The sequence below is a fragment of the Lampetra planeri genome, chromosome 27, assembly GCF_965212315.1.
Source record: "Lampetra planeri chromosome 27, kcLamPlan1.2.h2, whole genome shotgun sequence".
Classification (NCBI taxonomy): domain Eukaryota; kingdom Metazoa; phylum Chordata; class Hyperoartia; order Petromyzontiformes; family Petromyzontidae; genus Lampetra; species Lampetra planeri.
In genome coordinates this window covers 7,479,663-7,623,841 of record NC_136133.1, presented here as the reverse complement: position 1 = coordinate 7,623,841, position 144,179 = coordinate 7,479,663, and the positions used below count along the sequence as shown (strand labels likewise).

General features: G+C 55.6%; 4 protein-coding genes and 1 long non-coding RNA gene across 5 annotated transcripts; 1 reads left to right on the top strand and 4 right to left on the bottom strand.

The window, feature by feature from the left end:
- Window positions 1-7,028: 7,028 nt before the first annotated feature.
- On the bottom strand, window positions 7,029-8,741 carry LOC144727911 (uncharacterized). Its single transcript, XM_078607050.1, has 3 exons — window positions 8,304-8,741; window positions 7,252-7,838; window positions 7,029-7,162 (listed from the first exon to the last, which is right to left on the bottom strand). Exons 2-3 carry the CDS (start codon window positions 7,766-7,768, stop codon window positions 7,029-7,031), a joined length of 651 nt encoding a protein of 216 aa, XP_078463176.1. The 5' UTR covers window positions 7,769-7,838; window positions 8,304-8,741.
- A 16,984-nt stretch (window positions 8,742-25,725) lies between these two features.
- LOC144728094 (uncharacterized) lies at window positions 25,726-32,565 on the top strand. The gene is made up of 2 exons (XR_013587480.1): window positions 25,726-25,944; window positions 31,787-32,565. It is a non-coding gene; the product is annotated as an uncharacterized LOC144728094 (long non-coding RNA).
- An 890-nt stretch (window positions 32,566-33,455) lies between these two features.
- LOC144727910 (uncharacterized) lies at window positions 33,456-119,091 on the bottom strand. The gene is made up of 52 exons (XM_078607049.1): window positions 118,984-119,091; window positions 118,037-118,138; window positions 116,441-116,539; window positions 115,350-115,448; window positions 114,848-114,946; window positions 114,159-114,342; window positions 113,963-113,988; window positions 110,683-110,781; window positions 110,108-110,206; window positions 103,609-103,707; window positions 102,678-102,875; window positions 102,245-102,343; window positions 101,753-101,851; window positions 100,348-100,446; window positions 99,934-100,131; window positions 99,317-99,415; window positions 98,183-98,281; window positions 95,588-95,785; window positions 89,708-89,806; window positions 89,207-89,305; window positions 88,295-88,393; window positions 86,744-86,842; window positions 86,342-86,414; window positions 84,133-84,180; window positions 83,689-83,815; window positions 82,905-83,079; window positions 81,828-81,919; window positions 80,990-81,022; window positions 80,095-80,266; window positions 78,664-78,746; window positions 77,076-77,230; window positions 74,384-74,595; window positions 73,869-73,979; window positions 73,367-73,460; window positions 72,130-72,226; window positions 70,811-71,063; window positions 70,349-70,474; window positions 69,620-69,727; window positions 69,452-69,478; window positions 69,228-69,270; window positions 57,900-57,977; window positions 55,033-55,121; window positions 54,694-54,808; window positions 53,560-53,709; window positions 51,368-51,476; window positions 49,733-51,254; window positions 47,078-47,176; window positions 37,511-37,594; window positions 37,055-37,357; window positions 35,717-35,863; window positions 35,450-35,544; window positions 33,456-35,054 (listed from the first exon to the last, which is right to left on the bottom strand). The coding sequence occupies exons 1-52, from the start codon at window positions 119,089-119,091 to the stop codon at window positions 34,958-34,960; spliced, it is 7,416 nt and encodes a 2,471-aa protein (XP_078463175.1). The 3' UTR covers window positions 33,456-34,957.
- LOC144727881 (uncharacterized) lies at window positions 58,744-62,365 on the bottom strand. Its single transcript, XM_078607017.1, has 3 exons — window positions 60,292-62,365; window positions 59,497-60,150; window positions 58,744-59,337 (listed from the first exon to the last, which is right to left on the bottom strand). Exons 1-3 carry the CDS (start codon window positions 62,326-62,328, stop codon window positions 58,744-58,746), a joined length of 3,285 nt encoding a protein of 1,094 aa, XP_078463143.1. The 5' UTR covers window positions 62,329-62,365.
- Window positions 62,433-68,096, bottom strand: LOC144727848 (uncharacterized). The gene is made up of 3 exons (XM_078607003.1): window positions 68,087-68,096; window positions 62,527-67,667; window positions 62,433-62,441 (listed from the first exon to the last, which is right to left on the bottom strand). The coding sequence occupies exons 1-3, from the start codon at window positions 68,094-68,096 to the stop codon at window positions 62,433-62,435; spliced, it is 5,160 nt and encodes a 1,719-aa protein (XP_078463129.1).
- Window positions 119,092-144,179: the final 25,088 nt, after the last annotated feature.

Genomic DNA, 144,179 nt, shown 5'->3' with positions numbered 1-144,179 from the left:
CACTCACACACTCACACACCCCTCACTCACCCCTCACTCAACCACTCACCCCCTCATTCACTCACTCACCCACTCACCCCTCACTCACTCACTCACTCACACACTCACCCCTCACTCACTCACTCACCCCTCACTCACCCCCTCACTCACCCACTCACTCACCCACTCACCCCTCACTCACCCACTCACCCCCTCACTCACTCACCCCTCACTCACACCCACTCACCTCCTCACTCACACACTCACCCCATCACTCACACACTCATCCCTCACTCACCCACTCACCTCTCACTCACCCCCTCACACACTCACTCACCCACTCACCCCTCACTCACACACTCACACACCCCTCACTCACCCCTCACTCACCCACTCACCCCCTCACACACTCACTCACTCACTCACCCACTCACCCCTCACTCACTCACTCACACACTCACCCCTCACTCACTCACTCACCCCTCACTCACCCCCTCACTCACCCACTCACCCACTCACCCCCTCACTCACTCACCCCTCACTCACACCCACTCACCTCCTCACTCACACACTCACCCCATCACTCACACACTCACCCCTCACTCACCCACTCACCCCTCACTCACCCCCTCACACACTCACTCACCCACTCACCCCTCACACACTCACACACCCCTCACTCACCCCTCACTCACCCACTCACCCCCTCACTCACTCACCCACTCACCCCTCACTCACTCACTCACACACACACTCACCCCTCACTCACACACACACTCACCCCTCACTCACTCACCCCATCACTCACACACTCACTCACCTCGTGGCGTCTCGAGCTGCACTCCCCACGCAAAAAGAAGAGAGATTCAACGGGAGATGCAGCGAGAGAGAGAGGGAGGCAATTACACGTGGAGGGAGGGGGAGAGAAGGGGGGCAGAGGGGGACACGGGGGTGGGCGAGGGGGACACGGGGGGGCGAGGGGGAAAGAGAAGGGGGACACGGGGGGTGGGCAAGGGGGGGAGAAGGGGAACACAGGGGGACACTGGGGGTGGGCGAGGGGGATGGGGGGAGAAGGGAGACACGGGGGGGGGGGGCGATGGGGGGAGAAGGGGGACACGGGGGGGGGGGAGAGGGGGGGAGAAGGGGAACACGGGGGCGAGGGGGAGAGAAGGGGAACACAGGGGGACACGGGGGGGCGAGGGGGGAGAAGGGGAACAGAGGGGGACACGGGGGGTGGGCGAGGGGGAGAGAGAAGGGGGACACGGGGGAGGGGGGAGAAGGGGGACACGGGGGGAGGGGAGGCGAGGGGGGGGAGAAGGGGGCCACGGTGGGGGGGCCAGGGGGGGAGAAGGGGGACACGGGGGGGGGACGGTGGGGGGAGAAGGGGGACACGGGGGGCGAGGGGGGAGAGAAGGGGGACACGGGGGGGGGGGGGGAGTTTGCGAGGGGGAACACAGAGGGAAGGGAGAAGAGAACAGAGGGGGAGGGGGGAGCGGGGGAACACAGGGGGTATGAGGGGAGGAGGGGGTCTCTGGGGGGGGATGGAGTCGCCGCTATTTGTAGAGGCCGCTATATTTGTATGAGGGGGGGGGCGGGGGGCAGGGTGGTGTGTGTGTCGGTGTGTGTTGGGGGTGTTGTTGTTTGTGGGGTGTTTGTGTGTTGTGTGTAGTGGATATGGCGCGCGGGTGGATATAATTGAGTGGCCTTTCTAATTTGGTGTCTGTGTGTGTGGGTGGGTGTTGTGCGTTGGGTTGTCCTTGCGTGCTGCATGTATGTGGTGTGTGTGTGTTTATAGTGTATGAGGTGTGTGTTTATGGTGTGTAGTGTGTTGTAATGGGAGGGGGGCGGTGTTGGTTGTGTGGGGGGTGTGTAAGTGTGTAGTGCGGGGTGAGTGGTGGGGTTTTGTTTGGAGTGTTGAGTAGACACGAGGCGTTAGATGTTTTGAATGTTTGGCGCGTGTTAATGAGTATGTGACTATGTTTGTGTGTTCATGCGTATGTGAGTGTGTTAGTGCGTTCATGGGCGTGTCAGTGTGTTAATTAGCGTGTCAGTGTGTTAATGCAGATGTTAGTGCGTTAATGGGCGTGTTAGTGTGTTAATTAGCGTGTCAATGTGTTAATGCAGATGTTAGTGCGTTAATGGGCGTGTTAGTGTGTTAATTAGCGTGTCAGTGTGTTAATGCAGATGTTAGTGCGTTAATAGGCGTGTTAGTGTGTTAATTAGCGTGTCAGTGTGTTAATGCAGATGCTAGTGCGTTAATGGGCGTGTTAGTGTGTTAATTAGCGTGTCAGTGTGTTAATGCAGATGCTAGTGCGTTAATGGGCGTGTTTGTGTGTTAATTAGCGTGTCAGTGTGTTAATGCAGATGTTAGTGCGTTAATGGGCGTGTTAGTGTGTTAATTAGCGTGTCAGTGTGTTAATGCAGATGTTAGTGCGTTAATAGGCGTGTTAGTGTGTTAATTAGCGTGTCAGTGTGTTAATGCAGATGTTAGTGTGTTAATGGGCGTGTTAGTGTGTTACGTGTTAGTGTGTTCATGGGTTTGTGTGTTCGTAGTGTGTGAAAGAGTCTGTGTTGTGAGCGAGTCGGTTCGCGCGCTGTGCTACGAACCCGGCCACTCAGGTTGGATTCCCGCTCACGGCCAACACCGGTGATTCATTATCATCCGAACGGGTTCTGGGCCTCCCCTAGGTCAGGGGTCTGCAACCTTTAAGACATAAAGAGCCACTTGGACCCGTTTCCGAAGGAAAAAATAAACTGGGAGCCGCAAAACCATTGCAACATTTAAAACAAATATAACACTGCATATATTGTTTCTTACCTTATTGCTATATATATAGGATCGTGCAGTCAGCTGTCAATCTGAATAAAAAAAGGACTTTTTCACTTAACAATGTAAAATATATTTTTGCAAATTAATAGCTAAATTACCTGGTTAATGGGATTTTGCTCCTGAACCTCAGTGCACAGTGTCTGCACATCAGGGCTGTAAGACGTCACCTTCATTTTCACACAGGCTTGCAAGCTGTCATCTGTGAGGCGTGATCGATGTTTGTTTTTAATATAGTTCATGTTGGAGAAGACCTGCTCACATACATATGTGGAGCCGAAGATCGACAGGACTCCAAATGCATACTTTTTCATGTTTATATAAGTGTTGGGGATGGCATTCCATGTTTCGAATACAAGTTTGTCCTGTTTGGGAAGGTTTTCAATATCACTCCATTTATGATTCTGAGCCAGAATGGCCTTCTGACGGGCAACATCCTCAAGAGTAGCGGTCAAGCATTTGAACTTGGACACCCATATATCTTTGTCGGCTATATCGGCCAGTTCCATCTCAAGATCAGGTTGACTTACACCTGCAAATGCAGTCATATTCAATAGGGATGGATCGATCGCCAGGGGAGTGACAGGGAAGAATAATGTCGTTTTTTCCTCTCTGAACTCACAGAATCGTTTCCCAAACGAACTTTGCATTGTGGTGATTGCAGACTTGAAATATTCCAAATTTATCGTATCATGACTTTGTTTGAACTCTCTCAAAGAGGGAAAGTGAGACAGTGTACCTCTCTGTAAATCTTTGACAAACACTGTCAACTTGCGCTCGAATGCCAAAACCTCCTCCAGCATGTGCAGGGCTGTGCCTCCTTTCCCCTGAAGGGTTGTATTTAGCGTGTTTAGATGTGCTGTCATGTCTACCATAAAATGTAATTTTTCCAGCCACTCTGGCTGTTCCAGCTCAGCAAAGGTGAGCTCTTTGCTGCCCAGGAAGGTTTTTACTTCTTCCAAACATGTGACAAAGCAACGGCAACGTTATTGCCTGTCACCGGGCGGGCAGTGTGGAGCAGAGCGGCGACCTGTCAGCAGCGGCAACGCCAGAGCAGGTGTCACAGTGCGCCTCCTCCCCTCGCTAGCATCCGCCCCGGAGCCGCGGTCAAGGTTCAAAAGAGCCGCATGCGGCTCCGGAGCCGCAGGTTGCCGACCCCTGCCCTAGGTCGACTAAGCCTCAAATCAGTATCTTGTGTGGTGTGTAAACTTATTCGCGCATGGTGCTGGCTACTGGGGTAAACAAAGGTGATCGGGCGTGGTGCTGACTCATCGTACAGGTGCTGCTCACTAACAGCACTTGCCCCAACAGTCTGTTAAGGCTACACGGGAGATCTTTGTCTTTGTGAGTGGGAGAGAGGTCGTCGTGGCCGCCAGGGGGCGATGTCGCACCGCGATGAGTGGCGTTGGCGTGGTTGTGATGTGGTGGTGGAGGTGTGGTGGTGGTGTGGTGGTGGTGTGGTGGGGGTATGGTGGGGGTATGGTGGTGTGGTGGGGGAGTGGGGGTGTGGTGGAGGTGTGGTGGAGGTGTGGTGGAGGCGTGGTGAAGGTGTAGTGGGGGTGGAGGGGTGATGGAGGTGTGGTGGAGTGTGGTGGAGGTGTGGTGGAGTGTGGTGGAGGTGTGGTGGAGTGTGGTGGAGGTGTGGTGGGGGTGTGGTGGTGTAGTGGCGTGGTGAAGGTGTGGTGGCGTGGTGGGGGTGTGGTGGAGGTGTAGGGGTGTGGTGGTGTGGTGGAGGTGTGGTGGGGGTGTGCTGGCGGTGTGGTGGGGGTGTGGTGGTGGTGGTGTGGTGGTGTGGTGGGGGTGTGGTGGAGGTGTGGTGGGGGGGAGGTGGAGTATGGTGGAGGTGTGGTGGGGGTGTGGTGGTGTAGTGGCGTGGTGAAGGTGTGGTGGCGTGGTGGGGGTGTGGTGGAGGTGTAGGGGTGTGTTGGTGTGGTGGAGGTGTGGTGGGGGTGTGGTGGTGGTGTGGTGGTGGTGTGGTGGTGTGGTGGGGGTGTGGTGGAGGTGTGGTGGGGGAGAGGTGGAGTGTGGTGGAGGTGTGGTGGGGGTGTGGTGGAGGTGTGGTGGGGTGGTGGGGGTGTGGTGGGGGTGTGGTGGTGTTGTGGGGGTGTGGTGGAAGTGTGGTGGGGGAGAGGTGGAGTGTGGTGGAGGTGTGGTGGTGTGGTGGGGGTGTGGTGGAGGTGTGGTGGGGGAGAGGTGGAGTGTGGTGGAGGTGTGGTGGCATGGTGGGGGTGTGGTGGAGGTGTAGGGGTGTGGTGGTGTGGTGGAGGTGTGGTGGGGGTGTGGTGGTGGTGTGCTGGGGGTGTGGTGGTGGTGGTGTGGTGGTGGTGTGGTGGTGTGGTGGGGGTGTGGTGGGGGTGTGGTGGAGGTGTGGTGGGGGAGAGGTGGAGGGTGGTGGAGGTGTGGTGGGGGTGTGGTGGGGGAGAGGTGGAGTGTGGTGGATTGTGTGGTGAAGGTGTGATGGTGTGGTGGTGTGGTGGTGTGGTGGGGGTGTGGTGGTGTGGTGGCGTGGTGAGGGTGAGGTGGGGGTGTGGTTGATTGTGCGGTGAAGGTGTGATGGTGTGGTTGTGTGGTGGGGTGGTGGGGGTGTGGTGGGGGTGGGGTGGAGGTGTGGAGGGTGTGTGGTGGGGGTGTGCTGGGGGTGTGGTGGATTGTGTGGTGATGGTGAAGGTGTGGTGGGGGTGTGGTGGGGGTGTGCTGGGGGCGTGGTGGGGGTGTGGTGGGGTGTGGTGAAGGTGTGATGGAGTGGTGGGGGTCTGGTGGGGGTGTGGTGGGGGTGAAGGTGTGATGGTGTGGTGGGGGTGTGCTGGTGGTGTGATGGGGGTGTGGTGTTTTGTTGGGGTGAGCTTTTTTCGCACCGTACGTAGTCCACCGTGCTAATCGGAGGCGCGTTATAAGGACAATAAACTAAACACAATCACCGCTAACGAGGAGAGGGCTGCTGTGTCGGGGTCTAATCGGCTCCAGCGGATGGGGCAAGTTCTGTTAGCGAGCACCTATTAGCACGATTGGCTACGTACGGTGCAAAAGAAGTTCAATATAGATATGAAGGCCGGCACGGCACACGATGGGATAGGTGGTCAGCACCACGCCCGACCGCCTTTGTCTCCCCAGTGGGGACGTTTCACACACCACACAAGGTACTCATTTGAGGCCGAGTCTACCTAAGGGAGGCCCAGGACCTGTTCATGTGAACGCCACTTGGTTTTGGCGGCCGTGAGTGCCAATCGAACTTGGGTCGCCGGGTTCGTAACGCGTCGCACTCACCACCACACTACCACCCCCCCATGACACCACCACCACAACCACTAACATCACCACACAACCACGAACACCACCACCACACCATTATTAACACGATCGCTACAAACACCGCATCAACACCACCTCGCAACAACCACCACCAACCACCACCGCCATCCCCACACCCACCGTGTACTGTTGATGGTGTAACCACACGGAATGCGACCATCACAAAAATATACAAATTTATTTCGGTTTCTCATTCAAAACATCGGGCATGGCAAGACGGCGGGCGGCGGCGCGCCTGCGCGAGCGCGTGTGTGGAAAAGGGCCATTGCCCGAAACGTCGCCTCTTGCAGTTTTCCGAAGCTACAAGAAACCACGCGGGCGTTAGCCCCTCCCCCCTCGTCACACCCCTCCCCCCTTGTCACACCCCTCCCCCCTCGTCACACCCCCTCCCCCCTCGTCACACCCCTCCCCCCTCGTCACACCCCTCAGCTCCGCCGCACGCGCGCGAAATTTCAAACCGAGCGACTCCACGAGACCCAGAGCTCCGCCCACTCCACAATAGCCCCGCCTAACCAGCACCAGCCCCCCCCCCCCCATAGCGATATGAATATTGCATACTGACCCCAACATAGCCCCCCCTACTTTATCCGAGCCCCCACCACAACCCACGACCACCCACAAAGCCCCGGCCCAATACCGACACTGAAGTGATGGTGGCCGTCACCACGGCGCCTGTGCCAGGCCAGGTGCACTTGGCCTGGCACAGAGGAAACCACGTGAAGTGTCAAAGGCTCGCTGACAGGAGGTCTCGGGACAGACCCAGCAGGTTGCCATGGGTTGGCTGACCGAGATGACCGGTAGATGCACCACCAACTGCACCACCTGACCTCACACTAATGACACCGCCACCCCCCTCCCCTCCCCTTATATACTTGTAGCCCCGCCCACTGTCAGCTTGGCCACGCCCCTGCCATCAAGCTGGCCCCGCCTCCTGACCTTCGGCCCCGCCCCCCTGCGCTAGCGCGTCGCTCAGCGCCGCGATGTAGAGCAGCGCCACCTGCAGCGTCTCGTGCTTGGATAACTTCCGGCCGCACGAGCCCCCACCCCCTGATGGGGGGGAGGGGTGCGACGAAGCCCCGCCCCCACTGGCTCCGCCCCCACCCGCGCGGGGGACCACCCCCCTCAGCAGCTCGAACGCCTCGTTGAGACCGCGCATGCGTCGTCGCTCGCGCGCGTTGGCCGCCGCGCGCCGCTCGGGGCGCCCCGCCCCTCCGCCCCCGCGGGGGCTGTGAGCCCCGCCCCTCGGAAGCCCGCTCGCCCGAGGTCCTGAAGCTCCTCCACCTCCAGTCTCTCCTCCTCCACGGTGGGGCCCATTGTCTCCACCTTCACGGTGGGGCTCAGTGTCTCCTCCTCCACGGTGGTGCCTCTTGTCTGCACCTCCACGGTGGGGCTCAGTGTCTCCTCCGTGGTGGAGTCCAGTGTCTCCAACTCTACCACAGAGCCCAGTGGCCTCTCCATCACAGAACCCAATGTCTCCTCCTCCAAGGAGGAATCTCGTGTCCTCTCCTCCACAGTGGGGCCCATGGTTTCCGCCTCCATGGTGGAGACCATGGCCTTCTCCGTGGTGGGGCCCAATGTCTCCTCCTCCACCACAAAGCCCATTGTCTCCTCCTCCACCACAAAGCCCAATGGCTCCTCCACCGTCGGGCCCATTGTCTCCTCCTCTCTGGCGCTGCAAGGGAGGAGATCCACCTCTTCTCTTTCCCCTGGCGTCCTCTGATTCCTGAACACGCGGAGAGGTTATCAGAGATCATAATTAGGGAACGAATGGGGAGCCAGCCAATTGGTGATCGGCTATTCAGTGGTGAAATGATGATTCGTGGTGAGCTAATGAGCGCTCAGATGATAAGTATCTAGTTAATTAGTGCGCAGCTAATTGACGATCAAGATGATGTGTGTTGATATCAACAGTCATCTTCCCCGGTGCGTGGTTTCACGCGCCTCGCCAAACAATGCTTGACATTTGCAAACCGCATTTCATCCCTAGATCCCAATGCGTGATATGAGGTTTGTGGTGAGGGGGTCAGACGAGAGGCGCGGGTTTAGATGAGAGTTGTTGTGAAGGCTGAGGTGCCAGTTTAGTCGAGGTGAGGGGTGAGGCGAGACGCGTGGGTTGAGGTGAGATGAGAGGTGATCACCACCTCGACCCTTTTCGAGGCCCCCAGAGCCCTGAGATGCCCTCGCCTACCTCGTCCCCGTGTCCCGCGCTCCCCGGAGACTCCTCCTGGCTGGGTGAATCCCAGCTCCCTCCTGTCTCCCACGTCTCCTCCTCTCCTCCTCGGGACCACGCTTCCTCCTCTCCTCCTCGGCACCAGCTGTCAACTCCTGGCTTGATCCAGGTCTCGTCGAGACCCTGCAGCCAGAGGATTGGCCTTGCTAGCTCCATGGGCGATGATAAGATGGTGGTGATACTGGGAGGGGATGATGATGATGATAGTGGTGATGATGATATTGATGGGGAGTATGTGGTGATGGTAACTATGGTCCTGACGGTGTGGACGGTACTAAAACTACCGATAGTATTGATGGTGATGATTGTAGCGATGCTGCTGCTGATTTTCCTCGCTGATGTTGATGCTGCTGATGATGTTGCTGATGTTAATGTTGCTGATGATGTTGCTGATGATGCGCGTGCACGAAGGCGCGTGCATTGAGCAGCACGTGCCGCGCGCGCGCGTTTTAAGCGCGCGACCTCCGCAGGGGGGGGGCGGGGGGAGGAGGGGGTTTGGGGAGGGATGGAGGGGGGCGGAGGGAGTGGGGGGACCCCCTGCAGAGAAGGAGTGTGTGACACCTGTAAGATGGGTGCTTCAGCATTAGGGTGTGACCGCGTGTGTGTTTGTTATTATAATGCATGTGTGTGCGTGAGTATGTGTGCGGGGTGAGCGGTGGCGCAGTGGTTAGCGCTGCGCTAAGAACCCTGCAGAGGTCCGAGTTTGATTCCTACTCACGGCCAACAGTGAGAAATCATTGAACTGGGATTCCTCCCAGGACCAGTGCGGTGTGTAACCGATATCACCACTGGGGAGACAAAGACGACCAGGCATTGCTTTGGGCACACCATTTCCTCTTTTTAGGGGCGCCATGTCGACCCGTCGTATGAACCTTTTGCAGGCTACACGGGGGAGCTTTGTCTTTGTCTGTCTTGCACACAGGTGTGGAGCGAGAGGCGCGTGGCGGGCGCGTGCCAGGCCCCGCCCTGCCCGCGCGGCGCGCGCCACGCGCGTGCGTGCGTGTGTGTGTGTCTGTGTGCGTGTGTGTGTCTGTGTGTGTCTGTGTGTGTGTCTGTGTGTATGTCTCTGTGTATGTCTGTGTATGTGGTAGTGTAGCGGTTAGCGCGCTGCGCTATGAACCTGGCGACCCGGGTTCGATTCCCGCTCACGGCTAACACCAGTGACGATTATCTGAACCGGTCCTGGGCCTCCCCTAGGTCGACTCAGCCTTAAATGAGTACCTGGTGCGGTGTGTAAATATCGCCACTGGGGAGACAAAGGCGGTCGGGCGTGGTGCTGGCCACCCACCCCCTCGTGTACCGTTCCGGCCTTCATAGATGCTCGCTAACAGCACTTGCCCCTACAGTCTGTTAAGGCTATACGGGGGATCTTTATCTTTATCTTTGTTTGTCTGTGTCTGTGTGAGGAGCGGCAGTGTAGCGGTTAGCGCTACGCCACGCTACGAATCCGACGACCCGAGATCGATTCCCGCTCACGGTCAACAGCAGTGACGATTGTCTGAACCGGTCCTGGGCATCCCCTAGGTCTACTCAGCCTCAAATGAATACCTGGTGCGACGTGTAAAAACTTCGCCCACTAGGGAGACAAAAGTGGCAGGGCGTGATGCTGGCCACCCAACTTCTCGTGTGCCGTGCCGGCCTTCATAAGGGCTCGCTAACAGCACTTGGCCCAACAGTCTGTTAAAGGATATATCGGGGCATATTTGTTGATGTTTGTGTATAAGTGTGTATTCATCCCAGTATTATGTGGGTTAACCGACATGGATGACTGTCAGATACACATACAAATAACTTATTTCGCACCGTACGGAGCCAACCCTGCTCATCAGAGGTGCGGGAGGGAGAGTGCAGTCAGCACCACGCCCAGCCGCATTGGTTTTCACATCGCAGCAGGTAGTCATTTAAGGCTGAGTCGACCTGACGGAGAACCAGGAGCCTTCCAACACTGAATGCGAGTGCTTATATGCGCTACGATCCCGACGATTTTCTGAACCAGTCATGGGCCTCGCCTAGGTCACCTCAGCCTCAAATGTGTGAACATCGCCACTAGGGAAACAAAGGCGGCCGGGTGTGGTGTTGGCCACACAACCCCTCGTGTGCCGTGCCGGCCTTCATTGGCGCTCGTCAACAGCACTTCGCCCAAAAGTCTCTTGATGCTATACGGGTGATATTTGTATTTGTGTGTATCACGAACGCGGCGACCGCTCACGACCAATAACAAAAGTGGTACTGGAACCTCCTAATTTTATTCGGCGTGTGGAGTATCATGTATGTAGGCATGTTGCACTTATTTCGCGCCGCGCTAATCGGAGGTGCAGGGGAAGGACAACAAACTGAACACAAAAAGTAGTTCTACGAAAATTAGTTTGAAAATCAGGATGATTTAAAAGTGCAAAACTCCAGTGGCTTAAAAATATCGAAAGGAAGGGCGTTCCAGAAGCGCACCTACTTGCGACGATGCAGCAGTGACCACTTTGTTCGATGGCTAGCCGAAAAAAAAAAACCATTAGACAAAGGCGGCCGGGCATACGTGGGTGCTGCTACTCGCTAACAGCAAAAGCACTTGCCGCGACAGGCCGCGTGGGCTACACGGGGGACCTTTGTGTGCGTGCGCGCGCGCGCGCGTGCCTGTGCGTGTGCGCGCGCGCGGCGTGTTTACAGCGAGAACCGCGCAGAGTTCAGGGGTCAGGCTCCTGCTGACAGAGGCGTCCCGTGGGTGTTTGGGTTTGGGCTGGGCTCACGGCACCTCCGTGGCCATTATACCCCCCCCCAACACCGCTGACTATTACCGTGACCACTACCGTTGACTATGGCTGTTACGCGTCAACCCGTAAACCGAAATGATTAGTAACGAATAGAATTGTAAGTAAATGAATGTGCTTGATTGGAACGCGCGAACGGACAGACGGCACGGCGGCGTAAGTCACCGCGTGGCACGCGTATTTTCCCTCGTTTCTCAGTCGCAAGGTTGAGGGCGCAGCCCTGCAATGTCTCGCACGTGCCACTGCTGGCGGAAAGGGCCTCCACTAGACGCCGTTACAGGGGGATGGTATTCGGGCTATTCGTCCACGGTGGCCAGTACGTCGTGAAAGAGGAAGGCGGAGAGTCGCCCACACTTTACCCCACCACCACCACCGCCACCACCACCACCACCGCCACCACCACCACTACACACGACGCATCCTTCTGATCCTAGACTTCACTGTGGTGGGGGTTAGGGTGGAGAGGGAGGACTTGACCCCCCCCTCCATCCCCATCGCTTCAGCTACCGCGCCGGGAGATGGAGCTGAATCGGCGGCCTTTAGATCGCAAGTTCAGCGCTCATCACCACCAGTGGCAGCTGCCTCGGAACGATGAGAACCGAAATTAGAACCGACACAACAACAACAACAACAACAGCGCAGTGTCGAGTGCGTGTACAATTCCCCGCGTGGGTCCACTGCTGGATTAGGGCCCCGACTGTGGAGAGCGTGAGGCTTTTTCGCAACCTCACCACAACCTCACCACACACCACAAACATAGACACCTTCACCACCCTCACCACCATACACTCACCACCATACACTCACCCATACTTCACCCATCCAATACACATATCACTCATACTTCATCCCCACCGCGCCCACACTGCCTACACCACTAAGATTCCCCGTATAGCCTTCACAGACTGTTGGTGCAAGTGCTGTTCGCGAGCAGCACCGATGAAGGCCCGCACGGCACACGATGGGATGGGTGGCTGAGTCGACCTAGGGGAGGCCCAGGACCGGTTCAGATAATCGTCACAGGTGTTGGCCGTGAGCGATAATCGAACGCGGGTCGCCGGGTTCGTAGCGCAGCGCGCCAACCACTACACTACCGCTGCCAACACCACCTAAAAGACAAACATTTCCCGTATAGCCTTAGCGGACTGTTGGGGCAAGTGCAGTTAGCGAGCACCTACGAAGGCCGGCACGGCACAGGAGGAAGCGGATAGCGAACACCACGCCAGGCCGCCTTTGTTATCCCAATTTGCGATTTTTACACACCGCTGAGTCTACCTAGGGGAGGCCCAGGACCGGTTCAGATAATCGTCACAGGTGTTGGCCGTGAGCGGGAATCGAACTGGGGTCGTAGGTTAGCGCGCTAACCGCTGCCCTATACCGCTATTCACACCACCACCACCATCAACCACACTCACTCCCACCTTACCGTCGCCACGCTCTGCACCCACCCCTTGTCACACACCCCAATCCGCTCACGCACAACAACGCGCTCGCCCTCTCCCACACGCACCCTCACCACGAGGAGACATCTGCGCAGCGGGAGAGGCCACTCGTTGCATCCTCGCTACGATCCCGACAGTCTCGGCAGTTGCGACAGTCCATGCAGTCCGCGGGCCGCACCTGCGTATGAATAATGGAGTTCAGTTTTGCGAGTTTCTGTGCGCGGTGAAGGGGCCATTCATTATTCATGGAGACCGACTCAATTATGAATGAGTTGGTGGTGGGGAAACAAAGGCGGTCGGGAGCAGTCCCCTGGGGCTAAAACCTCTAAACCATCCCCACCCCCTCACTGCACCCCCCCTCCCAGATACAGGCAAGTCAGCATCATACCACACCATAACAAAGCATCACATCACGGATCACCCAAGCGCATAATACCACACCATAATACATCACCGCACAGCATCGTACCATCACACATCATCATAATCATACCACACCATCACGCACAACAGCGCACGCCCTCTCTCGCGCGCACCCTCACCACACATTCAGTTTTTCAGTTTCATTTATTATTTGGTATGGCCCTGTGAGCCATTCGGCTCTTGAATCGGGTGCAACCGCAACAAACGAAAAACAAAAACACGAACAAGAAAACATTTTAAAGTGACTACGCGCAAAAACAGAAAAATCCAGGAGAAAAAAACTGCAAAAAATCTTCCAGAAAAAAGGTACCGTACACCAACGCTGCGTACGGAAAAATCCCAGTGGGATGCAAATCGCAGCGGCAAAGCCACTCGTTGTATCATTGCTGCGATCCCGGCAGCCGAGGCATAGCCATCGCATCATTACACGGCACCCCATAGCACGGCCAATTACCACGAGACGTCTCATCGCAGAGACGGGGGGAGAGGAGCGGAGTGGCGAGGAGGGGAGGGAGAAGGAGGGGGAGGAGGCTAATGGACGGGTTCACCACGGACACTCCCCGGGGGGAGGGGGGGGGGTGTCTGGGTGAACGAGGAGGATTGAGGATGAGGTGGATGATGATGAGGGGTGAGGGGTACCTCCCCCCCACCACCACCACTACTCCTCCCCGTGCCCCCCCCCCCCCGGGGGGCTCTTCGCATAACTGCGCCCCGCCTCTGCCGCCTCTGCTCATGGCGACTCCGCTGCTGCTGCTGTTCTCGCTCCCGGCCCAATAATTAGCGCGCCCCCCTCCGCTATTAGTGCGGCCCCCGCCCTCGCGAATGGGGTGGTGGGGGGGGAGTTTAGTGGGGAGGGGGGGGTAAGGCTCTTTGGCACACACACACACGCAGGTACACACACGCAGACACACACACACGCAGGTACACACACGCAGGTACACACACGCAGGCACACACACGCACGCAGGTACACACACATGCACGCAGACACACACTCACAGGTACAGACACACGCAGGAACACACACACGCAGGCACACACGCACGCAGGTACACACACGTAGGTACACACACGCAGGCACACACATGCACGCAGACACACACTCGCAGGTACAGACACACGCAGGGACACACACACGCAGACACACACACACGCAGGTACACACACGCAGGTACACACACGCAGGCACACACACGCACGCAGGTACACACACATGCACGCAGACACACACTCGCAGGTACAGACACACGCAGGGACACACACACGCAGGTACACCCACGCAGGTACACCCACGCAGTCACACACACGCAGGCACACACACACACGCACGCAGGTACACACACATGCACACAGACACACACTCGCAGGTACAAACACACGCAGGAACACACACACGGAGGCACACACACTTGCACGCAGGTACACACGCAAGCAGGTACACACACGCACGCAGGTACACACGCAGGTACACACACACGTGTATAAAGACAAAAATCCCTCGTATAGCCTGTTAGCGAGCACTTATGAAGGCCAGCACGGCACACAAAGGGGTGGGTGGCGAGCACGACGCCCGGCCGTCTTTGTCTCCCGAGTGGCGATGTTTACATGCCGCACCAACTACTTATTTGAGGCTGAGTCGACCTAGAGAAGGCCCAGGATCGGTTCAGATAATCATCACTGGTGTTGGCCGTTAGCGGGAATTCAACCCGGGTCGCCGGGTACACACACAGACACACACACAGGTACATGGGCACACGCGCGAGTACGAACGCACGTGCACGCAAAAAGGGTACACGCAGGTATACATGTGTAGTGACTGTGATTGTCACTGTGTGGTGCCGGGCTTACGAAGGCACGGTGGATAATGTGCTGACATTATGTGTAGCCCGCTTATGGGGCGTAGTACCAGCCCTAGCGGGGCTTGGGTGAGTGCTGGTCAGCGTGGAGGCACCGCGAGCAGTGTGCGGTGCGGGCTCCCGGTGAGGGAGCGAGAGGGAGCGTCAGCCAGCCTGGGTTACGTTGGGGCATGATACGCTGGTTGATCTGCTGACACATGACCGGATGATAATGGAGGGGGGAGCACCAGTGGACGGGGGCCGCTGGATGGTCATGTGGTCTTAAAGAGCTATCAGGAGTCTTCGAGAAAGAGCTCGAGAGATCTGGAAGGTGGGCGGGGTGAGGGGCGGAGCCAGCCATAGCTCAGAGGGATATAACGGGGGCCCCGTGAGGAGCTTGGGGTTCTTCGTGTGCTGGTGTGAAGAAGATCCACGTCGGGGAGAAGAAGCCTCTAGCCACGTGGTCCGGGACCCAGCTTGTGGTCCGGGCTGGGATAGCGAATTGTGTCTAGTTCTGCCGTAGCGTGCTTAGATGGGCATTCGAGACCCGAGTGTAGATTGTGTGATGTTGTGTTAAAGTAGCATAATAAATAGTGTTGCTCCCAAGATAACGTCTGTGACTCAGTTGGACTCACTACAACCGGTGTCAGAAGTGGCCAACTTGCTAGACTGTAGCTAGTGGTAGACGAGTCATGTCTACGCGTCGCAGAGTTCGTGTACGTGTGTCGGACAATGAAGACGACGAGGAGTTGATTCCGCCCACAGCCACCGAGGAAGGAGCGAAGACGCTGCCCGTGGAGCAGGGTGCAGTCGGGGTGCGGAGCACCTCGCCTTCATTGGAGGAGCTCGTCAGGATTGCGCGCAGCCATCTCACTGACCTCCTCCAAGCGGCGTCCTCCATCCTCGTCGAGATGCGGTCCCTACCCTCGACGGCAAAGGAGATGGTGACTTGGCCGCCATTTCACAAAAGGCGGGAACGCCATCGCCGCTACTCGCACTCGTGGGCGCCATTTTGCCGCCGGCGGGGAGCACTGAGCCCGCCAAGCTTGAAGCCGGGACGTCCTCGTCGATTGACGTCCAGTCGCTCCGCCGTCGGCTACCCTTCATTAAGTAATTTGTTGCTGCCAGCGGCGATTGGGTGGCATTTAAGCGGCGATTTCTCACAAATGCCGACTTGGCGGGATGGTCGGAGGTGGACGCGCTGCAGGCACTGCCCGCCGCCCTCGACGATGATGTTTTGGTGGCGTTCCTCGCCATCCCGCTGTCCGAGAGGTCCACCCTCATGCAGGCGTTTGATCAGATGGCCGCTGTTTTCGAGCCTCCGCTGAACACCCGTCAGAAGTTCGCTGTGAAGTGGAAAGGGGAGGGTGAGTCGGCTCTCGCCTAGAGAAGTGCACTCTTGGCACTGGCGAAGGCCGCGTTCCCGAAAATGGATCACGATGGCCTTGACGCCTTGGTCCTCGAGAAGATGTTGGGATTCGCCAAGGATCTCCATACTGTGCTTCCCGCCAAGGACGGGGAAGTGTCTTCGCTCAAGATCGCCAGGTACATTCAGGCGCAGCAGAACCTGCAACGTGACAGGGTGTTGGTGGCGTGCTCCGCGTCTTTCGCGGAACCCAAGGCCCACGCAGACGAGGAGCCTGGTTCCGCGTGCTCGCTGCATCAACCAGATTAGTGGTCGGAGCTGGCTCATCGCGTGGTCGCAGCGACCGCGGGGTCGTCGGCCCTGAAGATTTGTATCGACCAGGGCTGTTTGGAATTGTCATCGGGACGGTGTATGGTATTTCTTCTGTCCTCGACCCGGATGTATTCTGCTCACGCTACGGTGCAAGCACTTGCATGCCGAACGGTGCAGATTCCGCCCGGCGCGCAAATGTTGGTGCCCCTTCGATTGCGTAAACTGCTCAATGCGCACACTGTGGGGGACGGTATTGTGTTGGGTCCCTCCAATAAGCTTAGTCGGGGGATGTTGCTCGTAGCAGCTCAGATGCTGGTTTCCCAGGACCAGGCACCATTTATTCAATTCCTTAATGCCGGGTCAGACACAACGGTTATTCAGAAAGGTTCTTTGATCGCTCATGCGTCTCCGGTGTGTCTGGAGGCGGATGTCGTGGGGAATGTCGGGGTCGGTGTTTGGTCTCGCGGACCTCCGCTTGCGGATGAGGCATGGATGGACAAGCTGTGCTCGGAATGTGGTGATTTATCCGCGGGTCAAATGGGGAAGCTGAGAGCGCTCCTGCGGGAGTTTTCAGACATTTTTTGCAAAAGTAAATTTGATATAGGTCGCACGTTTCTGTTGAGCCACCATATTGACAAGGGAAATGCCGCCCCCATTCGGCAGAATCATTACCTCCTGAGTCTGGCCAAAAAGGAACACGTTCGTGCGTTGGTAGATTAAATGTTGGCCGCAGATATCAATTTGCCCTTCTTTTTGATGTATGGGAGAGAGTATGCTCCTCCCATCGATGTCTGATTACAGGCCGCGCCCGCCCCGAAGGTGTCCAAAATTTCTGACTCGATTTGGATCACGATCGGAAAATTTTACGAGGCGCGGGAAGCCGCCAGTATTAACTCTCAGGCTAGGCAGCTGGCCAACGAGCGGCTCAAAGGTGCCCGTGTTTCCCTGTGCGATTGGTCGCTGGGGGACAAGTGGTCTAAAAGAGCTCTCGGGAGCCTTCGAGAAAGAGCTCGAGAGATCTGGAAGGTGGGCGGGGCGAAGGGTGGAGCCAGCCCCAGCCCAGGGGGATATAACGGGGCCCCGTAAGGAGCTCAGGGTTCTTCGTGTGCTGGTGTGAAGAAGATCCACGTCGGGGAGAAGAAGCCTCTAGCCACGTGGTCCAGGACCCAGCTTGTGGTCCGGACCGGGATAGCAAACCGTGTCTAGTTCTGCCATAGCGTGGTTATATGGGCATTCGAGACCCGAGTGTAGATTGTGTAATGTTGTGTTAAAGTTGCGTAATAAATAGTGTTGCTCCCAAGATAACGTCTGTGACTCAGTTGGACTCACTGCAACTGGTGCAGAAGTGACCAACTTGCTAGACTGTAGCTAGCGTTAGACGAGTCATGTCTACGCGCCGCAGAGTTCGTGTACGTGTGTCGGACAACGAAGACGACGAGTAGTTGATTCCGCCCACAGCCACCGAGGAAGGAGCGAAGACGCTGCCCGTGGAGCAGGGTGACTCAGTTGGACTCACTACACGTGGACAGACAGGTTTATATACAAAGATCCCCGTATAGCCTGAAAAGACTGTTGCGGCAAGTGCTGCTAGCGAGTACCTATGAAGGCCGGAACGTCGCGGCCTATCAGGGAGTGGCGTAATCCAGCAACTACGCCCCGGCCACCTTTGTCTCCTCAGTGCTGATGTTTTATACACACCACACCAGGTACTCATTTGAGGCCGAATCGACCGAGGGGAAACTTAAAACCGTTTTAGATATTCGCTCCCACTGTTATTGGTCCCGCAAGCGGGAATCGAACTCGGGTCGACGGGTTAGTAGCGTAGTGCGGCACGAACTGCTGCGCCACGGCTCCCCCCCACACACACACGTACAGACAAAGACACACACACACGCGTACAGACAAAGACACACACACACACACGCGTGCGTCTGTGCGTGAGCCTACCACACATTCCGGGTCTCTCTCTCTCCGACAATGAGCAAATCAAGAGCCACACAGAGAGGAAGGGAACGTTAGCGAGTGACATGAATAGTGCGAGGGGAGACAAAGGCTGGCTCATGAACACACTCACACTCTCACAACACTCACACACTCACCACTGTCACACGCACACGTACACCTAACACACACACTCGCAAAATGTTTTATTTAGTTTGGCCTTAACAGACTTTTAGCGATGTCTACACACCGCACCAGGTACTCATTTGAGGCTGAGTCGACCTAGGGGAGGCCCAGGACCGGTTCAGATAATCGTCACCGGTGTTGGCCGTGAGCGGGAATCGAACTCGGGTAGCCGGGTTCATAGCGCAGCGTAGCGCTAACCGCTACACTACCGCTCCCCACACACAATCTCACACACACTCACACATAAACAGCACTCTAACACACACAGACACGCACACAGACACACTCACACACAGACAAAACAAAAGGGCCGTCTATAAATGACGTCACGCACCTGGGGGGGGGGGTCCGACATTTGTGACGCCGTGTGACGAGGGGGGGGGGTTAAAAATCGTCCAAAATCGCGTGACGTCATTTATGGACGGCCCCAAAGACAAAAATCCCCCCATATAGCCTGAACAGACTGTTGGACAAGTGCTGTTAGCAAGCGCCGTTGAAGGCTGGCAAGGCACACGAGGAGATTGCTGGCGAGTAGCACAGCCGGCCGCCTTTGTCTCACCAGTGGCTCATTTGAGGCTGAGTCCACCTAGGGGAGGCCCAGGATCGATTCAGAATAATCGTCACCGGTGTTGACCGTAAACAGGAATCGAACTCGAGTCGCCAGGTTCGTAGCACAGCGCGCTGACAAACACATTCACACATAGACAGTACTCGCACATACACTCTCACACAAACGTGACACACACAGCATCCATACACAGTGAGTAAGATAGTGTGTGTGAGTGCGTGGTGTGTATGAGCGTGCGCCGCGGTAGAGAGATGTTAACAACCTCGCCTGGTATATAGGAGTTCGTGGGTTCGATTCCGACCATAACGCCCGTATATTTGGAGTGTGCATGTTCTCACCGGATCCTCCGGGTTTTAGATTGTTTGGCTGTTAGACACTTCCACGTGTTAAGCCACTTCATTGAGCTATCATTTCTGAAAAAGAGCTCAGTGGGCCTTACCTGGTTAAAAAAAAGGTTCATAGTGTGTATGTGAGTGATGTCGTGATAAGGTTTTAGATGCTGTGAGTGGTGGTGGCTTATGCCCCCACCGAGGATGAAGATCAGTGGAGGGATGCAGGCAAGGCTGATGAGTCGGATGCCTTCTATGACCTCCTGTCCCAGGTGCCGGCTAAAGTGGCCCCTCAGGATAAAGTCATCTTGTTGGGTGACTTTAATGCCCGAGTAGGTCATGACGCAGGCACTTGGGCCGGAATGATTGGAAGGCGTTGGCCAGATCAGCTTAATAACAATGGAAGGAGGCTGCTGGACTTCTGTGCAGCCCATGGGTTGTAATCACCAACACGCTGTTCTGGCATCGGCACATCCGCATAACATCTTGGGTGCACGCCGGGTCCAAGCAAGAACATATTTTGGACTACAAAGTGACACCAGAACTCATCTGCCCACTGACCATCGGCTAGTCATCTGTAAGATGTGCCTGCATTCCATTGTGGTGGTGGGCGTCCACCTCGGACCCCATTCAAACCAGAAATAGTCTGGTCTCGGCTCGCTGATGAAGGTTGCAAGCGAGAATTTGATCATCGCTTGCAGCTGGTGTTGGCATCACCCCCCCCCCTCCTCATGAAGCCAAGGGGCAATGGGTAAAGTTCAGGACTGTGGCTCATGCAGCTGCTATGGCTGCATTGGGTACGCGTTCCAGACCTCCCCAGAGAACCTGGCTGACAAGAAGTGTTCCGGCTAGCTGAGACAAAACGACAGGCCCACTACCACTGTCTGCACCATCCCACAATGGAGAATGAAGAGGCTTGCCACAGCCTTCGCTCAGAGGTTTGGAAAGCTGTGCAGCGCTGAAAGGATGAGTGGTGGGATGAAAACTGCCTCAGTTTAGATAACATCATTGGGGCAATATGAGGCTGACCCTGCTAGGTATGAAGTAGCCACCCCATGTGAGTGGCTGGCTGAGGTGCCATCTCATGAGAAAGAACAAAGAGGAATCCGGTACCTGAGACCAGGCACAGCGCCGGGTCGAGATAACATCCCGAGCGAACGTCTAGGGTTGCGTTTGTGTGCAGGCTGCCATATGTGACATCAACACAGCCGTCTGGTCCACCAAGCCGGGTTGCGCAGAATTGGAAGGATGCCCTGGTGGTCCCCTTTATGAGAGAGATAAGAAAAGGGACCGAACTCTTTGCAACAACTACCTGGGAATCACTCTCCTGGAACGGATTATTCAACATCGCATTGCCAGGTATGCTGAGTATACGCTCGTTAAGCCCCAAAATTAACCGGTGACGAACTCCCCCGAGGTCGACTCCCTGGTGTGATGTGTAAACATCGCCACTGGTAAGACAAAGGCGGCCGGCCGTGGTGCGTACCAGCCACCCCCTCTTGTGCCGTGCCGGCCTTCAAAGGTGCTTGCTAACAGCACTTACTCCAACAGTCTGTTCGGGCTACACGAGGGGTCTTTGTCCTTGTTTTTGTCTGTTTTTCTGTGCGTGTCTCTGTGTGTGAGGGAGACGGTTAGTACTGGGCCTCCCCTAGATCGACTTAGCCTCAAACGAGTACCTGGTGCGCTGTGTAAACGTCGCCACTGGGGAGACAAAGGCAGTCGGGCGTGGTGATGGCCACCCACCCCCTCGTGGGCCGTGCCGGCATCTTCATAGGTGATCTCTAAAGCACTTGCCACACACAGCCTGTCAGAGGCTACACGGGGGATCTTTGTCTTTGTCTTGTAAGAGAGACGCGGATCAGTGGGGTGTGACTGCTGCCTCCGCTGTCTCCCCTCGCGTGCAATCCCCGGGATTAGGGAGCGAGGGGAGTGAGAGGGGAGAGGGAGGGGAGAGGGTAGTGAGAGAGATGAGAGAGATAGGAGAGAGAGGGGAGAGCGACGGGAGAGATTGGAGAGAGAGAGAGAGAGACGCGATCGAGGCGAGCGAGAGGGGAGAGAATCTGCACGTGCGCACATATTTGTCACGTGCGCCCAGGTGTGTACTCACGTGAGCGCACGCGCGCTCATGCGTGTCTCCTGTATGTGCATGTCACGTACATGGTCAATCAGTCACAAGGAACTCGCTGATCTTGACAAATCGATCCCTTAGCCACGTCGCGCCAGGAGGACACGAGCGCCCCCTGCTGGCACCTGGGCTCGATTCCCGACTCGGGCACATTTCTGTGTGGAGTTTGTGCCCCCCACCCCCCCCCCCCTGTTTTGCAGAGTGAGCGTGTGAGTGGACAAAGTCCTATAATCGGTGAGCACCTCCGGCAGGTGAGGCTGCGTTGGCTGGAACACGTAGCCCGCATGTCCAGCCACTCCATGCCCAAGCAGCTTTTGTTCGGCCAGATAAAGGGGGCTAAACGGGCACGTCACGGGCCGGAGTAGAGGTGGAATGATGGGGTGCAGGAGGATGTGCAGCTGAGTGGACTTGCCAATGACCGGTACCAGCGGTGTCAAGATCGGCCTCTGTGGAGGAGAGTCGGGAAGGCCGCTACTGGGCAGTTGGGAGGCAGTCGCCCTCCAAACAACAGCGGAGGGCGGAGGAGCAACGCTCACAACAACGAATAGGGAGCACAGTTCGTGCATCTGCCACTTATCTCAGTCAACCCATGGCATATTTATCTATCCCGTGACCTGTCAGCGAGCCTTCGACAATTCACATGGCCTCAAAGTGCACTTAGCCTGACACAGTGCGCTGTGGTGACATCACCGCTACTTCGTGGCAAGCAGCACCAGTGGAATTGCTATCGGCCAAATCACATCCCCACATGGTGACCTAAAATTCCCTGCAAATCTCTCAACTGGGATTCCACATCAGAAGCAGCAGCAGCAACATTGCCACTGATACTGTGATAAACCCGACAGGACCCTCCTGATCACGAGTCCCGAGACTCAAGTGAGGCTTTACTGGGTGAACGAGCAGAATGAAAATCATAAAAATTATAATCCGTGCAGGGTTGGTCACGGAGGAGGCAGGAACACTCGGGAGTGTTTGTGCACAGAGGTAACCCACTTGGATACATATTGTACTGAGTGCGCTTCTTAACACCATCATCATCACTCTCGTTAAACAGTTAAAAAGATCATCCTTTCGCCCACAGAGAGTTGATGGGCCAGGGAATGGAGGAGAGATTTAACCCCATCTTATCAAAGCCGCATGTATGTTATATTTGTAGCGTGTGTCCACATGTCACCCCCCCTCTACACCCGATCTACCCCTAGAATGTTGGTTACTATTTCACCCCCCCCCCCCAGAAAGAACAAAGCCATACCCTCCCTCTAGGTGGGGGGGGGCACCGACAATGTTGTTCTCCCCATTCCGAGACTTACTGCAAGTGCTGGACAGCTCCCTTCGTCTTCCCCCTCGTGCGGTTTGTACGTCTCCCACCCCTCTCCCCAGAAATCCCCGGCGCGTCGTACCGGATTTGTGTGCGTATACCTCAATACAAAACATACTAAAAATAAAAAAAACTGTTGCAAAGATCAAAAGCCCCAAAACGCACAACGTAACACATATACATGCGTATGTGTTCGACGACACAAAGCTGATCAGCGAACCCACCGCCACCACCGCACTACCGGCTGCCACTACATACAGCTCATCAGCGATCCCGCCACCACCACACTGCCGGCTACCACTACAGACATCTCATCAGCGAGCTCATAGCCACCACCGCACTGTCGGCTTCAACTACACACAGCTCATTAGCGAGCCCACCGCCACCACCACACTACCGGCTACCACCACACACAGCTCATCAGCGAGCTCATAACCACCACCGCACTGTCGGCTTCAACTACACACAGCTCATCAGCGAGCCCACCGCCACCACCGCACTGCTGGCTTCCGCTACACACAGCTCATCAGCGAGCCCACCGCCACCACCACACTGCTGGCTTCCACTACACACAACTCATCAGCGAGCCCATCGCCACCACCGAACTGCCAGCTTCCAATACATGCATCTCATCAGCGAGCCCTCCACCACCACCACCACACTACCGGCTTTCACGACACACGGCTCATCAGCGAGGACACCATGTGCACGAGTGGAGAAGACTCGGAGATTCCTCCTGTGGGCTCTTCCGGCTACGAACACCACGGCCTTAGAACCTCGCACTGCTACACACACAGGTGAAGGCGTGGATGGGTAAGTAGGTGACTTGGTGAGTGGGGGAGTTGGTGGGCGTGTGAGTAGGTTGGTAAGTGGATGAGTGGGCGAGTTAGTGAATGGATTGATGAGTTAGTGGGAGAGTGAAGGAGTGGGTGGTTGAGTGGAGTAAGTGGGTGGGTGAGTGGAGGAGTGGGTGGGTGAGTGGAGTGGGTGGTTGAGTGGAGGCAGTGGGTGGTTGAGTGGTGGAAGTGGGTGGGTGAGTGGAGAAGTGGGTGGGTGAGTGGAGGAGTGGGTGGGTGAGTGGAGGAGTGGGTGGGTGAGTGGAGTAGTGGGTGGGTTAGTGGAGGCAGTGGGTGGTTGAGTAGAGTAGTGGGTAGGTTAGTGGAGGAGTGGGTGGGTGAGTGGAGGAGTGGGTGGGTGAGTGGAGGAGTGGGTGGGTGAGTGGAGTAGTGGGTGGGTTAGTGGATTAGTAGGTGGTTGAGTGGAGGAGTGGGTGGGTGAGTGGAGGAGTGGGTGGTTGAGTGGAGTAGTGGGTGGGTGAGTGGAGGAGTGGGTGGGTGAGTGGAGGAGTGGGTGGTTGAGTGGAGTAGTGGGTGGGTGAGTGGAGGAGTGGGTGGTTGAGTGGAGTAGTGGGTGGGTGAGTGGAGGAGTGGGTGGGTGAGTGGAGAAGTGGGTGGGTGAGTGGAGAAGTGGGTGGGTCAGTGGAGTAAGGAGTGGGTGGGTGAGTGGAGAAGTGGGTGGTTGAGTGGAGGAAGTGGGTGTGTTCTATCTACAATTGACCAACTCTCAAAAGAAATTGAATGGCGAAATCATAACTGAATCTCCAACAGTTTATCTTCATTTGGCCACACGAAATATGGAAAACCAATATGCTGACCACACACGGTCAGACGGATGAAAACAAACCACGTGTAGCTTTTGTTGAACCAAATGCTGCGAGATCACGGTCTTTCAAGGAGGCCGATGGGATGTGAAAAACATTTTTTTGTACGTGGAGAGACAAACATGGGGAGGAGGCGAACGATGTGTTTTGTTTTCAGCTCTGATCCGACACGAAGGCATCAACTCTTACCACCACGTCACCTCCCGTCTCACTTGCAAGCCTCATCATGGCAACCGTTGCCTTTGTTCGATGGCTGCTGAGGCGGGGTGGTTTCTCTTACAGGCGACACGGCTACCGTGGACGACGTGGGGGAAATCTACCGTGGAGAAACTCACCCCGCCACTCGGGACAGCCATGACACCAACACCCCCAGCTAACAACCCAAGCAATGGGCGAATACACAACACAGGATGGCGTGATTGCAGCTGGTGGTCGCGTTGGCTCTACAGCCGTGCTATTGCTGGCAATGTCGTGGTGCCATGGGGCCCGTGGTCCTGTGCCATGGGGCCTCGCCCCTGTGCCTGTAAATCCCACAAACAACAACGGCCGGGCACAAAATGGCGGCGCTGGTCAGTGCCTTCCTCCCTTGCGGCCTCTTGCGAGCCTCAACCTGCGGGCTTTGCGGGCTCCGTTCGTCAAATGTGCACTGCCAAGTGTCGTCCCACGCTTGGGAGACGTGAACGACTGCTAAATGGTGCCGTTAATTCGCTCCAATATCTCGGCGAGGGCAAAAAAGTGACGGCCATTGGGCACCAATGCAAACGCCTCTCTTTGCCATTTGGGTTCTGGCTCCCTTCGATCACGTGACCGGGCACGCTGCCCACCGTGTGATTGGTTGCTCGGGAGGGCGGGGGGCGGGGGGAATCACGTGATACGAATTACTTGCCTCTGATTGGTCAGCCTAGGCTTTGAGTTTGCACTTTCCGGGGCAGAGAGTTTGCATTGGGAGAAACCAAGTCAACCCTTCACGGGGAGGGGGGGGGGTATTGTGGTCTGTGTGCCGGGGGTGCCGAGTATTGGGTAACTTTGGCTGCAGGGACTTGGCCACCCCTTCCTATCCGGACGACTTAGTCTGGTCAGGGCCGACATATAGAGGCAACGCGGCCGCTCGCCCGCACAACGAGGGAGTTTGTGAAGCGGGAAGGTGGTGATGTTAAGAGGATCCTAGCCACGGTGTCGAGGTCTAACCGGGGGTCTAACCGTAGTATGACTGGGTTCCCACAGAGCTCCTGTGTCCTCTGTGCAACAGGAGAAGGATGCACAGGGGTCGGACGGAGCAGGTGAAATGTGACCACGACCCCTCCCCGCGTACAGCGGACACTGCAGGTAAAGGTGAGTGCAAAGGTGCGTTTGATAATGGGGTTATGCACGGTGTTCGGAGGGGTGGATGAGGTGTGCATGCATGAATGTTGTGCTGCGTGGTGTGTGTGTGTGTGATGAGTTGGGTGTGTGTGTGGCGTGTGCATTGCGTGCATTGGGGGGTTTTGTACTCGTAATAGATCATCGCTAACAGAACGTATACCACGAAGAGTCTGGGAAAGGCTGTATGGGTGATATTTCTCTGCATCGGGTGTGTGTGTGTACGTGGAGGTGTCTATGCATGAACTTTGTGAATGAGATATGTGTACATTGGTGGGTGTGATGCGTGTGTCTGGGTGTGACACCCACTCCACACACACGCGGGGGAGGGGGGGGGTGTATGAGGTGTGCCTGTGTGGCGTGTGAGGTGTGTGGTGCTTTGTGTGTGTGTGTTATGCACGGTGTGTGAGCGTATCCACCCATGATACAACGTTTTTATTCTAAAAGTGTGTTTGCCACAATCTGTCACTTTCTCCCATCACCAGCCATGCGCACTCCACTGCTGGATGAAGGCAGATGCCAGTGGGATTTTAGCAACGAATGCAATGGATTTTAAGAAACCTGTCCCCAATGTTTCACCTGCCGTGCCGGGAGATGGAATTGAGCACAGTGACCTCTGGATCGCAAGGGCAGCGTGCTCCACTACCCCAGTGTCCCTCTAAGTCTGTGGGTCTCTGTGTGCGTAAGTTTATGGGTCTGTGTGTGAGTAGGTCTATGGGTCTCTGTGAGTAAGTCTATGGGTCTCTGTGTGAGTAAGTATATGGGTTTATGTGTGAGTAAGTCTATGGCTATGTATGTGAGTAAGTCTATGGGTCTCTGTGTGGGTAAGTCTATGGGTCTCTGTGTGGGTAAGTCTATGGGTCTCTGTGTGGGTACGTCTATGGGTCTCTGTGTGAGTAAGTTTATGGGTCTCCGTGTGAGTAAGTCTATGGGTCTCCGTGTGAGTAAGTCTATGGGTCTCTGTGTGATGAGTCTATGGGTCTCCGTGTGAGTAAGTCTATGGGTCTCTGTGAGTAAGTCTATGGGTCTCTGTGTGATGAGTCTATGGGTCTCTGTGTGGGTAAGTCTATGGGTCTCTGTAAGTAAGCATATATGGCTCTGTCTGAGTAAGTTTATGGGTCTCTGTGTGAGTAAGTCTATGGGTCTCTGTGTGAGTGAGTCTTTGGGTCTCTGTGCGAGTGAGTCTATGGGTCTCTGTGTGAGTGAGTCTATGGGTCTCTGTGTGAGTAAGTCTATGGGTGTTTGTGCGTAAGTCTATGAGTCTCTGTGTGAGTCGGGTGGGTCTCTGTGTGAGTCTATGGGTCTGTGTGTGAGTCTATGGGTCTCTGTGTGAGTCGGTGGGTCTATACTGCTCACCCCCCCCCCCCCCCACGTTGTAACGGCTGCTGCTGGAGTCTCGGATAAAAAGGTGAACGAGTCAATTGTATTTACTGCTCGAGAGCCCGTGGTCTGTGTGTGCGGCAAATCGGTAATAACCGGCATTTATTTATTAATTTAACCGGGTTTATTGTGCATTTAGGGTTGTTTTTGAGACCACAGTCACATATCCCAGCTGTTGAGAATCTGGGTTACGGGGCTATATGGCTCTCTTTCGGAGGCGACCTGCCCAATGAAGTGGCTTATGTGGGATTGTCGAGCAGACAAATACACCACAAAAGCACGTGTTTTTTTGTTTAATGTGGAGGGAAAAACCGGAGGACCTAGAAAAATCCACGCTACCATGGGGAGAACACCTCGTCACGCCCGTGCCCTGGTGAGGGGGGTCTCGGGTTCAGCAAGGGGACCCCCAGGCAGGCATATTCACACTGGCACACACGCACGTACACATGCACGCGCATGTGTACAAACTTCGCCCGTATAACCTTTAACAGACTGTTGGGGGCATGTTCTGTTTGCGAATAGCACATGCGAAGGACGGAAAAGCACACGAGGGGGGTAGGTGGCCCAACACGTGCACACGCACGCACATACACGTGTACACACACACGTGTACACACACACGTGTACACACACACGTGTACACACACACGTGTACACACACAACAAAGACAAAGATCCCCGTATAGCCTTAACAGACTGTTCGGGCAAGTGCTGTTAGCGAGCACCTATGAAGGCCGCACACACACGTGTACACACACACATGCACGTGTACACACAGATGTATAGAGATAGACGCATGCACAGGTGTGTGTGTGTGTCTGTGTATTTGTGAGCCAGGTATATACACACACACGCGTGTACTGAGGTACACACATCCACAGGGGTAGATCTGGGTGTGTGTGTGCAAGTCTGTGCACCCAGGTATTTTCACCTGCTCCCTCAGGTACACAAACCTGTACACATCCAGTTACTCTCGCACCTGCTCACCCAGGTACACACACCCAGCCTCCGCACGCTCACCCACGTGCCCTTGAGCACATTCTTGTTGTTGCTGTCTGGGGAGTGGGCAGATCGAAACTTGTGGGTGCTCACCACAGGCATTCCCACTGCGGGCGTGGATGCTTGCGTGCTGTTACTCCTGCGGTTACGCATGGCGCCTGTGCGTGAGTTGAGTTTGTCAGACATCTCATTTAACCCATTGCACCTGGGTCTGTCCCGTGACCCGCCAGAGAAGCGAGCCGTCGTCTTCGCGTCACGTGATGGCCTCACAATGCACCTAGCCTGGTACAAGTGATGTGGTGACATCGCCGGCAACTTCATGGCGAGGCTGTTGTGTGTTGTGTTTGTTGAGTGTGTGTGTGGGTTGAACGAGGGGAGCGGTAGTGTAGCGGTTAGCGCGCTGCGCTACGAACCCGGGCATCCGAATTCGCTTCTCGCTCATTTCCAATACCAGTGTCGGTTATCTGAACGGGTCCTGGGCCTCCCCTAGGTCGACTCGGCCTCAAATTAGTGCGATGTGTAAACATCACCACCTGGGAGACAAAGGCGTCGGGGCGTAGTGCTGGCCATCCATCCCCTCGTGTGCCGTGCCGGCCTTCATAGGTACTATTCGCTAACAGCACTTTCCCCAACAGTCTGTTGAGGCTATACGGGGAATATTAGTCTTTGTTTTGAATGTGTATGAAGGTGAGCAAGTCGAAATTTAAGGTGAGCAAGTGATTTATGGGTGCTGTTCCCGAGTGAGCGAGTGTGGTGACGTGGTGGTGGTTGCTGCTCTCCAAGTCGCATGGTGATTGTAACAGGATCCGTGACCAGACGCGACGATTTTTCACCCAGGGAGAGCCTCATGGAGTCTCATGACTCTTTTAAGGAGGGTCCTGCCAAGTGGCCGCAATAGGGGGGGAGTGAGTGATTGCCATTCCTGTGTAATCTCAGTTTGCGGGAAAACGTTGGATTCTTGTCGCCGGCACACAATGGCCTGCACTTGCGAATGATGTCATGGGAATCTTTATCGTCCACTGCGAGTGGAGCACTGTGTGATGGTTTTACAACCGCAGCATTAACCAGTGGGGCCGTTGCATTCGAACCACGAACCTTGGCAACGAGCGGCGATCGCGCCACCGCTGCGCTGCGTCACTGCCCCCGAGTGTCAAGACTCGGTGTGACGCCGGGTGACGCGGGGTGACGCCGGGTCACGCGGTGTGACGCCGGGTCACGCGGTGTGACGCCGGGTCACGCGGTGTGACGCCGGGTCACGCGGTGTGACGCCGGGTCACGCGGTGTGACGCCGGGTCACGCGGTGTGACGCCGGGCTACCTGCCGTACTGTCTCTGGCGTGGCGTCCATGCCGCTCTCCGCATGGCGTGGGGGGGGGGCCCAGTGAAATGGGAGAGTTTAAGAACGAGAAGTGCTTCACGTGAGTCGAGCCCATTGAGCTAGGGACGCTGTTTATCAAGGGCAACTCTGCCACGAGACAATATCGGCACCGGCAAAACGTTCCATCTCGACACGGTGCACAGTTTGTTGTTGTTGTTTACTAAAAAGACACTCAATGAAATAGATGGTGTTGAACAATTACATTTGCACTTTGACGTTTTGCCGCGCACACGGATCACGTCTTGGAGCGGTCAACACGGACGAGTCGAGCTTCTTCTTAGCTGAGACCTGGGGTGGCAGCTGTCACAGTGGGGGGGAATGGTGACTCGCACGGAGAGCCACAGACTGGAATAGAGGGGCATGGACACCGTGGTGGTGCGCTGCACTCGCAACCCAGAGCACTCGGGTTCGATTCCATCTCCCGGCACGGCAAGTGTGACGGTGCGGGCAGGTTTCAGACGTGACCGCTCACGTATTGGCAAACGGCGGTTGTGTGGTTAGTGGGTTGTGTGGGTGGTTTGTGTGTGTGTGTGCGGTTAGTGGATTGTGTGGGCGGTTAGTGGTGTGTGTGTGCGCGGTTGTGTGTGTGGGTGGTTTGTGTGTGTGTGGGTGGTTAGTGGTGTGTGGTTAATGGTTTGGGTGTGTGTGGTGTGTGTGTGGGTGGTTTGTGGTTAATGGTTTGTGTGTGTGTGGTGTGTGTGGGTGGTTTGTGTGTGTGTGTGTGTGTGGTTAGTGGTGCGAGTGGTTATTGGGTTTGTGTGGTGGTTCATCGTTGAATGGTGGCACAGTGGTTTGCGCACTGTTCCAAACCCGGCGATCTCAGTTCGATTCCTGCCCACGAACAACATCGGTGGCATGTATCTGCACCTGTCATGGGCATCCCCTAGGTAGACTCAACCTTAAATACTACCTGGGTGTGGTTTGTAAGCAACAGTACTAGGGAGACAAAGGTGGCCGGGCGTTCACTTGCCCCAACAGTCTGTTAGAGCTATACGGGAGGATCTTTGTGTATGAGTGTGTGCTTAGTGAATGTGTGTGCGTGTGTGGTGATGGACATGTGTGCCTTTAGTGAATGGTTTATGTGCGCGTTCGTGCCAAACCGTTTCCCGCAAGCCTGTTTTCTCATCCCGGTCTCATTCTCTCTCCACCGCAGGAATGTGTGTGCGTGTCTGGTTGCGCGTGTGTTTGCATGCGCACGTGTACGTAGGGTTCTTTTAGGTGCGATTTAATGGTAATTGAACGGGCGCGGCACGGGGCGAGAGAAGAGATGGACTTATGCGGTACAGGATGTGGAGTTAATTGGACTTGCCGATGACCGGTACCAGCTGCGTCAAGATCGGCATATGTGGAGGACGCTACTGGGGAGTTCGAGGCAGTCTCCCTTCAGAAATAACGGAGGGCAGAAGAGCAGTGTTCACAACAACGAGCGGAGCGCCGTGCGGCTAATGCACAGTTAACCGTCGGTCAACCGATGGCACTCGGGTCTGTTCCGTGACCTCCTGCTGCCTTGGACAGCAGGCCAATGACACTTAACATTGCCTCAAACCACACCTAGCATGGCACAAGCGTGTGGTGATGTCACCGCCGGTGGTTGTTATGACTGTTTGTGTGTGTGGATGTATGGCCGTGTGTTTGTGTGGGGAGCGGTAGTCTAGCACGCTGCGCTACGAACCCGGCAACCTGGGTTCGATTCCCGTTCACGGCCAACACCGGTGACTATTATCTGAAACGGTCCTCGGCTTCCTCTAGGTCGACTCAGCCTCCCATGAGTACCTGGTGCAGTGTGCAAACATCGTCACTGGGGAGACAAAAGCGCCCGGGCGCGGTTCTGACCACCCACCCCCTCGTGTGCCGTGCTGGCCTTCATAAATGCTTGCTGATAGCACTTGCCCCAATAGTCTGTTAAGGTTATAGGGGGCATCTTTGTCTTTGGATGGATGTATGAGTGTGTATATGCTGGCTTTCATCGGTGCTTGCTGACAGCAATTTCTCCAGCAGTCTGTGTAGCCTGCATGGGGGATCTTTGTCTTATTGTGCATGTGCCTCTGTTCGTGGACAGGAGAAGGACAATCGTGGCCGGTGATCGCGGCTTGGAGTGGAACGCGTTCCAGAGTACGTCCACAGCGGAGATGGAGCGACGGAGAGAGCCCGTGACTGAGCTGTGAATCCACGTGTGGAGTCTGTGCCAAGGGCCCCATCTAGAGGCGCACGGAGGTCATTGCCAATGTGATGCTTGATGTGATACGCGGAATGTGGTGTGTGAAACTAAACTATTTGATATTTTACCAGGTAAGGCCCACAGAGCTAAACAGCTCTTTTTCAGAAGCGACCTTGCCCCAAATGGCAGCTCAACAGAGGCGGTGGAATTTCATAGCAGCCAAATATCCTAAATGTGGAGGGAAAAATCTGAGGACCCGGAGGACAAATCCGCGTGAGCACTGTGAGAGAGAACGTGCAAACTCAAATATACAGGTGTCAGCTTCGGGATGGAACCCATGAGCACCTGTATACCAGGCGAGGTAGTTAACATTTCACAACCGTGGCCAAAGGTGGCCGGTTGCGGCCTTTGTAGGTGCTACTTGCCAGCAGCACTTGGGCCTAACAGTCTTAAGGCTATACAGGGGATCTTTGTTTTGACCTGCAGTGTGGTGGTCGAGTGGGTGGTTGTTGTGGTGGACAAACGCGGCGCGATCGACACCAGCGTCGCGCTGACCGAGTCCTCGACATGGGAGGAGGAATTGAGCGAAGTTAACGGGAGCCGTATTCGTGGTAGTAGCCATCGTCGAGTAACGAGGCGACTAACCACCAATGTTTGAAAATAAAACGGCTTGAGTACGATTTGGCTCCGTGTGGTTGACCCCACGTGTACCGACACACCACACACGCGTACGTAGCCACAGACACGCGTGTTACTCCGCGTGTTCTCCTGGGAGAGCCTCATAGAGTCTCAAGACTCGCGTTCATGATGCCTGCGCAGCGCGACTCACGCCCTCCTCTTGATACTAAGATCCAGGATGGCCACGTCTATGCGCCGCTTCTCGGTGGCAGCCCCAACAGTCTGGAACGATATCCCTCTGCACATTCGCAGCATCACCTCAATTGCCTTCTTCAAGAGAGACTTAAAAACTCACCTCTACAATCATGCTTTCGAGCGACTCTGAGCTTGGCTCCGCGCCTCTGAGTTGCGGCCACTACGTCTGCAAATTTGCACGCGTTATAAATTTAACTATTATTATTATGAGGGTTCTGCCAGTTTTGACACAGCAGTAGGGGGGGGGGGGCGTTGTTTCTGTTGCTGTGAGATCCCGGTTGAGAGATTTGAAGGGAATGTCACCATTGGGGATGTTGTTTGTCCGATAGCAGTTTCACGAGGTGCGTGGGTTTAGCCATGGGAGGAAACGGGAACCCGGAGGATATCCATGCACAACAGAGAGAGAAACATACAAACACGATGCAGAGGCGCCCGGGTTGGGAGTCAACTCAGGGGCTGCTTGCGGTGTCACCATGGCACCACCATCCTGCTGCCAGAAGCGTGTAACCACACACAGGTGTCACGTGCACACCTGTACTCACACACAGGTGTCACGCAGACCTGTACCCACACACAGGCACATGGACGCGTCTACCCGCACACAGGTGGCACTCACATGTGTACCCACACTCACACGTGTACCCACACAAGTATGTACCCATAACACACGGACGTGTAACGACAATCACACAGCGGGTGCAGCTCATTAAGTTTAATTGGCTGCTCATGCATCTGGGCACAGGGCGCCACATCGTTACGTGAAGGCAACCACAGCGATTCATCCTCGTCATTGTACTTACAGGGTATAGCTTCATCATCGCGGGTACGATTAGTCATTACAGCTGGAGTTGGCTTAAATATTTTTTGCGTAAGTAATAAAAGGTTTTTTTAACGACAAAAGCCGGAGTAAACTCTCAAACGTGGGAGGGGAGGACCGACCACCCTCGCCCGCACTCACCCCCCTCGCCCGCCCTTCCCATGGCAGAGGGCACATCCCACCAGGGTACACCCCCATGCCGAGCCTGCCTGCCTGCCACATCTACCAATTGGGCCACTCCTCACCTGCTCCACGCTCGCCGGCTGTGGTGGTAGTGGCGGTTGTGGTGGCCATTGTCCTGCTGGGCTCTCTCAAACGCTTTCACCCACTGCCCATGCGAGTTTGTATCCACACGGCCCTGGCTAGCGCAGAGTCCAAGCAGGGGGGGTGTGGACGGGGGGGGGGTCAGTATTGGTAGTGAAACCGGCTGAGTTGAGTAGAGGTGAGCTCCATCGCAAGCACGCATGCTCAATACCCAGCAGGATATACCTCGGCAGAACATAAGGGGGGAGCGGGTGCCTGGCCCTCCCCTCCGTGCCCCCCCCTATGCTATAGCAAACATGCTTGGAAAGGTGGGGGTGTGGGTGGGGGGGCAGAGAAAAGCAATGCGGGGATCAGGGCCGCCCTCCCCTCCGCCTCTTTCCTTGGAGATCTGTGCGAGGGGGGGTCTCTTGCTTTGGTCATGCATGCACGGGGAGACGCTGGGGCGGGGGGGGCAGACACGGGTGGGAGAGGTGGAGCTGTGGAATCTTGTCGACGTCACTCGCGCCTGCAGTGATCGCGTCCTCGTCTGTCGGTGCGACGGTGGCCCCCCGTCCACCGCACCCCCCTGTGTCCTGGTGAACGTCGCTGGAGCCGCAGCTTTGTTGCTGTGCCGAGATCGGTCTCGGCATCAACGGGCGGGGGACTCGCGGCTACAAGGGAGTCCATTGCTCGACACGCATTTGCGTCGGTGCGATATCCTCCTTTTCTCCCGCGAGGGAAGACGGTCGTTTTTTTTCCGCGCAAATGGCTCTTTGCTTTTCATTGTTGCACTTCACTTAATCGATTTTGCTTTTGTCATTGTGGTGATCCCCCTCCCCTCCCCCCCCTGGCTCACTCTTGCGAATGCGACTCACCCCGGTTCTCGGAGTTCTCACCCTGGTGGTTCGAGCAGTCGTGAACTCGACATGGAGACGGTGAGACGCGCCGGGTCGGGGAGGTGGAGACACACGCGGAGGAGACACGGACAGGCTTTTGGAAGTGTCCATCGGGGATGTGTGTGACCGGGAGACGGTGAGTGATAGTGGGAGGCGGTGTGAGATGGTGGGAGACTGTGGGGGGGGGGGGGGGGGTGTGATGGGAGGCAATGGTACAGAGACCGTTGACACACGAGCCGTTCTCTATCCGCTGCTGTCTTCTCCCGGCCGCTCCAGCGCGCTCGCCTTGGGTGCGCGCGTGCGCGAGTGTTCCCGGGAGGTGGACTTCCTCATGCGCGTCCTGCGAGCGGGGGTTTGTGTGTGTGCGAGTGTGTGTGCGAGAGTGAGTGTGTGTGCGAGTGAGAGTGAGTGTGTGTGCGAGCAGGTGTGTGTGTGTGTGAGAGTGCGGAGGAGGTGAAGGAAGGAGTAGGGGGGAGAGAGTGCATGCGTCATTATATTACTACTATTATTGTTATCGAAATGATGCGTCTCACTGCAATCCGCCATCATTGCGGTGGTGGTTGTTGTGGTGTTTGTTGTGGTGGTGGTTGATGCAGTGTGGTGATTTTTGTGGTGGTGCTCGCCATGTGGTGGTTGCGGTTGTGGTGGTTGTGGTGGTGGTCGCCATGTGGTGGTTGCGGTTGTGGTGGTTGTGGTGGTTGTGGTGGTTGCGGTTGTGGTGGTTGTGGTGGTCACCGTGTGGTGGTTGACCCGTCGGGGTTCACCGTCTCGGTCGACTCCAGGAGGTCGACATCCCCCACATGGGGGGGGGCCCCCGCATACAGCAGAGCCTGGGGGGCACGGGGTGTGAGGGGGGGGGCACGGGGTGTGAGGGGGGGGTACGGGGTGTGAGGGGGGGGCATGGAGGTCAAGGTGGGTTCGTCGAGAGCAAAGTAGAATGGTGGTGGGAGTAGAGCGGCCAGTATAGTAATGAAGCGAGTCGAGTGGTGAGCAGCTGCTCACCTGCTGGAAGTCCAGGTGAGCGCCGCTCAGGTCCATGGTGAGTGTGGGGTCTCCATGGCGACGCTCGGCGTGAGAGCCCGTCACCACAGAGTCGCTCACCGCCCTCGTCAGCACCGCCTCGCCACCGCTACACTCCGTGAGGAGCACCTACACACCCTCGGCACCACCAGCCATTGGTTACGCAACAGCCGTCCTCCGTCACCATGGTGACATCACCGTGTCGTTTTTGCCAGGCTAGGTGCACTTTGAGGCCATCCTGTGAAGTGTTGGTAGGCTCTTGAGGAGGTCACGGGACAGACTGGGGTGCCATGGGTTAACTGTGGATGTGCCACCTGTGTTCCCTACTGTGCCAACTCGCTGTGGTTTTATCCGCCCGGCGCTCTGCTCGTTGTTGTGAGCGTCGCTCCTCTGCTGTTGTTGGAGGGAGGCTGCTCCCAACTGCCCAGTAGAGCATCTTTATAGAGGCCAATCTTGACACCACTGGTACCAGTCATTGGTAAGTCCACTCAGCTCCACATCCTCCTGTACCGCATCAGTCCATCCCTTCTCTAGCCCGTGCTGTACCCGTTTAGCCCCCTCTATCCGGCCAAACAGAAGCTGCTTGGCCATTTGCTGGCTGGACATGCGGGCTACATAAGCCAGCCAATGCAGCTTCGCTTTCCAGAGGAACTCACTGATGGGACTGTGTCCAGATCTTTCAAGGATCTGTGAGCTCTTCACATAATCCAGTCTGGTTAAAACCCAGGATGGATTGGAGGCAGACCAGCCTTAATTGTTTCAAACCGGGGCCAGGCTGCACTTTTCACAAGCATAGAGAAGGGATGGCATGACTGGCCGACAAGACCAGGTTAGCTTCCACACAGCGTTACGCAGCCCTTTAAAAGATAATACCGCTTCAATCATTTGGAGTGAAACCTCCTCTGCCAAACCGGAGCTGGTCAGAAGTACACTGCCCAGGTACAGAAACCTCTCCACTCTCTCCATGGCTGCCCCCATCACTCATGGAAGTGGAGAGGGGGGAATGGTCTGACAAAAAATACCGAGGCAGGTGCTTAGTTTTGGTGGGGCCCCGATAGTAAAGCCCCATCCCTGAGCAGCATGCTCCAGGTTCAGCACTCGTACACATACTCACACAGATGCCAATCGCTAAGCCAGTGGAAATGACATCTGCACGTTGCTCGTGCCAGCATAGGTGAGCCCGCACGCCACATGCATTCAGCATTAATCGGTGTGTGGATCGGTGCCGGTGGAGGGGTCAAGAGGTCACTCTCGCGGTGGGGGGGGGGGTCGATTAGTGAACCCCCCCCCAACCACCCCCCTGCCGCCTCCACCCCTCACCCCGCTGTGTCGCTCATCGGCGTGAACCACGGTTCTCTTGTAGACGCGGGAGCGGCGTTCCCGCGCGTCGTCTCCTCCCTCCGCGCGTCTCTCCCGTCCCCCCGCGTCGGCCGTGGTTGGGGCTGCGTCTCCCCCCGAGTCGCTCACCTCCGCTGCTCCCCTCTGGGTGCCGGGCGAGGAGCCCATGGTGAGCGGCGCGGCCGCTGGCCCTGGCTGGCCGTGGCAGCTAGGGTCCAGGAGGCCTCCTCCGGTTGTGGGGCCTGTTTCGGGACTCAGGATCCTCCGAATGATTTTCCTTGTAACCTGGGAGGGGTGGGGGGCGGTCCCAGGGGGGTGGGAGTGGGTGCCGCGGGGAGGGAGAGAGGAGAGAGAGAGAGGACGAGTGAGTTTAGGCATTGTAACTCGGCGTGAGCGAGTGTGCGTGAATGAGCGAGCGAATGTGAGAGTGACCCATACCTTCCTTGTCACAATGTTGCCGAACTCGTCTGTGAATTGTTCCTCCGTCACCGAGTCCGTGGGCATGTCCGTAACGTCCTCGCCCTGCACGAGCACACATGCACGCACACACATGCACACGACAGCCACCATTTGCCATCAAGTCGTGGTGTTACCATGACGATTGTGCCAAGCTAGCTGCACTTTGAGGCCATCGCATGAAGTGTGGAAGCCTCACTACTCGCAGGAGGCCATGGGACAGACCCAGATGTCATGGCTTAACTGAGATGACCCCCTCCTGTGTCAACTTGCTGCATTTTAGCCGCCCAGCACTCTGCTCATTGTTGTAAGCATCGATTGTCTGCCCTCCGTTGTTGCTGGAGGGCCACTGCACCCAACTGCCCAGTAGCGTTCTTCACGAGCCTCCTCCATAGAGGCCGATCTTGACACCGCTGGTACCAGTCTTCGGAAAGTCCACTCAGCTCCACATCCTCCTGTACCGCATCAGTCCATGTCTTTTCCATCCATTGTCACGCCCGTTTAACTCTCTCTGTCTAGCCCAGGGGTCGGCAACCTACGGCTCCGGAGCCGCATGCGGCTCTTTACGGGCTGCTTCTTGACGATATGTACGTATGTACAGTATGTACTCAGATGCATTGCGGCTCTTGAAATACTGAATTTTGTACCGAATTGGAAAGAAATGGCTCTTCTTGTTATTTTGGTTGCCGACCCCTGGTCTAGCCAAACAGAAGCTGCTTGGGCATGCGGGCTACGTGACCCACCCTTGCTTGCCGGAGTAGCTCACCGATGGGACTGTGTCCGGATCTCTCCCCTCCCCACCCAACCCCTCCCCACCCAGCCCCTCTCCACCCAGCCCCACCCCGAGCATTTTTGGATGCACGACGGACTGACACAATAATCCCCTGTGGGCTGGTGTAACCAGGAGGTTCCTACCAGTATGAAGTGCTTGCCACAAATGAACCACAATACCTATCTGATCTCGTCAAGGAGCATAAACCATGATGCAAACTCCACTCACCCTCGCGGAGGCTTTTGGCTAGCCAGCACCTGGAACAGGAGGTTATAAAAGGCAACAGACCCATTCGCCTTGCCTGTGTAGAGGTGTATTGGTACGGATGGGAAACAAACACAAGGGGCGTGGTTATGGCCGTACGCAGAGAAGGTGCTTAACATCGATGTCCGCACCTGCCATCCCCCACGGCCCCCCCGGGGGGGGGGGGGGGGGGGGGCGATTGCTATATAAGGTGGTGAGCCGGAGGGCTCGAGGTCGAGTGTTAGCTTTAACCAGCGAAGATTGAAGACCAGCTAGAGTAGGCCCTGGAACTCCCCTGGCTCGCTGTCCTTGTCAGGACTGACCAGGGAAAGCCAGTGGCGTGGCCCCGAGAGCCCAGACCGATGTTCTTATATGAGCCGGTCTGGAGACTCAGGGTGCCGTAAATCCCAGCTTGACCAGGGCTGGGATAGATAGCCTCCCTTAGCTCTGTAGTGCAGGACCTGGGAGTAGGCTAGCCGGGTTAGACGTTGGGTCTCCCTGTTAGACGGGTGAAGGGGCCGATACCCCTTCAAGTGTTGTGTATCCCCGTCTCTGTAAATACGTTGGTGTTAATAAATACGTGTGCCTCCAACTACGTCGTCCAAACCTCCTGAAACTTACTACATCTGGTGTCGGAAGTGGTCTTTCAACGATGGACACACGAGGGACGACTCGTACCAGGGAGCCGGAGATGGAGGACACCTCGGCCGACTCGGCGCCCGAGATGGCCGAAGTCGGATCTGAGCAGCCGGGGCCGAGTACACCCACTCCGCAACGCCAGGAAGGGTGGGGAGCGTCGGCTGAGGGACTTCGGCTGGCTCACTCCCGCCTGGCGGAGCTGCTCTACGCTGCGGCCGCCACGTTGGAGGAGATCACGCGGCTGGGGGCTGGAGAAGCTGCACGGGGCGACGGCGGCCGACACGCAGCGCCGCTTCCCGCCATCTCAACGCGGCGCGCAGTCAAATTTCCCACCATCGCTACAGGGGGAGCAGAGGGCGGGGCCGCCGATGGCCAAGCAGAAGCCGCAACGTCATCAACACCGGCCAGCGCGTCACCAACGTAGCGACCGGCGATGCCATACGCTCTGCCCGCCCACACTGTACCGAGTGCCGGGAACGACGGGGCGCGATCCACGACCACGGACGTCGCATTACAGCAGTGACTACCGCCCCTCAAAGAGTTCGTGGGCGAGGACGGGGACTGGGGAGGCTTCAGAAGATGGTTCCTCGCTCACCAGGAAATGGCGAATTGGACGGACGACGAAGCACTACTCGCGCTGCCGGCAATGCTTGACAATGACGCCCTGGCTACCCTCACCTCGGCGCCAAATGAAAAGCGCGCCACGCTGCAGTTGGCGCTGCAGCTTCTGTCCGCTGTCTACGGGCCGCCTTCGGACTGCAGGCAGTTGTTCCACGATCGCCATCGGGGCGCCAAGGAATCGCCCCTGGCTTTCCGAACAGCTCTCCTGGCCCTGGTGAAGGCAGCTTTTCCGCGGATGGACGAGGAAGGAGTGGACGCCATGGTGACTGAAAAGCTGTTGCTGCTGGCGGACGAGTTGGACGTTGCCGTCTTGGCACAAGACGACACAGAGATGTGTTCCTTGCTGGTCGCGCGCCATATCCACGCAAGTTTGCGGTCCCTGCGTCGCAAGGCCAGCAAGGCGGTGGCCGGGCATGCCATGGCGGCAACCACCCTCCCATCAGAGGAGGTCTGCGCGGTGGAGTGGCCGGTGGAGTGGAGATCCGCGGGACCACAAGCTCGGAACGGACCGAGCCGCCAGGATCAGCCCAGGCCGTCTGGGGCGCTCACACGCTGCTACAACTGTGGCCTTCAGGGCCACGTGGCTTCAGGATGCCGGGCTCCTCGACGGCGCGGAGCGACGCCTCGTCCGGACGCCGCGCCGCCTCTACCCAAGCTCCAGCAGCAGAATACGGCGAGTTGTGGCACCTCACATGTTTGGCCTACGCACACACCTGTCACACACTCACTCACTACAACGTACAGGGGTCGCAAATCGCCAGGTGTTGCATCGGAGTGTTCCGAAATGCGGCGGGCGCTCCAACCGGGGCAGTGGTCGGAGCTCGCCCATCGTGTTGTTGCCGCGTCGGCGGGGTCGTCGGTCATGGTCGGTCACATTGATGGGGTTGAGGTGCGGGTTTTAATTGATACAGGAGCATCGGCGATTATTATATCCGATTTGATTTATAACATCCTTCCCGTTCAAAGCCGTCCTTTGCTCCCCGTTGAGGTTCCATGCTATGCTGCTAACGGGGGCTCGCTGGGCATCATTGGGCAGATCCGCGCGCAAATTTGTATTGGGGACATCAAATTATCCGGGCCGGTATTGGTCTCCTCCTCGCTGGCGGTTCCGTGCCTGTTAGGGACGGATTTTTTGGCCAAAATGCCTATCCGTATATTGATCGACCAGGGTTGCATCGAACTCCCATCGGGCCGACGTATAATGTATTTGTCCTCCCCCGCCACTGAGCGTACGGCATTTGCGACGGTGCAGGCGCTCGTGGTGAGGACTGTACGCGTACCACCGGGAGCTCAGATGCTCGTGCCTCTTAGGTTGCGTCGGCCGTTTGCTAAGGGAGTTGTGGATCGGGGGGTCCTGTTGGGACCATCCAGAGCCGGGGTCAATGGACCTGATTTGCTAGCGGCTCAGACCATGGTGAAAGGGGACGGGGACCCCTTCATTGCGGTCCTTAATGTGGGGTCGCGAACGACCGTGGTTCCTCAAGGGACCGTGCTTGCACACGCAACGCCGGCGCCCTGTGAGGAACCGGTCGTGGGTCAGGTGAGCACCGATCCTCCGTCGCGACCGCATTCGGACCGTGATGAGGGATGGCTGGATGCGCTTTGCGCGGGATCAGTGGACCTGTCCGACTCACAGCGTGAGAGGCTTCGAGTTCTCCTGCGCGAGTTTGCCGACGTTTTTAGTCAACACAAATTTGATATTGGTTGTACTAAATTGCTGCGACACCATATTGACACGGGTGACAGCGTGCCAATCCGCCAAAATCCTTTTCGGTTGAGTCCCGCCGAAAAGGATCATGTCAAATCGGCCGTAGACGACATGCTAGCCGCGGATATTATATCCCCTTCTACCAGCCCTTGAGGTGCACCGATCGTTTTAGTGAAAAAACACGACGGCTCACTGCGGTTTTGTGTCGATTTTCGTCGGTTGAACAAGATTTCCGTGGCCGACGCATACCCGCTTCCTCGGATGGATGAATCGCTTGATGCCCTAGTGGGGGCGCGGTTCTTTTCCATGTTGGATTTGCTTTCTGGATTCTGGCAGCTCCCTCTGGATGACGAATCTAAACCTGAGACTGCTTTCCATATGCCGCACGGCCTTTTTCAATTTAACCGCTTGCCGATGGGGCTACATTCTGCGCCGGCAACTTTTCAGCGGTTAATGGAATTGGTCTTGGCGGGGTTGCAATGGGATTCATGTTTAATTTACTTAGACGATGTCATCGTCTTTAGTACAACATTTGATGACCAAACTGCGGGCTGCCAATTTGAAATTCAAACTGCAGAAGTGCCATTTGCTCCGCGAATCGGTGCGGTATTTGGGTCACATTGTCGGACGCTCGGGGATTGCCACGGATCCCGCCAAAACAAAATGTGTCAGCTCCTGGCCGACACCCACCTCGGTGGGGGAGGTCAGGAGTTTCATTGGGTTCGCGTCGTATTACCGACGGTTTGTAGCTGACTTCGCTACAATCGCGAAACCCTTGCATGCCTTGACGTCCAAGGGAGTCAAGTTTCATTGGGGACCGGAGGAGGAGGCTGCTTTTCGTTCCCTCCAGGATGCCCTGGTGGGGGCTCCGCCATTGAGTTATCCAGATTTTTCACAACCCTTCTTGCTCGATACAGACGCAAGCAACACGGGCATTGGGGGCGTGCTTTCGCAGCTCATTGGCGGCGTAGAGCATGTGGTAGCTTACGGTAGTCGGGTGTTGTCTCCGGCGGAACAACGGTACTGCGTTACCCGTCGTGAACTATTGGCGATCGTTTATTTCATTCAGCAGTACCGCCCATATCTGTACGGTCGACATTTCACCGTCCGTACAGATCATGCGGCGCTGCAGTATGCCTTACGGATTTAACAACCATCGGGACAGTTGTCTCGATGGTTGGAGATTCTCCAAGATTTCGATTTTGTCACCACATATCGTAAGGGCGTCCGCCACACGAACGCTGACGCTCTGTCGCGTTTGCCGCCCACTTCCGAGTGCGCTTGCCTCTTGGGTTCGGGGCGTTGTAGACCTCCGAATGTGATCGCTGATTCGGTCCTTGCGGCCGCCGCCGATGCGCCTTCAACTTCGGGTCCTATCGAGCAAGAAGGGAGGGATTCCTTGCTGGGGTTGTCCGTGGCGGAGTGGGGACGCCTCCAAATGGAGGACACCTCCCTCCTCGCTTTGCGCCGTCGCATCGGGGGGGTTGGTCAGGGGACGGCAAACGTTGACTCGTGGGGGTTGTTCCAGGGGCTTTTAATGCACTGGGATGGGAGATCCCGCCGCCACCGGCTGGTGGTGCCTTCCGCATTGAGGGGTAGAGTGGTGTGGGCTGCGCATGAGCGGCTCCTTCACCTGGGGACTCACAAGACCCTTTGCCATGCTCCAACTCGATTTTTCCTGGTCGGGCATGGCAAGGGACGTGGGTGATCTCTTGGGGTCGTGCACTCAATGCGCGCAGCGGAAACCACCGGCGAGGGGGTCCAACCCGCTGCTGCAGTCGATAAAAGTTTCCCGAATTAACGAGCTCATTGCACTGGATATTCTCGGGCCATTTCCCGCTACACCTAGGGGAAATAGGTACTTGACAGGGGTTGAATATTTCACGAGATGGCCTATGGCCTGGCCCCTGGCTAACCAGTCGGCAGCAGCCATCGCGGAGGCCTTTGTCCAGGGCTACGTCCTCGACAAAGGTGCTCCGGAGCGGCTGCTGACCGACCAGGGTAAAAAATTTTCGGGGAAACTCCTCCGCGAAGTGTGCGAGCTCCTGGGTACGGAGAAAATTCGGACCTCCCCATATCACCCGCAAACTGACGGGATGGTGGAGCGGCTGCATCGGACTATCACGTCCATGCTGTCCCAACAGGTCTCTGAATCCCAGACCGATTGGGACCTTCACATTGCGGGGGTTTTGGCAGCCTACAGAATGGCTCCTCATGCGGCCACCGGATTTTGGCCTTTCTTCCTGATGTATGGCCGCGAGGCTAACCCGCCTGTTGCGACTCAGCTAAAGCTCTCGACGCCGCATGCAAACTCTAAATTGTCCGACCAGGTCAAATTTAACATCGATAAATTAACAGAGGCGCGGGAGGTGGCCATACAGAATTCGGAACTCCGCCAGAGGGCGAATGAGAGGCTTAGGCTGGGTCGGGCACATGTGCTCCAATGGAAACCGGGGGACAAGGCGTGGTTGCACTGTCCCCAGGTGCCACTGGCGACCTCGTCTAAGCTGGTACGGCCGTGGCGGGGGCCCGTGGAAGTCATACAGGTTTTGCGGCCACAATGTGTGCGCGTCCGATGGGGAAAGCGTCGGTGGTACGTGCACCCCTCCCGGTTGAAATCGTTCATTGCGCCCCAGGTTCCTCACACACACATGCGTGGCCAAACGTGTGAGGGGTCCACCGACTGCTTTCGACTGACTTGTCACCGGCTGTTCCACCTCCAGGTGCACCGGGATTGACGTGCCCACGTCCTGCGACCCCACCCGGGGGGGTCGGGGGTCGCTCATTGGACATACCGGACGCTCCCGCACCCGAACTGTCGGCGCCCACCACTGGTCCAACCGGGGCTGCCCCTTGTGACGGCCCCGCTGCAAGAACGCGCGCCAAAACGCGCAGACTTTTGTGAGGTCGGCCGCTGGTGGGGACCTTGCGGGGGGCGTCCTGGGCGCTTGTATATATGTATATATGTTGTGTGTTTATGGGATGGGGTATTTATTCAGGGGGGGTGCGTCGGGTCGGTTTTTTTTATTTTTTTCCCTCTGTTGGTTGCTGGTTGTTGTTGTTGTTAAAGTTACGTGAGGCACACGCGAATTCGGGGGGCGAGGCATCGTGTTGGGATTTTGTTGCAGCCGGGGACGGCTGTGGCCTGTACAGGGGGGGGTGATGTAGAGGTGTATTGGTACGGATGGGAAACAAACACAAGGGGCGTGGTTATGGCCGTATGCAGAGAAGGTGCTTACATCGACGTCCGCACCTGCCATCCCCCACGGCCCCCCCGGGGGGGAGCGATTGCTATATAAGGTGGTGAGCCGGAGGGCTCGAGGTCGAGTGTTAGCTTTAACCAGCGAAGATTGAAGACCAGCTAGAGTAGGCCCTGGAACTCCCCTGGCTCGCTGTCCTTGTCAGGACTGACCAGGGAAAGCCGGTGGCGTGGCCCCGAGAGCCCAGACCGATGTTCTTATAAGAGCCGGTCTGGAGACTCAGGGTGCCGTAAATCCCAGCTTGACCAGGGCTGGGATAGATAGCCTCCCTTAGCTCTGTAGTGGAGGACCTGGGAGTAGGCTAGCCGGGTTAGACGTTGGGTCTCCCTGTTAGACGGGTGAAGGGGCCGATACCCCTTCAAGTGTTGTGTATCCCCGTCTCTGTAAATACGTTGGTGTTAATAAATACGTGTGCCTCCAACTATGTCGTCCAAGCCTCCTGAAACTTACTACACCTGCATCCCTCCCCATTGATGTTCATTTTTGGTGGGAATGTAAACCACCACCAACACTCAGTACTCACGCATAGGCCTCGGCAAGGTAAGGTAAAAGTTAAAAGGTAAAAACAACGAGCCTATTTTTAGCCTACCTTTTACCTTACCACAATACAATCACTCTACCCTACCTTTTACCCTTTAGCAGGTAAGGTAAAAGGTAAAAGGTAAAAAGCAACGAGCCTACCTTTTACCCTTACCCTATATAAATTACCCGATTACAGGGTAATTACTAGGGAACTACACATGAACAAGGTTTAACAGGTCCCTGCGGGGTGGGCTGGTAGGAACGAATAACCAAAGAATATAAACATAATGTATTATTACACTTGTTTAGCCAGGAAAGCCCCACTGAGTCTAAAGGTTTTTGTAGGGTCCTGCCAAGTGTTTGCAGTAGGGGGCGATGTTGCTACACCGAATCGGACGATACGAAGGGAGAGTGTGAGGCCTAGTTATAGGCTTTAGGCCTAGCTGTAGGCGTTAGGCCGCTGGGAGTTAATTTTTAATTTAAATGTTTGAATTATTTATGTAAAAGCTTTAAATGTAAATGTTTCTATTTAAAAACATCAGGTAATGTAACATTGTTAAACATTAACTCCCTTTCACACACGCAGGGGTACGATACGAAGGGAGAGTTTGAGGCCTACTTCTAGGATTTAGGCCTAGCTGTAGGCTTTAGACCGCCGTGAGTTAATTGTAAATTTAAATGTTTTTATTATTTATGTAAAAGCTTAATTTAAATGTTTCTATTTAAAAGCATCAGGAAATGTAACATTGTTAAACATTAACTCCCTTGCACACACGCGGGGGTACGATACGAAGGGAGAGTTTGAGGCGTAGTTCGAGGCTTTAGGCCTAGCTGTAGGCTTTAGGGCGCAGCGAGTTAAATTTTAATTTAAAAGTTTTAATTAAAAGCTATCTCAGGGAATTATAAGGGAATGTTACACTTGTTTAGCCAGGAAAGCGTCATTAATTTAAATGGTTTAATTAAAAGCTATCTGAGGGAATTATAAGGGAATGTTACACTTGTTTAGCCAGGAAAGTGTCACCGAGTCTAAAGGTTTTTGTAGGGTCATGCCAAGTGTTTGCAGTAGGGGGCGATGTTGCTAGATGGACGGACGGACGATATAATCTGTTGTAGGCTGGTCCACTTCGTTCCTACCAGTATAACGGTAAATGCTAGGTAGAGTGCTTTATTCATATAGAATACTCTCGATTATTCCAATTTCACACGCTTGTTGTCGTTGTTGTCATTGTTGTTGTCGTTGTCATTGTTGTATCCTCAAATCTTGTAACTAAATTTTTACCCACTTCCTAATGTGGTATCGACTGCAAACTTGGTATACTTATGTCATACTGATGACAACACTATTCTATCATAAAATCCTTTTTTATATGTTACGTTTCGGCTTGGGTCTAATTGTCCACGCTCAACTGTTGTTGGCTGTAATTGGTCACGGCCCCTTACATCGTAGCAAGCTTCGGGGCCACTTCCTGGAGTCGTGGAGTTCTGTCATTACTCGTACATTTCATAAAAGCGTGTTTTAAAGAAAGTTTGTTTTAATATTACTTATTAAATGGAGGCCACGGACTGCGCCACGGAGCTTTTAGTGGTAAACCAGTTACTGTATTTACCGGGTAATACTTCGCGCTACCTTTACCCTTCCGTGTAATTCTTCCGAGCTACCTTTACCCTACCCTTTACCTTACCCCTTGGCATGTCGACACCTTTACCCTTCACCTTTACCCTTTTAAAGCCGGTAAAAAGGGTAAATTACCTTACCTTGCCGAGGCCTACTCACGCACCCTCACCTTGATGATGACGCGCCGCCTGATGACGCGCGTGGTCACGAGCTCCTCCTCGTCGGAGCTGCTCGTCGTCTCTCGGCTGCCCAGAGCGCGTGACACCTCCTACACACGGTCAACAGCGGCCTCCATTCACAACTAAGTGGCGGTGACATCACCGCAGCACTGGTGCCATGACAGGGGTACACTTTGAGGCCACATAAATTGTCGAAGGCTCGCTGCTGGCAGGCGGGAGCCTTACACACTTCATCGGCGTGTCTAAATCCTGCATCAATTAGAAAAATAACATCACTGCTGTTCTCGATGAACTCGTGCCTATTCGAATAAGCACAAAGAGAATTGGGAAAGTGCACAGTAACTGGTTGTCACCGGAGGCGATCGCTGCAAAGCAGAAATGGAGGAGGCTCAAGACTGTCCGACTTGCTTACAGAGCCGCCCGTACATCTGCCAATCAACTCATTTTTAAGTCAACGCAGATCGTTCTATGCTCTGCGCATCAATGAGTCGGCTCGCGACCCCCCCGTGCTTTCTGGCACGTCGTGAAGGGGTCTGCTGCACTCCAAGCACCCATCAACGAGTCAACCCGGTCTGTGCACAGGACTTGCGACGTTCTTTGCCAGTAAAATAGTGACGATCAAGACGGCAGTTTCTTACTTTAAAGAAACGGATTCTCCCGGTCTGCCATCTGAGTTTTAATCAACATGGAACCGATGTAAAACTCGAGAAGCTGGCACCAGCGTCGGTGGCAGAGGTGTCGATGGTCACCGCACGGCTGCCAAATAAAACATCGCCACTCAACTACATCCACACGTGGATTCTCAAATCGTGCTCAAACGTTGATTGCACCGCTGATTGTCCACCTGGCCAATATTTTGTTCAACTAGGGCGGTTTCCCAGACCGGTTCGAAATGGCGCAGGTAACACCGCTCTAGAAAAAAAATTGGCTTGAGCTAGTGACCCCCACAACTATTTCCCGATCTCAAACCCGAGCACGATTTCACGGGTCATGGAGCGCTTTGGTCTGAAGCGGTGACTTCCCCACGTCTTTGGGATGGGCGCATTCAACCCGTTGCAGTCAGGATACCGCAAACTCCACAGCATTGAGATGTCACGACTAAAGATCACTCAATATGATTGAAAGCTTTCGTGACTGCAGGGATTCATCGTCATTCAGACGCTGTCTTTCCAACAGCCCTGTTCTTCACCTGAGGACGGCTGCTTGCGTTGTGGCCGAAACGTCGTGAGAATTATATTTTATTATGTTTTGTTTTTATTATTTTATTATTTCCCTTCTACGTGACTTTACCGAAAGAACCAAGAAGATCACTCAATACCTCTATAAAATCATGGATGATCGGAGCACCCGCAGTGTTGGTTGGCCTCCTTTGACACCGTCGGCCACAAGATATTCATCGAGTGGCTATGGTCAAGGTTCGGTGTGTCGGGGATGGCACTGGGGTGGATTTAGTCATACCGACATGGCCGATCACAGTTGGTCTAGCTGGGTGATGAAAAGTCATCGCCGATGCCGTGCCCAGTTGGCGTACCAGAGCTGTTCGTCCTCTGGACCTTCCTATTTTAAAACATACGTCTCTCGAATTGCCGATTTCATCTCAAGGCATTCCATCAAGTTCCACGAATATGCCGATGATGCACAATTGTACACTGCAGTGAAGCCGAAGTTGGATATGGAGAGCCTCGGTAACCGCAAAGATCGCACGCATGTGTGTTTAGCACGAAACAAGATGCTGCTTAACCGAGAGTAATCGGTTCTGCAGGCGAAACCATTTGTGGGAGGATTAGCTGTGGCTGTTGTAGACCCCAGGATTCAGTTTTCTACTCATCTAAAAAAGAGCCTCAACACGATATTATAAAATTATATGTCGCAAAATACAGTCAGGTCCTGCAATTTGCATACCAGCCATGATGTAACCAACATGGTGGCGTGTAGCCGAGTATCGACAAGGCTCGATTTTTGCAACTCGCTACTCTACGGGACATCTGTAAAAAAAACATGAGCGTGTATGAGATTCTTTGTTTCGTGTCGTGATGGGTATTGCAAGATCCGAGCATGTCCATCCGGTGCTCGCCCAGCTGCATTGGCTTCGGGTTGCTGAACGAAGACATTGTAAGTTTGCCCTCATTACACACAGTGCTCGTCACAAATGAACCACGATACCTTCATATCTCATTAAGGAGCATAAATCATCACGCGAACTCTGGGTCATCCTCGCAGCGGCTTTTAGCTAGAAATCGAACAAAGCCAGTCACTGTATTGCGTGCTTTGGGATGCGGCCATCTGAAATGGTTATCCTTCGATTTAAAGCTTTCGTGACTGCAGGGATTCATCTTCTTGGTTCTTTCGGTAAAGTCACGTAAAAGGGAAATAATAAAATAATAGACCGACCTGAGGACGGCTGCTTGCGTTGTGGCCGAAACGTCGTGAGAATTATTTAATTGTTTTATTTTTATTATTTTATTATTTCCCTTCTACGTGACTTTACCGAAATAATCAAGAAAATGGTTATCCTTCTGATTTTAAGAAATGAAAACGAATTTCTTTCGAGCTACTTTTTGTGTTTACTTTGTTGTCCTTACCCTGCACCTCCGACGGTTGGGCGACATGTGGTGCGAAAGGAGTTGAACATACATATTACTCACCTCTTCAACAGGCGAACCCTCATCAGGACTCATCTCCTCATCCTCCTCCTCCACGACCTCAACTCCTCCTCGTGACAGGATTCTTCCCGACACCTCGTTGCCCTCCACAGGCTCCACTTCTTCGGGGATGGCTCCGAGCCGACCTTCGGCGATAGCCGGTGACCCCTCTTCGCCCTGACCGGCTCCCTCCTCATCCTCATCCTCCTCGTCACCCCGAGGCTCCTCTCTGGCCAGGGGCGCAGGTGGGACTCTCTCCACCTCCCTCCTCATCTCCATCTTCCTCTCCTGGTCCCTCTTTATCTCCTCCTCCACTCTCTTCATCTCCTCCTCCACCCTCTTTATCTCCTCTTTCTTCTTCATCAATCTCTTCATCTCCTCCTCCCTTTCCATCTCCTCCTCCACCCTCTTCCTCTCTTCTTTCTTCCTCTGCTCCTCTTTCTTCTTCCTCTGCTCCTCCACCCTTTTCTTCTCTTCCACCCTCTTTCTCTCCTCCTCCTCCACCCTCTTCATCTCCTCTTTCTTCCTCCTCTCCTCCTCCTCCTCCTCCAGCCTCTTCCTCTCTTCTTTCTTCCTCTGCTCCTCCCTCTTCTCCATCTCTCTCTTCCTCTCCTCCCTTTTCATCTCCTCCTCCGCCCTCTTCATTTCCTCCTCCGCCCTCTTCCTCTGCTCCTCCCTCTTCATCTCCTCCTCCAGCCTCTTCATCTCTTCTTTCTTCCTCTCCTCCTCCCTCTTCCTCCTCTCCTGCTCTGCCCTCTTCTCCTCTTCCACCCTCTCCTCCTCCCTCTTCTTCTGCTCCTCCCTTTCCATCTCATCCTTCTCCCTCTTCATCTCCTCCCTCTTCCTCTGCTCCTCCCTCTTCTCCTCCTCCTCTTTCTTCTTCATCAATCTCTTCCTCTCCTCCTCCTTCTTCCTCTTCTCCTCCTCCACCCTCTTCATCTCCCTCTTCTTCTGCTCCTCCATTCTCATCTCCTCCTCCACCCTCTTCATCTCCTCCTCCAGCCTCTTCATCTCCTCCTCCTCCTCCCTCTTCCTCTGCTCCTCCATTCTCATCTCCTCCTCCACCCTTTCCATCTCCTCCTCCAGCCTCTTCCTCTCCTCCTCCACCATTTTCCTCTCCTCTTTTTTCTTCTCTTCCATCTCCCTCTCCTCCTTCTCCCTCTTTCTCTCCTCCTCCTCCTCCTGCCTCTTCCTCTCCTCTTTCTTCACCATCTCCCTTCTCTGTTCCTCCTCCTTCTCCCTCTTCCTCTCCTCCTCCCTCTCCTCCTCCTCCTCCTCCCTCCTCTTCCTCTCCTGCTCCTCCCTCCCCTTCCTCTCCTCCTCCGCTCTCTTCCTCATCTCCTCCCTCTCCACCTCCTCTCCCCCCGGGCCCCCCCTCTCCCCATGACCACCGCTCGAGGGTGCTTTGGCACTGGGGGGCTGCTGCGTGGCTTTCTCCTTCAGGTAGCCGACCAGAGTTCCCGGGGTGGGCAACCCACGCTGAGCTGTTTCGCCAGAAGAGGGGGGCGACTCGGCGTGACCTCGTCTGTGGGCATGGTGGGGAGGGTGGGGGGGGGTTACGAAATTACAAAGACCCCCGAGCGAATGCGCATGTGACCGAGCGGGTGGGTAAGCGAGTGAGTGAGTGCGGTGCCGCACCGGCGAGCTGCCCGTATCTGCTCAGCCGAGAGGTTCACGTGAGCGCCGTCGGTCTCCCTCTCCAGACGCTCCATGAGTGCGCGCACTCGCTCCTCCGACCACTCGGGGTCTGCCACGCACGCACGCACACACACACACACACGTGCACACACGCACACACGCGTGCACAAACATACGCACACTTACACACGCGCACGTACACACACGCACATACATAGCGTGCACACGTACGCACATACATAGCGTGCACACGTACGCACACATACACACACGCACATACATAGCGTGCACACGTACGCACGCGCACACACGCGTACACACGCGTCCACACGCACGTGAGTGTAGCAAGTGTGTGTATTCCCTTGTTCTGAGTGTGTTTTCTCCGGGTTCTTCAGTTTCCACCTCCGACAGCTACACTCGCACACCTCGTGGAACTGGTGTCGGCCAAACCCACGTCCCCATTGCTGACAAATTCCCTGTAAATCTCTCCACCGAGATCACAAAGCAGGACCAGCAGCAGCACCATGTTCCCCTGCTGCTGATACTGCGACAAACCTGGCAGGAACCTCCTCCTGAGACTCTTTATGGTGTTTTTTCTGCAATATTTGGATTTTCTGTTTGCACTCAGTCACATTCACTTTAAGATGTTTTTTGTTCATGTTTTAGTTTTTTGTTTGTTGCGGTTGCACCCGATTCAAGAGCCGAATGGCTCACAGGGCTATACCTAATAAATGAACTTGAACTTGAACCGGGTGAACGAGCGTAATCATAACAACGGGAAGAGCCCGCAAATCGCCACGAACAATGACGACTCGCCACGCACGTGTGCCAGGCTAGGTGCACGCACAGGCGCCCCAACGTTGTCCCCCCCCCCCCCGCACCTGTCTTGAACTCGGCGAGCCGCGTTCTCTTCACGGTGGTGACGCGGAAGTTTGGGAACGAGTCCGGGGAAAATCCCTCTTCGCAGGGGAACCCCCTCGCTCCCAGGGGCACCCCCGGTGGCAGCCCAGGAAACAACTCGCCAGCGCGAGGGGGCAGCGACGGCGCGGCAGGGAACGGGAGTGGTGCGGCCGAGGCGCCGAGCAGAGATGTGGCTGCGGTGGCGAGCGGTGCAGTTTGAGTGGCTAGCGGTGCGGTTTGAGTGTCGAGCGGCGTGGCTGTTGTGGCGAGCGGTGATGTCAGCATCCTGTTCGTTATGAGCGTTGTTCTGGTGAACACGAACGACGCCGGGAAATCTGGCATCGGTGCGGGAGGCGGCGTGGCAGGAGTGGCGGTGGGGGCGGGTGGCGGTGGCGGTGACGGACCGGCGGGTGGCATGCGAGGTGGCAGAGAGGCGGAGGGGAGTGACGAACGCTGTGGGGTGAACGAAAATCCCGTTGATGGCGGCGCTGACGATCGTGACGGTAGCGTCGACGATCGTGACGGTGGCAGCGGAGGTAGCGCCGATGATTGCGATGGTCGCGATGGCAGCGTTGGCATTCGCGATGGCAGCGTTGACGATCGTGGTGGGGGCGGTGGTGGTGTGGATGCTAGCGATGATGACGATGGCATCGGCTGGGTCTCTGCGTGGCCTCGCCGTGTGTCTCGGACGTTGTGGAACCCGACGCTCTCCGCGCCGGTTGAGGAGGAGGAGGTGGTGCACAGTGGAATTGCGCTGGCAAACATATCGAAGAAATTTGCGGTGAAGTCATCGTCACGGTCGCCGTCATCGTGGGCCGGGACGGGCGCATCGCCCGCATCGTCACCCTCGTCGTCCGCGTCATCGTCATGGCAACCAAAATCAAATCGCTCGGAGAGGGCGTGCAGGTGGATCTTCGGCACGGGGGGGGCGGCGGCGGCGGCAGGGACGGCCGCGCCGTGCGCTGCAACGGCGAGTGTGGGATGGAGACGCGGAGAGAACGGAGAGTGGAGGGGGAGAGAGAGAAAGCGGGGAGAGAGTGGAGGGAGCCCGGAGAGCGGAGAGTGGGTAGAGAGCCGTCGGAGTGAAGTCACGCGTGAGATGGAATGAGCAGAGAAGAAAAAAAAACGCAAAGTCAACCAAAGAGAAACATGGGGCAGGGGGGCCGTGCGGATATTTCAGATAAATTGCAACGAAAATAAATAAGAATTCATAACCAAGCGGGACCGCGCGTGCATTGTGATGTGACGGGACGACCCAGCCTGGAGGTGGAGTCGGAGTGGGGGGGGGTCACCTGTTTGCTCCAGAGTGGGGCGCTCGGGGCCCGTGGTGCTGCGGGGGATCCCGGGGAAGTGAGGGGGGGGTGGCGCGGAGCCCCCTACCGCCGCCACCTGAGCCACGTCCGGCCTCTTCATGGCAACCAGGTACCGCTCTAGCTGGGTGCCTGGAGACCACACACATCGATAGCAACCGCACATCCTGACTGGTTTCCAGGCAACCAAGTACAGCATCATTGGCCCCCCCGAGTAACCACACATAGCGTTACTGGTTTCCAAGCAACCACACATCATTAGTAACCACGTAGTATTGTTACTTGTCCCTACACAGCATCGTATTGTTACTGGTCGCCTAGCAACCATGCAGTACCATCACCGAGTGCCTAGCAACTACACATCATGATCATGAGTAACCACACACCACATTACTGCTTCCTTAACAATACACCATCTTCTTGGTTCTTTCGGTAAAGTCACGTAGAAGGGAAATAATAAAATAATAAAAATAAAACAATTACATTCTCACGACGTTTCGATCGCAACACAAGCAATCATCGTCAGGTGTGAAAACCACAGCAAGAAATTTGAAAAAAGTGGCGGTTTTAAATTATTTTTATTTTATTATTTCCCTTCTACATGACTTTACCGAAAGAAGCAAGATTATGAATCCCTGCAGTCACGAAAGCTTTAAATCGAAACCCACCATCTGTAAAGGCACTGTGAAGTTAGGCACGATTATAATCGCTGCGTTATAATCCCCGCATTATAATCCCCACACCACCTGTATTCAACTGGGACTCATTGCAAAGAGATGTCCCTTGCTGCCAGATCGGCCGTTCGCTAACGTCGATTTCGAGCAGCGCGACTCTGCTGATGAGAAACTGAATGTCGGAACCAGTGCAGAGCTTTGCGTGTACCGAATCAATGCCGCTGAAACGCCTCGCTCTCAGAACGCCGTGCAGTTTACGGGATGTGTAAGAAATTCTTATTTGCTGTGTGGAGAGACGGAGATGTGAACGAGACATGGTCTGCCTGTTCTTGTTGTGTAGTTAAGAGACAAGTGATGATGTTGTGGTTACTAATGATGTGTAGTTCCCGAGAAACAATGTGCAGTATCAATGGTCCTCTAGCAACCATCCCCGCCGGCTCACCGGTGGCCCGGTTGCCCTCGCGGTGAGCCCACAGCTTGAGGAGGCAGAACGCCTTCTGTGCCTCCTTCGACAGACCCAGCTCCTCCACCTCGTCAGCCACTTCCTCGCCCTCCCCCTGCACCACACAGCCACCGTTGCCATCACCATCACAGCACCAAGTCACGGCGGGTGGACACGGGCTCACGCATCGTCATAACCCACACACAGCCTACACACCGTCGCCCACACACACAATGCTCACCCACACAAACCATCATACATGCACTGCTCACCCACACAGACCATCACCCACACATACTGCTCACCCACACACATTGGTCATCCACCCACACTGCTCACCCACGCACGAGGTTCCGGTCTCACCTCCTCTGCTTTCTGCACGGCCTCCTTCAGCTTATCTGGAGAAATCCCCATCTTCTCTGCCAAAGCTGCACGTACACAGGCACACACACAGATGCACGCAGGAAAGTGGGCAAAAACAAGCCCTACCTCCTCGGAGGTGCTGGATGGTATATGGGGGGGGGGGGAAGGCCAATTCAATCGGCTTTTCCCCGCATGGTGGTCGTAACCACCATAGTGGCTGGAGTGATTGGAAGGCATGGGCCAGATCAGCAATAACAACAGTAGGAGGCTGCTAGACTTTTGTGCAGCCCATGGGCTTGTAATTAGCAACACGCTCTTCCGGCATCGGCGCATCCACACAACATCATTGATGCACGCCGGGTCCAAGCAAGAACAATTTTTGGACTATATATGGACGGAACTGTGGATGTTGGCTCATGTCCTTGACACCAGGACCTACCGTGGAGCTGATTTGCCCCACTGACCATTGACTTGTCATCTGTAAGTTGCACCTGCCATTCTTCCACTCCTGAGGTGGGTCTCCATCTAGGACCCTATTTAAACCCACAGTGGTCTGTTCTCAGCTCGCTGATGAAAGTTACACGTTAGTATTTCATCATCGCTTGCAGCTGGGGGTTGGCATCATCCCCCTCCCCCTTCTGATGCCGGGGGGAAATTGGCGAAGAGTTTTGGACTGGCTCATGCAGATGCAATGGCTGCTTTTGGGTACACTTTCTAAACCTCCCCAGAGATGCTGGCTGACTAAGGAGGTGTCACCTGTTGGATGCACAAACGTAACAGGTGCACTCCCACCATCTACAGAATCCCATGTCGGAGAATGAGGTTTACTGCAGACTTCGCAGTGCCATGCGGCACTGCAATGATGAATGATCATCGTGGGTTGCTGAGGAGATGGAATCTGCCTCGGAAGCCCATGATCACAAATCACTCTTTAATTCGATCAAAAAAGCAACTTTGAGCGCCACACCTATCACCATTCTTCGGGTAAAGAAAGGCGACTCGATCTCCGACCACCAGGAACAGGTTTGCAGGTTTGCTCAGCCCAGAAAACAAAATGGGGCAAAGTGGGGATGACCCTGTTGAGGCTGTGGTGCCTCAAATATCGGAAGTAGTCACCCCCTGTAAGTGGCTGGCTGAGGTGCCCTCTGTTGAGGAAGTACGGAGTCTGAGACCAGTAAAAGCGCTGGGCAGAGATGATCTCCAAAGCGAACTGCTGAGGAAAGGTGGTATTTGTGTGCAGACTGCCCTATATGACATCATTGTAATAGTCTGGACCAATGGATGGGTTCCGCAAGATTGGAAGGATGCCATGGTGCCTCTTTAAGAAAAGGGACCTCACATTGTCTTGCCAGGTACGCTGAGGAGAGCCTTGTAGAGCTCCAATGTGGTTTCAAGCCAGGGCGGTCCTGCTACAGCAGAGTTGTCGCGAATTCTAACAGGACCTACGTCTCTGCTTTATTGACCTGGTCAAGACCTATGATACAGAATCAGAATTTGTATTTATCCTGGAGAAATATGGATACCATCAATAGGTCAAGGCTCTGGGCTTTTCTTCATGCTTTCAGAGTCCCTGACTCTGTTCACGATCATTAAGGGCCTTCATGATGGTGGGCAGGCCCAGGTAAAGCTACGTGGCTAGGAGTAAGAGCCATTCCCTATTCACCTTGGGGTGCGTCAGGGATGCTCCTACATAAAAAAAAAATTCGACCAAGTAGTTTTAGAAACCTTCCATGGCTGTAGCAGTGGAATTTCTATCTGGAAAAGATAAAATGGGAAGCTGATCGATGCACAGGCACGGTCAAAGGATGGCCCCATACTGGTCAACCATGTTACTTACGGTGATGATCCGGTGTCTATTGCTCTCTCTCTGAGAAGAAGTTGCAGGTTCTGCTGCTGAACCTGGCGCATGCTGCATCAGCCCCACCAAAACTAAGCACCTGCCTGGATATGTTTTATTATCCAATATTCCACCCCTTCAACTCGCTATGAGTGATGAGTGGAGAGGTTTTCTAACCTTGGTAGTGTGCTTATGACAAGCCTCAGTTGGTAGCAGAGGTCTCCCTCCGAATTAGCCAAGTGGCATAATCTTTTCGTCAGCTGCGTAACGCTGTGCGGAAGCTACCTGGTCTGTCGCTCCAAACGAAGCTTCAGGTCTTCTTGGCCAATCATGCCCTCCCTTATTTTTGCTTGCGAACCTAATGTCCTCTCGTGGAACATCTGTACCAGTTTAAAACTTTCAGGCTGGCCTGCCTACAATATATCCTGCATTTAACCAGGCTGGATTGTACAAGGAACTCACAAATCCTTGAAAGATCTGAAGACATTCCCATCAGTGAGCTCCTCTGGCAGGCAAGTCTGCATTGGCTGGGTCATGTAACCTTCATGTAACCTGCATCCCCAGCCACCGCATGCCCAAGCAGGTTCTGTTTGGCCAGATAGAGGGGGTAAATGGATGTGGCGTGGGATGGAGAAGACATGGCCTGATGCGGTACAGAAGAATGTGGAGCTGAGTGGACTTGCCGAAGACTAATTCCAGTGATGTCAAGATCGGCCTCTAAGGAAGAGGGTCATGAAAGACGCTACTGGACACTTGGAGGCAGTTGCCCTCAAACAACAACGGAGGGCAGAAGGGCGATGCTTACCACAATGAGCGGAGGACCGGGCGGCTAAAAGTTGGGACAGTAGGGGGCACGGGTGGTGCATCTGCCAGTCATCTCAGTCAACCCTTGGCAACTGGGTCTGTCCTTTGACCTCCTGTCAGCGACAGGAGTGTACCTGGCCTGACAAGTGTTGTGGTGACGTCACCGCGACAAAATGGCGAATGGCGGTTGTTGTGCGCTCACCAGGCCAGGCCGAGTCGAGCTTCTCTGCGACGAGGGCGAGGTGCAGGTCTCCTCGCAGCATCTCGTCAACGTCTGAGTCTACGGCCACACGGACGACACGGTGGCCATGGCCAGTCACTGGCAGTCAGTAACGTGCTGTCACGGGCAGTCAGTCACAGGCAGTCATGGACAGTCAGTCACGGGTGGTCACAGGTGGTCAGTCTCTATACCCACACAGCCACCACACACACGCAGACTGCACACACGTGCACAGCGTCCATACACCCACACACAGCCTCCACACCCACACAGACTCCATCAGGCGCACACGCACAGCCTCTATACACGCACATCCTCCACACACACACCGCCTGCACAAACACACAGCCTCCACACACATGCACTGTCCTCACACATGCACACACCACAGCTTCCACACACAGCACTGTCCTCACACATGCACACACCACAGCTTCCACCCATGCACAGCCTCCACATATGCATAAACAGTCTACACACAAGCACGCAACCTCCACAGTGATGGAGTGATGCGCTTCCCACAATAGAGTGATGCGGGGTCCCATTCACTCTCATTGCAATGGGATATTTCGTGGTCCCATTCACTCTCATAGTGATGGATTGATGTGGGGTCCCATTCACTCTCATTGCAATGGAGTTTTTCGGGGTCCCATTCACTCTCATAGTGATGGATTGATGTGGGGTCCCATTCACTGTCATTACAATGGAGTTTTTCGGGGTCCCATTCACTCTCATAGTGATGGATTGATGCGGGGTCCCATTCACTCTCATTGCAATGGAGTGAACCGGGTTCCCACGATGGAGCGATTCGGGGTCCCATTCACTCTCATCGCAATGGAGTGATGTGTGGGGGTCCCTTCGTGAGTTGTGGTTCCCCATGTGGTGAGTGTTGCTGTTGCTTTGCTCTCTCGCTCTCAGACTCGCGCCCGCTGGTGCCAACGTTGAGGAGGTTACCTGTTTCCAGGAGGTACAGCAGTGTCACGATGGTGATGGTCGTGGTTTTTGTCCGTGTGACCGTTCGGCGCAACAGTCGGATGAGTCGCGTGTATCGCCTCCGCAGGACAAACACCACCTCGCTCGGCAGCTCAATGGCCTCCTCCTCGTCTGGCCCAGCCGTACTCACCTTCGGTGTCTCCCGTACCTCCCCTGGCACTATCGTCACAACCTCCACTGCCTCTCTGGGCTTCCGAATCCTCATCTCCTTGCCGCGCGCTGTCGCATCATCTGCCTCCTCCGGGAGAATCGTCTCAAAGGCCGCCACCGTCCCGGACTCCTCGACCTCTCTGGTGTCTTCGCTCGCCGTGCCCTCCGGCGTCTCTTCGTGGCCCCGTCTCCACGCTGGTTCCTCGGGTTGCGGCCCGCTACCGGCCGCAGTGCCGTTGCACGCTGCTGCACCGCGCCGGACGTCCTCCCACTCGGTCTGCGTTTGCGTCGTCTCCCTGCGCACGTCCAATCTCATCGTCGTGGTGCTCGTGCTGGCGGTGCTCGTGGTCTTCCGCACCAACACCTTCGTCCTTTTTTTCTTTTTCTTCTTCTCTTTCTCTTCGGTCGTCGTCGTCGTCTTAGCCATCGTCGTTGCCGTCGTCGTAGCGACAGTCCCCGTGCCTCCTCCCCAGCTGCTGTCCGAGACAGATTCATCCGTCGATCCCATCTCCTCGGCAACGTCGTAGTAATCGCTGCTCTCGCTTTCCCTGGAGGTCACTTCGTGGCAGGTCAAATCGAGAGAGGTCACGTCGAGAGAGGTCACGTCGAGAGAGGTCACGTCAAGAGAGGTCACGTCGAGAGGGGTCACATCCAGAGGGGTCACGTCAAGAGAGGTCACATTGAGAGGGGTCACATCGAGAGGGGTCACATCGAGAGGGGTCACGTCGAGAGGGGTCACGTCGAGAGGGGTCACGTCGAGAGGGGTCACGTCGAGAGAGGTGACGTACTGTGAGCTTGTGTCGCGAGATGTCGCATCATGGAACGTGGCGTCCTGCGACGTTAACTCATCCGTGGAGACTCCCTGCGGAGTCTCAGATTTCTCCTCGAGTGGCGTCAATTCTCGAGTGGATTCCTCAACAATTTCTGGTGTCTCCGTCTCCCTCTCATCCCCAGTGTCGCCACTTTGCGACTCAGCCTCCTTCTCCTCCACCTCCATCGATTCAGCAATGTCTCCTACTCCCGTCTCCGTCATCTTGAAGACATAGATGCGCTTGTCGAACCGCAGCGATATTCCTGTTGCGTGCATCTCCTTCGCCGGCGTCAACCCCGCGTCTGTCCCCCCCTCATCTACGCTGTCTCCCTGACGGTTGTCCAGGGTGCTCCCTTGCCCTCCCTTCTCCTCCTCCTCCGACTCCTCCTCCTCCTTCTCCTCCTCCTCCTCCGCCGCCACCGCCGCCCCTTCAGGACTTAGGTAGAAGAGGAAGCCGTCTTCGTCGGAGGCCGGCGGGAGCGGGGAGGGCGGCTCCACGAGGATGAGCGGCTCCGCCAACATCCCGGCCGGCGGAGAGCGAATCAGACGCTCGGCCGCCGGGTCGCGGGGAGACGCGAGGCCACGCAGCTGCAGAAACGGCATGCCGGCCCTGCTGGCCCTGCCGGCCCCACTGCGCGTCACCCTGCGGGCCGAGCTCACCATCGGGCTTGGGCCCATGGCAGGGATCTCATCGCTGTGATCGGTGACCGCTGCTCCGGGCTCCGACCGCACGGGGAGCGGTTCTCTCTCAACCGACTCTGCTCTCAGTTCTGGTTGTGCTGTTGGTTTTGGTTCGATTGGTTTCACTGGTTCCTGTTTTGATTCAAGTTTCACCGGTCCTAGTTTTTGTTCCACTTTCATTGGCTTCGGTTCCAGTTTGACAGCTTCCGATTTCACCGGTTCTGGTTTGGGCTCAAGTTTTGCTGGTTTTGTCTCCAGTTTGACAGGTTCTGGTTTAAGTTTCAGTTTCACCACCTCTGGTTTTGGTTCCAGTTTAACTGACTCCAATTTCACTTGTTCTGGTTTTGGTTGCAGTCTTACTGGTTCTGGTTTTGCCTCCAGTTCAACTGCCTCTGGTTTTGGTTCCAATTTCGCTGGCTCTGGCTTTGGTTCCAGTTTGACAGGCTCCAATTTCACTGCTTCTGGTTTTGGTTGCAGTCTTACTGGTTCTGGTTTTGCCTCCAGTTCAACTGCCTCTGGTTTTGATTGAAATTTCGCTGGCTCTGGCTCCAGTTTGACAGCTTCCAATTTCACTGGTTCTGGTTTCACTGGTTTTGTCTCCAGTTTCACTGGTTTAGATTTTTGTTCCAGTTTCTCTGGTTTTAGTTTCAGTTTCACTGCCTCTGGCTTTGGTTCCAGTTTGATAGGTTCCAGTTTAACTGGTTCTGGTTCTGGTTCCAGTTTGACTGGTTCTGGTTTTAGTTTCAGCTTTACTGGTTCTGGTTTTGACTCCAATTCAACTGGCTCCGGCTTTGGTTCCAATTTCGCTGGTTCTGGTTTTGACTCCAGTTCAACTGGTTTTGGTTTTTGCTCCAGTTTAACAGGTTCTGGTTTTAATTTCAGTGTCACTGCCTCTGGCTTTGGTTCCAGTTTGACAGCTTCCAATTTCACTGGTTCTGGTTTCACTGGTTTTGTCTCCAGTTTCACTGGTTTTGATTTTTTTGCCAGTTTCACTGGTTCCGGTTTTTGTTCCAGTTTCACTGGTTCTGGTTTTGGTTCCAGTTTGACAGCTTCCAATTTCACTGGTTCTGGTTTCACTGGTTTTGTCTCCAGTTTCACTGGTTTTGGTTTTGTCTCCAGTTTCACTGGTTTTGGTTCTGGTTCCAGTTTAACAGGTTCTGGTTTTTGCTCCAGTTCAACTGCCTCTGGTTTTGGTTGCAATTTCACTGGCTCTGGTTCCAGTTTTACAAGTTCCAATTTCACTGGTACTGGTTTTGGTTCAAGCTTCGCTGGTTTTGTCTCCAGTTTAACAGTTTCTGGTTTTAGTTTCAGTTTAACTGGTTCTGGTTTTGACTCCAATTCAACTGGCTCTGGTTTTGGTTCCAATTTCGCTGGTTCTGGTTTTGACTCCAGTTTAACTGGCTCTGGCTTTGGTTCCAGTTTAACAGGCTCCAATTTCACTGGTTCTGGTTTCAGTTTCACTGGTTCTGGTTGCAGTTTTACTGGTTCTGGTTTTTGCTCCACCTCAACTGGTTCTGGTTTTGGTTGCAATTTCACCGGTTCTGGTTCTGGTTCCAGTTTCACTGGTTCTGGTTGCAGTTTTACTGGTTCTGGTTTTTGCTCCTCCTCAACTGGTTCTGGTTTTGGTTGCAATTTCACTGGCTCTGGTTCCAATTTTATTGGTACTGATTTTGGTTCAAGCTTCGCTGGTTTTGTCTCCAGTTTATCTGGTTCTGGTTTATGTTTCACTGGTTTTGATTTTGGATCCAGTTTCACCGTGTCTGGTTTTGGTTCCATTTTCTCTGGTTCTGGTTTTGGTTCCAGTTTTACTGGTTCTGGTTCAAATTTCACTGCTTCTGGTTTTATCTCCAATTTCACTGGTTCTGGTTTTGGTTGCAGTTTTACTGGCTCTGGTTCCAGTTTTACAAGTTCCAATTTCACTGGTTCTGGTTTTGGTTGCAATTTCACTGGCTCTAGTTCCAATTTTACTGGTACTGGTTTTGGTTCAAGCTTCGCTGGTTTTGTCTCCAGTTTATCTGGTTCTGGTTTATGTTTCACTGGTTTTGATTTTGGATCCAGTTTCACCGTGTCTGGTTTTGGTTTCATTTTCTCTGGTTCTGGTTTTGGTTCCAGTTTTACTGGTTCTGGTTCAAATTTCACTGCTTCTGGTTTTGACTCCAATTCAACTGGCTCTGGTTTAAGTGTCAATGGTTCTGGTCTTTGCTCCAGTTTAACAGGTTCTGGTTTTAGTTTCAGCTTTACTGGTTCTGATTTTGGTTCCAGTTTGACAGGCTCCAATTTCACTGGTTCTGGTTTTGGTTGCAGTCTTACTGGTTCTGGTTTTGCCTCCAGTTCAACTGCCTCTGGTTCTGGTTCCAGTTTTGGCAGTTTCACTGGTTCTGGTTCCAGTTTCACTGGTTCTGGTCTTTGCTCCAGTTTAACAGGTTCTGGTTTTAGTTTCAGTTTCACTGCCTCTGTCTTTGGTTTCAGTTTGACAGGCTCCAATTTCGCTTGTTCTGGTTGCAGTTTTACCAGTTCTGGTTTTTGCTCCAATTCAACTGCCTCTGGTTCCAGTTTTACAAGTTCCAATTTCACTGGTACTGGTTTTGGTTCAAGCTTCGCTGGTTTTGTCTCCAGTTTAACTGGCTCTGGTTTATGTTTCACTGGTTCTGGTCTTTGCTCCAGTTTAACTGGTTCTGGTTTTAGTTTCAGCTTTACTGGTTCTGGTTTTGACTCCAATTCAACTGGCTCTGGTTTTGTTTCCAATTTTGCTGGTTCTGGTTTTGACTCCAGTTCAACTGGTTTTGTTTTTTGCTCCAGTTTAACAGGACCTGGTTTTAGTTTTAGTTTCACTTGTTCTGTCTTTGGCTCCATTCTTACAGGTTCCAATTGCACTAGTTCCGGTTTTGTCTCTAGTTTAACTGGCTCTGGTTTAAGTATCACTGGTTCCGGTTTTGGCTCCAGTTTCACTGGATCTGGCTTTGGTTCAATTTTCACTGGTTCTAGTTTTGCTTCCAGTTTTTCCGATTGCAGTTTAACCGATTCTGGTTTCTTCCCCTCTGCTTCTGTCTCCATGACTGCCGATTCCTCCTCCTCCTCCGCCTCCCCTACCACCACCACCCCCACCTCATCTTCACGCTCCATCTCCGACCTCCGCCGCACCACTGTGGCAAGTTTGGTGAGAGGGAAGCGACACAACGTCACTCCCATGGTCACCACTTCCCGTTCCGCCACCGCTCCGCCTTTTCTCCTGCTGTCAGCTTCATCTTCCGCGTCATCCTCCGTCTCTTCGGGAATGGCCTCCTCCACCTCGTATGCCGAGGTGCGTCTGTCCACGTCGTCGTCGTCGTCGTCAGCCGCTCTGGTCACCCTGGCTGCCGCGCTCGTCGATACCTCGTACGTCACCTCTTCCGAACTCGGCGTGTCCGGCGTTGGAAACGGAACCTCCGAGCTCTCATCCTCCTCCTCCTCATCCTCCATGCCGACCAGCTCGGTCGTTTCCCCGGGAGCCTCCTCTTCCATGGTTCTCCTACCCTCTTTGTAGGTCTCCTCTTCACCAGTGACACTCTTTAAGGTGTGGCCACCAAAGGGGAATATTTCGATCACCTTTTCCTTTCTTACCGTGACTTCCTCCCTTAGGACCCTTGTCTGCACCGCCTTCCGTCTGCCGCCAAGGGTCAGTCGACTAACCCAGCGTTCTTCCGACCTTCCTGCCTCGTCTTCATTCTCTCCATTGTCCTCCTCCTCCTCCTCCTCGTCGCCGCTGTCGTAATCGTCATTGACGAATATCCGCTGCACCTCGCCAGGAAGGCTCCGGAGTTTCCCATGGTCTCGCGGCGTTGGCTCGTCGCTCTGCGTCCTCTTCCGCGTCACGACCACGTGCTCGCCGCTGGCCCCGGTTAGCTGGTACACGACGCTCTTCTTTAGGTTTCTCATCCTCACACACCTCGTCACGCCCGCCTCCTTCTCCTCGTAATCCTTTTCCTCCACCTGCATCGTCACCGTGCGCGGGAAATCAATTTGGAGCTTGTGCCGGTGTTGCCGTCGCGTCGTCTCCTCGTCCTGCTGGAAAGCCTCGCTTGTCTCTCCCTGGAACGTTAATTTCTTCTCGACTTCCTCCTCATCTTCCACGATGAGACTTCTAGTCGTATCTGCACGGTATACAAAGGCGTCCTTCTTAGCCGATGCATCCTCCTCCTCTTCCTCTTTTTCCGTCTCCTCGTCAGCAATGTCGTCAGCCTCCGCAGGGGACAGCGCCTCCTTCTCCTCCACAATGGAGCTCTCCTTGAGAGAGAGATCTCCATATGCCGCCTCCGAGTCAGAGTCCACCTCGACCCACTCCACCCCATTGCGAGTCTCTGTGTCGCCCGCCACCACCATTTCTGCCGTTTCCTCCAGCTCAGTTTTTTCTGGTACTTCTGGTTCTTCCGAAACAGATTGAGAAATTTTGAGGACCAACACGGCCCGCGAGACTCTGGTGGGGGTGTCCCCATCCTCTCCTCGCTCTTCTGGTTTCGTCGCGACATCTTCACACAGATCCTCCGCCACTGCACTCTCCTTGGGGTAGGTGGAGTAGAGCTCGCGTGCGATCTTCTCTTCTTCGCTCCTCATTCCATCCAGCTCCTCGGCCTTCCTGCCCATCATCAGGCTCATGGCTTCCTCCACTCCGAGCTTCACCTCCTCCCTCATCTTGCGTTGTTCTTCGCTCAACTCTACCATAACCTCCTCACGCTTCATCTCCTTCCGGCTCCTGCTCCGGTTTACCTCCTCGACCCTGCGCTTTACATCCTTATCAGACGGCCGTGACGCCATGACCGAATCCGCCATCGCCTTCTCTGAAACTTCTGAGCATTCCTTTCGGGTGACTTCATCGCTCCGCTCTTCCCTTGTCACCGCAGCATCATCGGGGGCCTTCACGGACACCGTGAGTGGTTCCGGTTCCTCCACTCCACTCTTGACTGTCACGATCTCAGGACTTGACCACCCAGGAACATTATCTGGAGTGAATTTCCCCACCGGCTCGGTGGTGACATCCTGCGGCGCAGGTGACAGCCGTGGTTCTGTGTCCAGCTCGGGTTGTTGAGGAGGAAACACCTCGAAGGGCAATGAGTCGACGGGTGTGGTCACCAGTCCCGTCAGGTCCACCCTTGAGGCCTCCTCGTTGGCTGCGGTGTCACCGTTGGCCCCGAACACCATAATGCGCACCCACACCCTCCTCTCCACCACTAAAGCCCCTGCGTCTCCCCCGTCGACGTCCGCGCCGTCGACGTTGTGAAACGCGAAGTCCGCCTCCTCGTCGTGTGCAGTCATCTCAGGGTGGGCGGCCGCCACTTTGTGCAGGAGGCCCAGGGGCAGGGCAACACCCACGTCCTTCAGGGCGCCGGCTACGCCCCGGCCTGGCGGCACCACCACCGACACGGCACGGCATTCCGAGTGCGCCGGGGGGGTGGGCAACGTGATCCCCTGTGTGCTGATGGCGAGCTTGGGGACGGGGCCCTCTGCCCGCCGGCCCCCCGGTCCTTCCGCGGACTTGGCGAATGCAGAGGCCAAGGATGTGGGCTCGGGTATCTCTGGCAAATGATGCTTTCCCAGATCTTCGCAGGCAAGTGCCGACCTTTCCGCCGATACCATTTCGGTTTCTGGCAAGGAATCATCGGCTCGACCGACCTTCAGAACCTCTCCACCTGACTTCCTTTGTGCTGCACCGAGGCCTTCCAGCGATGTCTCTGGACCCTCTGCATCTCCTTCCTTCCACATCGTTGTGCCGTCGCTGGCGGTGGTGGCACTGACTGGCGGCCGTACATTTGCGGCGGCGGTGATGTGGCGCGTGGTGACTCGCTTGACGAGACTGCCGCGCCCACCGCCCTGGCGGCCTCCCCTGGCCCAGGACTCCGTCACGACGGTGTACTCGCGGCTCGCCAATCCAGCCGTCACGTCGAGGACCGATGCCAAATCTGGCTTTGGTTCCGATCCCGAGCTTGGCTTGTGCCCGGAAACTCCCATTTGGGTTTTGACCGCGGTGACGATAGCGGTGGCGATAGTGGGTGATCGAGTCCCCTGTTCGCTCCTCAGCCACAGTTCCAACTCTGGTGGTTTTTGTTCTTCCGCCACTTCCTGTGCAGGTCCCTCCCCACTCTCCCTTGGCTCTCCTGTTTTCATTCGCAGCCTCAGTTCCAGTTGTTTACTACCCTCCAGGTCGGCGCTGGGTTCTGGTTGAGCTGAATCGTCAGTTGGCATCGGGCCCTGCCTTTCTGCCGCGTTGCCACGTGGCCCCATGGTCGCATCGTCCTCATCTTCCTCCCGCACCTCCCCATCCCTCGTCACCCACAGAACTCGTCGCTTCACTTCCGTCCCAACCCCACGTGACCCCGTGTTCCCCAGCTCGGTTGGCGACGTTGGGGGAGTCCTGAATGCTCCTCGCTCCTCAAGGGAAGATGATCCCGACAGAGAAATGCACGCCAGTTTCTCCACCTCCTCCTCTTCCTCTTCCGGCTCGTCGTCGACTTTTGGGCCAGGTGCTGCTACGTCGTCAATTTTCGCAGCGCTCGCCTTTGTGAGAGTTGTCGTTCTGTGCGTAAGCATGGTCATGCGAACAACTGTTTGGGTCGGAGCAAAGACCTCATCCTCCTCCTCATCCTTGGCCTCCCGCAGGGCCAGCTCCTGGGCCTCTGAGACCTCGCGTGCTCCAAACACCACCCAGCCCTCGCTCGACAAACCCTCCACCTCCTCGTCCTCCTTACTGGCAGCCGACATTGCGGCAGTAGCATCGGCGGTGACGAACGTGGCGCCTTCCTCGGCGCGACCCGGCGCTGCAAATGCCAGCGAACGGACGATGTCGACCGTGCGAGGAGGAGCCCGCTGCCTCATCAGGATGTCCTCTTCTTCCTCTTCTTCTCTCCGTGCGACAGCGATCGCCGCCGCCATCATCGCGCTCACCTCTTTACCGTCGTCATCATCATCCTGTTTCGTCACAAAATCGGCCGGTGCCCCGGTCTCGAGCCGGACGCTCGACGCCTCTGCCAGACTGCGAGCTCCGGGCGCCAGGATCGCCGTCACACGCAGAACCTCGTCACCCTCCTCCTTGAGGCTGGCGGCATCTGCGTCGATGGCGCGAGACAAGCGTGCCGTGCCCTCCTCTGTCCACGTTGGGCCGCGCGTTCGTTTGCGTCCGTGAAGCCAGCGATGACGTTCGTCGGCATCGTCGGTCGAGTTTTTTTGGACGAATCCAGTTCGGGGGGGGTTCAAATCAAATGAATCCAGAACGAGCGGAGGATGGCGAAACAAAACCATCGCAACGGAAACAATGTGGAAGCCAGAATTGCGTGGAGGTTGCGGTGGGATGAGAACAAAGTGACCGCAAGAGCCGATCGGCGGGAAAAAAACAGGATTTTTGTTCGGTCGAATTGCCAAAGCCACAGACGCAAGCAGTGCGCGGGTACACGCAGCGCAACACAAAGGAGCGCAGGTACGCGCAGCGCAAATGCAGGTGGTGAACGGCAAAGGAGAGAGCGCGAACGCACACAGCCACGCACAGTCACGCATACGCGGCAGGCACGCAAGCTCATGTCCACGGTACACACGACATACACGCCACGCAGTACGTACACGCACACAAAACGCACGCAATGCACACAAGGCAGTACGCACACACACAGTGCACACGGCGCACACACAAAGTATGTGCAGCAGGCACGCGCGCACACGCACATCACAGCGTAGAACAAAAGAGCAAAGAAATTAGCAAAGAAAAGTTGGTGCTCGAGAGAGAAACCAGGTGGAATCCGCAGCAATAGGAAAACTCAGGAGTGGGTGGAGAGGGCGGAGGAGGTGAAGAAAGAGGGAGAATGAGAGGAGGAGACAGAGTGGGAGACAGAGGGACAGGAGGAGCACAGACTCCTGGGTTAGCTTGCGGCACACACCCACAGCTCCCACAGGGTGCAGCACACACACACACACAAACACTCGGCATGTCCCGTGTCCTCTTCCTGTGGTGTGGTTACGTCGCACACAGTGAGACACCACAGCCAGAACCGCCCAGAGCCTGGGTCTCAGCTTGGTCACCCATACTCACACAGAGACCCATTGACTTGCACAGATATGCAGTAGACTCACACGTGTGTGTGGTTACAAGCGTGGTGCAGGCCACCCACCAAATCACCCCCTCGTGCGCAGTGCCGGTCTTCATAGGTGCTCGCTAACTGCACTTACCCCGGCAGCCTGTGTGGGCTACACAGGAGACCTTTGTCTATATGTGCGCATGCGTGTGTGTATGTGTGTGCATGTGGGGGGTGGGGGTTGTTGTTGTTGTTGTTGCATGTGGGGAGTGGGAGTCCTATGAATCCGGTGACCCGAGTTCGATTCCCGCTCACGGACAACACCAGTGACTCTTAAATGAGTACCTGGTGCGGTGTGTAAACCTCACTGCTGGGGAGACATCAGCTGCTGGGCGTGGTGGTGGCCACCCACCCCCGAGTGTGCCATGCCAGCCTTCATAGGTGCTCGCTAACAGCACTTGCCCCAACAGTCTGTTAAGGCTATATGGGGGATCTTTGTCTTTGTGTGTGTGTACGTGTGTGTGCACGTGTGTGTGCACGTGTGTGTGCAGGTGTGTGTGCAGGTGTGTGTTTGTACATACACTTGTGTGTGTGTGTACGTGTGTATGTGTGTATGTGTGTACGCGTGTGCGCGCTACCCACCTGGCGTCAGATACTCTCTGTCACTCTCATCATACAGGGGTTCCTGCATAACCACACACGTACGCACGCACACATGCACACGCACACATGCACACGCACACACACAAACAAACACACATACACAAATGTTAACACCTCCTCGTGGCGACGTCACTGAACAAAGACCTGTGCCGATGTAGGCACATGGTGCTGCTGATGATGTGCGAGAGGGCGATGTCACTCACATCGTCATCTTCATCAGCCAGAGGCTCCTGTGGACGTCGACGGGAGATGTTGAGGGATGGGGGGGGAGGGGGGTGTAGGAGAGAGGCGTGCACACGCAAAGCGTTACCCTCCACTGCTGTGCGTACGTACGCGTGTGTGTGTGTATGCGTGACCGTGTCAGTGCGTACGTGAGGCGGTAGCGTGATGTTGAGGCTGCACACTGGGGTCGCGTCTGCTGTCCGCGGCTCCTGGTAGAAGCAGAGGCGCCCACACGGCTCCAGGCTGGGGTCACGCACCTACTCACCACACACGCACACAGTCAAAGGTCCCCCGTGTAGCCCACACAGGCCGCTGAGGCAAATGCTGCTAGCGAGCAGCATCTGTGAAGGACGGTACACGAGGACGGTACGGACGGCTCCACGCCCGACCGCCTTTGTCGACCCAGTGGCAATGTTTACACACTGCACCAGGTACTCATTTAAGGCTGAGTTGACCTAGGGGAGGTACAAGACCAGCTCAGATAATTGTCACAGTTGTTGGCCGTGAGCGGGAATCGAACTCGGGCCGCCGGGTTGGTAGCGCAGCGTACTAACCGTTGCACTACTGCTCCCCACACACACATGCACCCCGTCACACGCACATGCGCGCCGTGTCACACGCACACGCGCGCCGTGTCACACGCACACATGCACCCCGTCACACGCACACGCGCGCCGTGTCACACGCACACACACACGCCGTGTCACGCACACACACGCGCGCCGTGTCACACGCACACGCGCGCCGTGTCACACGCACACGCGCGCCGTGTCACACGCACACGCGCGCCGTGTCACATGCCAGTCGTGTCACACGCACACGCCACCGCGGCACACGCACACGCCGCGGCACACGCATGCACATGATGTTGTTGTCACCTTCACGCCGAACGATAGGCGGTTCTCGCGAAACGCGTGGAACGGCAGCGACAGCCCCTGACCCCGTGGGGTCAATGGAGTCAGGTTTCCTTGGCAACTAACGAGAAGGGGTGCCCCGTCCAGCACCTACACGCACCACACAAAGACAAAGTTCCCCAATGCAGCATTCAACAGACTGCCGGGGCAAAGGCTGTTCGAGATCAGCACCTATGAAGTCCGGCATGGTACACGAGGTCGTGGGTGGCCAGCACCTCGGTTGGCCACCTTTGTCTTCCCTGTGGCGATGTTTACACATTGCACCAGGTACTCATTTGAGGCTCATGTGCATACACATGCGTACAAGCGCGTGCACACGTGTTCGCGCACGCGTGTGCGTGCATCCGTGCTCGTGCGTACGTCGGTGTACGCATACACGCGCGCGTGTGTCTGAGCGCATGTGCCAGTGCGTGTGCGTGCGCTCACCTCCACCGTCTTGCTGCGAGCCAGTTGTGTGTGGCGCGCCCGCGCGGGAGCGCCCCCCCCTGACCCGCCGCCCCCCGCGTCGCGCTCCTCGCAGGCGCAGGCGCAGGAGAGGCGCGCGAGCCGCGGGTCGGCGTCGTGGCGCCGAGCCCACACGCGGAAGTGCGCCAGGTACGGCACGCGGGACAGCTCGCCGTACGCCAGGGGGGCCAGCGCCGGGGCGTCGCGGGCGGCCGTGCATAGCACCGGCCAGAACCTGCGCGGTGGTTGGGGGGGGGGCGACCGCGGGGGAATGACCACGTGGTTGACCACGGTGGGTGAGGGGGAGCGGGGGGGGGTGTCGGCGGGTGGTGACCACGGGAAAACGTGACATCACAGCGACTACACTATGAGACCTCCTTTACCAGTGGCAAAATATAGTGATAGGTTTTTACCCTTTCAACTGGTACAAAAACTGACACCTTTATACAAGGCATCATGTTTGCAATAACCACAACACAAGCAGTCAAAATGCAAACAAAAAGAAACAACTCTGATGATGATAATGATATGCACTGTCCTTGAAGTTGATTGGTCCACAACCGAGACAGCTTTTCTTAGAGCCTAGTCTCCATTGGTGTTGGACCAGATGACGCCAAAAGACGCCTTTTGTTTTCATTTTGACTGCTTGTGTTGTGGTTATTGCAAACATGATGCCTTGTATAAAGGTGTCAGTTTTTGTACCAGTTGAAAGGGTAAAAACCTATTACAATCACAGCGACTATAACAACATGCGACGGCAATCGCCGTTGCCCACTAAGTGGCAGTGACGTCGCCACACTGCTTGTGCCGGGCTCAGTGCACTTTGAGGCCACGTGGAGTGGCGAAGGATGTCTGCTGGCAGGAGGCCACGGGACAGACCCAGGTGCCGTGGGTTGGCTACAAAGACAAAGACCCGCCGCCATAGCCTTTACAGACTGTTAGGGCAATTGTTAGCAAGCACATATGAAGGCCAGAACGAGGGGGTGGATGGCCAGAGCCTTGCCCGGCCGTATTTGTCTCCCCAGTGCTGATGTTTACACACTGTACCAAATACTAATTGGACCAAGAGAAAACCCAGAATCGGTTTAGATATTCGCCACCGGTGTTGGTCGTGAGCGGGAATCCAACTCTGCTCGCCGGTATCGGAGCGCGGTGCACTTACCGGTGTTCCACCACTCCACCCATCACAGGTACACGCTGGTACACCCCGAATCAACGACAGCACCCACGTGCTGTGACATGTACCCACGTATGCGTGTGTGTGTGCGCCACTGCCCATGTGTGTGCGCGCATGCGGTTACCGTGCCGACACGCTGGTCTGGAAGGTCAGGCTGTCTCCGGACACGGTCAGTGGGGTCGTGTCCGTGATGTCCTCCCACACGGCCGGAGCAACGCCTCCTACCGACAACAATAAAAGCAAAGCTCACCCGTGCAGCCCACACAGGCTGCTGGGGCAAAGGGCCCTTTGCAAGCAGCACCTACGAGGGGGTAGGTGGCCAGCACCACACCTGGCCGCCTTTGTCTTCCTAATGCTGACGTTTATATATTGTACCACGTGTTCATTTAAGGCTGAGCCGCCCGTAACCACAAACAAAAAAAAGACAAAAATCTCCTGTATAGCCTTAATAGACTGTTTGGGCAAGTGCTGTTAGCGAGCACCTGTGAAGGCCGGCACAGCACACGAGGGGGTGGGTGGCCAACAGCACGCCCGGACGTCTTTGTCTCCCCAGTGGCGATGTTTACACATCACACCAGGTACTCATTTGAGGCCGAGTAGACCTAGGAGAGGCCCAGGACCAGTTCAGATAATCGTCACTGGTGTTGGCCGTAAGCGGGAATCGAACTCGGGACAACAGGTTCCTAGCGCAGCGCGCCAGCCGCTACACTACCGCTCACAAACACGCACGCATACACAGGGGCGGTTTCTTCATTAGGGCGATTGGGCGACGCACCACCAATGTCATTCAACCACAGAGTCACGCTAGCCGTCACTGTGCCTCTAGATATAGTCCAATCAGCGTCAAGTCACGTTCTGTGGAGTACCGCCTCTTTTTGGGCGATTTCACTCCGGCTGAGAATCGCCCCGAGTGGCCCCATAGACTTACATTCAAAGATGTTTTTTTTCGAACGGGGGGCGCTGCAATGCATTCTCTATGGCTTCCGGGAGGGCTCGCACTAACGTGCTTACGTCATCATACGTAAGCACGTTTCATCCAACAATATTATTTGTCGCCACCTAGTGGAATCTTTAATAAAATAAACTTGAGTGGATTGTATTAATAGTGAGTATAGAAACAAACAAGATGTATTGTAAGAGTCACTTTATTTTTCATTAATATTAAAGAAGTGAAGTTGCCTTTACATGCTTAAGCTGTTAATTTATCCATTGCATGGGTGGACCTTATCCTTATCAATCATCCAGACATTTGCCCCCCCTGAGAGATTTTGCAGGAGCCGCCACTGCGCATACACATACGCGTACACACACGTGGGCGTGTGTACACACGTTTAGATACGCGCACACGCATACACTTGTACCGGCGATGCTGCACAACAGGCGTAGGTTGCCGTGGTGGCGCGGGGGCGTCGTTTCGGCTGGTGTCCCGTGCGGTTGTGGTAGTGGCATTGTCACCTGCACAACACAACCACAACCATGCACACAATGGAGCAACAACAACCGCAACCACTGCACAACGCAACAACCGCGTGCGTTTTACACCAACTGCGCGTGTCTTCTGATCCACGGGCTCCTCTCTCTGTGTGACTATCATCACGATGGTCTATCCACTGCTAGATGGAGATCAATGTGGTGACGTCTTCCATAATACAGGTTTTTTTGGTTTAGATCGCGTACATTTTATTATGGATGATATTGGTCGCGAAAGCATACGTGTTAACGTCTCTTCCTCTAAGCATGTCCTTTAAATCCGCGTGTTCTCTGCGCACTTCTCGGTGTGTTGGAGAGCTCTCTGCGTTTCCCGACCGCGTGCATCCATGCCAACTTCTCTGTGCGCATGCAAGGGCCGTGCAAAGCGCTCACCGTGATCGGTCGATGGAACTTGCGTCGGCGTGGTTCGAGGGTGACGACTGGGCCAAAGGTGACGCGGTTTCCCGGCCAATCGCGAGCCGGCGCGTCGGGCCCCGCCTGAGCCTGCCAGCGACACAAAACGAGCACCGCCACCCCCCGTTAGTTAGCCTGGCCGCCTCTCCCGGCCACACCCTGCAATATCGCCATTCCTATTGCAGAGAGCCTTTGCCAAGTCTCACGACTCGGTGAGACTCAGGATGGTCCTGCTGCTGGTGCTGCTGCTGCTGTGCAATCCCAGTTGAGTGATTTGCAGGGAATATTTGAGCATGGGGGACATTTGGGCCGATAGCAGTTCAAGTGGGTGGGTGGGTTTCGATATAGGAGGGAATCTGAGAACCCGGAGTGAATCCACGCAGAATCGAGGAAGAACATACAAACCCCACACACTCTCGCTCGCTCGCTCGCTCACTCACTCACTCACCCACTCACCCAACCACTCACCCAACCAATCACTCACTGCTGCTCACCTGGAGGCCGAGGCGAATTTGTCGAGTGAGGGCCCCCTCGGGGAAGGCCACGCGCACCCCAGGGACCCCCCGGCTCCACAGGGCCCCCCCCTGGGGGCCCAGCATCCCCGTCTCCATGGTTACGCGTGACACCAGGGCCAGGAACTTGGGAAAGTCCTTGGTGAGGACGCGGCAGGACTGACGCGTGAGCATCGGGGACTCGCCCTCCAGATCTAAAGAGACAAAGGGCCCCCCAAAGAAAGCCCACATGGACTGTTGGGGCAAGTGCTGTTAGCGAGCACCCTTGCACATAAACAATGGCCGCCATTCGCCACCAAGTCCGTGCATTCTATTTAGCTCTCCTCTCTTGGCCTTTCCTTAATCCTAGTTGTAGAAGGTGCCTTGAGACATTAGTGCAAGGCGCCTTATAAATGTCGATAATAATTATTAAGTGTGCAGTGACGTCACCAGAGCGTTTGTGCCAGGCCAGGTGCACTCCGAGGCCACGTGAAGTGTAGAAGGCTCGCTAAAAGGAGGTCACAAGACAGACCCAGGTGCCATGGGTTGACTGAGATGAACGGCCGATGCACCACCTACACCACCTACTGTGCTAACTTCGCTGCATTTTAACCATCCAGCACTCCGCTCGTTGTTGTGAGCGTCACTTCTCTGCCCTCCATTGTTGGAGGGCGACGGCCTCCAACTGCTCAGTAGCGTCCTTCGCAAACCTTGTCCATCGAGGCCGACTTTGAGACCGCTGGTACAAGTCATTGGCAAGTCCACTCAGCTCCACATACTCAGCCCAACTGTGCCCATTTCGTCCCCTCTATCTGAGGAAACAGAAGTTGCTTGGGCATATCGTGGCTGGGCATACAGGCTACATGACCCAGCCAACGTCTCCCTGCCCGCTGGAGGAGCTTACTGATGGGAATGTGTCCAGGTTTTTTAAAGATTTGTGAGCTCCTCACACAATCCATCCTAGTTAAACCCAGGATGGATCATAGGCAGGAAAGTTTCAAACTGGTGCATATGTTCCATCAGAGGGTTGCATGTTTCACAAGAAAAAATAAGGGAGGGCATAACTCTGGTGACAGACCACAGAGTGTTATGAAAAGATAATGCTGCTTGGCTGATTCTGTGAGACCTAGGCTGCCAAACCAGAGTTGACATAAGCACACTGCCCAGGTATGGAAACTTCTCGACTCTCACCATAACTGCCCCATCACTCATGGGGAGTTGAGGGGATGGAGTGTTGGATAATACAAAGTACCCAGGCAGTTGTTTAGTTTTGGTGGGGCTGCTGGTAAGTCCCAACCTCTTAGTGGCATTCTCCAGGTTCAGCAACCACCAGATCATCAGCGTACATAACATGGTTGCCCGATAGGGAGCCATCCCTTGACCGCACCCGGGCATCAATCAGCCTCCCATTGTATCTGTGCCAGATAGAAATAACACTGGTACAGCTTTGGAAGGCTTCTTGAACTACGTGGCTGAATGTGGGACCCAGGAGACATCCCTGTCGCACCGCAACGTGAACAGGGAATGGCTCTGAATCCTGTCCACCGTCATGAAGTTCCTGTAAAATTTTGAGCAGAGAGTCAGGGACTCCGAAAGCAAGAAGAACAACCCAGGGCCCTGGCCTAATCATGGTATCATAGGGCTTGACCAGGTGAATAAAGCAGAGATGTAGGTCCTGTTACAATTCCCAACACCTCTGCTGTAGCAGACAGACAGAAAATATGGCGTCTGTGCAAGACCACCCCGGCCTAAAACCACATTCAGGCTCCGCAAGCCTCTCCTCAGCGTGCCTGGCAAGGCGATATTGAATCATCCTTGCCAGGTCCTTTCCTGGCACACCGAGTGAGATGCCACAGTAGGTGTTACAATCTGTGCGGTCCCCCTTCAGGGCATCTTTCCAATTCCTGCGGAACCCATCCTCTAGTATAGACAGTTGCGATGATGTCACATAGAGCAGTCTGCACACAGAAGCCACCCTCCCACGGCAGTTCGCCTGAGAGATAATTTCTGCCCGGATGCTTTTCCTGGTCTCAGACTCCATATCAACCTTCGTACTTCTGCAACAGATGGCACCTCAGTCAGCCCCTCAAGGGGTGGTTACTCCAGCCAATATTTGAGGCACGGCAGTCCCAGCAGGGTTTGTATTCCACACAGGTGCAGGTGGTACCGGTCCATCTCCCGACAGAGGAATGGTAGTCTCTTCTCCACAGCGAGCGTTCTAACTTTCCACGTGGCCAACCGCAATAGTCTCCTGTTCGAGGGCGTTTAGTCTGGCTCTGCCAAATGGGGATTGGCCAGAAGGTGCCATAAACAACTTAGTTGGGTGTTTCCACCAAGGTGTTTGGTAGAAAAAGTGCCAGGTGGAGGGGTTACCAGCCCCTTGCAACACACTAACAGAACTAGATATCCACCCTCCACTCACACTCACTCCATCACGGCCCATACACACGCACGCGTGCACAGGGTTTACATCCCAGGTGAGAGGGAGGGAGAAGGTACTGCGAAGAGGTAGCCAGGAGGAGGTGTAGCGAGGAGGTGAAGAAGGTTGTAGTAAGTAGGTTGTGGTGTAGTGAGGAGGAGAAGGTTGAGGAGGGAGGAGGTTGAGGAGGTTGAGGAGGTTGAGGAGGGAGGAGGTTGAGGAGGTTGAGGAGGCTGAGGAGGGTGGAGGAGGAGGCGGCATGGTGGGGCTCCGCACCCTCGCTGGAGGCGGCCATCAGCTGGCGCAGCTCCTCGTCGCTGGGCGTGTATTTGTGCTCGGCCCACGTGGCGCCGTCGTCGCTCCGCAGCACGACCACCTCGCGGTGCCCCCCGCGTAGCGACGCGTAGTGGGGCGCCTCCAGCAGCACGGGCCTGGCGGCGGTGACACACGAAAACACACGAAGACACAAAGCTCCTCCCGGTGTAGCCGGCGCGGGCCGCCGGTGACAGGGTTGCCCGTAAGGCGAGCGGGTGCCCGCGAAAAGCCCACGTCGCCTTTGTCTCCCCCCCCCCCCCCCCAATACCGATTTACAAACTGCGGGGGCTGGGTATCTCGTTTACGGCCGAGTCGACCCAGGGGAGGGCCCAGGACCCATTGAGACACTCGTCGCTGACGTTGGCCGCGAGCGGGAATCGAACACCGGGTTCACCGGGTTCGTCGTGCAGGGCTCTCAGAATCGGAATCTTTACTGAGACTGGAGGAATCCGATGAGCTATGAAGCTCTTTTTCACAGATATCTAGCACAGGCGGGTCAGCTATTGCTTCACAGTGACACACACACACACACAGTGACACACAGACACACAGTGACACACAGTCACACACAAAGATCCCCCGTATAGCCTCAACAGACTGTAGGGGCAAGTGCTGTTAGCGAGCACCTATGAAGGCCGAAACGGTACACGAGGGGGTGGGTGGCCAGCACCATGCCCGACCGCCTTTGTCTCCCTAGCGGCGATGTTAACACATCGCACGAGGTACTCATTTGAGGCTGAGTCGACCTAGGGGAGGCTCAGGACCGGTTCAGATAATCGTCACTGGTGTTTGCTGTGAGCGGGAATCGAACCCGGGTCGCCAGGTTCGTAGTGCAGCGCGCTAACCGCTACACTACTGCTCCCCACAGATATCCAGCAAAAAATAAAGGTTTTTTGGGTTAGACAGTGACACACACACACAGTTTCACACACACAGTGACACACACACAGTGACACACACAGTGACACACACACACACAGTGACACAGTATGTGGAGGTGACTTGCGGAGGCTTCCATCCAGCAGTGGATTGCGCATGGCTGATGACGGTGAGCGTGCGTAAGACTGTGCGTGCGTGTGCACGTACGTGCATGTGTCGTGTGTGTGTACACTTCACGTGCACATAGCCTGGCACAAGCGCCGTGGTGACATCACCGCCACTTAGTGGCGAATGGCGGTTGTTGTTGTGTACATGCATGTGCCGGGCAGATGGTCCATGTACGTGCGTGTGCATGTGCATGTGTGTGCATGTGTGTACGTGCGTGTGCTCACAACAACGAGCGGAGCGCCGGGTGACTAAAGCACAGCAAGTTGGCACAGTAGGGGGCACAGGTGGTGCATCAGCCAGTCATCTCGGTCATCTCAGTCAGTCGACCCGTGGCACCTGCTGGGTCTGCCCTGTGACCTCCTGCCAGCGGGCGTTCGACACTTCACGTGGCCTCAAGGTGCACATGGTCTGGCACAAGCGTCGTGGTGACGTCACCGTCATTTAGTGGCGAATGGCGGTTGTTGTTGTGCGTATGTATGTGTACGTGTGTGTGTGTACGTACCCAAGGAAGCGGCCCAGGGGAGGGCCCAGCTGGATGATTCGAGCGGCCAGACCCTCGCCATCCACCACTGGTGGTCCCTGGGGCTGGGGCACACACACACGCACGCACGCACGCACGCACGCACGCACGCACACACGCACGCACACACGCACGCACACACGCACGCACACACGCACGCACACACGCACGCACACACGCACGCACACGCACGCATGGGTACGGACGCATGTACATGCACGTACATGCACACAGGTACAGACTCGTGTACCCACAGGCACGCACATACATACACATGGGTTCAGATGCACGGACACACACACACACACGTACACACGCGCATACACACAGGTACAGACGCACGTGCACACATGCACGTACATGCACGCACAAAGACAAAGATCCCCCATATAGTTTTAACAGACAGTTGGGGCCAATGCTTTTCACGAGCACCTATGAAGGCCGGAACGGTACACGAGGGGGTGGGTGGCCACCAGCATGTCCGCCCGGCTGTCTCCCTAGTGCCGATGTTTACACACCGCACAAGGTACTCATTTGAGGCAAAGTCGACCTAAGGGAGGTCCAGGATCAGTTCAGATAATCGTCACTGGTGTTAGTGGCCGTGAGCGGGAATCGAAGTTGGGTCACCGGGTTCATAACGCATCACGCTAACCACTACAGTACCACCCATAATAAAGTTTTTTTGGGTTAGATTAGCCAAATCTGGCTGTCGCCTGATGAAGCTAGTTATAATTACTGGCGTAACGTCGTACTCAGATTGTAAATGTTTTGGTCTGGCTCTCCAACCCTTACTAGTTGGCTGTGTCGGGTGGTGGCGGATTTAACGACACATTTATCACCCAAAAAACCTCTATCATGGATGACATTGGTCGCGAAAGCCTCCGTGTTAAACTCACTACACTACCACTCTTCACGCACGTGCACGCACGCGCACATGAGTATGCATGCGCGCACGTACGACGGTATGCACACAGGTACACCAAGATCCCCTGTGCAGCATACACAGTGTTTTGGAGGGGACTCGGGACTTGTCATTGTGTCACTGTGCGTGTCACCGTGTATCTATGCGGAGCGGTGGGACAGTTGTTAGCTCACTGCGTTACAAACCCGGCAACCCGAGTTCGATTCGCGCTCACAGCCTCCAACGTCAGTGATGATTATCTGAACCGGTGCGGGGCCTTGCCTAGGGTCAGACTCAGCCTTGAGCGAGCACCCAGTGTCTATAAAAAAAACATCAACCCTGGGGGGGGGGGGGGGGGGGGGGAGACAAAGGTGGCCGGGCGCGGCGCTGGCCACGCCCTCCCCGCTCGTAGCAAGCACTCGCGCCAGCCTCTGCGGGCGCCGCTCCCCGGCTGCCACTTGCTCCGGCGGGCCGCGTGGGCCATGCAGGGGGTGTGGGGGGAGGGGAATTACTTGAGTGTCTCCGGGTGCGGAGCCCGTGGCGGGGGGCTGCTGCTTGGCGAGGCGGCAGGTGACGCGAGTTGGGGAGGCGCAGGCGCCCGGGGGCACGAGCAGGCGAAGTCCGGGGGGGCGGCAGCCACGCATCGAGCCCCCCCGCGCGTCCACCAGGAAGCTCACCAGGAAGCTGCGTCACACCGCACCGTGATTGTCGTCGTCGTCGTCGTCATCGTCACACCGATATGTTGTCACCAGCACGCCGACATCATCATATTATTATTATTATACCAACATGCCATCATCATCCCAACATGATCACATCATCACACCACCCCATACGTTCACCAGGAAGCTGCATCACACCGCACCGTGATTGTCGTCGTCGTCGTCATCGTCACACCGACATGTTGTCACCACCACGCCGACATCATCATATTATTATTATACCATCACCAGACCTATGTCATCTCGACATCATAACATTAATCGTGATCATGCGATCATCATCCCGACATCATCGCATCATCACACCACCCCATACGTTCACCAGGAAACTGCATCACACCGACCTCATCAACATCAACGTCACATCGATCATTTCAAGATCATCCCGCGACCGTGATGACAGCGTCACGCGCATCAATACCGACATCATCGAGATCACCGTCAAACCAACAACATCATACCATCATCACATCATTACACGGTCATTTCAAGATCATCCCAAGACTGTGACAACAACTGCATCACTTGCATCAATATCATTATCGATATCGTCGTCCCGCTCTCACGGGGCTGCCCCCCGTAGTGAGGGGTGGGGGGGGGAGTGGTTTGCCACGCTCGCCACACTCGCCACGCACACGCGCAAGCACTCAGTCTCACGGTGGTGTGTGATGGTGCGGAGGGTCACCTGTTGTCATACTGGGGCAATGGCGTGCAGGCACTGGTGGAGAGAAGCGCAACATCAACGACGGCGACCGGCGCGATATTGCTGGCGTCAGGGTTTAGGCCGCGCAACCATCTGCCCGGAACATTGTTTTCGTGGAGGCCCTCCACCGCCCGATGCGGCCAAACGGGTTCAATGACGCGGTGCACGACGCGGCAACCGTGACCATTTCAGATCACTCACTCGGTGAGTTGGAGAGCAATTCTCAGGGTCAGATTCATCGTTCGCTCTCCTCCTCACTCACCCGGTCAGTGAGGGGGAGGGGCGGGTGAGTACTTGAGTTGGGTGGGCGAGTGGTTGAGTGGGTGGGTGAGAATGTGTGAGCGAGTGAGTGGGCGAGCGGGTGGGTGAGTAGGTGGGTGAGTGTGTGTGAGTGCGTGAGTGGGTGGGCGAGTGGTTGAGTGGGTGGGTGAGTGTGTGTGAGGGTGTGTGCGTGAGTGGGTGGGTGAGTGTATGGGTGAGTGTGGGTGAGTGTGTGTGAGTGCGTGAGTGGGTGGGCGAGTGGTTGAGTGGGTGGGTGTGTGTGAGGGTGTGTGCGTGAGTGGGTTGGTGAGTGTATGGGTGAGTGCGTGTACATGTGACAATTTAAATTAGTTTGGCCATGTCAGTTGGTGGAGGGTTTCCTGAAACAGATATTTGCCGGATTGTTACGTGACCTAACCCAAAAAAACAATAATGAATCAGAATATGAACAACGATTATATATAAATAATAAATATAAGAAAGAAAGGAGGTTGACACGGGGGAGCGTGCAATGGGGAAATGGGTGACGGTAAACAGAGCGACAGAGCAGACGCGTTACCCAGAGTGCATGGGGCTGGATGACAAGGTGACGTTGTCCCAGTGTTCCGGTGTCCCCCACCTCATCATCGCTCGCTCCACATCGTCATCCACCTACGCACGCACGTACACACACACGTGCACACACACGCACGCACGCAAGCACACTGTGTTCAACCACTACCACACACTCCAGGCCACAAAAACAAAGATCCCCCGTATAGCCTTCACAAGGGCTGTTAGCGAGCACCTAAGAAGGCCTGCACGGCACACGTGGGAGTGGGCGGCCAGCGCCACTCCCGGCCGCCTTTGTCTCCGGAATGGCGATGTTTACACACCGCACCAGGTACTGAAGTGAGGCTGAGTCGACCTAGGGGAGACCTAGAACTTGGGCCGCCGGATTTATAGTGCAGCACGCTAACCGCGACAACAACACACTCGCACGTTCACCTACTTGTCACTCGCCTATCCACCCACTCTCACCACTCTACCAGTCACCTCACTTCTCATTCTGCGATTTCCCTCGCGGTGCTCCACTACCGTCATCGTCGTCTCTTTCCCCCCCACCCCCCACCAGGCTCTCAATAACAACAACAACGACGACGACAACATCAACAACAACCTAGCTCAGTTCGAGAGCAATCTCAACGCCCCCTTTTATTACACTGTTCACACTTTTTCTGGCATAAGGTATTCCAACGGGTTCAAGATAATTTTGGGGTGCTGATTCCAAATCTATCACATCAGGTTTTTGAGATATCAAATATTGCATTTTCAATAAAAACTGCAGAAGAAAAATATTAAATAAATGTGGATATCTACGTAAAATTATATTATAAACACACTATCCTAAAAATACAGCACTATATTTTAACACTAAAGCAGTCACTGACTCGCAACAACTTGCAATCATAAGTGACAGTGTTATTTTCGGGTAAAATCAATGAAAATGGGGTATGCCGATAGCATAAAAATGAGATGTGATAGAGCAAATCTGAGATCAGATTTGGAATCAGCACCCTGAAATTAGTCTAAAACAGCTGCAAAAGTCCAGGCCAGAAAAAAACTTTTTTTGTTGACCAGTGTTATTCATCGCAACTGCCGACAGCGCCGTTCGCTTGCTGGCCCCCCGCTCGGCGTTTTTGCGGCCGGTGCACAGAACCTGGAGAGGAGCGGCGGCGGCGGCCGAGCGGAGCGACGTCTCGTCCTCGCGGGAGCTCAACGGAGCTTCGCGCATCAGGGACAGAGAGAGGCCGCCAGGAGACGCGAAGGGGCTGCAGGCGTGGCGACAAGGGCCGGAGGAAGGCGAGCGGGACATGGTGGTGGGGGGGGTGGACCAAGGCAGAGACAGGGAGACGACACGGAAACAGAGAGACAGACAGAGACAGGGAGATAACCAGGGCCAGAGGACGGGGGGAGAAAGGGAACGGAGGGGAGCGGAGAGAAAGGCAGGACAGGCAGGGAGATCAGACAGAGAGAGACACACAGAGACACATGGAGATCAGACAGAGACACAGCGAGACACAGCGAGACACAGAGACAAACACAGAGACAGGTCAAAGGAAGGCACTGGGACACAGAGATGGAGATAGAGACCAGGACAGAGAAGACACTGGTAGGAGCAGGGCTTCTGGAAAAGATTTACACCCACGGTGCACAACATCCAGTATACCTCTTGGCTGTGGATACTGCTAGCACCACCTACTCCAGTCTGGCAGGGGCACGGGACGTACTGAGAGATGAGTGGTGGGACGAGTGGTGGGACAAGTGGTGAGGCGAGTGGTGGGACAAGTGGTGAGGCGAGTGGTGAGGCGAGTGGTGGGGCGAGTGGTGGGACGAGTGGTGGGACGAGTGGTGGGACGAGTAGTGGGGTGAGTGGTTACCCGGTGGAGGGTGCAGCGCCTAGCGACCGCGCCGGGGTCCTCAGTTCTGATAGTCGAGTTTCGTCGGGGAGCGAGTCGTCCGTCAGAGCCAGGATGTCATCCGGGTGGAGTGTTGGGCCTCCGTCTCCTGGGCGAAACGCATCACATCCTCGCATCACATTGTCTCACATCACATCACAATATCACAGCACACACATCATCACATGACACACGTGACAAAGCAGTGCATCAATGCAGATGTTTATATGACGACAGGACACGCACAGAGTGATACCGATCCCACCACCACCACCACCACCAATATCACCACCACTAAAATCACCAACACCAACACCACCACCAACATCACTACCACCACCAACATCACCACCACCACCACCCCAACCATCACCCCAACCATCACCACTATCATCACTATTACCACCAGCCCCGCAGCGCTGTTACCTTCGTCGGTGTCGGATGCCACGTCGTTACAGCTTGGAGCCTTACGCACTGGCGCAACCACAGCGAAACGCACGCGTGTGTGTCGGACACACACACGCACGCACGCACGCACGCACGGGTGAACAGGCAGGCGCACACACGCACACGGGCAGACACACACGTGGACACACACGGGGAGACACACACGCATACACGTGGACACACAAACACACACACGCGGGCACGTACAGACAAACACGAGGGCAAACACACAAAAGGGAAATGGACGTGAGATGGTGGCGAAAGTGGAGCAAACAATACACACGTACACACGCACGGCAAATGCACGTGTCATGAATACACGCGTGTTGTGAAAATAAACTGAGTGAAGTGAGGATCTCACAACCCAAACAGGGAAATGGCGTACACACGCACATAAGCATGCACATGCGCGCGCACACACACACACGCACACACACACATACATGCAAATAACCCCCCCAATAGCCTTAATAGACTTTTGTGGCAAGTGCTGTTAGCGAACACCTATTAAGGCCTGCAGGGCACATGGTACGCCCGACTGATTTTGTCTCCCAGGTGGCAATGTTTACACATCACACCATAGTAGAGGTTTTTGGGTTAGATCGAGTAAATAAATAAATGTGTCGTTAAACCCGCCACCACCCGACACAGCCAACTAGTAAGGGTTGTCACGTAAACAGAACGTGCCAATTCATCACTAGTACAGCACCACCGGTGTGTTGGAGAGCCAAGCCACAACATTTGCAATCTGAGTACGACGTTTCGCCGGTAATAACAACCAGCTTCATCAGGCGATAGACAGATTTGTGGAGAAGTCCACCTGTTTCGTTCCTTATATAGAGGCGTAGATGTGGTGAGCACAGTTCTGTGCTCTTGCGCAAAGTGGGGGGTGGATTAATGAGTCAACGTACATCATGCGTGCGCATTCTGCAAGCCCTTTGATCTTGTACTTCCTGTCCAGTGTGTGTATTGAAATTGCCGTACCAACGGTAATCACACCAGTTACTAATTTGAGGCTGAGTCGACTTAGGGGAGGCCCAGAACCGGTTCAGATAATCATCACTGGTGTAGGTGGCTGTGAGCAAAATGTTAGCGTTCGAGATGTTAAAGGCGCCATGGTGGTGAGATGTTAACTACCTCGCCAGGCATACAGGAGGTCTCGGGTTCGATCTCGACTCTAACGCCTGCTGCTGTATATTTGGAGTTTGCATGTTCACTTTTCCCATCGTCACGTGGATTTTTCTCCGGGTCCTCCGGTTTCCCCCCCCACAATTTAGAATCAACATAACGCGTTCAGAGTATTTGACTGCTACACATTTCCAAATGATAAGCCACTTTCGTTCGGCGATCATTTGTGGACGGGCCGCTTCTGAAATAGAGCTACATTGCTCAGTGGGCCTTACCTGGTAAAATTAAAAAAAATATTTAATCGTTTCGTTGAAAATCTTGTAATGCTCTTTGGTTCTTTCGGTAAAGTCACGTAGGGATACAATAAAATAAATTAAATCACGACGTTTCGATTTCATCACACGCAATCATCATCAGGTGGAAAAACCACAGCAATAATAAATTGTTTGCTGAAGTGGGAGAGAGAGTTGTGGTAAGAGGTTATATAGGTAAGAAAGGGGGAGGAGCAAGGGGGGAGAGAGGGAGGGGTGGGAGTGTGGGGTAGGGGGAGGGAAGCGCTGCGTGGAGTCGTAGTACACGGCGGATATGATAGACGAAAACCGCTACAAAAAGTTAGGGTTTTACGTGGTTAATATAACCTCTTACCACGGCAAGTCTCTCTTCTTGCTGTGGTTTTCCCACCTGATGATGATTGCTTGTGTTGCAATCGAAACGTCGTGATTTCATTCATTTTATTTTATACCTACGCGAGTTTACCGAACGAGCCAAAGAGTATGGATCCCTGCAGTCGCGAAAACTTCAAATCTAGAATAGTTGTAATGGTTTCGTAGCACAGTGCTGTGGCAACCGCTGTAGCGAGTACGTGCACGTGCGTGCATGAGTGGCTGTGTGAGTATCTGTGTGCGAGTGTGTGCGCGAGTGTGTGCGAGTGTGTGCGCGAGTGTGTGCGAGTGTGTGTGCGCGAGTGTGTGCGAGTGTGTGTGTGTGTGTGCGAGTGTGTGTGTGTGTGCGAGTGTGTGTGTGCGAGCGCGTGTGTGTGTGTGTGCGCGTGCGTATTCACCATCGTCGTCGGACACGTCCAGCATCTCAGTCATGGTCTCCGGGATGCTGAGCCGGTGCCTCTGGGAAACGGACTAGAAACACACAAAGATACTCTGTGGTCCTTTCGGTAAAGTCACGTGGGTATAACATGGAATAAAATCACGACATTTCGGGCGCAACACAAGCGTCCGTCATCAGGTGGGACAACCACAGCCAAGATGCCCCATGTAACCCACACGGCCGTTCGAGGCAACTGCCGTGAGCGAGTAGCGCTTACGAAGTCTCCACGGCGCCAATATACTCGCACCGCAACCAGTTGCTCGTTTAATGCCGAGTCGACCTAGCGGAGGCCCGGGTGTTGGCTGCAGCGCCGCAGCTATCAGGGCTAATGGGGTTGCAATGGCGGCAGTGAGCTGGTTACCATGGTGACGGTCTGAGTCTCCGTGGTGATGGCCTGCAGGGTGTCCACGACGGAGATGTAGCCCAGGCGGTTCGCGATGGAGAGCGCCGTGTTCCCGCCCTGTCACACGGCGTGCCCCACCACACAGCCCACACAACAGCAACCCGCTAGACAACAACAACAGCAACCCGCTAGACAACAACAACCTGCTAGACAACATCAACCCGCTAGACAACAACAACAACAGCCTGCCAGACAACAACAACCCGCTAGACAATAACAACAACAGTCTGCCAGATAACAACAACCCGCTATACAACAACAACAAAAACCTGCTAGACAACAACAACCCGCTAGAAAATAACAACAACAGTCTGCCAGATAACAACAACCCGCTATACAACAACAACAAAAACCTGCTAGACAACAACAACCCGCTAAACAACAACAACAACAGTCTGCCAGACAACAACAACCCGCTAGACAACAACAACAAAAACCTGCTAGACAACAACAACCCGCTAGACAACAACAGCAACCCGCTAGACAACAACAACCCGCTAGACAACAACAACAACCTGCTAGACAACAACAACAACCCGCTAGACAACAACAACCCGCTAGACAACAACAACCTGCTAGACAACAACAACAACAACCTGCTAGACAACAACAGCAACCCGCTAGACAACAACAACAACCCGCTAGACAACAACAACAACCCGCCAGTCAACAACAACAACCTGCCAGTAAACAGCAACAACAACCCGCTAGACAACAACAACCCACCAGACAACAACAACAACCACCTGCCAGTCAACAACAACCTGCCAAATTTCGATTTAAAGCTTTTGTGACTGCAGGGATTCATATTCTTGGTTCCTTCGGTAAAGTCACGTAGAAGGGAAATAATAAAAATAAAACAATAACATTCTCACGACGTTTCGATTGCAACAACAACAACCCACTAGATGACAACCCGCCAGACAACCCGTTAGACAACAACCCGTTAGACAGGTTGTTGTTGTTGTCTACACACCACCACCACCCACAACACACCCTACCGCACACCTCATCACACAGCTCATCACACTGAACTCATCACACACATCCTCACCGTGTCACACTCTTATGGGGGGGATGGATATAATGGGGTTGTATGACGAGGTAGTGTGTGACGAGGTGTGTGTGTGACGAGGTGTGTGTGTGTGTGTGACGAGGTGTGTGTGTGTGACGAGGTGTGTGTGTGTGTGACGAGGTGTGTGTGTGACGAGGTGTGTGTGTGTGACGAGGTGTGTGTGTGACGAGGTGTGTGTGTGACGAGGTGTGTGTGTGACGAGGTGTGTATATAACGAGGTGTGTGACGAGGTGTGTGTGTGTGACGATGTGTGTGTGTGTGTGACGAGGTGTGTGTGTGACGAGGTGTGTGTGTGTGACGAGGTGTGTATATAACGAGGTGTGTGACGAGGTGAGAGTGTGACGAGGTGCGCGCGTGACGTGTGCGCGCGTAACGAGGTGTGTATATGACGAGGTGTGTGTGTGACGAGGTGTGTGACGAGGTAGCGTGCCTACATTGGTGACGTCATCGGGCCGGGCTCCATGCTTGAGGAGGAGGCTGACGATGTGCGTGTGGCCCTGCTGAGCCGCCTGGTGTAGGGGGGTGTATCCGCTCTGCGATGGACATCCGGTTACACACAAGCACACACACACACACAGAGGGGTCCCACTTAACAGACTGTAGGGGCAAGCGGCTGTGAAGGCCGGCACAGCATCCACCTTTGTCTCCCCCAGTGTTGATGTGTACGCACCGCTCCAGGCGCTCATTAATGTCCGAATTGACCTCGGGAAGCTTCTGGACCGGTTCATGGGTTCATGGGTCACTGGGTTCACGGCGCAGTGCGCTCACCACTGCGCTGCCACTCCCCCCTCGCATGGTTCAAAGTTCAAAGTTCATTTATTAGGTATAGCCCTGTGAGCCATTCGGCTCTTGAATCGGGTGCAACCGCAACAAACAAAAAACAAAAACATGAACAAGAATACATCTTATAGTGACTATGTGCAAACAGAAAATCCAAGAAAAGACAGCAAAATATTGCAAGGTGAGCCGAGTGGACTTGCCTATGACCGGTACGAGCGGTGAGTGTCAAGATCGGCCTCTGTGGAGGTTCATGAAGGACGCTGCTGGGAAGTTGGAGGCAGTCGCGCCCTCCGAACAACAGTGGAGGGCGGAGGAGCGACGCTCACAACAATCGGTGGGGTGCCGGGCGGATAAAACGCAGCGAGTTGGCACGGTAGGGAGCACAGGTGGTGCATCCTAGTCGACCCATGGCGCCTGGGTCTGTCCCGTGACCTCCAGCTCCTGAGCCTTCGACACTTCACGTGGCCTCAAAGTGCACCTAGTCTAGCACAAGCACCGTGGGGATGTTCCAATGGCGGCTGCTGTTGCTGTAGTTTGTTGTTTTTTGTTGGCGACGGCGAGGTTACCTTGGTTTTGTGGTTGACGTCAGCCCCATTGCGCAAGAGGAATTCAACCATCGGAGCGTTCCCATAGTGACAGGCCACGATCAGAGGGGTGTAGCCCAGCTGTGGTGACACACCGCGCCATACACACCGCACATCGAGTAGAGATTACACCGCACAACACCGTACCGCACACACCGCGCCACACACACCGCACATTGTGTAGACATTCCACCGCACACACCGCACCACACACACCGCGCCATACACACCGCACATCGAGTAGAGATTACACCGCACACACCGCACCGCACACACCGCACCGCACACACCGCACATCGAGTAGAGATTACACCGCACAACACCGTACAACACACACCCCACCATACACACCGCACATCGAGTAGAAATTACACCGCACAACACCGTACAACACCTGAAAGTGGACAGCGACGTTGATTACGACGGCAGTGAGACTGGGTAGTTATAGAGGTCGCCATGGAGATGTGGTTGCCTGGCTGTTACCTTGGTGACGGGGTCGATGGCGGCTCCGTGAGCCTCGAGTTGCTGAGCGACTTCCACGCGGTCCTCCTGGGCAGCAAGATGCATTGGGGTGAGCCCCATCTGAAAGCACACACGCTCACCACTTACTCACCACACGCTCACCACTTACTCACCACACGCTCACCACTTACTCACCACCACCACGCTCACCACTTACTCACCACACGCTCACCACTTACTCACCACACGCTCACCACTTACTCACCACAAGCTCACCACTTACTCACCACACGCTCACCACTTACTCACCACACGCTCACCACTTACTCACCACACGCTCACCACTTACTCACCACACGCTCACCACTTACTCACCACACGCTCACCACTAACTCACCACACGCTCACCACTTACTCACCACACGCTCACCACTTACTCACCACACGCTCACCACTTACTCACCACACGCTCACCACTAACTCACCACACGCTCACCACTTACTCACCACACGCTCACCACTAACTCACCACACGCTCACCACTTACTCACCACACGCTCACCACTTACTCACCACACGCTCACAACTTACTCACCACACGCTCACCACTTACTCACCACACGCTCACCACTTACTCACCACACGCTCACCACTTACTCACCACACGCTCACAACTTACTCACCACACGCTCACAACTTACTCACCACACGCTCACCACTTACTCACCACACGCTCACCACTTACTCACCACACGCTCACCACTTACTCACCACACGCTCACCACTTACTCACCACACGCTCACCACTAACTCACCACACGCTCACCACTTACTCACCACACGCTCACCACTTACTCACCACACGCTCACAACTTACTCACCACAAGCTCACCACTTACTCACCACACGCTCACCACTTACTCACCACACGCTCACCACTTACTCACCACACGCTCACCACTTACTCACCACACTCTCACAACTTACTCACCACACGCTCACAACTTACTCACCACACGCTCACCACTTACTCACCACACGCTCACCACTTACTCACCACACGCTCACCACTAACTCACCACACGCTCACCACTTACTCACCACACGCTCACCACTTACTGACCACACGCTCACCACTTACTCACCACACGCTCACCACTTACTCACCACACGCTCACCACTAACTCACCACACGCTCACCACTTACTCACCACACGCTCACCACTTACTGACCACACGCTCACCACTTACTCACCACACGCTCACCACTTACTCACCACACGCTCACCACTTACTCACCACACGCTCACCACACGCTCACCACTTACTCACCACACTCTCACCACTTACTCACCACACTCTCACCACTTACTCACCACACGCTCACCACTTACTCACCACACGCTCACCACTTACTCACCACACGCTCACCACTTACTCACCACACTCTCACCACTTACTCACCACACGCTCACCACTTACTCACCACACGCTCACCACTTAATCACCACACGCTCACCACTTACTCACCACACGCTCACCACTTACTCACCACACGCTCACCACTTACTCACCACACGCTCACCACTAACTCACCACACGCTCACCACTTACTCACCACACGCTCACCACTTACTCACCACACGCTCACCACTTACTCACCACACGCTCACCACTTACTCACCACACGCTCACCACTTACTCACCACTTACTCACCACACGCTCACCACTTACTCACCACACGCTCACCACTAACTCACCACACGCTCACCACTTACTCACCACACTCTCACCACTTACTCACCACACGCTCACCACTTACTCACCACACGCTCACCACTTACTCACCACACGCTCACCACTTACTCACCACACGCTCACCACTTACTCACCACACGCTCACCACTTACTCACCACACGCTCACCACCACACTCACCACTTACTCACCACATACTCACCAAACGCTCACCACTTACTCACCACCACACTCACCACATGCTCACCACCACACTCACCACTTACTCACCACCACACTCACCACACGCTCCCCACTTACTCACCACACACTCACCACTCACCACTTACTCACCACACACTCACCACACGCTCACCACCACACTCACCACTTACTCACCACCACACTCACCACACGCTCCCCACTTACTCACCACACACTCACCACTCAAAACTTACTCACCACACACTCACCACACACTCACCACCATACTCACCACTTACTCACCACCACACTCACCACACGCTCCCCACTTACTCACCACACACTCACCACTCACCACTTACTCACCACACACTCACCACACGCTCACCACCACACTCACCACTTACTCACCACCACACTCACCACACGCTCCCCACTTACTCACCACACACTCACCACTCACCACTTACTCACCACACACTCACCACACACTCACCACCATACTCACCACTTACTCACCACCACACTCACCACACGCTCCCCACTTACTCACCACACACTCACCACTCACCACCACACTCACCACACGCTCACCACATACTCACCACACGCTCACCACTTACTCACCACCACACTCACCACACGCTCACCACCACCACACTCACCACTTACTCACCACCACACTCACCACACGCTCCCCACTTACTCACCACACGCTCACCACCACGCTCACCACTTACTCACCACATGCTCATAATTAACTCATTACACGCTCACCACTAATTATCACTCACCAGTGGTAAGTGTGTGTGGTGAGTTCCGTGGTGCGGGGCGTGTGCGGTGTGTGCGGTGTGTGTGTGGTGTGTGTGGTGTGTGCGGTGTGTGTGTGGTGTGTGCGGGGCGTGTGTGGTGTGTGTGGTGTGTGTGGTGTGTGTGGTATGCGGTGTGTGTGGTGAGTACCGTGGTGCGGGGCGTGTGCGGTGTGTGCGGTGTGTGCGGTGTGTGCGGTGTGTGTGCGGTGTGTGTGCGGTGTGTGCGGGGCGTGTGCGGGGCGTGTGCGGTGTGTGCGGGGCGTGTGCGGGGCGTGTGCGGGGCGTGTGCGGTGTGTGCGGTGTGTGTGCGGTGTGTGTGCGGTGTGTGTGCGGTGTGTGCGCGGTGTGTGCGGGGCATGTGCGGTGTGTGCGGTGTGTGTGGTGTGTGCGGTGTGTGTGCGGTGTGTGCGGGGCGTGTGCGGTGTGTGTGGTGTGCGTGAGGTGTGTGTGTGCGGTGTGTGTGTGGTGTGTGTGTGTGCGGTGTGTGTGTGGTGTGTGTGCGGTGTGTGTGGTGTGCGTGAGGTGTGTGTGTGCGGTGTGTGTGTGGTGTGTGTGTGTGCGGTGTGTGTGTGGTGTGTGTGCGGTGTGTGCGGTGTGTGTGCGGTGTGTGTGCGGTGTGTGTGCGGTGTGTGCGCGGTGTGTGCGGGGCATGTGCGGTGTGTGCGGTGTGTGTGGTGTGTGTGCGGTGTGTGCGGGGCGTGTGCGGTGTGCGTGAGGTGTGTGCGTGCGGTGTGTGTGTGGTGTGTGTGTGTGCGGTGTGTGTGTGGTGTGTGTGCGGTGTGTGTGGTGTGTGTGCGGTGTGTGCGGTGTGTGTGTGCGCGGTGTGTGTGCGGTGTGTGCGGGGCATGTGCGGTGTGTGTGTGTGGTGTGTGTGGTGTGTGCGGTGTGTGTGCGGTGTGTGTGGGGCGTATGCGGTGTGTGTGGTGTGTGTGTGGTGTGTGTGTGTGCGGTGTGTGTGCGGTGTGTGTGCGGTGTGTGTGGTGTGTGTGCGGTGTGTGCGGTGTGTGTGCGGTGTGTGCGGGGCGTGTGCGGTGTGTGTGTGCGGTGTGTGTGCGGTGTGTGCGGGGCATGTGCGGTATGTGTGTGCGGTGTGTGTGGTGTGTGCGGTGTGTGCGGTGTGTGCGGTGTGTGTGTGCGGTGTGTGCGGGGCGTGTGCGGTGTGTGTGTGCGGTGTGTGTGGTGTGTGCGGTGTGTGTGCGTTGTGTGTGCGGTGTGTGCGCGGTGTGTGCGGGGCATGTGCGGTGTGTGCGGTGTGTGTGGTGTGTGCGGTGTGTGTGCGGTGTGTGCGGGGCGTGTGCGGTGTGTGTGGTGTGCGTGAGGTGTGTGTGTGCGGTGTGTGTGTGGTGTGTGTGTGTGCGGTGTGTGTGTGGTGTGTGTGGTGTGTGTGCGGTGTGTGCGGTGTGTGCGGTGTGTGTGTACGCGGTGTGTGTGCGGTGTGTGCGGGGCATGTGCGGTGTGTGTGTGTGGTGTGTGTGGTGTGTGCGGTGTGTGTGCGGTGTGTGCGGGGCGTATGCGGTGTGTGTGGTGTGTGTGTGGTGTGTGTGTGTGCGGTGTGTGTGCGGTGTGTGTGCGGTGTGTGTGGTGTGTGTGCGGTGTGTGTGCGGTGTGTGCGGGGCGTGTGCGGTGTGTGTGTGCGGTGTGTGTGCGGTGTGTGCGGTGTGTGTGTGCGGTGTGTGTGCGGTGTGTGCGGGGCATGTGCGGTATGTGTGTGCGGTGTGTGTGGTGTGTGCGGTGTGTGTGCGGTGTGTGTGGTGTGTGCGGTGTGTGCGGGGCATGTGCGGTATGTGTGTGCGGTGTGTGTGGTGTGTGCGGTGTGTGCGGTGTGTGTGTGCGCGGTGTGTGTGCGGTGTGTGCGGGGCATGTGCGGTGTGTGTGTGTGGTGTGTGTGGTGTGTGCGGTGTGTGTGCGGTGTGTGCGGGGCGTATGCGGTGTGTGTGGTGTGTGTGTGGTGTGTGTGTGTGCGGTGTGTGTGCGGTGTGTGTGCGGTGTGTGTGGTGTGTGTGCGGTGTGTGCGGTGTGTGTGCGGTGTGTGCGGGGCGTGTGTGCGGTGTGTGTGTGCGGTGTGTGTGCGGTGTGTGCGGGGCATGTGCGGTGTGCGGTGTGTGTGGTGTGTGCGGTGTGTGCGGTGTGTGCGGTGTGTGTGCGGTGTGTGTGCGGTGTGTGCGGGGCATGTGCGGTATGTGTGTGCGGTGTGTGTGGTGTGTGCGGTGTGTGCGGTGTGTGCGGTGTGTGCGGTGTGTGTGCGGTGTGTGTGCGGTGTGTGTGCGGTGTGTGTGCGGTGTGTGTGCGGTGTGTGCGGTGTGTGCGGTGTGTGCGGTGTGTGTGGTGTGTGTGCGGTGTGTGCGGTGTGTGTGGTGTGCGTGCGGTGTGTGTGCGGTGTGTGTGGTGTGTGTGGTGTGTGTGGTGTGTGTGTGGTGTGTGCGGTGTGTGTGGTGTGTGTGCGGTGTGTGCGGTGTGTGTGGTGTGTGCGGTGTGTGGTGTGTGTGGTGTGTGGTGTGTGCGGTGTGTGCGGTGTGTGCGGTGTGTGCGGTGTGTGCGTGGTGTGTGCGGTGTGGGTGGTGTGTGTGCGGTGTGTGGTGTGTGCGGTGTGTGTGGTGAGTACCGTGGTGCGGTGTGTGTGTGGTGTGTGTGGTGTGTGTGTGGTGTGTGTGGTGTGTGTGTGGTGCGTTTGGTGTGTGTGTGCGGTGTGTCCGGTGTGTGTGCGGTGTGTGCGGTGTGTGTGGTGTGTGTGCGGTGTGTGTGGTGAGTACCGTGGTGCGGTGTGTGTGTGGTGTGTGGTGTGTGTGCGGTGTGTGGTGTGTGTGCGGTGTGCGTGGTGTGTGCGGTGTGTGGTGTGTGTGGTGTGTGTGCGGTGTGTGCGGTGTGTGCGGTGTGTGTGGTGTGTGTGGTGTGTGTGCGGTGTGCGCGGTGTGTGTGCGGTGTGTGCGGTGTGTGTGGTGTGTGTGCGGTGTGTGTGGTGTGTGTGGTGTGTGTGGTGTGTGTGGTGTGTGTGCGGTGTGTGTGCGGTGTGTGGTGTGTGCGGTGTGTGCGGTGTGTGTGGAATGTGTGGTGTGTGTGTGGTGTGTGCGGTGTGTGCGGTGTGTGTGGTGTGTGTGTGGTGTGTGTGGTGTGGTGTGTGTGGTGTGTGTGGTGTGTGTGCGGTGTGTACCGTGGTGCGGGGCGTGTGCTGGGCGCCGTGGGTCAGCAGGGTGCTGCACACGGCGCCGTGGCCCTGCTGGCTGCACAGGTGCAGCGCGCGCACCCCCTGGTGGGTGTGCGCATCCACGTCGGCCCCGTGAGACAGCAGGGAGAGACAAAGGGGGTCCTGGCCCTTGCGGGAGGCAATGTGCAGGGGGGTGTACCCATTCTGCACACGTGCACACACGCAAGACAATGGGCCCCGGAGCCACAAGTCACTCTCGTGATGGGGGTTGAAGAGTGATTTGTGATCGCGCGCTGCTCACGCAGCATCCACCTCCTCAGCAACCCGAGGACCACCGCTCAATCCTCGCAGCGCCGCAACGGCTTTTTGCCAAGTCTGGGGACAGCCCTCCTCGTTCTCCGACGTGGGATGCTGTAGGCGGTGGGAGTGGGCCTGTCGCTTTCTCTCGGCCACCTGAAACACCTCTCCTCTGTCAGCGAGGGTCTCTGGGGAGATCTGGACTGTGTGCTCTCAATGCAGCCATAACAGCTGCATTAGCCACCATCCTGAACCTCACCCATTGCCCCTCGGCATCAGGAGGGTGGTGGGGTGGGATGATTTTTAGCCCGAGATGCAAGCGATGATCAAATTATAACGTAGGCTTTCGCGACCAATATTATTCATTTTTCGATTTAAAGCTTTCGTGACGCTGTCTTTCCGACAGACCTGTTCTTCACCTGAGGATGGTTGCTTGCGTTGTGGCCAAAACGTCGTGCCCTTCTACGTGACTTTACCGAAAGAACCAAGAAAGATGAATATTATTCATAATCAACGTTTTTGGGTTAGATAGCGTTATTTATAAATGTGTTGTAACCCTCCACCACCCAAAACGGCCAATCAGCAAAAAAGTGTCACGTTGACAAAAGACAAATAATTCACTGCTTTAGCCCACCGGTGTGTTGAAGCATGAAACCACAACATTTACAATTTTTGAGTACGATGTTTGGCTGGTAATTGCATCTTGATGATCAAATTCTCACTTGTAACCTTCATCGGCAAGTCGAGACCAGGCTATTTCTGGTTTGAATGGGGTCCGAGGTGGACGCCCACCACCACAATGGAATGCAGGCACATCTTACAGAGGACTAGCTGATGGTCAGTGGGCAGATGGGCTCCACGGTCGGTTCTGGTGTCACTTTGTAGTCCAGCATATGTTCTTGCTTGGACCCGGCGCGCACCCAAAATGTTGTGCGGATGCGCCGATGCCGGAACAGCGCGTTGGTGATTACAAGCCCAAAGGCTGCACAGAAGTCTAGCAGCCTCCTCCCGTTGTTATTGAGCTGATCTGGCCAATTCCTTCAAGTCACTCCGGCTCAAGTGCCTGTATCATGACCCACTCGAGCATTAAAGCCATACAACAGGATGACTTTATCCTGAGGGGCCACTTTAGCCAGCACCTGGGACAGGTCATAGAAGGCATCCCTCCACTGATCTTCATCTTCGGTGGAGGCGTTAGCCACCACCACCACCACCACCATTTCTTTCCTCCCATTGATGGGGAGGTGAATCCACAACAGCCTGAGACTCACAGCTTCCCGTACCTCCGCCGCCACGCTCCCACTCCCCCTTCATTCTTTTGTTTAGAACAAGAGCCACATTGTTTGGCCCCGAGTGGAGAACTATGCACCCATCGCGGTGATTGGAGCCAGAACCAGTTCACAGGACCTCCTGTATTCTACAGGCGGAAGCGGTCCAGCTCCCGAAAGAGAAGTGGCAGCCTCTCCTCCGCAGTGAGGGTTCGGACATTCCACGTGGACACCGGTGGTGGTTTCCTGTTCATGGAGGTTCAGTCTCCCGGCTCCGCCAAACGGGGGCTTGGCCAGGTGACATTGCGGGCGCCTGTCCCCCCGGGGGTCTGTGACACGAGCCGGCTCTGGTTATGCTCCTGTGGTCCTTGTGGTCACGCGATCGAGCCCCTCGCGCCCATCCTCAGCCCCCAACGCCGCCGTAGTGGCCGTGAGTGCCGTGAGGGTAACAGCCTCTCAGCCTTCTCACAACCAGCGGCAGTGCTCGCAGCACAGTGCGGCTGCCATTGTGTGACACGAGCCAGATAGAACACAAAGATACCCTATATAGCGAGCACCTATGAAGGCTGGCACGGCACATGAAGGGGTGGGCGGCCAGCACCGCGCTTGGCTGCCTTTGTCTCCTGAGTGGCAGTGTCGACACACCACACCGTGTCCTCACTTGAAGCCGAGTTGACCAAGGGGAGGCCCAGGACCAGTTCAAATAATCGTCGCTGGTGTTGGCCGTGAGAGGGAATTGAACTCGGGGTCGCCGGGTTTGTAGCGCAGCATGATAGCTACTGCGCCACCTCTCCCTTTTGCCAGACACGCACACAGACACACACACGCGCACAGGCGCGCACACACACACACACGCACACAGGCGCACACACACACACAGAGGCGCGCACACACATGCACACACACACGCACACACACACGCACAGGTGCACACACACACGCACACACACGCAGACACACACGCACACACACATGCACAGGCGCATACACACACACAGCCGCGCACACAAACATGCACACACACGCACACAGGCACCTTGGCGGTGGCCGTGGGTGAGGCTCCATTCTGCAGTAGCACCAGGGCCACCTCCTGGTGGTCGTAGTGAGCGGCGACGTGGAGCGGGGTCAGCCCGTTCTGCACCGCACCGCACCGTTAACGTGACACACGGCACCGTACCACACACGGCACCGTTAACGTGACACACGGCACCGTACCACGCACGGCACCGTTAACGTGACACACGGCACCGTACCACACACGGCACTGCATTGTATAGACCACACAGCTTGGCACTGCACTCACTAGACAGCACCACACAGTACCGCACCACCACACAGCACCGCACTATACAGCATCACACAGTACCACACGCGCGTACTACACAGTACCACGCAATACTGCACTGCCCACAGTTAACACCAGGAGTGCATGGGTGTGTCTGTGGGTGTGTCTGTGGGTGTGTCTGTGGGTGCGTCTGTGGGCGCGTCTGTGGGCGCGTCTGTGGTTATGTCTGTGGGTGCGTCTGTGGGTGTATCTATGTGTGTGTCTGTGGGTGTGTCTGTGATTGTGTCTGTGGGTGTGTCTGTGTCTGTGGGTGTGTCTGTGGGTGTGTCTGTGGGTGTGTCTGTGGGTGCGTCTGTGGGCGCGTCTGTGGTTGTGTCTGTGGGTGCGTCTGTGGGTGTATCTATGTGTGTGTCTGTGGGTGTGTCTGTGATTGTGTCTGTGGGTGTGTCTGTGTCTGTAGGTGTGTCTGTGGGTGTGTCTGTGGGTGTGTCTGTGGGTGCGTCTGTGGGCGCGTCTGTGGGCGCGTCTGTGGTTGTGTCTGTGGGTGTATCTATGTGTGTGTCTGTGGGTGTGTCTGTGATTGTGTCTGTGGGTGTGTCTGTGTCTGTAGGTGTGTCTGTGGGTGTGTCTGTGGGTGTGTCTGTGGGTGTGTCTGTGGGTGTGTCTGTGATTGTGTCTGTGGGTGTGTCTGTGGGCATGTCTGTGGGTGTGTCTGTGATTGTGTCTGTGGGTGTGTCTGTGGGTGTGTCTGTGGGTGTGTCTGTGATTGTGTCTGTGATTGTGTCTCTGGGTGTATCTGTGATTGTGTCTGTGGGTGTGTCTGTGATTGTGTCTGTGGTAGTGTCTGTGCATGCCACCCTGCCCATGACACTGTCTCTCTCTCACCTTGCCCGTGATGTCAGTTTGGGCTCCGCCCTCAAGCAACAGTCGCACCACGTCGGTTTGTCCATACTTGGCGGCGACGTGCAGAGGGGTGAAGCCTTTCTGTAAAAGGCCACGCATCACACCATGTGTCAAACTGTGCGTCACACCGTGCGTCACGCCACCCCACGCGTCACCCCACGTGTCACACTGTGCGTCACACCGTGCGTCACACCGTGCGTCACGCCACCCCACGCGTCACCCCACGTGTCACACTGTGCGTCACACCGTGCGTCACACCGTGCGTCACCCCACCCCACGCGTCACACCACGTGTCACACTGTGCGTCACACCGTGCGTCACGCTACCCCACGCATCACACCACGTGTCACACCATGCGTCACCCCACCCCACGTGTCACACTGCGTCACACCACACGCCACCCCCACACGTCACACCACATCCCACGCATCACACCACACGTCACTCCACCCGCCACCGTGCGCGAGGCTGTGGGTGGTGAGGCTGTGGGTGGTGAGGGCGTGGGTGGTGAGGCTGCGGGCGGTGAGGCTGCGGGCGGTGAGGCTGCGGGTGGTGAAGCTGTGGGTGGTGAGGGCGTGGCGAGGGCGGAGGGTGCTCACCCTGGTGGGCAGCGTGTGGTCGGCGCCCGCGTGCAGCAGGCTCGCTGTGGTGAGCGTGTGGCCGGCGCGCGCGCTGATGTGCAGTGGGGTGTACCCTCCGGCCGACACCGCGTCGGTTCGCGCCCCGGCCTCCAGCAGGGCGAGCGCAACCTCCGGGCGAGGCAGGCGGGAGGCCAGGTGCAGCGCCGTCTGCTCGTCCTGAAAGCGCACGGGGGTACAGGAAAAGGTGCGCTGCGTGGACCAGCGAACAGCTCCCACGATGGCCGGATCGAGAGGGGGAGGGCTGCGGTAGTTGCCAGCGGTTGCCCCCTCACCCTCGTGGTTGTGCGTTGTTGCGCACTCAGCTGTGTGGTTGTGTGTGGTTGTGCTCTCATCCTTGTGGTTGTGTGTAGTTGTGTGTGGTTGTGCCCTCACCCGTGTGGTTGCGTGTGGGTCCGCCCCGGCCTTCAGTAAACTCTTCACGGCTGGGAGCTGCCCCGCACGGGCGGCCATGTGCAATGGTGTCTCACCACGCTGCAACCACAACAACAACACTATACAAACACAGCAATATAAAACCACAACAACAATACTATACAACCACAACAACACTATAGAACCACAACAACAACAATATAATACCACAACAACACGATCAAACCACAACGAAACTATAGAATCACCACAATAACACAATAGACAACACTATAGCATTAAACTCACAATAACAACACTATACAACCACAACACCACTGTATCAATAAATACACCACAACCACCAAAACAACCAAAACTCAACGATAGCCAAAACAAGAATGCCACGCACGCTGCGACCACAACAACCGCACGGCAAAACCGCGGCGCACAGTTACACACAACCACGCTATAACTAAAACAACCACCGGGGTCGCATTTTGGACACGTCCCATCAGCCCCACGGCCTTTCTTCTGGGAGAGCATCATCTCAACAGGAAGCAGCAGCAGCACTGGTCTATCAACACGAGCAAAGTTCGAGAGCGGTTTCGACATTCAGTCTCTCATCAGCGGCAAAGTCAGCCGCGCTGCTGGAATCAATGCTGGCCACACTGCCAGGCGTTCAATGGCGAGGTGCCCTCCGTCTTGACTGGGATCAATGTCTTCAGTGAGGGCCTCTGCGGGGTGTGTCTTGTGGGGTGTGGACTGGAGTGGTGCAGAGCAGTGGAGTGTAGTCTGGACTCTTTGTTCTTTTCGGTAAATTCACGTAGGTAAAAAACTAAATAAATGAAATAAAATAGAATGAAAAGAACTAAAATTAAATTAAATCACGACGTTTCGGGCGCAACACAATATGCCTTCTTCATGTGGGGACAATGTAGCGAAAACACAGACACACTGAAACGGTTGTGTTGTAGCTACATTGTCCCCACCTGCAGAAGGACGCTTGTGTTGTGCCCGAAACGTCGTGATTTAATTTTATTTTAGTTCTTTTCATTCTATTTAATTTAATTAATTTTTTACCTACGTGACTTTACCGAAAAAACCCAAAAAGTAGGAATCCTTGCAGTCACGACAACTTCAAATCTCGAGTGTAGTCTGGTTTGTGATGCATGTGCAGTGGAGAGTGGTGTGTGTGGTCTGTGATGCGTGTGCGGTGTGGTGCTGTGTGGGGTGTGGTGCGTGTGCGGTGCGGTGCTGTGTGGGGTGTGGTGCGATGTGCGATGTGTGTGTGGTGTGATGCGTGTGCGGTGTGGTGCAGGGTATGGTGCATTGTGATGTATAATGCGTGTGTAGTGTGGTGCAGTGTAGTGTTGTCCGTGATGCGTGTGTGGTATTGTGTGCGATGCGTCTGTGGTGTTATTACCACGTTGGGCGTGTCCAGCGTCGCTCCGTACTGCAGCAGCAGCGACACCACCTCCAGGTTCCCCATGAACGCGGCAACGTGGAGTGGAGTCAGGCCAGACTACAGCCCACAGTGTGACACAGAACACCGTGACACACCATACCGTGACACCCCACAGCCCCTTTAAAGGTGACCCCTCGTAATTAGGATCCCTTAAAGGCACCCCTATTAAAGGTGACCCCTTGGTAATTGGAATCCGTTAAAGGCACCCAGATTAAAGGTGACCCCTGGTAATTGGGATCTCTTAAAGGCATCCCTATTAAAGGTGGCACCTCGTAATTGGGATGCCTCTAAGGCACCCCTATTAAAGGTGACCCCTCGTAGTTGGGATGCCTCTAAGGCACCCCTATTAAAGGTGACCCCTCGTAGCTGGCATGTCTCTAAGGCACCCCTATTAAAGGTGAACCGTCGTCATTGGGATTCCTTAAAGGCATCCTGGGGCGGGGGGACCACCTCGGTGACGGCGCCGATGGTGGCGCGGTGTCGCAGCAGCAGCTCCACGACGCGCGCCCGGTTCTTCTTGCTCGCAATGTGGAGCGGCGTGAAACCATTCTGCATGGAGGGGGGAAGGGAGTGAAGTGACCCCGTGTCTCCCCTGTCTGCCCGCATCTCCCCCGCATCTCCCCTATGTCTCGCTGAGTCTCCCTGCGTCTCCCCTGCATCTCCCCTGCATCTCCACTGCATCTTCCCGATCCTCTCCGTGTCTCCCCACATCTCCCCCGCATCTCCCCTATGTCTCGCTGAGTCTCCCTGCATCTCCACTGCATCTCTCCTGCATCTTCCCGAGTCTCTCCGTGTCTCCCCGCGTCTCCCCCGGTTTACCAGCCTCTACCCCGCGTCTCCCGTACATCTCCCCCCCGGTGTCTCCCCCGTGTCGTCGTCTCACCAGCGCGCGGGCGTCCGGCTCGGCCCCCAGCTCCAGCAGGAGCTTGGCGGAGCGGTAGTGGCCGCAGTGGGCCGCCACGTGGAGTGCGGTGAGGGAGTCGAGCGTGGCGTCGTCCACTGGGGCGTCGCGCGCACCCAGACCCCGCACGCAGCCCACGTGGTCGCCTTGCGCCGCCATGTGCAGCGGGGAGAGCCCGTTCTGTGGCACGCGGCGCGTCAGTGGCACAGTGGAACACACGCACAGTCTTAGTGGCACACGCACAGTGTCAGTGTTGACGAAGGCCCATGATGATGATGGTAATGATGACGGTGTTTTAGGTGATGATGATGTTGATGATGATGTTGACCGTGATGATGACCTATCATGATGATGTTAATGATGACGCACAGTGTCAGTGTTGACGAAGGCCCATGATGATGATGGTAATGATGACGGTGTTTTAGGTGATGATAATGTTGATGATGATGTTGATGACCGTGATGATGACCTATCATGATGATGGTAATGATGACGGTGTTTTAGGTGATGATGAAGATGTTGATGACCGTGATGATGACCTATCATGATGATGTTGATGATGACGGTGTTTTAGGTGATGATGATGTTGATGATGATGTTGATGATGATGTTGTTGATGGTGATGATGTTAATGATGACGGTGTTTTTGGTGATGATGTTGTCGATGATGATGGTGATGATGTTGTTGATGGTGATGATGTTAATGATGACGGTGTTTTTGGTGATGATGTTGTTGATGATGATGGTGAGGATGTTGTTGACGGTGATGATGTTAATGATGACGGCGTTTTTGGTGATGATGATGATGATGTTGTTGATGATGATGATGGTGAGGATGTTAATGATGACGTTGATGACGGTGATGTTATTGATGATGATGTTGTTGACAGTGATGATGTTGACGATGTGGCACCTTGGTCTTGGCAAGGATGGGTGCTCCCTGCTCGAGGAGGATCTCCAGAGTTCCATCGTGGCCGCTCCGAGCTGCACAGTGCAGCGGAGTGAGGCCGTCCTGCAAAATACCCCGACAACACCAGCATGCTGACACACGCAAACACACACAAACTAACACACGCCAACACACGCTAACACCAGCAGACCAACACCAACAGACCAACACCAGCAGACTAACACCAGCAGACCAACACCAGCAGACTAACACCAGCAGACTAACATCAGCACACTAACCCCAGCACACTAACACCAGCACGCTGACACACGCCAACACACACAAACTAACACTCACCAACACACGCCAACACCAGCAGAATAACCCCAGCACACGCCAACATCCACAAACTAACACTCACAAACACACGCCAACACCAGCGGACTAACACCAGCACACTAACCCCAGCACATTAACCCCAGCACGCTAACACACGCCAACACACACAAACTAACACTCACCAACAAACGCCAACACCAGCATGCTAACACACTAATATTCACCAACACTTGCCAACACAGGCACACTGACACACACCCTACACACATCGTAACACACGTTGCGGTAGAGTGTGGCCGCGTGTATTGCAGTGCATGTGGTGTTGTGGGCGTGGTGCGTGTGGTGTTGTGGGTGCGGTGCGTGTGGTGTTGTGGTGCGGTGCGTGTGGTGTTGTGGGCGTGATGCGTGTGGTGTTGTGGGTGTGGTGCGTGTGGTGTTGTGGGTGTGGTGCGTGTGGTGTTGTGGGCGTGGTGCGTGTGGTGTTGTGGTGCGGTGCGTGTGGTGTTGTGGGTGTGGTGCGTGTGGTGTTGTGGTGCGGTGCGTGTGGTGTTGTGGGCGTGGTGCGTGTGGTGTTGTGGTGCGGTGCGTGTGGTCTTGTGGGCGTGGTGCGGTGCGTGTGGTGTTGTGGTGCGGTGCGTGTGGTGTTGTTGGCGTGGTGCGGTGCGTGTGGTGTTGTGGTGTGGTGCGTGTGGTGTTGTGGTGCAGTGCGTGTGGTGTTGTGGGCGTGGTGCGTGTGGTGTTGTGGGTGTGGTGCGTGTGGTGTTGTGGGCGTGGTGCGTGTGGTGTTGTGGGCGTGGTGCGTGTGGTGTTGTGGTGCGGTGCATGTGGTGTTGTGGGCGTGGTGCGGTGCGTGTGGTGTTGTGGTGCGGTGCGTGTGGTGTTGTGGTGCGGTGCGTGTGGTGTTGTTGGCGTGGTGCGGTGCGTGTGGTGTTGTGGTGTGGTGCGTGTGGTGTTGTGGTGCAGTGCGTGTGGTGTTGTGGGCGTGGTGCGTGTGGTGTTGTGGGTGTGGTGCGTGTGGTGTTGTGGGCGTGGTGCGTGTGGTGTTGTGGGCGTGGTGCGTGTGGTGTTGTGGTGCGGTGCATGTGGTGTTGTGGGCGTGGTGCGGTGCGTGTGGTGTTGTGGTGCGGTGCGTGTGGTGTTGTGGGCGTGATGCGTGTGGTGTTGTGGGTGTGGTGCGTGTGGTGTTGTGGTGCGGTGCGTGTGGTGTTGTGGGCGTGGTGCGTGTGGTGTTGTGGTGCGGGGCGTGTGGTCTTGTGGGCGTGGTGCGGTGCGTGTGGTGTTGTTGGCGTGGTGTGGTGCGTGTGGTGTTGTGGTGCGGTGCGTGTGGTGTTGTGGGTGTGGTGCGTGTGGTGTTGTGGTGCGGTGCGTGTGGTGTTGTGGGCGTGGTGCGTGTGGTGTTGTGGTGCGGTGCGTGTGGTCTTGTGGGCGTGGTGTGGTGCGTGTGGTGTTGTGGTGCGGTGCGTGTGGTGTTGTTGGCGTGGTGCGGTGCGTGTGGTGTTGTGGTGTGGTGCGTGTGGTGTTGTGGTGCGGTGCGTGTGGTGTTGTTGGCGTGGTGTGGTGCGTGTGGTGTTGTGGTGTGGTGCGTGTGGTGTTGTGGTGCAGTGCGTGTGGTGTTGTGGGCGTGGTGCGTGTGGTGTTGTGGGTGTGGTGCGTGTGGTGTTGTGGGCGTGGTGCGTGTGGTGTTGTGGGCGTGGTGCGTGTGGTGTTGTGGTGCGGTGCATGTGGTGTTGTGGGCGTGGTGCGGTGCGTGTGGTGTTGTGGTGTGGTGCGTGTGGTGTTGTGGTGCGGTGCGTGTGGTGTTGTGGGCGTGGTGCGTGTGGTGTTGTGGTGCGTGTGGTGTTGTGGGCGTGGTGCGTGTGGTGTTGTGGTGTGGTGCGTGTGGTGTTGTGGTGCGGTGCGTGTGGTGTTGTGGTGCGGTGCGTGTGGTGTTGTGGTGTGGTGCGTGTGGTGTTGTGGCGTGGTGCGTGTGGTGTTGTGGGTGTGGTGCGTGTGGTGTTGTGGTGCGGTGCGTGTGGTGTGGTGCGTGTGGTGTTGTAGTGCGGTGTGGTGTTGTGGGTGTGGTGCGTGTGGTGTTGTGGTGCGGTGCGTGTGGTGTTGTGGTGTGGTGCGTGTGGTGTTGTGGTGCGGTGTGTGTGGTGTTGTGGGTGTGGTGCGTGTGGTGTTGTGGTGCGGTGCAGCAAAACAACCTCCTACCTCCTCGCGGTGCCGGACGGGCAACACTGTCGTGGGCAGTGCTGTGGGGGGAGGGCCAATGCCCATTGGCCTCTCCCCTCATGGCGTCTGTGACCACCACAGTGGCTAAACGGGGGCTCTGGACGGGTTCGAGGGGCTGGTAACCCCTCCACCTTCAATTAACCACCACTAAACTACGAATTAAACATAAACCTGTAATTAATAAGCTTGTGCCGGAGGCCCCGGGGGGTCAGGCTTTTATGACGTCTCCTGGCCAAACCCCATTTGGCGGAGCCAGGAGATTGAATTTTCACCCTCGGGGCTCCTCCAGAAACAACGAAAAACCATTGCGGATGGCCACGTGGAATGTTCGAACGCTCACTGCGGAGGAGAGGCTGCCACTCCTCTGTCGGGAGCTGGACCGGTACCGCCTGGATCTCTGTGGCATTCAGGAGGTCCGGTGGACCGGTTCTGGCTCCTGCCACCATGAGGGGTGGACAGTCCTCTACTCGGGGCAGGAGACTGCCAAACAACAGGGTGTGGCTCTTCTTCTGAACAAAAGAATGAAGGGGGCGTGGGAGCGTGGCGGTGAGGTGTGGGAAGCTGTAAGCCCCAGGATACTAGGGGCTCGCCTTCCCATCAACCAGAGGCGAGGAGTGGTGGTCGTGGTTACTTATGCCCCCACCGAAGACGAACATCCGTGGAGGGATGCAGGCAAAGCCGATGAGTCAGACGCTTTCTATGACCTCCTGTCACAGGTGCTGGCTAAAGTGGCCACTCGGGACAGAGTCATCTTGTTGGGTGACTTCAATGCCCGAGTTGGTCATGATGCTGGCACCTGGTCTGGAGTGATTGGAAGGCATGGGCCAGATCAGCTCAATAATAACGGTAGGAGGCTGCTAGATTTTTGTGCAGCCCATGGGCTTGTAATTACCAACACGCTCTTCCGGCATCGGCGCATCCACACAACATCATGGATACATGCCGGGTCCAAGCAAGAACATCTGCTGGACTACATAGTGACGGACCAGCGGATGCGAGCCCATGTCCTTGACACCAGGACCTACCGTTTAGCTGATCTGACCTCTGACCATCGACTAGTCATCTGTAAGATGCGCCTGCCATTCTTCCACTCCGGTGGTGGGTGTACACCCAGGACCCCATTCCAACCAAAAGTGGCCTGGTCTCAGCTAGCTAATGAAAGTTGCAAGCGAGAATTTCATCATTGCTTGCAGCTGGGGTTGGCATCGTCCCCCACTCCACCTGATGTCGAGGGTAAATGGGCGAGGTTTAAGACTGTGACTCATGCAGCTGCAATGGCTGCTTTGGGTACGCGGTCCAGACCTCCCCAGAAACCCTGGCTGACCGAGGAGGTGTTCAGGTTAATTGAGAAAAAGCGACAGGCCCACTCTCATCGCCTACAGCATCCAACGTCAGAGAATGAGGAGGTTTACCGCAGCCTTCGCTCGGAGGTTCGGAGAGCCGTAAGGCGCTGTAAGGATGGGTGGTGGTCACGGATTGCTGAGGAGATGGAGTCTGCCTCAGTGGCCCGCGATCACAAATCACTATTTAACTCCATCAAAAAAATAACCTGCAGCGCCACACCTATTACCATCATTAGAGGAAAAAACGGTGATCCAATCTACGACCCCCAGGAACAGGTATGCAGATTTGCTGAGCATTTCTGTGAGGTCCTGGGGGAGGGGAAATCCCTCAGCCAGGAAAACATCATGGCACAAAGTGAGGATGACCCTGCTGAGGCTGCGGTGCCTCAAATATTGGAAGAGGTCACCCCCTGTGAGTGGCTGGCTGAGGTACCAGCTGTTGAGGAAGTACTGAGGGCGATCCGGAGTCTGAGACCAGGGAAGGCACCGGGCAGAGATGATCTCCCAAGTGAAATGCTGAGGGAGGGTGGCGTTTGTGCACAGACTGCCCTATATGACATCATAACAACAGTCTGGACCACTGGACGGGTTCCGCAGGACTGGAAGGATGCCCTGGTGGTCCCCCTCTTTAAGAAGGGGGACCGTACCGACTGTAACAACTACAGGGGCATCTCACTCCTCAGTGTGCCGGGTAAGGTCCTGGCAAGGATTATTCAACATCGCCTTGCTAGGCACGCTGAGGAGAGGCTTGCGGAGCCCCAATGCGGTTTCAGGAAAGGGCGGTCCTGCACAGATGCCATATTTTCTGTCCGTCTGCTACAGCAGAGGTGTAGGGAATTCCAAAAAGACCTACATCTCTGCTTTATTGACCTGGTCAAGGCCTATGATACCATCAGTAGGACTGGGCTCTGGGTTGTTCTTCGTGCTTTCGGAGTCCCTGACCCTCTGCTCACGATCATTAAGGACCTTCATGATGGTGAGCGGGCCCGGGTAAAACTACGTGGCCGGGAGTCGGAGCCTTTCCCTGTACACCTTGGGGTGCGACAGGGATGTCCTCTGGCTCCCACATTATTTAATATCTATTTCGACTGCGTAGTTCGTGAAGCCTTCAATAGCTGTACCGGGGGAATTACCATTTGGTACAGATATAATGGGAGGCTGATCGACGCCCGGGTGCGATCAAGGGATGGCTCCCTATTGGTCAACCACGTTATGTATGCCGATGATTTGGTAATAGCTGCTCATTCAGAAGAGGAGTTGGAGACGCTGCTGCTGAGACTGGAGCGTGCCACTAAGAGGTGGGGCCTTACCATCAGCCCCACCAAAACTAAGCACCTGCCTGGGTATTTTGTACCATCGGGCACTCCACCCCCACAACTCCCAATCGGTGATGGGGCAGTTGTGGAGAGAGTGGAGAGTTTCCCATACCTGGGCAGTGTGCTTATGACCGGCTCCAGTTTATCAGCAGAGGTCTCACTCCGAATCAGTCGAGCGGCAATATCTTTTCATCGGTTGCGTAACGCTGTGTGGAAGCTACCTGGTCTGTCGCTCCGCACGAAGCTTCAGGTCTTCTCGGCCATGGTCATTCCCTCCCTTCTCTACGCTTGCGAAACGTGGACCCCCCTAGTGGAGCATCTTCGCCGGTTGGAAACATTTAGGCTGGCCTGCCTACGATCCATCCTGGGTTTAACCAGGCTGGATTGTGTGAGGAGTTCACAAGTCCTTGAAAGATCTGGGCAAAGTCCCATCAGTGAGCTCCTCCGGAAGGCAAGGCTGCGTTGGCTGGGTCATGTAGCCCGCATGCCCAGCCACCGCATGCCTAAACAGCTTTTGTTCGGCCGGATCGAGGGGGCTAAACGGGCGCAGCACGGGCTAGAGAAGAGATGGAGTGATGTGGTACAGGAGGACGTGGAGCTGAGTGGACTTGCCGATGACTGGTACCAGCGGTGTCAAGATCGGCCTCAGTGGAGGAGGCTCGTGAAGGACGCTACTGGGCAGTTGGAGGCAGTCGCCCTCCAACAACAACGGAGGGCGGAGGAGCGACGCTCACAACAACGAGCGGAGCGCCGGGTGGCTAAAGCACAGCAAGTTGGCACAGTAGGGGGCACAGGTGGTGCATCAGCCAGTCATCTCGGTCATCTCGGTCAGTCGACCCGTGGCACCTGGGTCTGCCCCGTGACCTCCTGCCAGCGGGCGTTCGACACTTCACGTGGCCTCAGGGTGCACATGGCCTGGCACAAGCGTCGTGGTGACGTCACCGCCACTTAGTGGCGAATGGCGGTTGTTGTTGTTGTTGTGGTGCGTGTGGTGTTGTGGGCGTGGTGCGTGTGGTGTTGTGGTGCGGTGCGTATGGTGTTGTGGGTGCGGTGCGTGTGGTGTTGTGGGCGTGGTGCGTGTGGTGTTGTGGGCGTGGTGCGTGTGATGTTGTGGTGCGTGTGGTGTTGTGGGTGCGGTGCGTGTGGTGTTGTGGTGCGGTGCGTGTGGTGTTGTGGGTGCGGTGCGTGTGGTGCGTGTGGTGTTGTGGTGCGGTGCGTGTGGTGTTGTGGTGCGGTGCGTGTGGTGTTGTGCGTGTGGTGTTGTGCGTGTTGTGCGTGCGGTGCGTGTGGTGTTGTGGGTGCGTGACTCACCCTGGTGCGTGCGTCAATGTTGCCCCCCTGGCTGAGCAGCAGCGTCACGAGCTCCGAGTGGCCACGCTTCGCCGCAACGTGCAGCGGAGAGATCCCGTTCTGCACACGTGCACGTACAAGCACACGTATGCTAGTTGTGGTGGTGGTGGTAGTGCTAGTTGTGGTGGTGGTTGTAGTGGTGGTGACTATAGTGGTTGTGGTGGCTGTGGTGGTGGTGGTAGTGGTGGCTGTAATGCTAGTTGGTGACTGTAGTGGTTGTGGTGGCTGTAGTGGTTGTGGTGGTAGTGGTGGTAGTAGTTGTGGTGGTTGTAGTGGTGGTGACTGTAGTGGTTGTGGTGGCTGTAGTGGTTGTGGTGGTAGTGGTGGTAGTAGTTGTGGTGGTTGTAGTGGTGGTGACTGTAGTGGTGGTGACTGTAGTGGTGGTGGTGGCTGTAGTGCTAGTTGGAGACTGTAGTGGTTGTGGTGGCTGTAGTGGTTGTGGTGGTAGTGGTGGTAGTAGTTGTGGTGGCTGTAGTGGTTGTGGTAGTGGTGGTAGTTGTGATGGTGGCTGTAGTGGTTGTGGTAGTGGTGGTTACGTTGGCCATGTAGTTGGGGTCGGCTCCACACTCCAGCAGGAGCCGGGCGACGTTGACATTGCCATAGTGAGCGGCGATGTGCAGCGGCGTGAACCCACTCTGCACCACCACACGGACAGGGGAGGGGACAACATCCCGGCCTCACCACAACAAATCCCGGCCTCACCACAACAAATCCCGGCCTCACCACAACAAATCCCGGCCTCACCACAACAAATCCCGGCCTCACCACAACAAATCCCGGCCTCACCACAACAAATCCCGGCCTCACCACAACAAATCCCGGCCTCACCACAACATCCCGGCCTCACCACAACAAATCCCGGCCTCACCACAACATCTCGGCCTCACCACAACATCCCAGCCTCGCCACAACATCCCGGCCTCGCCACAACATCCCAGCCTCACCACAACATCCCGGCCTCGCCACAACATCCCGGCCTCGCCACAACATCCCGGCCTCACCACAACATCCCGGCCTCGCCACAACATCCCAGCCTCACCACAACATCCCGGCCTCGCCACAACATCCCGGCCTCGCCACAACATCCCGGCCGCGCCACAACATCCCAGCCTCGCCACAACATCCCGGCCTCGCCACAACATCCCGGCCTCGCCACAACATCCCGGCCTCACCACAACATCCCGGCCTCGCCACAACATCCCGGCCTCGCCACAACATCCCGGCCTCACCACAACATCCCGGCCTCGCCACAACATCCCGGCGTCGCCACAACATCCCGGCCTCGCCACAACATCCCGGCCTCGCCACAACATCCCGGCCTCGCCACAACATCCCGGCCTCGCCACAACATCCCGGCCTCACAACAACATCCCGGCCTCGCCACAACATCCCAGCCTCACCACAACATCCCGGCCTCGCCACAACATCCCGGCCTCGCCACAACATCCCGGCCTCGCCACAACATCCCAGCCTCGCCACAACATCCCGGCCTCGCCACAACATCCCGGCCTCGCCACAACATCCCGGCCTCACCACAACATCCCGGCCTCGCCACAACATCCCGGCCTCGCCACAACATCCCGGCCTCACCACAACATCCCGGCCTCGCCACAACATCCCGGCGTCGCCACAACATCCCGGCCTCGCCACAACATCCCGGCCTCGCCACAACATCCCAGCCTCGCCACAACATCCCGGCCTCGCCACAACATCCCGGCCTCACCACAACATCCCGGCCTCACCACAACATCCCGGCCTCGCCACAACATCCCGGCCTCACCACAACATCCCGGCCTCGCCACAACATTCCAGCCTCACCACAACATCCCGGCCTCACCACAACATCCCGGCCTCGCCACAACATCCCAGCCTCACCACAACATCCCGGCCTCACCACAACATCCCGGCCTCACCACAACATCTCGGCCTCACCACAACATCCCAGCCTCGCCACAACACCCCAGCCTCACCACAACATCCCGGCCTCACCACAACATCCCGGCCTCGCCACAACATCCCGGCCTCACCACAACATCCTGGCCTCGCTACAACATCCAGACTCTCCACAACATCCCGGCCTCACCACAACATCCCGGCCTCACCACAACATTCAGACACGCCACAAGATCCCGGCCTCACCACAACATCCAGACATGCCACAACATCCCGGCCTCACCACAACATCCAGACACGCCACAACATCCAGGCCTCACCACAACATCCAGACACGCCACAACATCCCGGCCTCACCACAACATCCAGACACGCCACAACATCCAGGCCTCACCACAACATCCAGACACGCCACAACATCCAGGCCTCACCACAACATTCAGACACGCCACAAGATCCCGGCCTCACCACAACATCCAGACACGCCACAACATCCAGGCCTCACCACAACATCCAGACACGCCACAACATCCAGGCCTCACCACAACATCCGGACTCTCCACAACATCCGAACTCTCCACAACATCCAGGCCTCACCACAACATCCAAGTCTCACCACAACATCCAGGCCTCGCCACAACATCTCGGCCTCACCACAACATGCAGACATGTCACAACAATCCCGGCCTCACCACAACATCCGAACTCTCCACAACATCCAGGCCTCACCACAACATCCAGGCCTCGCCACAACATCCCGGCCTCACCACAACATCCCGGCCTCACCACAACATCCAGACATGTCACAACAATCCCGGCCTCACCACAACATGCAGACTCGCCACAACATCCCGGCCTCACCACAACATCCAGACATGTCACAACAATCCCGGCCTCACCACAACATGCAGACTCGCCACAACATCCCGGACTCGTCATCACATCCGTGCTTGCCGCAACATCCCAGCCTCACCACAACATGCAGACTCGACACAACATCCCGGACTCGTCATCACATCCGTGCTTGCCGCAACATCCCAGCCTCACCACAACATGCAGACTCGCCACAACATCCCGGACTCGTCATCACATCCGTGCTTGCCGCAACATCCCAGCCTCACCACAACATGCAGACTCGCCACAACATCCCGGACTCGTCATCACATCCGTGCTTGCCGCAACATCCCAGCCTCACCACAACATGCAGACTCGACACAACATCCCGGACTCGTCATCACATCCGTGCTTGCCGCAACATCCCAGCCTCACCACAACATGCAGACTCGCCACAACATCCCGGACTCGTCATCACATCCGTGCTTGCCGCAACATCCCAGCCTCACCACAACATGCAGACTCGACACAACATCCCGGACTCGTCACCACATCCGTGCTTGCCGCAACATCCCAGCCTCACCACAACATGCAGACTCGCCACAACATCCCGGACTCGTCATCACATCCGTGCTTGCCACAACACCCCAGACTCGTCACCACATCCGTGCTTGCCGCAACATCCCGGCTTACGGAGGAGACTCGGCAGAGCCGCACGACCCGAGGGGGGCGGGGGGGTGGGGTACAACTGCTCCGCGCGCCACGCCGGTGAAGAAGGGCACCGAGCGGAGACGCTCGCAGAGTGCGGCGCCCAGTTCCACCGGGTGTGGGGGCTTAGCTATTGGAGGGGCAAACTGGAGAGAACCCAGGAAACCCATACAGAGAATACGCAAACTCCACTCGCACTGAGCAGGCGAGCGAGTGAGCGGTTGGGTGTGTGCGTGAGCGAGCGGGCAAGCGGGCGAGGGCACAGCGCCACCGCTGCCTCATCTACATGCGGCTCGTCCGTCGCGTGCGACGGCAGTGGCACGGCTCGGATGTGCCAGTGGAAAGGGGCGTCCGTGTCGCTCCCACGAGCCGGGTGCTCACCTCCGTGGTGCGGTTCACCAGGGCCTGTGTCACGCACACGGGACAGAGAGAGGCAGAGATGTCGATGATTGAGGAGGGAGAGACGCAGAGACGCGGTTCGCTCGCGTTGATGCGCGTGGCGTGTGCGTGGCGCGGCGCTTGTGCGGAGGGCACACCTTGGCGTGCTCGCTCTCCGGCTGCTGCTGCTGTTGCGTGCTGCCGCCGCTGCTGCCGTTGGTGCCGCTGTGCAGCAGCAGCGCGGCACTGCGAGTGTCGTCCTTGCGCGCTGCGATGTGCAGCGCGGGGAGGCGCACGCGGCCGCGTGCATCGCCTTCCAGCAGCAGCTCCACCACACGCTCGTGGGCCTGCTGCAGCGCCACGGCCAGCGGCGTGAAGCCGTCCTGCACAGCGGCACACGTGGTACGCATGGCACACGTGGTACGCTTGGCACACGTGGTACACGTGGTACGCATGGCACACGTGGTATGCGCGGCACACGTGGTACGCATGACACACGTGGTACGCACAGCACACATGGCACACGCGGTACGCATGGTATGCATGGCACACGTGGTACGCATAGCACACGTGGCACACGCGGCACATGGGAAGCACGGGACGCATAGTACACACGGCACATGTAATATACAAGGCCCGCACGGGCCACATAGTACACAAGGCCCCTATGGCCTGCACGGGAATCATAGTACACATGGCCCACACGGCCCACACAAGGCCCACACACGGCCCACACGGGAAACATAGTACACATGGACCTCACGGCCCGCCTGGGACACATGGGGCGCACGTATGTGTGCGTTTGCGTGCGGGCGCGCGCACACGTATCTGGGCACGTGTGCTCATGCGTGTGCATGTGTGTGTGCATGTGTGTGTGTGTGTGTGCACCTCGGTGGCGATGGCCTGGTTGGCCCCGGTGCCCAGCAGGTGGGTGACGACGGCCACGTGGTTCTCCTGGGCGGCCATGTAGAGCGCCGTGAATCCATTCTGCACGAGATACAGACAGAGGTCCCCCGTGTAGCCCATAGAGGCTGCTGGGGCAAGCGCTGTTAGCCAGCACTTACGAAAACCAGCACCACACCCGGCCTCCTTTGGCTCCCTAGTTGCGAAGTTTACACACCACTCCACGTATTCATTTGAGACTGAGTCGACCTAAGGGAGGCCCAGTACCGGTTCACATAATTGTCACTGGTGTTGGCCGTGAGCGGGAATCGAAGTCGGATCGCTGGATTCACAGTGCAGTGCGCGAACTGATGTACCACTGCTCCCCCTACAAACACCCGCATACGCATGTGAACATACACACACACACACACGGGCACGCGCACACACATGTGTACACACATGCACAAACCCACACACACACGTTCCCAAACACACATGTCATTACCTCTGACTGCGCATTGACGTCAGCTCCATGTTCGGTGAGCAGGGTCACGACCTCTGTCTGCCCAGCTAATGAGGCGATGTGCAGAGCCGTGTTCCCTTTCTGTGGAGAGATACGCACACACACACACACACGCGCACGGACACACGCACACACGCACACACGCACACACGCATACACACACACGCATGCGCACACGCGCACGCACACACACGCAAGGCACACGGACACACGCACACACACACACAAGACAAAGATCTCCCGTATAGCCTTAACAGACTGTGGGGGCAAGTGCTGTTAGCGAGAACCTATAAAGGCCGGCACGGCACACGAGGGGGTGGGTGGCCAACACCACGCCCGGCCGCCTTTGTCTCCCTAGTGGCGATGTTTACACACCACACCAGGTACTCATTTGAGGCTGAGTCGACCTAGGGGAGGCCCAGGACCGGTTCAGATAATCGTCACTGGGTGTTGACTGTGAGCGGGAATCGAACCCGGGTCGCCAGGTTCGTAGCGCAGCATACTAACCGCTACACTAAAGCTCCCCACATGCACACACACACGCACGCACACACACACACACGCACACACACACACGGACACATGCACGCACACACACACGCACGCACACACACACGACTCGGTCTAACAGAGCGACTATTTTATCACAACAACCAAAACCCAGGTGACCACAAAACACTGACCTCGCTCACCCAATCACTCGCTCACCCAAAAAAACTAGATCCCCCATATAGCTGTTAGTGAGCACCGATGAAGGCCGGCACGGCACATGAGGGGTGGGTGGCCAACACCATGAACGACCGCCTTTGTCTCCCCAGTGGCGACGTTTAAACCCCGCACCAGGTACTCATTTGAGGCTGATTCGAGCTCGGGGAGGTCCAGGACCCATTCAGATAACCGTCGCTGGTGTTGGCCGTGAGCGGCAATCGAATTCGGGTCACCGGGTTCGTAGCGCAGCGCACTCACCGCTACACTACCGCTCTGCATACTCATTCACACAATCACTCTCTCACTCAGCCACCCACCCACTCACTCAGTTACCCACTCGCCCACCCACCCACCTACTCGCTCACCTTGGTTGTAGAATCAACTTCTGACCCGCGAGTCAGCAACTCCTTCACCACCGCGACGTGGCCCTCCTTGGCAGCCAAGTGCAGCGCGTTCAGCCCATTCTGAGGATCACACAAAGCGTCACAGCGCCACACACACAGCACATCACACACACAGCGCCACACACACACAGCGCCACACACACACAGAACTTCACACGCACAGCGCCACATACACAGAACATCACACGCACAGCGCCACACACACAGCACATCACACGCACAGCACATCACACACACAGCGCCACACACACACAGTACATCACACACACAGCACATCACACACACAGCGCCACACACACAGCGCCACACACACACAGCACATCACACACACAGCACATCACACACACAGCACATCACACACACAGAGCCACACACGCACAGCGCCACACACACAAAACATGACACGTACAGCGCCACACACACAGCACATCACACGCACAGAGCCACACACACAGAGCCACACACACACACAGCACATCACGCACACAGAGCCACACACACAGCGCCACACACACACAGCACATCACACACACAGAGCCACACACACACAGCGCCACACACACAAAACATGACACGCACAGCGCCACACACACAGCACATCACACGCACAGAGCCACACACACAGCGCCTGCTCGTGGGAATGAGCGGCACGCGGCGAGGGTGACAGAGGCCACGCGAGGGCGACAAGCGATCGAGCCGCGTTGCGCACAAAACAACGCGACACGGCGACGGAGCATCACCCAACACCAGGCACGCAGCTGATCGTGTGTGAGTGGGCGAGTGAGTGAGTGAGCAGGTGATAGGGTGAATGGGAGAGTGAGTGTATTCGTCAGTGGGTGATTGGGTGAGTGTATGAGTAACCGAGCGAGTGGGTCAGTGAGTGATTGAGTAGGCGAGCGAGTGAGTGAGCAGGTGATAGGGTGAATGGGCGAGTGAGTGTATTAGTCAGTGGGTGATTGGGTGAGTGTATGAGTAACCGAGCGAGTGGGTCAGTGAGTGATTGAGTAGGCGAGCGAGTGAGTGAGCAGGTGATAGGGTGAATGGGCGAGTGAGTGTATTCGTCAGTGGGTGATTGGGTGAGTGTATGAGTAACCGAGCGAGTGGGTCAGTGAGTGATTGAGTAGGCGAGCGAGTGAGTGAGCAGGTGATAGGGTGAATGGGCGAGTGAGTGTATTAGTCAGTGGGTGATTGGGTGAGTGTATGAGTAACCGAGCGAGTGGGTCAGTGAGTGATTGAGTAGGCGAGCGAGTGAGTGAGCAGGTGATAGGGTGAATGGGCGAGTGAGTGTATTAGTCAGTGGGTGATTGGGTGAGTGTATGAGTAACCGAGCGAGTGGGTCAGTGAGTGATTGAGTAGGCGAGCGAGTGAGTGAGCAGGTGATAGGGTGAATGGGCGAGTGAGTGTATTAGTCAGTGGGTGATTGGGTGAGTGTATGAGTAACCAAGCGAGTGTGTCAGTGAGTGATTGAGTAGGCGAGTGAGTGTGTGAGCAGGTGAATGAGTGGGTGAGTGATTAACTGAGCGAGTGCATGAGGGTGCAGGCGAGTGAGTCTCACACCTGGTTTGTTGTGTGGATGTCAGTCCCGGCTTTCAGGAGCTCCAGAACCTTCTCCAGGTTCCCAGCACGAGCCGCTCGCAGTAAACTCGTATTCACATCCACCTGTACAACCACATGACAACCTTAATTCTAGATTTGAAGCTTTCGTGACTGCAAAGATTCATATTCTTAGGTTTTTTTGGTAAAGACACGTAGGTAATTTTTTTTTTATAAAAGTAAAATAAAAATAAAATAAAAATCACGACGTTTCGGAGGCAACACAAGCCGTCTTCAGGTGGAACCGTCACAGCAATATTATTAAATAAAAATATTATTTAATAATATTCAGGGCCTACCTTTGCTACTCCCACCCTCAACCAGTATATATACAAGGACTGTTTTCTTGGAATTTCTCTCACTTGATACAGCTATCGTGATGTGACGGTTCCACCTGAAGACGGAAGCTTGTGTTACCTCCGAAACGTCGTGATTTTTATTTTATTTTTATTTTACTTTTATTAATTTTTATTTTTTACCTACCTGGTGACTTTACCGAAAAAACCTAAGAATACACATGACCGCCGTCACAATCCGGCACTGCATGCACACATGTGCACAGGCACACACCGCCACCTACACAACTGCACGCTCACTCTGGGGTCTAATCACAGTGCACAATCAAACAAAGTAACAGAGACACTGATCGTCGGTGAGACAGACCCCTTTTACACTGGTACATCAGAGCCAGTACGGGCCCACCACGGCATGGGTGGTTTTCCACTGGACCATTACCGAGCCAGAATCGAGACGTACGGCATTTTTTCTCGATGCGTGAAATTACGACGTCAGGCTTGACACTATGGTTAACTTCCCTCATCCAGAGACAAGAGCGTAACGCAGAGCGGCGGCTCCATCATGCGCCTTCCTTAACATATCCCCCTTTCCACGTGAACAATTAAAAGCCAAACAGTCAGGCGCCTCCACTGCAAAACCTTCCTCTCCTCGGGCTTGTCCCGGCCCCAAGTGGTCACCTCTGGCAGGCCGGCGCGTGCGGGCCGCGCGCACCGGGCCCGCATGGCCGGCCCTTCCGCGGCTTGCAAATCCACTTGGTCGTGGCGTTCGAGAAATCCATTGGGCATGCACGAGGTGCACAGGCAATATGGCTGTCCGCTCGTGCGCGGCGCGGCTCTCCGCACGCACAGTGGGGCGGCCCAGTCCGCCGGCGGTGGCCTGCTCCGTCTACACGCGACGGCTTCACGCGGAAAGGTTCCCCGATGCTCAACTCGGGGGCATGTCTCCGGCGGACGTATCGTGCACCTGCTTCGACAGCTTCTTCGTTACCCACACGGGGCTCAAGCAATTTGTTGGCCACTGCCAAACATGCCTTCAGCCTTCTAAAGAGTGGGTGCTGTGATGGGCTGCTATTCGGTCCCTCTGTTGGCGTTTTCCTCCAATGCAATATGGCTTTCCAGGAGTGTTTAACCTCGCCTTTAGCTTTCTTCCTCAGGTTCTTCGACATATCGACCGCGGGAAATCACTGAAGTGCAAACGGGAGCTCCGCTGCCGATGAGGACTCTGTACGATCGTGACATGGAAGCCGCAACAATTCGATTTCCTCAGAAGTTCCCAGGAGCGGTCGACGATCAGCAGGTAATCCTCAGCTTGCGTTGTAGATAAAGTCCACGCCGACAATCTGCCAGGGCTGTGTCGGGATTCAAGTTGACATCAGGGGTTTCTTCCTGCTGCGCGTGCGCTCATTGCATGCCGAAGAACTGCTAACAAAGGCTTTGATTTTGCCAGGATGGGGAGTTGTGTGTCTGCTCCGTATCCGAGCTTCTCCTCCAATGTGGCCGTGAGTGTCTCCTGTCACAGTAGCTATGTGGCGATGGCCCTGGGGCCCATTGCCTTCGTCTCCAAAGAGCTGGTGTTCTCCCACAATGCACTCCAGGATCTCACCCTTTGTCTCTGTCCATCAGGCCAGAACAACGGACGTCACACGCCTCGTAGACCTCCATCTCTCGCAGTGCGCCGCACACGCCGGCGCAGCCTGTGATCAACCTGCTGCGTGGCCCTCACACTGCCGTCCCGTCTGCTGCCGTCGCTCTGCCGAGCGTGCCGCTGATGTACATCTCCGGGCCGTGCGGGGTGACATCAAGGTCCGTAGCGTTGTGAAGTTATAACAGGGCATTCTGAAGTCATCTCTGGAGCATGTAAGAGGGGCGTGGGGGGGGGCTTCTTGAAAACAACTGCAAGGAGGTGTGGGGGTCCGTTTTTCCGCTGCGGTCGCTCCTCGGCCATAGAACTGGTGTGGAAACGCGGCCCGGTGAACTGTCTGCTCAGGGCGTTCCGTTTCCACGTGGGTGCGCGGTTCTGTTTGGAATTGGGTCGGTGCCCCAGACGCGATGGCGACGGGACTGACATGCTGTACGGCGACGGGCTACGTAATGTTGTGGTACTTAAAAAAACTAAAACTGTTAAAATAAATATTTTACCAAGTACCACTGGGCTATACAGCTCTTTTTCAGAAGCGACCTGGCCACATGTAATGATAGCCAAACGAAGTGGTTTATCACGTGGAAATTTATAGCAGCCAAATACTCGAAACGCACGTTTCTAAATATGGAGGGAAAATAACGGAGGACCCGGAGAAAAATCCACGTGACCACGGGAAGAGTGAACATGCAAACTCCAAATATACAAGCAGGCGTCAGGGTCAGGATCGAACCCACGACCTCCTGTATACAAGGTGAGGTAGTTAACATCTCCTAGCCACCGTGATGATGATGAGAGAGAGAGACGCAGGCTCCAAATATACAGCAGCAGGCGTCAGGGTTTGGATGGAACCCACGACCTCCTGCATACCAGGCGAGGTAGTTAACATCTCCTAGCCACCGTGATGATGATGAGAGAGACGCAGACTCCAAATACACAGCAGGCGTCAGGGTCGGAATCGAACCCACGACCTCCTGCATACCAGGTGAGGCAGTTAACATCTCCTAGCCACCGTGATGATGATGATGAGAGAGAGACGCAGACTCCAAATACACAGCAGGCGTCAGGGTCGGGATCGAACCCACGACCTCCTGCACACCAGGAGAGGTAGTTAATATCTCTTAGCCACCGTGGTGATGATGAGAGAGAGACGCAGACTCCAAATACACAGCAGGCGTCAGGGTCGGGATCGAACCCACGACCTCCTGCACACCAGGAGAGGTAGTTAATATCTCTTAGCCACCGTGGTCATGATGATGAGAGAGAGACACATACTCCAAATATACAGCAGCAGACGTCAGGGTTTGGATGGAACCCACGACCTCCTGCATACCAGGCGAGGTAGTTAACATCTCCTAGCCACCGTGATGATGATGAGAGAAAGACGCAGACTCCAAATACACAGCAGGCGTCAGGATCGGGATCGAACCCACGACCTCCTGCACACCAGGAGAGGTAGTTAATATCTCTTAGCCACCGTGGTGATGATGATGAGAGAGAGACACATACTCCAAATATACAGCAGCAGACGTCAGGGTTTGGATGGAACCCACGACCTCCTGCATACCAGGCGAGGTAGTTAACATCTCCTAGCCACCGTGATGATGATGAGAGAGAGACGCAGACTCCAAATACACAGCAGGCGTCAGGGTCGGGATCGAACCCACAGCCTCCTGCATACCAGGCGAGGTAGTTAACATCTCATGACCACGGCATCCACTTGAACATTGGCATAGCTGTGGCCGGCTGCTTTATGCCCCGCAACGTTTTGGAAGCCAGTGCCAGGCTGCATCATTGTCCAGGAGCAGTCAAAGGCTCACACATACACACACCTCTGACAGGCAAGGCTTAAACTTGGCTCAGTAGTTAACAACGACGATGTATCGCTGCACCGATTTCACATCGGTGGGCTGCGGCATCTCTGAAATGGCTCCGAATTTGTCCCGGAGGTTGGCTTTCAAGCCTTTTGAGGACGGGAATGTGTCCATGGAAGCGGACCTCCCTTCACTTTGAATTGCAGCTCCTTCAGGCCAAGCTTCAGCTTCACCTAGCCTGCACCGGTCCCCGCGTGCCTGGAGGTCATTGCCGTGGTCACGCTCCGCTTCATCGTACATACGTGTGTACATACGTGTGTACATATGTTGAACTTCTCTCGCACCATATGTCGCTAAACTGTACTAATCGGAGGCGAGTGGCAGGGACAACAAAAACTAAACGCGAAAAGCAGTTTCGGTCGTTCGTATCCCCAAAGCCGAGCACGAGGACGTCACCTTCTGTTGGCTCAATTCTGTCGCGCCCAGCCGACAGCTCGTGCCACTTGCGCCAACGCACAGCCCTCGGATGCCCCACCGAGACTCCACACGGTAGACTAAGCCGCCTCTTACTGCCCCCCCTAGGGGGGTCCTAGAAGGTGATCAACGCAGCCGCCCCCCCCTTCAATCGAGTTGCGTCGCAGGAGCGCATCGCGTGTGTGACGAGCGCGACCCCTACCCGACCCCCACCCCCCATCTCCCGCTCTGGGCAATTTGCGCAGGACGTATACGGAGCATTGCATCGACGACACAACGAGATCGCTGCGGCGCACTCGGTTCCAGAACGTCTGGACTATGCAGCCTTCTTCACCAGCACCACCGTGTGTGTTCACCCCGTCCGGTAGTCTCCGTCACCGATGCGATGTGGCCGGAGGAGCAAATAAGGGGGGGTGTGTGGCAGCATTAGGCGATGCATCGGGGCCCCGGTCGGCCACATGGGGGGGGGGGGGGGGGGCGAATGAACCAGATAAACAAGTAAAAAAATGTAGAGAAACGTTTAATATATATAAAAAAAAGAGAACAATAATGTAGATATAGTTATAGCCTACATATTATTGTATACGGGGTTCAAAACATCCGTAGCTATTTCAGTAAAATTGAGTCGGGAAAAAGGAGGTGGGGGCCCACCCCACCACCCCGGAGCCCACCTCCCCCCCCCCCTCGTTGAAATAAGCAGTTGGACCCCTGGACGTGGCCATCTGCGTCACGCTCGTCCGGCTGTGCCTTCACCCCCTGGCCCGATGGCAAGTGGCATGCTGCGTGGGGGCGCATTGCGCTGGGTGGAATGCGTGGCTCGAGTTCAGAGTGGACTTCCCCTGGAACGGATCCGTATTGGCCCGTTAAATGCGGCGGATAACGTAGCGACGTAATGCGGCGACGGAACGCTGGTCTCACAAAACGCCCCAGTCCGCCTCGGGGGGCCAAGCAGGGCCAGGGGAAATATTTGCGTGCGACGTCAGTCGGTAAGCTGTGGGGACACGGTGTAAACGCGTCATCTACACGCGTCTCAACTCGTTCATTGCATCTCAGAGTCTCATACAGCCTAACACAGCCTCTCATAGCCTCTCACGCAGCCTCACACAGCCTCACAAACCTCTCACAGCCTCTGACACAGTCTCTCACCGCTTCTCAGTCTCACACAGCCTCTCACACAGGCAGCCATCTCAGAGGCTCCCATCGAATGTGAGGAACAGCTGCAATAATAAGATGGAGCCGCCACGCATAGTCTTGTCTACGGTGTGCAGGGCTGCACTCCCACACCACTGTCACACCTCACCCCCCCACCCGCTCCAAGCTGAGCCCCAGCCTCACTCACTGGCTCGCCCCCCACAGCCGCACGCACTGCGATGGATCAAGGCCACTGCTAATTTCACTGCGTGTGGCTGTGGTTATAATTGATGACACTTTCCCAATATAACTCATGCGCACACAATTATTTTTTTATACATATGAAAAAAATAGTGACCGAGCAGAGTCCGAAAGGGCACAAACTTCACGAGGGCTCTCGATGTGAGTCAGGTGCTTTGTTGCGAGAGCCAGCCTGGCGAGAAGAGACGGTGACGACGGGAGGAAAGAAATTCCCGAACAGAACAGCGCGAGGGAAGAATCAGAATGAGAAGTGGTGACCTGCAGTGCGGCGAGTGGGTGGACATTTGAGTTGTTGGTGAACGAGTGGGTGCATGTATGCATGTCGAGCTTATTTCGCACCGTACATCGCCAACTGTGGTAATCAGAGGTGCGGGGTAAGGACAACAAACTAAACTCAATAAGCAGTTGTGAAGACATTCGTTTTCAATCTAGATTTAAAAGTGTACGGGTGGGTGAGTGTGTTGTGACCTTCAGTTTGATGAGTGGGTGAGTTCAGTATTTGAGAATGTGAATGGGTGAGTGGGTGGGTGAGTGTGTTGAGGCCTGCAGTGTGATGAGTGGGAGAGTTAAGTATTTGAGTCTGTGGTTGGGTGAGTGGGTGGGTGAGTGTGTTGAGGCCTGCAGTTTGATGAGTGGGTGAGTTCAGTATTTGAGTCTGTGGGTGGGTGAGTGGGTGGGTGAGTGTGTTGAGGCCTTCATTGTGATGAGTGGGTGAGTTAAGTATTTGAGTCTGTGAATGGGTGAGTGGGTGGGTGAGTGTGTTGAGGCCTGTAGTGTGATGAGAGGGTGAGTTAAGTATTAGAGTCTGTGAATGGGTGAGTGGGTGGGTGAGTTAATTATCTGAGTCTGTGGGTGGTTGAGTGGGTGGCTGAGTGTGTTGAGGCCTGTAGTGTGGCTGTTGAACACGGCATGGATGAGAGAATGACGCAGCCAGGGTCTGGTGGACCTTGGGTGGAGCTCTCAACACGGATGGAGGAATCAACGAGTGAAGTTCACGGGAACAGTGACCATGGGCAGTAGCGAGAGAGGAACGATTTGCATATTGGTCGAGTGGCTATTCCACGTATCCAGGCCCTACGAGAACGGCCACGGCACGGGAGGCGCCGAGCAGGGTACATGTGCCCGCAGCAGCTGACTTCACCGCGCGACTCCCTGGGGTCATGCACCGTGAAGGCTCCAACGCATTCCCACCCATCCCAACTATCTTCGTGTCTCTCTCTCTCACACATTCACAGATCCACTCACGCTTGCTCAACAACAACGGCCGCCATTCGCCGCAAAACTGTGGCGAATGGCGGCTTGATTTAAGATACCCGGATGCGGTTAGCGGACCCCCGCGCGAGATCGCGTTATATTTCTGACACCCGTGCCAGATCCCTGCACACGTGGTTAGCGGACTCGGTTCCGACTCAGCGGCACAGAGCTGATGATGCGCATCACTTGGCAGGCAATGCACATCGTCTGTGGTGACACGGTGGCTAAGAGATGTTAACAACCTTGCCTGGTATAAAGGAGGTCGTGGGTTCGATCCTGACCCTGACGCCTGTTGTATATTTAGAGTTTGCATGTTCACTTTCCGAATGGTCTCGTGGATTTTTCTCCGGGTCCTCCGGTTTTTCTATCCACATTTTAGAATCAACACGCGTTCAGAGTATTTGGCTGCTACAAATTTCCACGCGATAAGCCACTTCGTTAAACGATGATCTGTGATTGCCAGGTCGCTTCTGAAAAAATAGTGATATAGCTCAATGGACCCTTACCTGGTAAAATAAAAATAGTTTTAGTTAGTTTAGTTTAGATACTCGAGTGGTGTGTGACCCCAAATGTTGTTGTCCTCCAATGCGTTTGCTGCTCTGTGTCTGCAATGTTAGGATTTATACGCCACTGTAACTGATTTTTTTCCTGACCAAGCTGCCCCACGGTGTCATTCTTGTTAAACAGCTGACCGCCAAATGCTTCTCACCCGCGTCAACAAATACAACAAGTGACAGCGATGTTACCCCAGTGCTTGCGCTAGACTAGGCGCACTTTTGAGGCCATCACGTGTGTCGAAGGCTCGCTGATAGGAGGCCACGGGACAGACCCAGGTGTTGTTGTGGGTTGACCGGCTGAGACGAATGGCAAATGCACCACCTGTGCTCCCCACTGTACCAACCTTCAATTCGCACGGTCGGCTACGTACGGCGCAAAAGAAGTTCAACATACATACAACTCGCTGTGTTTTTTATCCATTCGATGCTCCGCTCATTGTTGTGAAAATCGCTCCTCAGCCCTCCGTTGTTGCTGGAGGGCGACTGCCTCCAACTGCCCAGTAGCGCCCTTCACGAGCCTCCTCCACAGAGGCCGATCTTGACACCGCTGGTACTGGTCATCAGCAAGTCCACTCAGCTGCACATCCTTGTGAACCAAATCAGCCCAACTCTTCTATAGCCCGTGCCGTGCCCGTTATGTTCCCTCTATCCAGCCAAAAAGAAGTTGCTTTGGCATGCGGTGGCTGGGCATGCACACACCCTCACTAAGACGCACACACCCTTACTAAGACACACACACACACTCTCGCACACTCGCTCTGACTTTCTCACACAAAGATCCCCCGTATATCCTCTAACAGACCTTCGTAGGTGCTTGCTCAAGCATTCGCACAAACACATCACTACCCACCGCATTGCGACCCACCGCATCGCGACCCACCGCATCGCGACCTACGCATTGCGACCCACGCATCGCGACCGATGCATCACGATCCACTGCAACGCGACTCACACAACGTGTTCTCACACAACGCAACCAACTGCATTATGACCCACACATCGCGACCCACTGTGAGCCGCCACATCGTGACCCATCTAATAATGAGCGATCGCATCACAACTCGTCGCATTGAGACTCATTGCATCGTGACACATCATAACCTATTGCATCACCACCCAGCAAAATTGTGACAAATTGCAATCACATCCCATCACGACTCATCTCATCCCATTACAACCCACCACGACCCATCACATCCCATCACGACCCATCACGACCCATCACATCCCATTACAACCCACCACGACCCATCACGACCCGTCACGACCCATCACATCCCATCACGACCCATCACATCCCACCACGTCTCATCACAGCAATGGCGAGAAGCTTGTGCCGCTCACCACCGCTCACCAGCAACCCCTCACCTCGGTGTCTACATCCTCGCTCTTCCCTCCAGCGCATAGCGGAGCGTTTCCCATTCCTGAGCCTCCTCCTCCTCCTCTTTCTCCTCCACCTCCCACGCCTCCTCTTCGCACTCGAGCCTTGCGACTCCCAGTAACGTCCCAGTTGGACTCGAGAGGGAGGCACCGAGAGAGAGAGAGAGTGTGTCCCTGCGACTGCCTCGGACAGAGTCCCTGGGACTGCCTGGGACAGGGGCTGCCTATGCCTGGAGGGACTGTGGCTGCCCGCGCCCGTGCGGTGTGGTGGGTGTGAGTGCCCAAGGCTCGTGGCCAGGCAAGGGCGTCTGTAACGTGATCCGCGCGCTATTTCTGGAGTCAGGATTTCATGCACGGTGGGAGGGAGGAGTCATGGTGGCAGACGCACTTTACTGTGCGTGCAGGGCACGCGCACACCATTCGCGCGCCCCAAGGTACACCCCAAGGTACACCCCACTCGTACACCCCACACTACACCCCACCTCGCACACACCCCGTGCGCACACCTCACACGTACACCGTGCAACGCCTCACGCACACACCCCACACGCACGCCACGCGACTCCCCAAACGCACACCCCACACCCACGCCGCGCTATACCCCACGTGCACACCTCACACGCACGCCGCGCTACACCTCATAAAGCCCACACAATGTGAGTGGCATTCGCCAAAACGACCCGACCTGTAACCAACTCAACTGGGGTCACACACAGCAGCATCGCTTCCTCATGCGTACAACTGGGCAGGACCCTCCTGAAAAAGAGTCTTGGGACTCCACGAGGCTTTCGGGCTAAACGTGCGCAGGCGCACGAACCGATACCCAGCGCATACCACCATCGCCACCGCCATGGTCAGCTGTGGTCGTGATGCTGGCACGAGACTTGGTGACACGGAGGAGTCACCGACACGGAGGGCAACCGAAATGTTGCACACACGCACGTGTGCACAAAAGACAAAGTTCCCCATGTATAACCCACACAGACTGTTGGGGCAAGTGCTGCTAGTGATTAGCACCTATGAGGGCGAGCACGGCACACAAGAGAGTGGGGTGGCCAGCACCACGCAAAGGCCACTTTTATATCTCCTCAATGGCGATGTTTACGTATTGCAACCAGGTACTCATTTGAGGCCGAGTCGACCTAGGGGACGCCCATCAGTGGTTCAGATAATCGTCACTGGTGTTGGCCACGAGCGGGAATCGAACTGGAGTTTGCCGGGGTCCGTAGCGCAGCACAAAAGCTACCGCTCCCCGGTGCACACACGCACGCGCGCAAACACAGGTGCACACCCACAAACGCACCTATGCGCACGCACACGTGCCAGGCTAGGTGCACTTTAAGGCCGTCAGGTCAAGTCAGCAACGCCTGCTGGCAGGTCACGGTACAGACCCAGGTGTCATGGGTTAACAGACTGAGATGACCGGCATAAGCACTGGCTCTCTACTCCCCACGGTGAACAAAGCAGGACGTACGCGACGTCGCTAAATGTCCGCGGGCCAGAACAGACACCGGTGCCAGCTCAACGTGGGAAAGCTTTCGTCATGCCGGAGTAATCCTGGATGATTGGATAACCCACTCACCTCACATGGGCATCACATCATTCGCTGTTATTCAAAGTCAAGAGTGAGCGTGGAGCAGAGGTCGCAAACGGGTTTTGATTCCTTACCCGTACTCGTACCCGTACCCGTTCCCTACCTGTACCTGTACCCTACCTGCAATGAGTGACAAACGGTTACTCACCAGTGACTCACGGCCTACCCGTACCCGTACCCGGCCGCACCAGGGTCGCAAACGGCTACCCGTACCCGGCCGGGTACGGGTAGCCAGGTATCGGGTAGAGTACGGGTATCGGGTACCCGTTGCGACCTCTCGCGTGGAGGCATTTGTACTCATCTCCTGTCTGCGGCCCCGAGCCTGTGGTGGAAATTGAACATCCCTATGACAGGGGCAGGTCTATCGCTGCTGGTGCAAGTCAATCCCCCGCTTGAATCCTTCCGATCTGCGAGCCGCTCGCTGCGAGCCACTGCTACTGGAGACGCGGGCGCCCCGCGTGGGAGGAGGCCCTGGCCATGTTGATGCCACATTCACACTGTGGGTGTGCACACACGTACAAAGACAAAGATCCCCCGTGTAGCCCTAACAGGCGGTTTGGGGCAAGTGCTATTAGCGGGTAGCACCGACAAATGCCGGCACGGCACAAGAGGCGGGGGGGGGGGGGGGAGCAGCACCATGCCCGCGCACACACAGATACACACATATACACACAGATACATGCAAATATACATACACACATATGCACAACATCTGCATAGGACATACAAACTAAACTATAAACTAAACACATTTTTTCTTCCAGGAAGGGTCCTCTGAGCTGTACAGCTATTTTTCAGAAGCCACCTGGCCACAAATAAATGTGACGGGAAAAACGGGAGGACCTGGAGAAAAATCCACGCGACCACGGGTTGAGAGACACACAAACTTCAAATATACAGCAGGCGTCAGGGTCGGAATCGAACCCACCACCTCCTCCATACCCAGGCGAGGGAGTTCACATCTCGCCACCGTGGCACAACCACAGCTCCCACACACACGGAGCTCACACACACCCACATAGCTCACGCATAGCTTGTGCATACCACGCATAGCGCGCGGCACAAGCAGATGCGAGCGTCAGAAATAGCTGCTCCACAGAGTCTCTAATAATACAGACGTGCACACACACACACACAGAGAGATACACACACACAGAGAGATACACACACACAGAGATACACACACAGAGATAGATACACACACAGAGATAGATACACACACAGAGATAGATACACACAGAGATAGACACATACACACAGAGATAGACACACAGACACACAGAGATAGATACACATACACAGATATATACACACACAGAGATATACACACACACACAGATACACACACACACACACAGATACACACACACACAGAGATACACTCGTACAAAGACAAAGACCCCCCCCGCCCCCGTATAGCCTTAGTAGACTTTTGGGGCAAGTGCTGTTAGCAAGTACCAGAGGTCGCAAACGGGTTTTGATTCCTTACCCGTACCCGTACCCGGCCGCACATGGGTACCCGTACTCGGCCGGGTACGGGTAGCCGGGTATCGGGTAGGGTACGGGTATCGGGTACCCGATTGCGACCTCTGGCGAGTACCTATGAAAGCCAGCATGGCACACGAGGGGATGGGTGGCGAACAGCACGCCCGGCCATCTTTGTTTCCCCAGTGGCGATGTTTACACATACAGCACATGGTATTCATTTGGGAGTGAGTCGACCTAGGGGAGATCCAGAACCAGTTAAAATAATTGTCACTGGTGTTGGCTGCGAGCGGGAATCGAACCCCTGGTCGACGGGTTCGTAGCGCAGTGAGATAGCTGCTACACTACCGCTCCCCATCACACACACATACACAACAGCCACCATTTGCCACGAAGCAATGATGACATCACCACCGTGATTGTGCCATGTGAAGTGTTGAAGGCTCGCTGGCAGGTCACGGAACAGACCCAGGTGCTATGGATTGACTGACTGCGATGGCCGGCAGATAGACCAGCTGTGCCCCCAACTGTGCCAACTTGCTGCGCTTTATCTGTCCGGCGCTTGGCTCAACGTTGCAAGCATCGCTCCTCTGCTCTCTGCTGTCGCTGGAGGGAAACTGCCTCCAACTGCCCAACAGCGTCTTTCACGAACCTCCTCCACAGAAGCCGATGTTGACACCACTGGTACCAGCGATCGGCAAGTTCAATCAGCTCCACATCCTTTGGTACCCGCATAATTCCATCTCTTCTCTAGCTCGTGCTGTGCTTTTTTTAGCCCCCTCCATGCGAATGCCCAGCCACCACAGGGTCAAACAGCGTCTGTTTAACCATGCGGTGGCTGGGCATGTTGGCTATATGACCCAGCCAACGCCGCCTCACCTTCTGGAGGAGCTCATCAATGGAACTGTGTCCAGATCTTTCGAGGATTTGTGAGCACCTTACACAATCTAGCCTGGTTAAACCCAGGATGGAGCGTAGGCCCAAATAATTCAAATTGGCGCAGATGTTCCTATAAAGTGTTCAACATTTCGCAAGCGTAGAGAAGAGAGGGCATGACTGTGAACGAGAAGAACCGAAGCTACGTGAGGCGCGAAAGACCAGGTAGCTTCCAAACAGTGTTATGCAGCTGACGAAAAGATAATGCCACTCGGATGATTCTGAGCGAGACCTCTGCTGCCAAACCAGAGTTGGTCATAAGCACACCTACCCATGTACGGAAACGTCTCCACTTGCTCTTCACAACTGCCCCATCACTCAGCAGGAGTTGAGAAAGTGGTGTATTGAATGATATGCCCAGGCAGATGCTTAGTTTTGGTGGGGCTGCTGGTAAGGCCCCAACTCACAGTGGCACACTCCAGGTTCAGCAGCAGAACCTCCAAATCCTTTCTTCAGAGTGAGCACTAACCATCACATCATCAGCATACGTAAGACGGTTGACCAGCAGGGAGCCACACACACAAAGACAACAATTATCCGTCGAGAAGTTCACAGACTGTTAAGGCACGTGCTGTTAGCGAGCACCTATGAAGGCCGGCATGGCACCCGAGGGGGTGGGTGGTCAACACCACGCCCGGCCGCCTTTGTCTCCCCAATGCTGATGTTTGCACACCGTATCAGGTACTCATGTAAGGCTGTGTTGACCGATGGTAGATCCAAGACCGGTTCAAATATATCGTCACTGTTGTTGGTCGTGAGCGGGAATCGGACTCGGGTCGCCGTGATTGTAGTACAGCGCGCTAACCGCTACACTCCCGCTCCCCAACATCAACAACAACCGCCATTCGCTACTAAGTGGCAGTGACGTCACCACGATGCTTGTGCCAGGCTATGTGCACCTTGAGGCCACGCGAAGTGTCGAACGCCCGCTGGCAGGAGGTCACGGGGCAGACCCAGCAGGTGCCACAGGTCGACTGAGATGAGTGGCTGATGCACTACCTGTGCCCCCTACTGTGCCAGCTTGCTGTGCTTTAGCCACCCGGCGCTCCGCTCATTGTTGCGAGCGTCGCTCCTCCGCCCTCCATTGTTGTTGGAGGGCAACTGCCTCCAACTGCCCAGTAGCGTCCTTCACGAGCCTCCTCCACAGAAGGCCGATCTTGACACCGCTGGTACCAGTCATCGGTAAGTCCACTCAGCTCCACATCCTCCTGTACCACATCACTCCATCTCTTCTCTAGCCCATGCCGCGCCCGTTTAGCCCCCTCGATCTGGTCGAACATAAGCTGTTTGGGCATGCGGTGACTTGGCATGTGGGCTACATGGCCCAGCCAACGCAGCCTTGGCTGCCGGAGGAGCTCACTGATGGGACTTTGTCCAGATCCTTCAAGGATTTGTGAGCTCCTCATACAATCCAGCCTGGTTAAACCCAGGATGGATCATAGGCAGGCCAGCCTAAATGTTTTTAACTGGCGAAGATGTTCCATTAGGGGTGTCCACGTTCCGCAAGCGTAGAGAAGGGAGGGGATGACTGTGGCCGAGAAGACCTGAAGCTTCGTGCGGAGCGACAGACCAGGTAGCTTCCACATAGCGTTACACAACCGATGAAAATATAATGCCGCTCGACTGATTCGGAGTGAGACCTCTGCTGTTAAACCGGAGCCGGTCATAAGCACACTGCCCAGATATGGGAAACTCTTCACTGTCTCCACAACTGCCCCATCACCATTTGGGAGTTGTGGGGGTGGAATGTCCAATGGTACAAAATACCCTGGCAGGTGCTTAGTTTTGGTGGGGCTGATGGTAAGGCCCCACACCTCTTAGTGGCAAGCTCCAGGTTTAGCAGCAGCGCCTCCAACTCCTCCTCTGAGTGAGCAGCGATTACCAGATCATCGGCATACATAACATGGTTGAGCAATAGGGAGCCATCCCTTGACCACACCCGGGTATCGATCAGCCTCCCATTATATCTGCACCAGATGGAAATTCCTCCGGTACAGCTATCGAAGGCCTCATGAACTACGTGGTCAAAATAGATGTTAAATAATGTGGGAGCCAGAGGACATCCCATCATGAAGGTCCTTAATGATCGTGAGCAGAGGGTCAGGGACTCCGAAAGCACGAAGAACAACCCAGAGTCCAGGCCTACTGATGGTATCATAGGCCTTGACCAGGTCAATAAAGCAGAGATGTAGGTCTTGTTGGAATTTCCTACATCTCTGCTGTAGCAGACGGACAGAAAATATGGCATCCGTGCAGGACCACCCTTTCCTGAAACCACATTGAGGTTTGAAGTTTTCGTGACTGCAAGGATCCATACTCTTTGGTTCTTTCGGTAAAGTCACGAAGGTGAAAATAAAAAACAAATAAAAATATATAAATAAAAAATACATTAATTAAATCACGACGTTTCGGAGGCAACACAAGCTTCCATCATCAAGTGGGACAACCACAGCAAAAAACAGAATTACTGTAGTGGTCACTATGTAGTCCAGAAGATGTTCTTCCTTGGACCCGGCATGCATCCATGCATGATATTGTGTGGATGCACCGATGCACACTCACAGACACATACACACACAAAGACGTTCAAGAGCAGCCACCACCGATTCTGCGTTTGCATTGTACCAGGGTCACGGAGTCAACAGGCAGGAAGGCACACCACCCCAGATCACAGCACGTGCCACGTCCAGTCCCCACCAATAACAGAGAGCTTTGGCAGTGGCCCGGGCGTTGTCTTCCACCGCAGATCTGTCCGGACCCCTACACCACCCAGGTCGCCCGTCCGTTCTGCGCCTCGACACCGCAGCAGGACTCGCTCGTCTGACCCCGCGATTGTAAAGTCGCTGTTGATCGCTAAGAACGGGCGCTGTCCACGCTCCCATCTCCGCCGTTTCCCCCGTTCCGGGGACCGGTTCATCGTTGTGTCGTGGGCAGGGCCCAGACAGCGGCGCGTGCGCCACAGCATGCCCTGCACTCCGACCCTTACGGGGACCAGCACCCCACCCCACTCACCCCTCGTCTCACCGCCCCGCTCACCCCCTGCCCCCCCCACTCACCTTGCGCCTGCGCTCCGTGCTGCGCCTGCGGGTGCTGCCCCCACCGCGCTTGGGCCGCGCCGAGTCCGCATCGCCGCCGCTGTCCCCCCCACCTCCTCCTCCCCCCACGCCCACCCCCCCGGGGGTTCCAGGCTCCTCGGTGGGCACCACCACGTCCCGAGACTTCTTCATCTGCGAGGCGGCGTGCGCCATGGCGCCGCAGCGTCACTCCTCCTGCACGACGCCGCGTCGCTCCTGCCTACACGGGGCAGCGGTGGCGCACAGCGACGTCACTCCCTCACCCCCCCAGGGCGTCACTCCCTGACCCCCCCCCAGGGCGTCACTTTCTCACCCCCCCCAGGGCGACACTCCCTCACCTCCCCCCAGGGCGTCACTACCTCACCCCCCCCCCCAGGGTGTCACTCCCTGACCCCCCCAGGACGTCACTCCCTCACCCCCCAACAATCTCCCAGATTGTTGGACTCTTTTATCTATGAACTGAAACCTTGTTGATTCGAGATCGGCTACCACTCTGCAGGTCACAACGACACTCGCTTGCCCGGACATACACTCACTCATACACTTACTCACTCACCCAGACACACACTCCACCATACACTCAGTCACCCGGACACACTCTCCACCATACACTCAATCACTCACTCACCCAGACACACACTCCACCATACACTCACTCACTCACCCAGACACACACTCCACCATACAGTCACTCACTCACCCGGACACACACTCCACCATACAGTCACTCACTCACCCGGACACACACTCCACCATACACTCACTCACTCACTCACACAGACACACACTCCACCATACACTCACTCACTCACCCAGACACACACTCCACCATACACTCACTCACTCACCCAGACACACACTCCACCATACACTCAGTCACCCGGACACACTCTCCACCATACACTCAATCACTCACTCACCCAGACACACACTCCACCATACACTCACTCACTCAGACACCCAGACACACACTCCACCATACACTCACTCACTCACTCACCCAGACACACACTCCACCATACAGTCACTCACTCACCCGGACACACACTCCACCATACAGTCACTCACTCACCCGGACACACACTCCACCATACACTCACTCACTCACACAGACACACACTCCACCATACACTCACTCACTCACCCAGACACACACTCCACCATACACTCACTCACTCACCCAGACACACACTCCACCATACACTCAGTCACCCGGACACACTCTCCACCATACACTAAATCACTCACTCACCCAGACACACACTCCACCATACACTCACTCACTCAGACACCCAGACACACACTCCACCATACACTCACTCACTCACTCACCCAGACACACACTCCACCATACAGTCACTCACTCACCCGGACACACACTCCACCATACACTCACTCACTCACACACACAGACACACACTCCACCATACAGTCACTCACTCACCCGGACACACACTCCACCATACACTCACTCACTCACTCACCCAGACACACACTCCACAATACACTCACTCACTCACGCAGACACACACTCCACCATACAGTCACTCACTCACCCGGACACACACTCCACCATACACTCACTCACTCACACAGACACACACTCCACCATACACTCACTCACTCACACAGACACGCACTCCACCATACACTCACTCACTCACTCACCCAGACACACACTCCACCATACACTCACTCACTCACACAGACACACACTCCACCATACACTCACTCACTTACTCACTCACTCACCCAGACACACACTCCACCATACACTCACTCACTCACTCAGACACACACTCCACCATACACTCACTTACTAACCCAGACACACACTCCAATATACACTCACTCACTCACCCCGACACACACTCCACCATACACTCACTCACTCACACAGACAGACACACACTCCACCATACACTCACTCACTCACCCAGACACACACTCCACCATACACTCACTCACTCACCCAGACACACACTCCACCATACACTCACTCACTCACCCAGACACACACTCCACCATACACTCACTCACTCACCCAGACACACACTCCACCATACAGTCACTCACTCACCCGGACACACACTCCACCATACACTCACTCACTCGCTCACACAGACACACACTCCACCATACACTCACTCACTCACTCACCCAGACACACACTCCACCATACACTCACTCACTCAGACACACACTCCACCATACACTCACTTACTCACCCAGACACACACTCCAACATACACTCACTCACTCACTCACCCCGACACACACTCCACCATACACTCACTCACTCACCCAGACACACACTCCACCATACAGTCACTCACTCACCCGGACACACACTCCACCATACACTCACTCACTCACTCACACAGACACACACTCCACCATACACTCACTCACTCACTCACTCACCCAGACACACACTCCACCATACACTCACTCACTCAGACACACACTCCACCATACACTCACTTACTCACCCAGACACACACTCCAACATACACTCACTCACTCACTCACCCCGACACACACTCCACCATACACTCACTCACCCAGACACACACTCCACCATACAGTCACTCACTCACCCGGACACTCCACCATACACTCACTCACTCAGACACACACTCCACCATACACTCACTTACTCACCCAGACACACACTCCAACATACACTCACTCACTCACTCACCCAGACACACACTCCACCATACAGTCACTCACTCACCCGGACACACACTCCACCATACACTCACTCACACAGACACACACTCCACCATACACTCACTCACTCACCCAAACACACACTCCACCATACACTCACTCACTCACCCAGACACACACTCCACCATACACTCACTCACTCACCCAGACACACACTCCACCATACACTCACTCACACACACACTCCACCATACACTCACTTACTAACCCAGACACACACTCCAACATACACTCACTCACTCACTCACCCCGACACACACTCCACCATACAGTCACTCACTCACCCGAACACACACTCCACCATACACTCACTCACTCACTCACTCACCCAGACACACACTCCACCATACAGTCACTCACTCACCCGAACACACACTCCACCATACACTCACTCACTCACACAGACACACACTCCACCATACACTCACTCACTCACTCAGACACACACTCCACCATACACTCACTTACTAACCCAGACACACACTCCAACATACACTCACTCACTCACTCACCCCGACACACACTCCACCATACACTCACTCACTCACACAGACAGACACACACTCCACCATACACTCACTTACTCACCCAGACACACACTCCAACATACACTCACTCACTCACTCACCCCGACACACACTCCACCATACACTCACTCACCCAGACACACACTCCACCATACAGTCACTCACTCACCCGGACACTCCACCATACACTCACTCACTCAGACACACACTCCACCATACACTCACTTACTCACCCAGACACACACTCCAACATACACTCACTCACTCACTCACTCACCCAGACACACACTCCACCATACAGTCACTCACTCACCCGGACACACACTCCACCATACACTCACTCACACAGACACACACTCCACCATACACTCACTCACTCACCCAAACACACACTCCACCATACACTCACTCACTCACCCAGACACACACTCCACCATACACTCACTCACTCACCCAGACACACACTCCACCATACACTCACTCACTCACACACACACTCCACCATACACTCACTTACTAACCCAGACACACACTCCAACATACACTCACTCACTCACTCACCCCGACACACACTCCACCATACAGTCACTCACTCACCCGAACACACACTCCACCATACACTCACTCACTCACTCACTCACCCAGACACACACTCCACCATACAGTCACTCACTCACCCGAACACACACTCCACCATACACTCACTCACTCACACAGACACACACTCCACCATACACTCACTCACTCACTCAGACACACACTCCACCATACACTCACTTACTAACCCAGACACACACTCCAACATACACTCACTCACTCACTCACCCCGACACACACTCCACCATACACTCACTCACTCACACAGACAGACACACACTCCACCATACACTCACTCACTCACCCGGACACACACTCCACCATACACTCACTCACTCACCCAGACACACACTCCACCATACACTCACTCACTCACCCAGACACACACTCCACCATACACTCACTCACTCACTTAGACACACACTCCTCCATACACTCACTCACTCAGACACCTCCCCCCCCTACACTCTCACTCACTCACTCTGCCCCTACACTCCGTTCACTCACCCACCCAATCACTCACCTACTTAACCGCAAATTCACATACTCATGCACTCTCTCAACACACTGTAGGTCACATCAATTCCCTCGCACGGCTCTGATCTGGAATTCCCTCCTCCCTCCATCGTCTCGTCTGCATTGCTCCATTAAAGAGACTTCTGAACTCTCGCCTATTCTGCCTTCCATGGTGCTGTTTGTTGCTGGCGCCTTGACGTTGTGGACCTGTGCTCTGCAGCTGTTAAGGAACATCTCCAAATGATCTCATTCTCCCACTGGTCTCATTCTCTCCACAGGGCCCCGCCCTTGCTCACCTCGCCCACCACACCCACCTCGTCTACCTGGTCTACCACACCCACCACACCTACCACGCCCTCGCCCACCTCGCCCACCACACCCACCTCGTCTATCTGGTCTACCACACCCACCTCGTCTACCTGGTCTACCACACCCACCACACCCACCACACCTACCACGCCCTTTGCTCACCACGCCCACCACACCCACCACACCTACCACGCCCTTTGCTCACCACGCCCACCACACCCACCTCGTCTACCTCGTCCTCGCCCACCTCGCCCTCACGTACCTAATCCTCGTCTACCATATCCTCGCGTACCTCGATAGGAGCACAACACCAGAGCGGTCAACTCACTGCCATTCATACATATACAGGATAAGACAAAGATCCCCCGTGTAGCCCACACAAGTTGTGGGAGCAAGTGCCGTTAGCGAATCCCACCTACGAAGGCCGGCCGCCTTTGTCTCCCCAGTGGTGACGACTACACCCGGCACCAGGTGCAAGGCTGAGTCGGCCTAGTGGAGGCCAGGGACCGGTTGAGATCATTCATCACTCATGTTGGCCGTGAGCAGGAAATTGAACCGCTGCTGTTGCTCTGTGTGTGTGTACATTACACACAGAGCAGCTTGATAGGGGGTCGGGACAGGGGTATGGGACGGGGGAGGGACAGGGGACAGGGGTGGGGTGCAGGGTGGGGGACAGGGTGGGGGGCATGAATGGGGTGCAGGGGTGGGGTTCAGGGGTGGGGTGCAGGGGTGGGGTGCAGGGGTGGGGTGCAGGGGTGGGGGACAGGGTGGGATCAGGGCGGCCTCTGCTGGGTGTTATGAGACGCGACACTGATGCTGCTGCTGCCTGGATGATTCAAACGCTGCACCCACCGCTGCACGGGGTAGGCTCATATTAAACCCAACGCTGCAAGGCTGAGCCACTGCTGTAGCACTAATCCACTGCTGCACAGTGAAGCCACCGCAGGCAGGGCTAAGCCACCGCAGGCAGGGCTAAGCCACCGCAGGCAGGGCTAAGCCACCGCAGGCAGGGCTAAGCCACCGCAGGCAGGGCTAAGCCACCGCAGGCAGGGCTAAGCCACCGCAGGCAGGGCTAAGCCACAGCAGGCAGGGCTAAGCCACCGCAGGCAGGGCTAAGCCACTACAGGCAGGGCTAAGCCACTACAGGCAGGGCTAAGCCACTACAGGCAGGGCTAAGCCACTGCAGGCAGGGCTAAGCCACCGCAGGCAGGGCTAAGCCACTACAGGCAGGGCTAAGCCACCGCAGGCAGGGCTAAGCCACCGCAGGCAGGGCTAAGCCACCGCAGGCAGGGCTAAGCCACTACAGGCAGGGCTAAGCCACTGCAGGCAGGGCTAAGCCACCGCAGGCAGGGCTAAGCCACCGCAGGCAGGGCTAAGCCACTACAGGCAGGGCTAAGCCACCGCAGGCAGGGCTAAGCCACCGCAGGCAGGGCTAAGCCACCGCAGGCAGGGCTAAGCCACCGCAGGCAGGGCTAAGCCACCGCAGGCAGGGCTAAGCCACCGCAGGCAGGGCTAAGCCACCGCAGGCAGGGCTAAGCCACCGCAGGCAGGGCTAAGCCACTACAGGCAGGGCTAAGCCACCGCAGGCAGGGCTAAGCCACCGCAGGCAGGGCTAAGCCACCGCAGGCAGGGCTAAGCCACTACAGGCAGGGCTAAGCCACTGCAGGCAGGGCTAAGCCACCGCAGGCAGGGCTAAGCCACCGCAGGCAGGGCTAAGCCACTACAGGCAGGGCTAAGCCACTACAGGCAGGGCTAAGCCACCGCAGGCAGGGCTAAGCCACCACAGGCAGGGCTAAGCCACCGCAGGCAGGGCTAAGCCACCACAGGCAGGGCTAAGCCACCGCAGGCAGGGCTAAGCCACCACAGGCAGGGCTAAGCCACCGCAGGCAGGGCTAAGCCACCACAGGCAGGGCTAAGCCACCGCAGGCAGGGCTAAGCCACCGCAGGCAGGGCTAAGCCACTACAGGCAGGGCTAAGCCACCGCAGGCAGGGCTAAGCCACTACAGGCAGGGCTAAGCCACTACAGGCAGGGCTAAGCCACCGCAGGCAGGGCTAAGCCACTGCTGCCCGCGTTAGGGAGGAGGAGGAGGCGGCGACTTCTGCGGCAGAGCTGCACTGCGCCTGTCTCTGCTGCAACAGCCCCGCGTCACCGCAGCCCTGAGCCAAGGGGGGTGGTGGGGGGGGGACGGTACCAGCTGGGTGTAAATACTGCCCAGCGCCCACCACGGGCAATGCCCAGCACGGGCAGCAAAGCAGCGTGATGATGAGCGTGCATTTTTTCCACTGCCAAAGCTCACAACAGTGGGCCCGATTTCACGATGTTTATTCATTTAATCCCAAAGAACTACCGCCCTGTCCTCGCTATCGCAGTCATTCACGATCGCCCGAAACGGAATCTGCAAGGAAATCGTTGGTAGCGGTCGCCACCACCCCCCCCCCCCCCGATTTTGAACCCTGCAATACGGCGCGGCGTGTAAACATCGGCACTGGGGAGACGAAGGCGGCCGGGCGCGGTCCCATCCGTTATGCGGCCCCCGCAGCTGATCGCTAACAACACTCGCCACGAATCAACACGACGATCTGCCGTTGTACGCGTGTGCGTGTGTACACGTGTGTGTGTGTACACGCGTGTGTTTGTACATGTGTGTGTACACGCGTGTGCACACGCGTGTACACGTGTGTGTGTGTGCAGCCTCTCTCATCCCCGTGTTTACGAACTCCGAGCCAGAGGAGGGGGGATGGTGCATGTGTGTGTGTGTATACACACACGTGCGTACACATGTAGCGGTTAGCGCGCTGCGTTACAAACCTGGCGACCCGGGTTCGATTCCCGCTCACAGCCAACACCCTGTGACGATTATCTGAACCGGTCCTGGGCCTCTCCTAGGTCGACTCAGCCTCAAATGAGTACCTGGTGCGATATGTAAACATCGGCACTGGGGAGACAAAGGCGACCGGGGGCGTGGCGCTGGCCACCCACCCCCTCGTGTGCCGTGCCGGCCTTTATAGGTGCTCGCTAACAGCACTTGCCCCTACAGTCTAAGGCTATACGGGGGATCTTTGTTTGTGTACATGTGTGTGCGCGTGTTTTTTTTCGTGACCCGCATGTAAATATACATGGGCTGCATACCGAGTGCTGTATCATGTGTAGGCATGTACACGTGTGTGTCACGCCTGTGCTTGTATGATGCACGAGTGTTGATGTGTACGCACGCATTCTCTACGCATGCATATGTGTGATTGTGTGTCTGTGTGTTGTACGTGTCAGCGGTTGTGTATATTTATTTCCCTTAATTATCTACATTATTGCCTTTGTATATGTATGCACGTGTGTGTGCGCGCTTGTGTATCATTAACGTGTGAATGTGTACGCACACACATCCACGTATTGCGTGCGTGTGTATAATGCCTGCGCGTGTGTGTGTCTAATGCCATGTATGCGTGCATGTATGTGTTTAAACACACACACAAGCAGCCGTATTGCGTGCGTGTGTACACGCGTGTGTGTGTGTGTACACGTGTGTGTGTGTAGCGATAGCCCAGCTGGATCTCACCTCTTTGCTCCCTGTCGCCTCGCCGCCCCGTGCCGCACTCTGCAAGCTCCCCCGACTCTCCCCCCTCACTCCTTGATCCCCTCTCCCACGACTCGCACCGCCGCTTTTGCAGCGAACGGCTGCGTCCAATCGCGAAAGAGTGCGCGGACCGTACCAACTCTCTCCCCCCCCCACGCGGAGGGGGTGAGTGAGTGATGGGATGGGGAGGGGGGTGAGGGAATGGGCGAGTTGGTGAGTGGGTGGGCGAACGGGTGGGTGGGTGGGGATGTGAGTGAGGGGACAGACTGAGCGGGTGAGTGGATGACCGAACGAGTGTGTGAATTCGCGAGCGGGTGTGTGGGTAGTTGGGTTGCTGGCTCAGTGGGTGAGAAAATGAGTAAGCAGACGGACGAGTTGGTGAGCGGGTGAGTGGATGGGTGTGCGAGCGGGCCGACGGGTAGATGGGGTGGGTAGACGAGGCGATGTTCGTGACGCAGCAGAATAACCAATCGCACCGTCGTGTTCCGCATTCCCACTGCGCAGTGCAGCCGCGCGGCCACTGGTAATTATGATGATGCAAATTCTACGATCATGATGATGCAGATGTCATGATCATGATGATTCAGATACCACGATCATGGTTATTCAGATCCCATGAAGATGATGTTAGTGCACATCCTATGATCATGATATTGGTGCACATTTCATGATAATTCAGATCCCATGATGATGATGCAGATGTTATGATGTTGATGCAGATCCCACGATGATGATTCATATCCCATGATGATGCAGATCCCATAATGATGTTGCAGATCACATGATAATAATAATAATGCAGGTCCCATGATGATGCAGATGTTATGATGTTGATGCAGATCCCACGATGCTGATGCAGATCCCACGATGATGATTCAAGTCCCATGATGATGATGATGCAGATCCCAGTGGAGAAGCATCACGGGGCGTGTAGCAGTGTCACCCTGGACACCCCGTGTCGCGCTAAGCCCAGACAGGTCGCCTCTTTCACGGATCTCTCTCCAAGTAGGTAAACATTGGCAACGTGGACATTTTAGGGGTTATATTTTTCGGCAGCATTCGTTTAATCCAAGAAAACGCTGCCGGGGTTTGAGAGTCGGTGTTTCATCAGCGGTCAAATTTGTTTACACCAATCTTAATTTAGGAGCTTTCGTGACTGCAGGAATTATTCTTTGGTTCTTTTCGGTTAAGTCACGTCTAAAAATAAAATAATAAATTAAAATAACATATTACGACGTTTCGATTGCAACACAAGCAATCATCATCAGGTATAAAAGAAATAGCAACAAAAATCTAACTAGAAAACTATAGACAGACATACAAGCAGACAGACATCACAACGGCACACAGAGAGAGGACACAAATCGGCACAAAGAGAGGGGTCGTTTCTGTGACGGTCCCTTAAATATAGAGAGGGGGGGCGGGGACGGAGAGAGGGAGGGGGCAGAGAGAATTAGCATATCAATGAGTTTACGGCAACGTACTGCTGTTGCAAGTAAGATGACAATGTGGAACGGGCACGCAAAATTGAAAACGGGCACGCAAAATTGAAAATTAGGCGAACTTCCAGATGTTTATAGGCAAGATCGGGGTCGTCTTAGTTAACTGTATGTCTTTGCCTTTTAACATCTGGCAGTTCACCAGCATTGCTTAAATCGAGCGTGACTGCTGATGAATAACCATATTGTCGAAACCGGCCCAGTGTTTGCTTGCGTTGAAACAATGCTGATGAATCTTGATTAGAAGCTTTCGTGACTGCAATATTTCATACTCTGAGCTTCTTTTGGTAAAGTCACGTGGATAGGAAAATAAATAAATAATAGATCACGACGTTTCGATCGCAACAACAAGCGATCGTCATCAGGTGAAAGAGAGGAACAAGCTTCTAATCAAGATTGAACCGCCTCTACGGAGAGGTTTTCCACACAACTCAGACATAATTTCAACCGAGAAGA

Coding starts and splice junctions, on each gene's coding strand:
- LOC144727881 (XM_078607017.1), bottom strand. CDS start 62,328: ATGGAACCAAAACCAGACACGGTGAAACTGGATCCAAAATCAAAACCA. Junction 60,151..60,291: donor TAAGTCCTGAAGGGGCGGCG/GTGGCGGCGGAG, acceptor ACGCCGGCGAAG/GAGATGCACGCAACAGGAAT. Junction 59,338..59,496: donor GGACTGTCGCTACGACGACG/GCAACGACGATG, acceptor ACGCAAACGCAG/ACCGAGTGGGAGGACGTCCG.
- LOC144727910 (XM_078607049.1), bottom strand. CDS start 119,091: ATGCGGGCCCGGTGCGCGCGGCCCGCACGCGCCGGCCTGCCAGAGGTG. Junction 83,080..83,688: donor GGCGCTGCACCCTCCACCGG/GTAACCACTCAC, acceptor CCACGCCTGCAG/CCCCTTCGCGTCTCCTGGCG. Junction 70,475..70,810: donor CTCGCAGCAAGACGGTGGAG/GTGAGCGCACGC, acceptor TGGTGCGTGTAG/GTGCTGGACGGGGCACCCCT.
- LOC144727911 (XM_078607050.1), bottom strand. CDS start 7,768: ATGGGCCCGACGGTGGAGGAGCCATTGGGCTTTGTGGTGGAGGAGGAG. Junction 7,163..7,251: donor ATGCGCGGTCTCAACGAGGC/GTTCGAGCTGCT, acceptor CCCCCCCATCAG/GGGGTGGGGGCTCGTGCGGC.